Source organism: Mus caroli, unplaced genomic scaffold (genome assembly GCF_978045245.1).
Source record: "Mus caroli unplaced genomic scaffold, Mus_caroli_1 scaffold_2, whole genome shotgun sequence".
In the NCBI taxonomy this organism is placed as follows: domain Eukaryota; kingdom Metazoa; phylum Chordata; class Mammalia; order Rodentia; family Muridae; genus Mus; species Mus caroli.
The window spans coordinates 107,494,675-107,638,853 of record NW_028227257.1 but is presented as its reverse complement, the minus strand read 5'-3'; the positions used below and the strand labels follow the sequence as shown (position 1 = coordinate 107,638,853).

The following is a 144,179-nucleotide window of genomic DNA, read 5'->3' as shown; positions in this document are numbered from 1 at the left end:
AAGAGGCAATTAACTGCAGCACACCACCAGAAGTTCTTTGGTGTGTTTCTCTCTATGGAGCCCCAACAAATGCAGCTGGACTACATAATGTAAGGCAGACCAATACATGCATGTCCTTAGCAAAGAATCCTTCATCACGTGTCCTTTCACATGCTTGCTTTAAAGCAGAACATCCTCTCCTGTGTCTGCTTCTGTGAAATATTCCTTATTTGGCCTTAGCCTTTCACACCTGTGTCCACTTTAATGAAACACTCCTTCACATGTTTGTACCGACAAAACACCATCCAACCAAGTTCCCAAAGAACCCTTAGGTTTTAACTTCAAGAATGCCAAGTTACTTTTAGGGGAAATTAATAGTCAAAGTGACAGACGCTGTCCTATGACACAGGTCTTCCAGGAGAGTATTTCACTTTCAGTCTGTCCCTGGTAGGCTGATCAAATGTTAACTGTTTCTGAGAAGGGACATCCCCAGAGTCAGATAAGGGAATTTCAGGGCAATCCCCTCCCATTGCTTAGGAAAAGCTCTAGGCCCATGCTTGGAGCAAGAGACCGATGTGTGAACAGTGGAAAATCCCTCAGTATGGGAAGGTGCCACAGCTCAGATACCTGAAGTCTACACCCAGATGAGTTTAGGAAGACACTCAATGAGGAATGGGCTTGCAAGAAATCTGGACAAACAGGGACTGTGACAGGTGACCTCCGGAATGGCCACATAGCTGTGAGCAGTGATGTGCCCACTAGGCCACCTCTGCACTCCCAGGCTGTAAGGGATTGCAGACCTTGGCAAAAAGCCATTGGAAGAAGCTAAGTGGTAACTTCAGACCCCGGCCTTCCTAAGGCTTCCCACTCTCTTTCCAGCATCCCCCATTGATGGAGCCCAGGGAACCCTTGCCAGAGTCCACAAAGGCAGCCTCCTGAAAGAGCTTGTAAGTGAGACAACTTGAGGATGGCTCAGAAAACCCCAAACAAATAAGGATGAGCTAACAGATTGATAAAATGCCAACAGGTAAGACTAGACCCCCCCCCCCCCAGATCCAAAAATGAAGGAACACAAGTTTTTTCCAAAGCACACACAGGAAACATGTTCAAACTTCTGACCATAATTATAAGCCAGTAGGCTTATGGGCAAACGTTCAAACCTCGGTATCAAAAAGAACCTGCTTTCTATCCCAGAACAGTTCAGTGGTGTGAGACTAGATGTCAATGACAAAAAGGTGGGAGAAAATCCAGCGTGCTTGGAAATTCTAAGAATAAACTTCTAAGGGACGGGGTTATAGCTCATCAGACTGTGCTTGTGCACAAGGCACTGTTGTTGGTTCCCACCAGCACATCTCAGAAAGAGCAGACGTCTAACTACTCCAAAGGGAGAAAATCATATCAGTCTATGTATGTATGTAGTGCAGAGTGGTGGCAATGAAAACCCAGCGTCTCAGATGTAACCAACTCAGAGAGGCACATAGCCTTCAGTGCCTATGCTGGGGGGCTCTAAACCTGAGAATTAATAAGCTACGCATCTCAATTGAACACTGAAGAAAAAGCAAGAGTGATGAAAGTGTAAGCGCAAAATTGAAAGAAGTAGAAAAGCAAGATGAAGAAGGTTAGCAAAGCCTAGTGTTCATCTAAAAGAAACTCCTTATGAGGTGGTGGGAGAGAAGAGTGATTTAGGTCTCATGGAGTCCATTCAAACGTGTGACGCACAGCCCTCCTGCCCAGCCATTACTTCTGGGCTCTGGCCTCAGACAGGTGTGCGAGGTCCAGGCATCACTAGCCGAGTGAGGATAAAAACGACAGATGGAATGCAGAGCGCCTGGATGCAGAGCGCCTGGATGCAGAGCGCCTGGAGTGCAGGAAGGTGCAAAACTCCTGCAAAAATCCAGACCCTCCCTGAGAAGCTGAGCAAGTGAAAGACAGACGGAGATCCCACGTCACCATTCAATCTGTAGCCAGCTCAGTCCTCAGCTATTCCTGAGGTGGGAACAGCCATTCAAGTGGGATTGAGTGTGCTGAAGGGCTCTCGATGGCTACAGAAAATCATTTTGTTGTGCTGTCTGGGGAATTTTTTTTTCTGAGTTTTTGTTTTGTTTTGTTTTGTTTTGTTTTGTTTTTGTTTTTGTATTTTCCATTTTTCTTCCTCTGCTTTCTAATACCTTTTCTACAGGGACCACAAATCCCTTCACAGTGTTCAGTCAGCTTTTTAAACTGGAGACCCATTTACACGCACTATCTCAGGATGTGTGGACCAGAAATAAAACACTCACCCAACTCATCCAAACCCCAGGATGTTGCATTCATGCAACACTGTGAGCAGAAAAATGCTCTGCGAACCAAGTGCAGAGAGTCATTTCTAGCTTCATAATTACTGAGGGGAAACACACTTCAAAACCAGAGGTGTGGCACTAAGGCTTCCTTTTGCACAGAGGCCTACAAGACTAAATCATTGCCAACCACGCCCCTCTCATACATTATTGCTCTCATAATATTACTCCAACTTTAGAATCCACCTATCTCTATCTTGTGCATCCCAAACTACAGATAAGCCAACTTTTTTCATGAAAATACTTTCTCTCACAGAAATCCTTTTGTTTACATTTTGGTATTGTACGTATGAATGATTTGCTCAAATAGATTTCTGTTTTACACGCATCCTGTAACTAAGGTTTGGACAGTGTGACCCAACATGTGGGTGCTGGAGCCAAACCCAGGTCTTCTACAAGAGCAAGCCCCCTTAACCAATGAGCCACCTCTCTAGCATGTGAAAGACTTTCTGATTTTTTAAATGATGCCATCTGCGTAGTTGCAGATATCTTCATTCCAGATTTTGAAGACTCGGTTCACCCTGCAACTTGAATCTGTATGCTTCCTTCCCAAAACAATTATTTCATTTCTTATCCCAACTAAAAGATAAACAGTCTAAAAATCCCATGTGTAAAGTAACAACTTTACACACCACTGAAATAGAAATGCCTAACTCTGTATGTCATGGCTCGCTTGCGAAATTCCAGCACTCTGGGAGGTAAAAGAAGAAGGATCCAGAGTTCAAGGCCAGCCTGGGCTACATGAGACCATGCCTAAAGAAGAAAAGGGACTAATATTATCCTTGTAGCAGTAATTTTTATATTCTCACTCTATCCTTTTGTACTGACCATGAGTGGAATATGTAAAGGAAGAATGTCGTATTCTCCAGTCATTTCTTTAACATATCAGAACTTTAATTGGGGGGAGGGTATTTTGTTGCTTTGCTTTGCTTTGCTTTGCTTTGCTTTGCTTTGCTTTGTTTCAGACAGTTTCTCTGTGCAGCCCCGGCTGTCCTGGAATTTGCTTTGTAGACCAAGCTGGTCTCCAACTCAGGGTTCTGCCTTTTTCTGCTAATATTTAAAGGCATGTGCCACCACACCTAGCGAGAACATTAATTTTAAAAAGAATTTTCCTGTGTTTTACCATTTCATTGTAATGAGATCTCCTAGGCCATTACCAGTCTTTTCTGGCTTTTTGTTTTGAGTCTTTGGGTTATACATATGTGTATGTATTTATGTATATGTTTATCACCAACGCCTATGCTTCAGCTCAATGACACGTAAATCAGAAAGTATTCATAGGTCATCTCTGAACTTATCGAATCAAGATAAAGCACAGAAGTCCGATTGACAGCTCCAGCTTCAGTCTTCGCCTGGCATTAGCATTCTTACAGTCAGAACTAAGTCTGTTCTTTTTAAAAAATGCACTGTGGTTCCATGATAAGTCACACTGCGCATGGTTTAGAAATGAGCGCACGGGCCCATCTGTATGGTACAAGGAACTCACTTAAATGGAAGCAGAACTCCTATAGAAGAGCAATTCTTAGTTTTCACCCACAATTGCAGGAGCCTAGCATGTAAATGAAGTGCTCCCTGAGCAGGCATTACATGGGCGTTTTTCAGGAATGATGGCCACAGTCTATCATTTCAATGGTCCCAGTCCAAAGGATCTTGGAGTCACTGACACAGCAGACTGTGACAGCTTCATAGGCCCTGTTTGGGGCTACTGGGTCCATGCCCAGTAGAAGGGAGAGAGGGAAAGTGGCCCGATGAGTCACTAGTGGCTGTGGCCCAAGCCCTTCGCCCCAGCTGGCAGAGCAGAGGCTTTTCCACATTGGGTTCACCCACTGGACCCACACAACGGAGGGTTTTATGTGGTTTGGCTTTAAGAGGCTAAAATTCAGCCAGTGGGGAAAGAAGCCAACCAGTTAGCATGACGTTCAAGTCTAAACCCTGGGCAAGGTTCTGGGGTGCTCACAAAACAGACAGCCACCACCCTGGAATATCGTGGGGTAACAGTTTCTTGAGAATTATTGCTCCAAGTTTTGCCTCATATGTGAAGGGTAGAATGGCTGCTTAGTGGTTCACCTTTTTCCCTGTAGGGATCAGGAGAAAAAGCATCCTATTTTGTACCAACCCAGCACTAATGCCTATATATCCCCTCCCCTCAAAAGAGTCCTCGTGGAGTAGCCTCGTGTCAGTAATACTTTGTTCATGGAGGAAAACAGGAGCAATGCTGTTATTGCAGAGACAGCTTGCCTGCCATCAAGTATCTGCTACCAAACCTGCATGTGATTGGTGCTTGACATGATGTCATACAGCCAAGCTTGACATGATGCCATATGAGCACACCTTGGGCATTTCTTAGCTATGGAGGTCAGACCTGTACCATCCATCCTTAAGCCTTCATCCTCTCTGGGAGGTTGCACCTGCCAGAGGTGGGGGTGACTCTTATAACACTGAGCAAAATTCATCACAGAATTATTTAGGAGAAATTTGGCCATAATTTGGCCTGACTAATGTCATTCCTTCCTGATACCATTCAGCCATGGAAATTCTCACTCCCCAGCTATATTGTTGAAAGGATGTGTTTTAAATATAATGACAAAATATCTACATATTGACATCAAATGATGTATTCCCAGGAAATAAGCATATGTATAAACATAAGCACATAAGTGTCGTGATTAAAAGTGTATATATTTATTTTCCAAGTAGCTATCTCGTAAATCTTGACTTTTGTCATTTTTTGGTAATATTTACTTTTAAATATGTGAGTATCAATAACGTAGCTTAACCTTTGCTTCATATTTGGAGATGACCTTAGACATGTAAGTAACATAGTGGTGCTCTTGGGCCTGTTAATACACAGAATTACATTTGGCTGTTATACTGAAAGATCAGTTTAGGGGAACTTATTTTTCCTGCATCCTTGCTTGCCTGGCCTCCAGCATAAAGGAAAGATGACCACTGTCCCTGCAGTCATACAGGAGTCAGGATTCTCCAGAGGAGCAGAACCAATAGAATCCACCCTAAGATGGGACTTACCAGGTTGGCCACATGATCAGAAGCTGAGGATGTCCCACAATAGCTGTCTGTAGGCTGGAGAAGAGCCAGAAAAACTAGTAACTGCTTGGTGGAAGAAGCCAGAAATCCCAAACAAGAGGAGGCAAAAATGTATAAGCCTGGCTGGAGGCTGAAGGCATGGAAGACCCTGGTGAGCCACCCGCACAGCCTTATTCAGAGGCTGGAGAACTTGGTTGTTATGTCTGTGCATTAGCAGCAGACCTGCGCTGGGTCCCTTCTCAGCTGTCATTCTCTCCAGGTCCCCAGACATCTGGATGGTGCAGCCCCTTTCAGGATACATCTTCTGACCTCACTTCACTGCCAACATTCCCATTGTCACAGGAAACCCCCTCTCTTATCCATCTCGGGAGATGCTTTACCCACTTTCTTTTTTTTTTTTTAAGATTTATTTATTATTATATCTAAGTACACTGTAGCTGTCTTCAGATGCACCAGAAGAGGGCATAAGATGGTTGTGAGCCACCATGTGGTTGCTGGGATTTGAACTCAGGACCTTCGGAAGAGCAGTCGGTTGTCTTAACCACTGAGCCATCTTTCCAGCCCCCCACTTTCTGTAGGGCCCTCAATCCGTTAACATTGACAACCAAAACTAACCTCGCAGCCTCTAACCCTCTTCTCCCTCTCCTCCTAAGCCCTAGTACATCAGTGGAGCATCTGCTTTTAAAACTCTTGTTAGAATTAGCCACTTGTTCATTTCTTCATTCTACAAACATTGAATGAGCCCTTGCTATATGCCTGTACTGTGCTGAGGATGGCACAGGGCCCTCTCTTAAGGATGCTACAGCTGTAGAGTGGGTAGATGTTCATTGACCAATGAATCATGCCAAGTAATGTGACCACACATCTGGGGGCCCAGTATAGAGTAGTAAAGAACCCGGCCCTGATCGAAAAGGACAAGGCCTTTCTCGAACAGTTAACCTGTAACAAGGGTGCAGGAAACGTTTGGAGTAGAGAAGACACATGCAAAAGCCCTGTGGAAGGGGACAGGAAACCCACAACACAGGAAGGGGCTCGTGTTGCTGAGACCCAGGCCCTTGCTCTCTATGCTAAGAGCCATGAAAGACAGCTGAGGGGTGAGTGATTGGCAGGATGAGTGACAATAAACGTGCCTTTCGTAGGTGCTGACTTAGTTACAAAGTGGACAACAATCTGGAGCAGAATAAGGACATCCATCCAATAGGGCTGTGGTGAGGAGTGCAGAAAAGTGCGAGAACAAAGGTCAGCCTAAATCCCGTGCTATCCTCAGGACAGTACTCAGCATATAGTAAAGGTTCTTTGAATATTTGTAGACAGAGGCATAGGGGAGGGTCACATGACTGAAGTTGAAAGAAACAGCAACAGTGAAACATTCCTGAGCATGCATGCAGCAACCAAACCTGACTCTGTGTCTACCATGGCATGAATCTGGGTGTTTCTGTCGGCGCTTACACCCTTTGCGTCTTCACAGCAACCTTGGTTCCAAACGCAACCTGAGCACCTCGCACTACACTTGCTGTCTCCACACACTGCGTCAAAAAAAATCCCTGACCAAAACGACTCAGCTCAGATCCTGGGTGCCGTGAGCTTCAGCCCACTGAACACACAAAGCTTTCTGCTCTTAGGAAACCACAGCGCTTCAGTCACAGACAACAAGGATCTGTGCCACTTCCCGCCTTCATTCGGTAGCTTGTGTATCTTCCGCACCTTTGTTTTGGATTGTGTTAGACTGTTTAATTTTAAAAGTTGAGATTTGAGTTCCTGACTTGAATTTTGTATTGCTATAGTGTGTTCTCTCTCCTCTCCTCTCTCTCTCTCTCTCTCTCTCTCTCTCTGTTTGTGTGTGTGTGTGTGTGTGTGTGTGTGTGTGTGTGTGTAAGGATACCAGACCCCTGCTGGAACTGGAGTTACAGATAGTTGTGAGCTGCCAGGTAGGTGCTGGGACTTGAACCCCAGACAGGTCTTCTGAAATAACAGTGTTCTCAACCTCGAAGCCATCTTTAGATTAACACAGAATTTCCAGCAGTTTCTGAAAGGGCTCTGAGCATACTTTTGCCATTTTGTGCTTTGTATTTGTTTGAAGTGGCCTCCTTAGCATTGACAGTTATAAAATCAAAATGTATGGGGGGAAATGTAGAAGGCATTCAGCATGCTACAGTAACAAACATTCAGCCAAGACTTCCTTCTCCACCAAAAAAATAAGCAAGCATGTCATTGACTTGGTATACAGATTTTCTTCTTTTATAAATGGTAAAGTCATATATACATAGCAAAGAATTGCTTTGAAATAAGTTTCCACATGATTTATTATCAATTCATGTTTGATTTGTACTGTTTTATATACTTATACACCCAAGGTCACACAAAATTTCCCAAGGGGAGAAAGGCTGAAAATAGAAAACTTTAAGAAGCCCTGGCCTTGGCTGAAACAGGTGTCACCTTCAGCCCCACAGAGTTCTGAACTCCAGGAAGAAAAAAGCCACACTCTCGCTAACCTCTAATTGAAGCTTAGTAACCCCTTCCACCAAGAATGCAGACAACAAACCACAGTGCTAGCGCAGCACCTGTGACCTTGTCACCAAGAGGAATCACAGATGTTTACAGAACAAACCAGTTGCTGTAGACTCACCACGCTATCCTTGATACTCAGATACTCACTCAGCACTTGAAATATGGTAGCTGCTGAGCCTGACCCTGCACCATGTGACATGATGTGCCGGTGAGATTATTATTGGGAAAGTTGCAGGCTTGTATGCCCAACACAATTTCCAGTCACAAATATACTTAACATTCGCAAATAAGACCAAGACCCCAAATCTGCCATTTCCTATTTCTGAGTAGATTTAGTCTCGCTTCCTATAGGACTTTCTGCTTTCAATAACGGCTTTGGTTAAGAAACAGATATAGAGAGAAGCAGGTAAGCTAACTGCAGATCTCTACCTCTTGCTACAATTTCTCCAAGTTCTGCAGCAGGCTACCTCCTCAGCCTCCATTTCCTCTCTGTCCCATCTCAAATGGGTCATTTCTAATAGTTCCCCTCCAACTTTTCTCCCCCCCCTCCCCCACACTTATCACTTTATCCCAGTCCCCAACTCCAGCAGGCATTCCCTGGGAATCTGCGGACCACTCTGGCCAGGGAAACAGGTAGCCTAACTGCGGACCTTCAGTGGTCCAAATCCAACCCCCCACACACCTCCATCTCTCTATCAGACTACCTGCTGTGGCCTCTCCCCCTCCTTTCTGCCCCCATCGCCAGCAGATCATCAATATCTCCTCCAGCCTGCCTGACAGCAAAGCAAAGAGGCAAGCTTCAAATCTTCACTATTTCATCTCTCCTCCAAATCCAATTCCCAGCTTCATCCCCAGCTCAGCAGCAAACAACCTGTTGTGGCCTCTCCTCACTCTCTGCCCCATTCCCAGGCAGTTAGGCAGAGCCTGGTGGAACCCATTGCTCTCCTCCCTTCTAAGGACTCCCTCAGCCCCCTCCTCCTCAGCCTCCTCCTCCTAGACAATCCCCATTTCTGTCAGTTCCCAACACCTAGATATACATTTTACCCAGAACCCCCAGGGACCACACCTATCAGAATCCTAGAAAATTTTCTACCAGACAACACACAGCTACCACACCCTTCTGAAAACCAAGAGGTCAATAGAGACTCTAAAAGCCAAAACAGCCCAGGCAGATGCCACGATGCCACAATGCCAGACCAGACTACTATACTCAGCAAAACTTTGAATCACAATACATGGAAAAATAAAACATTGCATGATAAAACCAAAATTAAGTAATGTCTCTCTACAGACCCAGCCCTACAGAAGGTGCTAGAAGGAAAAGTCCAATCAAAAGAGGTTAGTCATACTCTAGAAAATATAAGAAATAAATAATCCCAGACCAGAAAATCAAAAAAAGAAACACACATTACAACAACAAAATAACAGGAATCAACAAACACTGCTCATTGATATCTCTCATCAATGCTCTCAACTATCCAATAAAAAAAAAAAAAAAACTAACAGTACAGATGCAAAACCAGGATCTATCATTCTGCTGCATCTAAGAAACACACCTTAACATCAAGGATAGACATCACCTCAGGCTAAAGGGTTAGAAAAAGATATTCCAAGCAAACGTACCTAATAAACAAGATGGTGTAGCCATTCTAATATTTGACAAAGTAGACTTCCAACCAAAACTAATCAGAAGAGAACAGTAAAGGACACTACACACTCACCAAAAGAATAATCCATCAAGAGGACATTGTAATTCTTGACACCTTTGCTCCAAACACAAAGGCACTAAAGTTTGAAAAAAAAAAAAAAGAAAAAGAAAGAAAGAAACAACTACAGCTTAAATCACACACTGATTAGTGGGAGACTTCACAACCCCACCCTCACCAAAAGAAAGCCTATCCAGACAAAAACTGAGCAGAGAAATGCTGGAGCTCTCTGAAGTTATAAACCAAATGGATCTCACAGATATTTAAAGAACGTTTCACACAAGTGCAAAAGGATACACCTTCTTTTCAGCACCTCATGGAACTTTCTCCAAATTTGACCACATACCTGAGTCTGTGGTCATACACAAGCCATGGGGGAGTGCTACGTACTGGCTTGCTCCCCAGAACTAGTCCAGCTTTCTTATAGAAGCCAGTACCATAATCCCAGGGGTGGCCTCACCTACAGTGGACCCTCCCCTATCAATCACTAATTAAGAAAATGCACTACAAGTTTTTGTACAGCCCAATCTTTTTGGAGGCATTTTCTTAACTGAAATTCCCTCCTTTCCGATGACTTTAGCTTATGTCAAGTTGACTAGCCAGCACACCCTCCTCTACACAAACAGCCAATGGTCTGATAAAGAAACCATGGAAACTATGCCTTTCACAATAGCTTCAAATAATATAAAATATCTTGGGGTGTCTCTAACCAAGCTAGTGAAAGATTTGCATGATGAAAACTTCCAGTCATTGAAGAAAGAAATTGAAGATATCTGGAGATAGAAAGATCTCCCAGCTCATGGATCAGTGGATAGTAAAAATGGTCGTCTTAGCAAAAGTAATCTACAGATTCAATGCAATCCCCATCAAAATTCCAACACAATTCTTCACAGATCTTGAAAGGACAATTTTCCTATGAAAAAAACTGATAACAAAAAAAAAGAAAAGAATTGCTACAGGTATTACCAGCCCTGATTTTAAGTTGTACTACAGAGTTATCATAATAAAAAGCATGGTATTGGCACAAAAACAGACATGTGGATCAATGGAACAGAATAAAATACCCAGACCTAAGTACATACACCCATGGATACCTGTATTTAAAAAAAAAAAAAAAGCCAAGAATACACAGTGGGAAAAAAAATACTGCATCTTCATGAACCGTGCTCGTCAAACTAGATGTTGGCATGCAGGGGAATCCAGCTAGATCCATACTTATTACACTGCATGAAATTCAACTCCAAATGAGCTAAAGACCTCAACATAAAACAAGATTCACTGAACCTGACAGAAGATAAAGTGGGAAATAGCACTGAACTCACTGACACAGGAAGACTTTCTGAACAGAGCATTGTTAGCAAAGGAACTAATATCAAAAATTAAATAAATGGGACCTCATGACACTGAAAATCTTCTGTACAGTAAAGAACACTGTCATTCAGACAAAACAGCAGCCTACCAAATGCGAAAAGATTTTTACAAACTACACATTTGATAAAGGGCTAATATCCAAAACACATAGAGAACAAAAACAATAACAGCAACACAAAAAGATATTAAGAAGACAAATTACCCAGTTAAAAATGTGTTACAGGTCTAAACAGAGACTTCTCAAAAGAAGAAATTCAAGTAGGTGAGGAATAAAGAAATGTTCAATATCCTTACCCATCAGGGAAATACAAATCAAAATCTTTCTGAGAGTCTATCTTACACCTGTTAAAATGGCTAGGATTAAAGACACAATCGATAGCTCATGCTGGTGAGAATGTGATTTAAGGGGACCACTCCTCCATTGCTGCTGGGAGTGCAGACTGGTACAGCCACAACGGAAATCAGTATGGAGGACAATAGATCCAGCTATAGCACTCTAAGGCATATGCCCAAAGGACGCCTCATCTTAGCAGAGAGAAACTTGCTCAGCCACGTTAAATTGATGCTCTAATCATAATAACCAGAAATTGGGAACAACCTAGACGTCCCACAACAGAAGAATGGATAAAGAAAATGTGGTATAAGTACACAACGGAGTACTACCTGGCTGTTAGAACACAAAATGAAGGGTGCTGGAGAGATGGCTCCATGGTTAAGAGCACTGACTGCTCTTCCAGAGGTCCTGAGTTCAAATCCCAGCAACCACATGGTGGCTCACAACCATCTGTAATGAGATCCGATGCCCTCTTCTGGTGTGTCTGAAGATAGATACAGTGTACTCATATAAATAAAATAAAATTGAAAGAAAGAAAGATGAAATCATGAGATTTTTTTTTTTTGCAGGTAAATGGATGGAACTAGGGGGGGAAACATACTAAGGTAACCCAGACCCAGAAAGACAAACATGGTACATATTTGCTTGTATGTGGATACTAGCTGTTAAGTCATTATAATCAAACTACAATGCCTAGAATCACAGAGGTTAGGTAAAGAGTAAGGAACTAGATGGGACAGATAGATCTCCCTAGGAAAGAGAAATAGTTATGGGTGGATGGAGAAGAGACTGGAATGGGAGGATCATGTAGGAAAGGGAAGAACAAAGGAGGTAATATGGTGAGAAATAGCTAAACTTAAAGGACACTTGAGGGTATGTCCCTTGGGTATGTAGTATGAAAACCTAATATGGAACAAAATTAAGCAAAAATGTCATTGTTCCTATTCCTACCCAAGAGCAACGGACTAACTTTGCCAAACCAATGAAACTTAATCATGAGTTCTGTCAGTGACTTTATCCGGTGCTTGTGCCAACTATCCCAGCACACTATTGGATTCTGGGTCAGGCTACACAGAGTTCAGAGTTGGAACTATGTTTTCATTCTTGTTTACCTTCACATTTGACTAACTCTCCTAAACACAAGTTCATTCCTATTAAAGTTTGAAATATCAGGGTTGTGAGGCTCAGTTCTGCAGTGCTCTGTTTCTCCCGGCTTTGGGGGTCAGTTCTGGGTAGCCCTGTTTCTCCTGACTTTGGCCTCCTGTGTGCTAGGATTTCAGGTCCTATGCTACAAAGTCTGACTTAAACTGGTTTTATTTTTTTGAGATTACAATATATTTACATTATTTTTACCTTAAAGACAACCTGGGAATTGGATGAAGTTAGCCCTGTTGTTGGATATATGTCTCTACCTTGATCTTCTAATTTACTATTAAATAAGTAGCACACAGTAATGCCAAAGTAGAACTTGGGTAAAATATATATATAATATACTTATAAGTATTTGCTACCACAGATGATAGGACCTACGTTCTAGCATAGAGACGACATGCCAAACTTGCACAGCTAACAAAGCAAAACAAAACCACCTATATTAGAATCTAGGTATGGTTGGTTATAAAACTTCAGTTCCCAAACCAACAAAGTGGGAGAAATGTATTATTTTCTGAAATTAGACTTCTGGGGAAAGAAGCTACGTGGACAATGGGAACCAATCAAACACATCAAAGCCCTAACACAGTCAAAGTCTCCTTCCATTTCATGGCCCTTCCTCTCAGCTTCTCTTTTCTGCTGGTTGGCTTCAGTCTGGCAGCCGCCATCTTTCCCACTCAAAAGAGATAGCCACACACTGGCAGTCCATGTTTCCTAGAATCAAAGAGAATGAAAACAGTCTGCTCCCCTCCTCCAGCTCCTGTTTCTAAAAAGTACAAAGGGACACACAGCCACCCTCAGACGAGAGCCAGAGGGTATGGAGCCAGGACTGTCTCCTGCCTGGTGACAAGCACAAGGCCACAGTTTGAATCTTTAAAATGTATCCACTGGACCAGAGCGATGAGACAGCTGACAAAGAGGTTGCCTTGCAAGTCAGGAACCTGAATTCAGAGAGCACCAGGCCAGTGAGAGACCCTACCTTAAAAATATAATAATAAAAACAGTGCTTGAGGAATGATGCCCAAACTTACCTTCTGGCCTATGTAAGCACCTGCACACATACATACATGCATACCCACACATAAATACATACACACACATACACATATATACATACATATACGTGTACATACAATATACATATACACACATTAATACATGCACATATACACACATGCATACATACAAACATGCATACATATACACATGCATACATACATATACACATACACACATGCACACATACATACATATAAAAAAGCAACTCTATTTGCATCATTACTCAGCCAGCCATTCTCAAAACATAGTCTCAGAAGGAAGAATGCTTAGCAAACTAAATGAGACATGTTTACCCCATTTATACGACAGTCATAACTTTGTAATGCTTACCATGTAGGTGTTTTCCCTGCTTTGACATTTAAGACACTAAATGTGGCCTAGATGGCTCTGTGTCAAAGGCCTCCTCCCTCAAATAAAACAACTACTGTGTGAATCATACAGATGGCATGCAGTGTGGAAGGAAAGAATCCACTAGTAATTTAGGAATTCACAGCTGGATTACACACAGCTTAGCAAATGGGACAACTGGTTTCTCAATGGAGATGAGCGAGTCACATGGTTCCATCTTGTGAAATGAACAAAGGAACACAGGGAGAGCCTCAGCTCAGGGACAATGGGAGCTCCTGCTGTGAAAAGGAGCAGGCTGGCTGCTCTAAGGCAGAGTCAGCTGCCTGCTCCATACAGCAAAACATCAAAGGATAGATAGAGTCTTAAAATGTAATTGTTTTTAAGGATAGAAAGGAATATAGATTTTTTTCCTGAGCCACATGAGGATTTCTTCCTGTGGTTTAGAACTGATACAGAGAGCTTAATGTGAGAGGCAGAGAGCGAGTTGTTAGACACAGCAAACATTAAGCTCCACAGAAGAGAGAAGTTAGAGAGAATAAATAAACATCTTGTAGGGACAATTTCTCGGGATTTTTGAACATTGTCTACTCATGGGATTTCTGGGATTTCTTTGCCTGGTATGACATAGATAGAGCCTGGACATAGGCTTCTACAGTAAGTAGACATAGATAATAAAATATTGAGGCATTCGATGTTAAAAAATTAGATTGAAGGCCAGGAGGTAGGTCACCTAGCCTATCTCAGACAATGGAAATTTGAGTCTTGAGAATTATATAAAGAGATAGCCTGAAAATAGGCTCATACCATAAGTAGACAAAGATATTAAATAATTTAGGCCTTGATACCATGAAGGTTGGGGAAGGAGATAGCAGAAGCACTGTCTCATCAGTTAATATTTGTTTAGATTGCTTTATCTGCTTTGAATTATTTATCAAAATGAGTGTGGTTATGAGTTTGATAGTTATATTAAAGTTCCTCAGGAGAGAGGTCAAGCTAAATGTTTAAGATTTCCCATTACTGGACCAAGGACTTGTTATTTTGGTAGAGAGGCTCTGTATTTCCATTGACAGGAAAGGAGAAGAAACTTTGGACCTCATCCAGAGTCATATGGATCACATGTGACAGGGGTAGATGCCCTGAAGAACTAGAAAAATTCAAGAGAATCAAACAGGACAGGTAAAGATTCTTCATGCTATCCTTTACATGGCATGAATGAAGACTTATTATAATTGGTTATTAATAAAACTAACTCATAAAAAAAGAGAGCTGTCTTTCACCTGCTCAAACAAGGAGCAAATTTCATTCTTAACTGATCAGTGAACCCTACACAATCGATACGAAATCTTAATGGTACTAAAATTTTGGTTGTGAGATTTATATATTGCAAAATGTGCAGCTTTGGTGTGATTCATCCTCAGAGGTACTGAGCTGACCCCCTTCTGTTTGCTGCTTCACTGATTCCAAATGATCTCACCTCATCCAAACTTTCAGATGGATCCAGTCAGAATTTCAGTCAAGCCCTGAGCCTTCTAAGCATACAAAGCCTGGATAACAAATGCTAAAGCTAGCTTTCTTAAGTCTAGCAAATTTTTCTAATTTTCCTACCCCTCCCCACCCCTTTAGAGAACTTCTCATCACCCATATTCAGCAGGAAGTAGCTATGGAGAATTGTCAGCCCAATTCCCTGGGTTTGGGTGTCTGGTGATGGTTATTTTGCAAATTATAGGTAGGTTGTTGTTTTAAATGATAATTTGGAAATGGTCATAGTTTTGAACAGGTAGGAAATAGGTGGGATGGATTTCTAAATTATCCTTGAACAAAGCATTATGTAGCAATAATCATATATATATATATATATATATATATATATATATATATATATATATATACCATGTGGTTGCTGGGACTTGAACTCAGGACTTCTTGAAGAGCACTCAGTGCTCTTAACTGCTGAGCCACCTCTCCAGCCCCAGCCATAATCTTAATTGATATAAATCCTTATAGTTGATACAAATTGAAGTTATAATTTCTTACATTGGTACAGAATTTAGATTGATACTGATTTAAGGTTTTCATTGGCGTGGATTTCTTATATTAATACAAAATTTGAGATTAATATTGTTACTCTTAGATAGGCATGGTGCCTATATGACTCATCTGAGAATACAAGGCTTAGGCCCAATCCTTCTAACAGTTTGCCATTACAAACTGTTTAGGATTATTAAGTTATACAAATGAAGAGCCAGATATGAAACTCATGGTTATCTTAGGTTCTGATTTAATTATAATAAAGTACCTTTAATTTACTCAAAGAGAAATGGCTAAGAGTAGCTAAGGTTTAACAATTCAAGATACTTTACTTAGTCTTCAAAAATATCAGAAATCCACAGAATGTGACATTTAATGTTATTTAATCATTTGACAATGAGACATGTCTGTACTGGCTAGTTTTGTGTCAACTTGACACAGGCTGGAGTTATCACAGAGAAAGGAGCTTCAGTTGGGGAAATGCCTCCACGAAATCCAGCTGTAAGGCATTTTCTCAATTAGTGATCAGGGGCGGGGGGGAGGTCCCCATGTGGGTGGTACCATCTCTGGCTGGTAGTCTTGGTTCTATAAGAGAGCAGACTGAGCAAGCCAGGGGAAGCAAGCCAGTAAAGAACATCCCTCCATGGCTTCTGCATCAGCTCCTGCTTTCTGACCTGCTTGACTTCCAGTCCTGACTTCCTTGGTGATGAACAGTAGTGTGGAAACATAAGCTGAATAAACCCCTTTTCTCCCCGACTGCTTCTTGGTCATGATGCTTGTGCAGGAATAGAAACCCTAAGACACATGTCTGCTCTAGACAGTTTCCTCATTCTCCTTCAAAGAAAAATTGAGCTTCTTTACCTCCAAAAGTTGCTTATTTTGGCAAGGTAGCCATGGGGCAGAAATTGCCTGTTTCATCTGCAGACAAAATACTGTCCAGGAAAAGGACACACTATGTGGAATAGTCAACTGATAGCTCTGCCAATACAAAGTAAACAGTCCTTCATAATCCTGCTTTGCAAAGGTCCGTCAGATGATCCTGGGCCAATAGGCTGAAGAAGGATGCTCCAACGGCATGAGAAGTCTGGGTGCTGCCCAGGAAGTCAGCTGCCTATATAATTGTTTAAGTTTGAGAAGCTCTGTTTGGTGCTTCCTGTATACCCAGGTGATTTTTAAGTCGTTCTCAGATTTCTGACAGGGTTGAAGACTAGTTTTAGTATCATAATTAAACCCAAGTTGTTTAACATTTAAAGAGAGGTTATAGAGTGGAAGACATGGTTTTTAAATAGTGTTACAGGCTAAAATCTAAACATAATGCAGGAATAGAATCATAATTCTTTGTTAAGGATGAGGGTAGAATACTTTATCTAGTTGTCAAATATGATGAACTTGATGTTAATTGTATATCATACTTTGTGATTTACATGATTGTTATGGTTTTGTTCAATTTATGTCTGGGAGAAGAGGTTTTTCTTTTCTTTTCTTTTATTAGACAGAAAAGGTGAAATGTAGGGGTTGGTTCTGATGATAAGGTCCTATTCCCCAATTGGTTCTTGATCCATCAATAAAGATACCAATGACCAATGACTGAGGATGGGGTGGAACACTTAGAGTTGCACAGGAGGATGGAGGAAGAATTGAGAGAGCTGAGGAAGGAGGAGAAGGAGGAGTAGCTGCAAGAGATAAAGCCAACCAGCAATGTGAATTTTCGGTTGGAGGGGCCAATGGAAACTATATACAATTATGCCTAGAGTGGCAGGAGAGGTTTAGCAGTGCCCAGTCATTGTATTAGCAAAGGCATTTTAAGATTAACTGGCGCGTACACGTGTGTGTGTGTGTGGTGGTGGTAGTTGTTGTTTTGTTGTTAGCTACAAATCAGAAGGAACCAGGTGGGGGCTGGTAGCACAGCCCATAAGCCCTGGGGCTTAAGGCAGGGTAGCAAACTACATGCTACAAATATAAAACATGAAACCTAGATGTAAAGTTTCACAGCTGTAATCCAAATATTTGGGAGGCAGGAGGAACACATGTTCACAAACAGTATGTGCTATATATAGAGCAAATACCCTGTTCTAAAACAAAAAACAAAAATGAAGCAATATGAAAAGAAATGATTATATGATAACATTAACACCGCCCCCAATCCATGACTATATCTGGCTTCTTAAGAGCCCTTCTCTGCTCTTGATGACCGTAACTTGGGCATCTGGAGTACAGCTAGGGTGAACAGTCACCTCAAGCCAGTGGCTTCCAAGTTCATTGTCTCATACCCAGGAATAACATGGAAACTCAAAAAGTAAGCCAGAAATCTATTTACAAAGGTAAAGTAGGAAAGACCTCCTAAGAGTGATATTGAATTCAGTGGGTTTTATAAGAATAGGAAGTGGGGGCCACTGCATGGCATAATCTTTATTGTGATTGGTCATCCTCAGCTCATCATTGGCTGAACCAGGAGGTGGTCTATACCATCGGGAAAGTGGTCACTTCATCTACTCTCTCTCCCAACTCACAGTATTCATTTTGTAGACTACTGATTGAATCATTTTCTATACCAGCTCACAATCCACCATTTCCTGTCTTATCAGGGCCCTGTTGTGACACAAAAACAAGTTGTCAGCCTCTCATTTTATGGTCCTTGCCATTTTCTTTCCAAGCTGGGTGTCAGGGCACACTGAATGTACCCTTTGCCCTCTTTGTCCTGAAGCCAGGAGAACTTAGGTTCATAGGGAGACAGGTGTAAACAGAAGAGCAGAAGACCAAAGTACACTGTTAAATGGGAACTGGGAGAGCCAGTTAGAAAGCTCAAGAGGAGGTGGATGTTCTCCCTAGCAATGACTCAGCAGAGGCTCTGATGAGGATCTGCCAGAGGATACCTGCTCAGGACAAGCATAAACAGGTGAATTCCGCAGGTCACCTAGACAGAAACCAAGTTGGAAGGAAGAAAAAGATATGCATCATAAAAACCAAACCAAACCAAACAACAACAGCAACAACCCAGGTGCCAAAGTGTGATGGTTTGCATATGCTTGGTCCAGGGAGTAGCACTGGTGGGAGGTGTGGCCTTGTGGGTGTGGGCTCTAAGATCCTTATTTTAGCTGCCTGGAAGCAAGTCTTCCACTAGAGCCTTCGGATGAAGATGTAGAACTCTCAGCTCTGTATGCACCATGCCTGCCTGGATACGGCTATTCCCACCTTGGTGATAAGGGACTGAACTTCTGAACCTGTAATACAGCCCCAATTAAATGTCCTTTATGAGACTTGCCTTGGTCATGGTGTCTGTTCACAGCAATAAAACCCTAAGACACAAAGGAACCTAAAATGTCCCCAGAAAAGGAGGAAAAACAGGGCAACAAGCTCAGAGAAAGAGGTTGAGAGCCTCCTGTTGACAGGGACTGCAGCTGGAGGAAGCACAAGAGTGGGGCCTGCTCAGGCCTGCCTTGTAGAGAGCTCTCCAGTACCAGTGGGGATAGAGCAGTGGAGATGCTAAGGGTAGGAACCTGAGCCACTGAAAAGCTTCAGTATAGCTCGAAGAGCCATGAAGGCCCTGAGTCACCTTGGTTTTGAAGATAGAAAGAACCTGAGTAGACAAGTGTGGCCTCCCTTCCCCCAGCCTGGAACCTGCTTGCTCAAGGGTGGAGCTACCGGCTCATTCGTCCTGACACGCCCACTGCTGGAACCTGCCTTTGCTGCCTGGAGGCACACACGTGTTCGTCCTGCTACTGGACCCTGAGTTACTTGGCGGGAAGTTGGGTTCCCTCCCCCTTCCTTTATAACTGAGTGTCTGAAAATAGTAAAATTGAGCCTTGATCAGAACGTTATTGTCTTGGCTCCATTGTTTCTTCCGCCCCGTCTAGATTCCTCTCTTTTCAGTTCGAACTGCCATTCTCAGTTGAACCGTTTGTGTTGTGGACTGTGGGCAGGCCGCAACAGTTGGCGCCAGAACTGGGACCTGAAGAATGGCAGAGGGATGCTAAGAGAAACGACTGCTGTGTTGAGCTCCACAAGAAAGGAAAGGATCTTCGTATCGGAGGAGCATCGGAGCAACGGACAGGTACACATGCTAGCGCTAGCCTAAAATTTCAGTTTTGTAAAGTGTTGCTGAGGATGCGGTAGGATACGAATCAAGTTTGAATCAGTGCTGACCCAACACTGTTTCTGCTTGGGGTCAGTAGTTCGTTAATCGGAACTAGATACGGAGACAGGCGGTGTGCCGCAGCTTTTTAGAAAGCTGTTTAGGTGGAAGAAGGAAGGGTTTAAAGTCATGGATCAGGCGGTTGTTTTTAGCTTTCAGGAGTTGCTTCGGGCCAAAGGAGTAAGGCTTGAAGTACAATTAGTACGAAATTTTTTAGATAAGATAGATAGCTGTTGTCCATGGTTCAAAGAAGAAGAAACGATAGATTGTGGAACCTGGGAGAAAGTTGGTGAGGCCCTGAATATCGCTCAGACAGATAATTTTACCCTAGGTCTCTGGGCGCTTGTAAATGATGCTATAAAAGATGCAACTTTTCCAGGGCTAAATCGCCCTCAGGCGGAGCTTGTGGTATCTCAGGAGGAGTGCCTATCAGAGAAGGCCTCCTCAGAAAAAGATCTTCTTAACTCAAAAATTGATAAATGTGGAAACTCTGATGATGGACTGAATTTTAACAAAAATCACTCAGATAGAGGAATTGCCCATTACCTTAATGAGAATTGGTCCTCTTGCGAATCTCCCGCTTCACCTATAGTCACCACTTCGGGAGGTGCTACTCATAGGGACACACGGCTAAGCGAGTTAGAATTTGAGATTAAGCTTCAGAGGCTGACTAATGAGCTTCGGAAACTAAAAAAGATCTCAGAAGCGGAGAAGAGTAACTCTTCTGTAGTTCACCAGGTGCCGCTAGAAAGAGTTGTGAGTCAGACTCATGGGAAAGGACAGAATTCGTCTAATACGCTGGCCTTTCCTGTGGTCGAGGTAGTTGATCAGCAAGATGCTAGGACCAGACATTACCAAACCTTGGATTTCAAGTTGTTAAAAGAGTTAAAGGCGGCTGTTGTGCAATATGGTCCTTCAGCCCCATTCACTCAAGCATTACTGGACACAGTTGCGGAGTCAAACTTAACCCCCTCAGATTGGAAGACTCTGTCCAAGGCTACCCTGTCAGGAGGAGATTTTTTGCTTTGGGATTCTGAATGGCGAGACGCCAGTAAGAAAACTGCTGCCTCTAATGCTCAGGCTGGTAACCCAGACTGGGATAGCAACATGCTTTTAGGAGAGGGTCCATATGAGGGACAGACAAATCAGATTGATTTTCCCGTTGCAGTGTACATGCAAGTTGCGACAGCCGCACGCCGTGCTTGGGGAAGGTTGCCAGTTAAAGGAGATACTAGTGGAAGTTTAGCTAGCATTCGGCAGGGTTCTGATGAACCATATCAGGACTTTGTGGACAGGCTGTTGATTTCCGCTAGTAGAATCCTTGGAAGTCCAGACACAGGTAGTCCCTTTGTTATGCAGCTGGCTTATGAGAATGCTAACGCAACTTGCCGAGCTGCAATTCAACCGCATAAGGGACAGACAGATTTGGCGGGATATGTCCGTCTTTGCGCAGACATCGGGCCTTCCTACGAGTTCTCACAGGGAACCCACGCGCAAGCAATGTTCTCGAGGAAACGAGGAAATAATGCATGCTTTAATTGTGGAAGCTTGGATCATTTTAGAAGTAATTGTCCTAAGAACAAGGGCGCCAAGGGTAGACAAACAGGCCGTACCCCAGGAATATGTCCCCAGTGTGGGAAGGGCCGCCACTGGGCAAAAGATTGTAAGCATAAACCAAGGGTTTTGAGCCGCCCGGTGCCGGGAAACGAGGAAAGGGGTCAGCCCCAGGCCCCGAGTTACTCAAAGAGGACAGCTTATGGGGCTATAAATCTGCTGCCCAGCCAACAAGATCAGTTCTTGAGCTTGTCAGGTCAAACCCAGGAAATGCAAGACTGGACCTCTGTTCCACTGTCCACGCAGTATTAACCCCAGAAATGGGAGTCCAAACTCTGCCTACCGGAGTCTTCGGACCACTGCCCACAGAAACCTGTGGCTTTCTCTTGGGACGAAGCAGTTCTATTGTAGAAGGCCTGCAGATTTATCCAGGTGTTATAAATAATGATTATGAGGGAGAACTTAAAATCATAGCCGCTTGCCCTCGTGGTGTTATAACTATACCTGCTAATCAAAAAATTGCTCAACTTACTTTGATCCCTTTACGCCAGTCACTGTATAGATTCTTTGAAAGTGAGGAAGGACAAAATAATTTTGACTCCTCGGGCGTAAATTGGGTGAAATCTATCACAAATCAGAGACCTAACCTTAAATTGACTCTTGATGGAAAAGGCTTTGAAGGATTAATAGATACCGGGGCCGACGTAACAATTATAAGAGGGCAGGACTGACCCTCAAACTGGCCCTTGACTGCTTCCTTGACTCACCTTCAAGGAATTGGGTACGCCAGTAACCCAAAACGTAGTTCCAAATTGCTAACCTGGAGAGATGAGGAAGGGAAATCAGGAAAGATTCAGCCGTATGTTATGTCAAATTTGCCTGTGACCCTGTGGGGAAGAGATCTGTTGTCACAGATGGGTGTTATTTTGTGCAGTTCTAAGGAGATGGTGACTGAGCAGACATTCAGGCAGGGACTCCTGCCTGGTCGTGAACTAGTAAAAAAAAGGACAGGGAATTAAGACCTTTGAGGATCTTAAACCCCACTCTAACATGAGAGGTTTAAAGTATTTTCAATAGCGACCACTATCTTGCCTGCATCCCACGCGGAAAAAATTCAATGGCATAATGATATTCCGGTGTGGGTAGATCAGTGGTCTTTACCTAAAGAGAAAATAGAGGCCGCTTCTTTGCTAGTGCAGGAGCAGTTAGAAGCAGGACATTTGGTGGAGTCTCACTCTCCCTGGAATACACCCATTTTCATTATCAGGAAGAAATCTGGAAAATGGAGACTGTTACAAGATTTAAGAAAAGTTAATGAGACCATGGTACTTATGGGAACCTTACAACCGGGGCTCCCCTCCCCAGTGGCCATTCCTAAGGGATATTATAAGATTGTTATAGATTTGAAAGATTGTTTCTTTACCATCCCTTTGCATCCAAAGGATTGTGAGAGATTTGCTTTTAGTGTTCCTTCTGTAAATTTCAAGGAACCCATGAAAAGATATCAATGGACAGTCCTCCCGCAGGGGATGGCTAATAGTCCCACATTATGTCAAAGGTTTGTGGCAAAAGCAATTCAGCCTGTTAGACAACAATGGCCAAATATTTACATCGTTCATTTCACAGATGATGTCTTGATGGCGGGAAAGGACCCCCAAGAATTGCTTTTGTGTTATAAAGGTTTACAAAAAGCCCTAGCTGATAAGGGATTGCAAATTGCTTCTGAAAAGGTACAAACTCAGGATCCTTATAATTATTTGGGTTTTAGACTCACTGATCAAGCTGTTTTTCCCCAAAAGATCGTTATTCGTAGAGATAACTTAAAGACCTTAAATGATTTTCAAAAATTGTTAGGTGATATTAACTGGCTTCGCCCCTATTTAAAGCTTACTACAGGGGAGTTAAAACCTTTATTTGATATTCTTAAAGGGAGTTCTGATCCCACTTCCCCTAGATCCCTAACCTCAGAAGGATTGCTGGCCTTACAACTAGTGGAAAAGTCTATTGAAGAGCAATTCGTTACCTATATAGATTACTCCTTGCTGCTGCACCTGTTAATTTTTAATACGACTCATGTGCCTACGGGACTGCTATGGCAAAAATTTCCTATAATGTGGATACATTCGAGGATTTCTCCCAAACGTAATATCTTGCCATATCACGAAGCAGTGGCTCAGATGATTATCACTGGAAGAAGGCAGGCATTGACTTATTTCGGAAAAGAGCCAGATATCATTGTTCAGCCTTACAGCGTAAGTCAAGACACTTGGCTGAAACAGCATAGTACAGATTGGTTGCTTGCACAAATAGGGTTTAGTGGAATTATAGACAACCACTACCCTCAAGATAGGTTAATAAAATTTTTAAATGTACATGATATGATATTTCCTAAGATGACTTCTTTACAGCCTTTAAATAATGCTCTATTGATTTTTACTGATGGCTCCTCTAAAGGGCGAGCTGGATATCTTATTAATAATCAACAGGTTATCGTAGAGACTCCTGGTCTCTCGGCTCAGCTAGCCGAATTAACAGCAGTGCTAAAGGTCTTTCAGTCTGTACATGAGGCTTTTAATAGCTTTACTGACAGTTTATATGTTGCTCAATCAGTACCCTTATTAGAAACCTGTGGCACGTTTAACTTCAATACGCCATCAGGATCCTTATTTTCAGAATTGCAAAACATCATTCTTGCCCGGAAAAATCCGTTTTATATTGGCCACATACGGTCTCACTCTGGTCTTCCTGGGCCTCTGGCCGAGGGTAATGATCGCATTGACAGGGCTCTAATAGGAGAAGCTTTAGTTTCGAATCCTGTTGCTCTGGCCCAACGTGATCATGAAAGGTTTCACCTCTCTAGCCACACCCTAAGGCTCCGCCATAAGATCACTAAGGAGCAAGCAAGAATGATTGTAAAACAATGTCCTAAATGTATTACATTATCTCCAGTGCCACATCTAGGAGTCAATCCTAGAGGCCTTATGCCTAATCATATTTGGCAAATGGATATAACCCATTATGCAGAATTTGGAAAACTAAAATATATACATGTTTGCATTGATACCTGTTCAGGATTTCTCTTTGCTTCTCTGCATACAGGGGAGGCTTCAAAAAACGTAATTGATCATTGCCTACAAGCCTTTAATACCATGGGGTTGCCTAAGCTTATTAAGACAGATAACGGGCCATCTTATTCTAGTAAAAACTTTATTGCATTCTGTAAAGAATTCGGTATCAAACATAAAACTGGAATTCCTTACAACCCCATGGGACAAGGAATAGTTGAACGTGCTCATAGCACCTTAAAGAATTGGCTTTTTAAAACAAAAGAGGGGCATCTATATCCCCCAAGGTCACCAAAGGCTCATCTTGCCTTCACCTTATTTGTCCTAAACTTTTTGCAAACTGACATTAAAGGTCAGTCTGCAGTGGAACGCCACTGGCACCCAGTTACTTCTAATTCTTATGCATTGGTAAAATGGAAGGACGCCCTGACTAATAAATGGAAGGGTCCAGATCCAGTTCTAATCTGGGGAAGAGGCTCGGTTTGTGTTTTTTCACGAGATGAAGATGAAGCACGGTGGCTACCAGAGAAATTAATTCGTCAGGTAAACACAGATTCTGTCTCTTCTCGTAAGTATCATTCTAAAGACTAAAATTCCTCTTGTGCTTAGATTTCAGCTGGGAGTGGAAGCTCTCAAAAAAAAAAAAAAAAAAAAAACTGTTTTCCTCTGAGCCAATTCCCCTACAAGAGGCCGGATTAACTTTAGCTTTACAATTTGCATCTAAATAAAGTACCTTGACTTCTCCAAACAGAAAATTTACTTTGCTACTCTCATTGTTTAGAATTCTTCCTTTTCTCAAGCAGGTCAATCTACATTCTCCGGTTCTCCGCCCCAAAGAGCAAACAGGTGGTACTGCTAATCTCCCTCCCAAGGACATCCCAGCATGTGGCTTTTCAGTCTAAGATAAGATTTAGATTTACCAGGAGAGCTAGGGAAGTAGAAATTTCATATATATTTACAGAGATTAGTTCTTATTTTGATAGAGATGGGCTTAGTCCCTTAGCTGGCCTCTGGCTTTTCACCCTTGCTGTTACTGCAAGGTGTCCTTAGTTCCTCAGGCTATTGGGAATAACAGGTATGAGGAGGAAAGACTTTCAGCTCCTATTTTAACCAAAATTAATGGTGTTAATACTGACATAATTTTTGTCTAGGCCTTGCTAAATCTGAGGTTGACAAGTCTCATATAGAGACCGCACATAACTCAGAACTGCGCTACTGATTCATAATCATATGAATACAGTATGGGTACCGCTTGGCGCAGGAGATTACTGCGGAGGGAAGGTCCAGCTTGACCGTTTCTGAGTTCCCTGTGCGACACACCTGATTTGAAAGAGGTTGGTATCTGACTCCAGCTAAAAACCAAAAATACTTAAGGCTCTGCCTCCCCTCCCCAAAAGATACCAAGAGCCACAGATGTGAGTTGTTATAATGCTCACGGGAGGAATCAGGTCAATGTCCACCCAAGTCAAGGTTAAAGGCCCACTCATCTATGGATGAAAAGAATCATTTGATCACCTCTGTTAAGCATTGCCTATTTAAACTTAATTAATAGGGGGGAGAGAGGTTTGAGACCTTGCTGTCGTAAGGGCAGGCCCTTCACTGCCTCCCACCCAAATAAAAAAGCCAACTGGCCTTGTACTAAAGAGCTGGTCTTACCCCCTTCTCACTGTTTCCCCTGCCTGTCACCCAAAATTGCGGAGGATTATCAGCTCAGTGTTATTCTAAATTTGTTTAGTTAAACTCAGCCAGGGTTCCAACGCCCTACTTAAAATGCAAACAGGTAGCTACCTATTCAGCACTAATTAGCATTATAAAGTCAGAGCCTATTCTGTTAAGTGGTTTACTAGGATAATAAAGACAGTCTTAGCCAAATACAGTTTACCATTAGAAAAGTTAGGGAATCCCACGGAAACAGGTTTTTTCTTTAGCCCTAAGAACTCAGGCAGAACTATTGAACATAAATAATTTTTCTGCCTCAGGCCACCCCCTTTTTTATTTTTGTTTTGTTAACTAATGGGAGGAAATGTGGCCTCCCTTCCCCCAGCCTGGAACCTGCTTGCTCAAGGGTGGAGCTACTGGCTCATTCGTCCTGACACGCCCACTGCTGGAACCTGCCTTTGCTGCCTGGAGGCACACACGTGTTCGTCCTGCTACTGGACCCTGAGTTACTTGGCGGGAAGTTGGGTTCCCTCCCCCTTCCTTTATAACTGAGTGTCTGAAAATAGTAAAATTGAGCCTTGATCAGAACGTTATTGTCTTGGCTCCATTGTTTCTTCTGCCCCGTCTAGATTCCTCTCTTTTCAGTTCGAACTGCCATTCTCAGTTGAACCGTTCGTGTTGTGGACTGCGGGCAGGCCGCAACAGACAAGGTCACCAGTGACCTTGAGAATGTGGTCCCCGAGAAAAGGGAGCAAAATCTTGCTATAAAACATTGTTAAGAAAATTAGGTTAGTTCACAAGATCTTGAGGGCAACATTGTTATTTCCTTACTGAGCTGAAGATATGAGAGAAGAGACCATTAAACACAAAAGAACTTTTATTGGACTGGTTAGAGATCAAGTAGAATTCTAAATCTCTTTCCTATATTAATCCCACAATCCCCATAATCTCATGAAGTGGACCCCACCATCACCCCACTTATGGGGTATAAGGTGAAGCTTAGAGAGGTGAGCTGTCCCCATGATCAGTCAGCAGGGATGACCCCAAGTGTCTGACACAGCAAAGCCCTTTCTCTGGCATGCCTGTTCTGTCTTCCCATGTCTGCCACATGATATAGCAAGAAATTCCATACCAAAGAAAAGCTAGGTGCCATGCTCTTAGCCTTCCCAGATTCCAGAACAATAAGCTAAATAAACCTCTGTTTTGGTGAAGTACCCAAGTTCTGGTGTTTTGTTATAGCAACAAAAATAAACCAAGACACTAACCTTTGTGAAATCCATTGAAAATTACAAGACTATCTCCTCTTAGGAAAGAATAAGCAAAAAGTAAGTGCATTCCACAATGCTGGGATCCTTAAAAACCAAATGAATGGGCAGCACACGCCTTTAATCCCAACACTTGGAAGCAAAGGCAGGTGTAGCTCTTTGAGTTCGAAGCCATCCTAATCTACATAGTGAATTTCAGGATAGCCAAGGCTACATAGAGAGACCCTGTCTCAAAAGAAATCAATCAATTTGATGATTTTACAGATGATGAGTCTGTAGAGTCAGAGGCAGATCTAAAACAACCACCCAACACAGCACTCTCCCCAGCCCTGGGCTGAAGCTTTCTTCAGGTCACTTGTGAAACAAGTGTGCTAAGAGTGATAGCAGCTCTACATACACTGGACATGTTTTGAAGTGTGGGTGCTTGAAATTACATCTGCTCAGGATTTGCACTGACCTCTCTGGAAGCATGCTAATTATGAGTGTACCCATGAAACTTGAGTGCAGCCTGGACCTCCAGGGCCTGGCCTACAGTGGCCACACTTCACAGTATCCACTTCCATTTGTAGCCCAGACAATATTCTCTGGGGGAAGAGCATCCATACCATAGGAATCGATATCCTGGACTCCTGACCCCTCCACAGATAAACACACCACCGATTCATCCCACTTTCCAAATGGCCAGCTTGTGACCTGTCAGTGAACTCTTGGGGTAGCTGTGCTATTTTAATAATTATATTTATTTCTATGGGGTTTTTTTAAAATTATTTTGTTTATTTTTTTATTTTAGTGATCTCATTTTTACTTAAGACATTTTGGGGTTATGCAGTTACCTCAGTGGTCATGAACTTCTCTGGAATAGATGTGGGGTCTCTTCCCACTCTGCAGGGTGTCCCCAGCCCTGCAAACCTGCCTTTTGTGCTGAAGGAAGCACTTATGGTGGGAATAATTTTGTTCACCTCACTGAATCTTCTCCCATTCGTACCAGAGCTTGTTCAGTTGGCCAGCAGATGACATTTAATGCTTCAAGATCAGCATCCTTTATCTCCTTTATCCTATATTATTTCTAATGAGTCAGTTATCCAGGATACCACTTGCCAACAACTTCAGTGGTAAATATCTGTTTGGACAAGAGCTGGCCAATTTGCCTTGGTATACACATTTCATGTGAACTATTTTTGTTGTGTCTGTAGGTCGTCTATCTACCCATCTACGTGTGTGTGTGTGTGTGTGTGTGTGTGTGTGTGTGTGTGTGTGTGTGTTGAAATCAGCTATGTAACCTAAGCTGTCCTAGCATCTGCTATGTAGCCCAGAGTGGCCTCAAATTCACAATTCTCTTTCAGATTCCAAGTGTTGGGATTACAGGTAAGCAACCGTCACACTGGGCTCTTCCCATAACTAATGACTGCACTCAATTTGAAGAACAGTTCTTGAATATTTGTCCCTGATTATCCTGAGGTAACTTGGGGGTTTATGTGAGGAAAACACCAGGACCTATGCCCAACATTGCTCAGATTCAAGTCTTGACTGGAAATGTCTTTAAAATTGTGTAGAGCTATTGAGCTGAGGAAGATTTTCCTCAACTCTGAGACGGTTTTTTTCTTCTCCTTGTACAGAAAAGGGTCAGAGTTAGAGAAGCAGCTGTGTGCTCTCCATGAAAGATGGCAGACTCTTTCCAGCCTTCACAGCAGCATGAGGGGTTCTAACCTGCAACTGTTGTGTAACACAACCTGCATGGACTCAGGACAGGGTTCTGTCCGCAGCTGCCCTGTGACACCCAGAGACAGATTTGTAAATATACATTCTGTTGTTTCCCTATCCTGCCATCTCTTCTGTATATCAGGATGTGTTCAACTGTCCTTTGTCCTCCCATCCTCCAAAACACTGCTGCATGGCATGTGTAACCTGGTTAACTGGATCATACAGAAGACTAGAAGACTTAGCCCTGTGAAGTTGTGTAAAGTTGTGCAATGCCTTCTGGTGTCTTCTAGTCAGTGGGCTGTGCAGGAAAGGGAGTCATTTATAAGAGGAAGCACAAAAGAGTCCATGTGAAATCCAAGGTGATCAAAAGCCAGTTCACCTAGACTGTGAGGCAGCTGAACCAAGGGGCCTCTGTGGGGATGTGCTTCCAAGTGACAGTGTGAAGCAGAACCTGCCCAAATATGTGGAGCATGACACAGTATCTGATAATGGCCATGTGAATACACTGAGTTGGGGGATGTTTGCTTCGGCAGTTTCCCAATGAACTAGGAACTTCATATGTTCTGCATCTTAGCTACCTAATACAGGCATTTCCCTCAGAACATCCTGCAAACCAACCTTGCTTTCCCAGTGTGGAGGTGCACATACATTTCTAGTCAAGCAGGTCTAAATTCCTCCAAGATGCCTGGTCCTATCAAGACAACCCACCTCCAACCATCTCAGCAGCTCTCTCCTGCTCTTTCAAACACCTTCATGGACATCTTAGAAAACACTTGCTGATAAGCCTCAGCCCTCTAGAATGTGCTGCCAGGCCCTTCCTACACGAAGCTCAAGGACCAGCTCTCTCCAAATACTGACAAAATAATAATAATAATAATAAAATAATACTCCAAGACCTACCTGGGGACACATCAGAGACACTACTTTTCTCCACTGCTGTCTGTAAGCAAATGCTGATATTTCTGTACTTTCTTGCTCCCCTCCCATGGAACTCAGCTGTTGTCCACTGAGGGCCAGAAGGTGGGATCTCAAATTCACCCTGAGTTACAAGGATGAGCTCATGTGTTATACCATTAGGCTCCAAGCAGAGCCCCCACCCAAAACTTACCCATTCCACTTCACATTTCCCAGGATTTCTGTGTCTTCAATTTAAGCTGACCCTTTTGATATTTCTAGATTTGAACTCATGCCTAGGAACAGGAGTTTTTGCAGAGATGAAAGACAAATTTTTCTTTTTTAATTAAAAGCAGATGACAGATACAACTCAGTCACTGAAAATAATCAGAGCATTTCCCCCACTGGCCATGATTCAGCAGAGAAGCAAGGGTTCTAACTAAGTCTCCCTGCCTTTCCCAGAAGATATACTTTGTTTGAGCTGCCTAAAGTTTCCACCATGAAGCCACACTTGCTATTCTTACTTTGCCATTGACCCTCACAGAGTGAAGGTGGGTCAGGGCCAGAAGGGAACCTCTGTGTTGATCTTCACATAATCAGGGAGTGGGAAAGTCAGGTCAAGGAGCTGACTGCTTGATGTTTTCTTTAAGATTTTTGTTGTTGTTTTACATTTGTTTTGTTTCTTTTAGATTTATTTATTTTTGTTTTATGTATATGGGTTTTTTTTTTCTGCATGTGTCTGTGTGTCTCATGTGTACAGTGCCCAGGGAGGCCATAAGAGAGCATCAGATCCCTTGGAACTGGTGTTATAAACAGTCATGAGCAGCCACCATAAGGGTTCTGAGGGAGACAAAGGTACAAGAAGCTCCAGATCAGTTAATAAGAATTATAAATTGATAATAATGTATATATATATATATACACTTATATAATATACTCATACACATATATAATATATATTATATGTATCATATATAATATATATATTTGGATACTTAAAGATGAGAAATGCAATAAATACCTTTTGGGTTTTATGGGATGATATTTTGAATGGTTTGATAGGAATGGATTTAAGGGAAATTGACACCTTGCCAGTTATTATTACAATGTTAAGTATCTTAGTTTACTATGTCTTCTCGAAAGACAGGACCGTACATAAAAAATTATGAGTTTTTTAGAAAAGGGATTAGAGGAAATGCTGAAACTAAAGGTACAAGATTTTATAGGTCATGATAAGTGACAGAGAGAGGAAAATGAAGGTGGGAAACAGGAGCTAGAGAAGGCCCTGGGACAAAGGATACAACAGCTCACAGATCAGACTGAGCAGCAGAGAGAAAATAATCAGGATTGAAAGCAAGGATTGAAGGAGAACCTTTTAAAATTTATCAAAATTAAATAGACAGAAAAAAATCAGAATTACAATATAAAGAAAAATTAAAATGTGGAAGCAGAACCTTGAACAGAGAATAAAGGAACTTATAGAACAGGAGAAACAACAAAAGAAGAGAGAGAAGCATGGGCACAGACCTTAAGGGAGGAACTTAAAGCATCAATTAGGGAAAATACTAAAGTAGAGACAGAAGATAAAATTAGAGAAAGCCAACCAAAGATTGTTAGAAAAACAAACATTAGTTTATCTGGTCAGTGTACAACAAAGCCCACCAGATGATCATCCACAGGGTTATCAGGAACTTGAATGGCAATCCATGGATGTGTTATAACTTTAAAAATGTAAGGAAAGTGTCACTAATTTTGGAATGCATTCACCGTTTGTAAAACAAATCCTGACTTCTTGGGCTATTAAAAATAGAATAATCCCCCCAAGACTGGAAGGATATGGCGAAGGCATTAAAAGTTGGGTCAAATTTACAATAGTTCTCATGGTGGAGAAAAGAGGTGGAGATAGCACAACAAAATAGAGCCAAGGTTAGACGAATTTTCACAGATCAGCTGCTTGGCAAAGTTCACTTTTGCTGAGGTAGAGATACAAGCTGCATATGATAAAGAAACCTTGACACTGTGTAGCTTAGCAGCCTTAATGCCTAGGACAAAGTCACAGAAACAGGGAAAAGACTTGAATCATTTTCTCAAATCAAGCAAGGTCCAAAGGAAACATTCTCTGACTTTTGCAAAGGTTGACTTTAGCTGTAGAAAGGAGTATATCATATCCATGAGTGGATTGATATACAGTTGTTGTTAGACCTCATTTGCCTGATATGACCTTAATAGGAGAAGCTGACACTAGAGTCCTTAAGATAGCCTAAAATTTCTAATGTCTTAATTGTGGTGAGCAGGGTTATTTCAGAGTAAACTGCAGAAAAAAAAAAAAAAAGTTAACCCCAAAAGAGAGCCTATGCCTTCTGGAATATGTAAAAGATGTGACAAAGGATGACATTGGACTAGGGAATATAGAGCAACAACAGACAAATGGGGCAACACCTTACCAAAAAACTCCCAGGGGGTTGCCCCTTCCAGGCCCCAATGCCAAACAGGAAGACTTCTCTTCCTCAAGACAATTAAACACCACTACTCTGAAAACAGACATTGTGAGACCAGTAAACAAGGTTAAGACAAATTCTGTAGACAAGTCAAAAAGCCTAAAAGGGAGCCAAAAACGAGTATTTTGGTAAACTTCTATAGAGGACCAACGGCTTAAGATTAGAATATTAGTAAACAATATTGAAATTGAAAGAATGGTTGACACTGGAGTAGATGTCGTCACCATTATCTCTCCAAAATCTTGGCCTGCGGGTTGGCCACTTCAAGAAATAGACATCCAATTTCAAGGAGTTGGGACTTTATCCTGAATAAAGCAAAGCACAGGATGGCTTAAATGTACAAAATGGTTTTCAAATAAGAAAATTAAGGCCATAAGTGGCTGATATAGCCAAAAACTTATGGGGAAGAGATCTGTTACAACAGTGGAAAACACAAATTAATATCCCACCAGTCTCAAAGGTTAGCCAGAAAACCAGTCAGGCTCCTAATAAAAAAATCAAATTAGTTAAGGAATGTTATCAAAGACAGTTATGGACTGTTTAGGCTGTCCATAAACAAGACATAGTAAGGGCTGACAATTCAGCTTTACATCATGGAGCCACTGTTGTTAAAAACACCTACAGCCTTATCACTAAGGTGGTTGACTGACCAACCCATGTAGATTGATTAATGGTCCATGACAAAATAAAAAGTTACAGGCACTAGAACAGCTAGACTGGGAACAGCTAGAGGCTCAACATATATAGGAGTTCACCAGCCCTTGGAATTCTCCAGTATCTGTCATTAAAAAAAAAAAAAAAAAAAAAGTCTGGCAAATGGAGAATGTTGACAGATCTCAGAACAATTAATAAGATTATTCAGCCAATGGATTCTCTACAGCCTAGAATCCCATTGCCTTCCTTGTTGCCTAAGGAATGGCCTAACATAGCGGTTGATCTAAAAGATTGTGTTTTTACAATTCCTCTACATGAACATGATGAGGAAAGGTTTGCTTTCTCAATACCTACCTTTAATAGAAGTTGTCCAATAAAAAGATATTGTTAGAAAGTCCTGCCACAAGGGATGTTAATATTTTGTACAACAGCCATTGGAGATGATTTGTAAAACAATTTCTTCAATTTATTACTTATCATTATATGGATGATATCCTATTGTCTGGCTCAGATATAAATATTCTAGAAAGACTGTTTGATGGAGTAAAAAAACAAAAACAAAAACAAAACAAAAAACCTTCTCTTGTTGGGAACTGCAGATCACCCCTGAAAAAAAAATTACAAAGAGGGTATTTTATTAACTATCAAGAATATAGAATAAGCGTACAAAATGTTAGACCACAAAAGATGCAAATCAAAAGAAACCAATTAAGGACTCTTAATAATTTTCAGAAGCTACTAGGAGATATTTAACTGGCTGCGGCCTACAATTGGTGTGGCTACTCAGGAGCTAAACAATTTATTTCAAACCTTACAAAGTGATGAAGATTTAAATAACCCAAGGAAATTATCAGCCAAGGTGAAAAAAGAGCTGTCTCTGGTAGAAGGAAATTGCAAGATACACATCTAAATCATATTAATCCAAAACTGGCCTCCATCTTAGTTATCTTACCTTCTATTTATTCCCCTACAGGAATTCTCATGCAGAGGGAAGATTATATCTTAGAATGGATATTTTTAACACATAAACAGAGTAAAAAAATTAAAAACCTACATAGAAAAGGTTTCTGAATTGATACTAAAAGAAAAAAATGAGACTTCAACAATTAGCTGGAATGGATCCAGCTAAAATTATGGAACTAACACAGAGATTGCCTCATTATGGACACAAGATGAACATTGACAAAGAACATACAGTAATTTCTTGAGAGAGATTAACAACAAATACCCTAAAAACAAGTGACTTCAGTTCATAAAAAGAACTAATTGGAGTAATTGAGGAAAATACGTAATAAAAAATATTAAAAATTTTAAAAAAGAACTAATTGGATTCTCCCTCATATAATAAAAAAAAATCCAATTTCTGGAGCCCCTACATTTTATACTGATACTAATAAGTCAAGGTAGGATATAAATCAAAAGATGTAAGTCAAGTGGTTGAGAGTCCCTACAAATCAGTTCAAAAATCTAAATTATATACAATACTTATGGTGTTATCAGATTTTAAAGAGTCTCTTAATATAGTAACTTACTCTCAATATACAAAAAGGGTTGTTTTACACATAGAGACTGCTGAACTTATTTGAGATGATTCTAAATTAACTTTACTGTTTATTCAGCTACAACAAACGATCAAGGAGTGTAGTAATCTGCTATATATATATAACACATATAAGAGCCCATACAGGTCTTCCAGGCCCTCTGGCACAGGGTACTAATTAAATTGATCAGCTATTGATAGGAAGTGTACTAGAGGCTTCAAAATTCCATAAAAACACACCATGTTAACAACAAAGGTTTAAAGAAAGGATTCTCTATCATTTGACAACAAGTCAAGGAAATTGTGAGACAATGTCCTATTTGCTTATTATATAACCAAACTCTATTACCTACAGGTAGTATCCCTAAAAGTACCCAAAGAAATGAAAATTTGACAAACAGATGTGTTCCATTTTACAGAGTTTGGTGAACTAAAATATGTACGTCATACACGTATTCGTGATGTCAATGGACAACTGTCTTAGCTTCAGAAAAGGCTGACTCTGTAACTATATATTTGTTAGTAGTTATGGCCATTGTCAAAGTTAGGGTTTTACTGCTGTGACCAGATACCATGACCAAGGCAATTCTTTATTTACTTTTCAAATGTTATCCCCGTTCCTGATTTCCCCTCTGAAAACCCTCTCCCCCTCCCCTCTTCGGCCTCCCCTTGCTCACCAATCTACCCACTCCTGAGTCCTGTCCCTGGCATTCCCCTATACTGGGGCATAGAGGCTTCACAGGACCAAGGGCCTCTCCTCCCATTGATGTCCAACTAGGCCATCCTCTGCTACATATGCAGCTGGAGCCATGAGTCCCACCATGTGTACTCTTTGGTTGGTGGTTTAGTTCCTGGGAGCTCTGGGGGTACTGATTAGTTCATATTGTTGTTCCTCCTATGGAGCTGCAAACCTCTTCAACTCCTTGGGTCTTTTCTCTAGCTCCTTCATTGGGGACCCTGTGCTCAGTCCAATGGATGGCTGTGAGCATCCACTTCTGTATTTGTCAAGCACTGGCAGAGCCTCTCAGGAGACAGCTATATCAGGCTCCTGTCAGCAAGCACTTGTTGGCATCCACAATAGTGTCTTGGTTTGGTGATTGTATATTGGATGGATCCCTAGGTGGGGCAGTCTCAGCTCCACACCTTGTCTCTGTAACTCCTTCCATGGATGTTTTGTTCCCCCTTCTAAGAAGGATCAAAGTATCCACACTTTGGTCTTCCTTCTTCTTGAGTTTCATGTGGTTTGCGAATTGTATCTGGGGTATTCCAAGCTTCTAGGCTAATATCCACTGGGTGTTCTTTTGTGATTGGGTTACCTCACTCAGGATGATATCTTCCAGATCCACCCATTTGCCTAAGAGTTTCATAAATTCATTGTTTTTAGTAGCTGAGTACTCCATTGTGTAAATGTACCACATTTTCTGTATCCATTCCTCTGTTGAGGGATATCTGGGTTCTTTCCACCTTCTGGTTATTATAAATAAGGCTTCTATGAACATAGTGGAGTATGTATCCTTATTACATGTTGGAGCATCATCTGAGTATATGCCCAGGAGTGGTATTGCTGGGTCCTTCGATAGTACTATGTCCAATTTTCTGAAGAACTGCCAAACTGATTTCCAGAGTGGTTGTACCAGCTTGCAATCCTACCAACAATGGAGGAGTGTTCCTCTTTCTCTACATCCTTGCCAGCATCTGCTGTCACCTGAGTTTTTGGTCTTAACCATTCTGACTGGTGTGAGGTGGAATCTCAGGGTTGTTTTGATTTGCATTTACCTGATGACTAAGGATATAGAATATTTTTTTAGGTACTTTGTAGCCATTCAGTATTTCTCAGTTGAGAATTCTTTGTTTAGCTCTGTACCCCATTTTTAATAGGGTTATTTGTTTCTCTGGAGTCTAACTTCTTAAGTTATTTGTATATATTGGATATTAGCCCTCTATCAGATGTAGGATTGGTAAAGATCTTTTCCCAATCGGTTGGTTCAAGGCAACTCTTATAAGGACAACATTTAATTAGGGCTGGCTTACAGGTTCAGCGGTTCAGTCCATTATCATCAAGGCTTGAGCATCGCAGAGTTCAGGCAAGCATGGTGTTGGGGGAGCTGAGAGTTCTACATCTTGTTACAAAAGCAAACAGTAGAAGTCTGACTTCTAGGCAGCTAGGATGAGGTTCTGAAAGCCTACACCCATGAAGACACACTTCTAGCAAGGCCACATATACTCCAACAAGGTCACACCTCCTAATAGAGTCACTCCCTAGGCCAACTATATTCAAACCATCACATTCAACTCCCTAGCTACCATAGGCATGTTCAATCACATGAGTCTATGAGAGCTATACCTAGTCATAGCAAATTATAAAATACATTTAGTCCAACTTCCAAAGTCCCATAGTCTATAACAATCTCAACAATGTTAAAAGTCCAAAATTCAGTGTCTTCTGAGATTCATCCAATCACTTTTTTAAAGATTTATTTATTTACTATATGTAAGTATACTGTTGCTGTCTTCAGACACACCAGAAGAGGGCATCAGATCTCATTACAGATGGTTGAGAGCCACTATGTCGTTGCTGGTATTTGAACTCAAGATCTTCAGAAGAGCAGTCAGTGCTCTTAACTGCTGAGCCACCTCTCCAGCACCCTCATCCAATCAGTTAAATTTAATCCCCAAAGCAAGACTGGAAACCAGCTGGACAAACGTCATTTTCTGCATGTCCAGGTCTGATGTCAAGACAGTCGTCAGATCTCCAACTCCTTTTTCATCTTTGTTGACTGCAAGAAACTTCTTTCTCCTGGGCTGGTTCTACTCCTTCAAAACCAGTACCACCTGAGTAACTCTTACACATTACCAAGTACAACTGCAGCAGCCTTGGCTATCTCTGGAACACAGCTTCTTTGTGTTCTCAGAAAACACTTCCCAGAAGAATGGCCAAAGCTGCTGAGTTCTGTTCTTGCACAAACTGGAACATGGCCCCAGTTCTATTGTTCTATTACATTATCACTAGCTTCCTCTTTTCCAATTCTTTCACTGCCTAAACTTGGCTGTCCTGGATCTTGCTCTGTAGATTAACTTTGAACTCAGAGATCTGGATACCTGTCTCCTAAAGGCTGGGATTAAAGGTGTGGTCCACCATGCCTGAATTTAAGATTTTTCTGTACCAGCCATGATTTGAGTTTAGAGAGATCTGCTTGCCTTTGCCTCCTAGGATTAAAGGCTTATACTACCATACCTGGACCTGAATCTAGCTGGGAGAGATCTTGCCCCTAGTTCACCACTCCCTTAATTTAATTTAATCTCCTTGAGCACAGGATTCAGTTTCACTTCACTTCCTGGTGCCCCTTTGATACTCAAACCATATATTTTATATTTTTTTCTTTCTAAGCTTGCTACACTTGTTCAAATGCTCTTCATGAGACTTAACCAGAGAACAAAATCTCTGCTGGAGTTTTTTGGTGGTTTTTTTTTTTTTTTTGAGACTTCTTTTGTCAATACAATTATATAAATCTATTTACCTTATCCTCATGTAGAGTCTTCAAACAAGGGCAAAAAGCAGCCACATTCTTCACCAAAATACCATAAAAACAGTCTCTAGACTACATATTGAAATTCTCTACTGAAACCTCTTGGGTCAGCTCTGCAGTTAGAATCACTCTCAGCAACAAAACCTTCTGTGTTCCTACTAAGAGCCCACTTAGCCTGACTTAATGCATTCCACTACGGTCCAAATCCAAACTCCCAAAACCCACATTCTTCCAAACAAAACAATGGTCAGGTCTATCACAGAGCTGGAGAGGTGGCTCAGCAGTTAGGAGCACTGAGTGCTCTTCCAGGGGTCCTGAGTTCAATTCCCAGCAACCCCATGGTGGCTCACAATCATCTGTAATGTGATCCAATGCCCTCTTCTGGTGTGTCTGAAGATATAGCTACAGTGTACTCATATCCATACAAATAAATAAATAAATCTTAAAAAAAAAAAAAAGAACTATAGTTAACATGTGTCTGTTAGACAGCAGGAGTAGACTCATGCCTTTGAGACCTAATAAAAGCTATAGGTTTGGGTTAAAAGACACAGAAGGTTCTTTCTTCAATCCAGAGGGCTAGATACAGAACAGAGTTGTTTTTAGGGTGATGAGAAGCACCTCTAAGTTTATATTCAGAAGATAACCAAAAGGAAATTAATATCTTGAGCTTGCGGCTGAATTGTAAACTGCCAGTGTTCCACTAGCTTATTAGAACTCCGCTGATCAATGTTAAAATTCTGAACTTTGAAATAACAATAGCATGTGGGAGGAATATGGAACATCTCCCATTTTTTATAGCTTAAATGATTTCTTCTATCTCTATAACTTGCACTTATATACCTTAAAGCATCTTCTTAGACCCTCCAACATTTATAACTTGTATTTACCAACTTGAAACATCTTCACTTGAATTTACCAACTTGAAACATCTTCACTTGAATTTACCAACTTGAAACATCTTTCAACAGAAGCATTTCTTACTTCTAAATCATCGATATCCAAGTTCTTTTATATCTTCTAACCTTTATCATTTGCTTTTATCAATCTCAAACATTTTCCATAAACATTTTTCTTAGACCTTAACTTGCTGGACTGAATCATAACTCACCTATGCCAGTCCAGGGAGGGAGGGATGGAAGTGATCTCCAGCTGCCAGCTCTGTGCTGGTTCCTCTATCCACTCCCCTCCTGTACTTCATCTCTGTGCTCTGGTGATGAGTGCAGAGTGGACGTGTCTGGAATGGGGTTGGCATTGCTGTTGCCCTACTTTACCAAAGCATTCTTAAGCATTAGTACAAAAGCATACCACTGTTTCCATTCCCCATTTCTTTCTTTTTCTTATTTCTTTTTCTTTTTCTTTTTTCTTTTTCTGTGTGTGTGTGTGTCTTTTACTTTACTTTTTCCAAGCTCCCTTATCTGTATTTCCCTATGTCTTTTACTTCCTGAAAGTTACTTACCATTGCCAACACTCATTTTTCCCCAAGAGCTCCACTTCCAAAGGTATCCATCATTGCCACACATTGGGTGCCACTCTCCTGGAGCCAGCTGGTACAGTCAACTTTAAAACCATGAGTGGGGGAGTGAGGGTGATTACAGGAAAGGCAGAAAGAAGATACAAGAGACAGATATGGGAGGGCTGTTGGTGAATACCCTGCCAGCAAGCAAGTGTATTTTTTCAGTGTCTTTTAAAGGCAAGCAACACAAAGCATGATCAATTCCAGAAAGATGTTTAAACAATGACCGCAAATGCTTATGTAGCAAGTTTATGGTACACAGTATCTATGTTTGACTATGGCCATTTTCTTCAGGCTAGGACAGTCTCTCAAGGACATATGCATAAGTGGAAGAACTTGGCAGGATATAATGCACATCTTAATTTAAAACTAAGACAAATGTCAGCAGACTCATTCATGATTAATCACAAGCAAGAAGTCAGCCAAAGTTAACTCCAGAAGTGCTCCCCATACCCATACAATCTAATCTTCTGCAAGCCTGGACCTTGAAGGCTTCAGCTTCCAGCCTCTGTGTGCTAACCTAGGCCCAGAATGTTCCAGCTTCTGAGTTACTGCTGATTATACGTACCTTTTCTAGTTCTTTCTGAACTCTGGCTGATTGGTTCAACTCAGCTGTTCTGGCTCAAACTCTTTTCTAAGCTGACTGATTCAAATTGGCTTCTCTCAGCTTCTGGCTGAATTGCTCTGCTTAAAATAACTGCCTCTGAACCCCATGAACTGAACTGCTCTGAACTGAACTAAACTGAACACCAATGACTTCTACTCTCTCCTGTCACTGTTCTTAAGTAGCCTCTCTTTCCTGTCTGTCCTAGTGAGAGTTGGGTGTATCCTGTCTCTGACTCATTTTGTCAAATCAGTTGAGGACGAAAGTGTCAAACAGCACCCAGAGAAAGCATGTGTTCTGGATGTCTGTCTACTCTCTAGGAAAACCAGGGTTCTTGATTACAAGACAGAAATCCAACCAAAAGTAGCTGTGATAAAAGGAGTGGAGAACCCCTGGAAGGCTCAATTACCCAGTGGGAAGAATATAAGACCACTGCACATCAGAGACTCAAAATCTCACCATGTGTTCACCTCTCCCTCCCCGTTTCTTTCTCTCCTCCCTGCCTCTTTTTTTTTTTTTTTTTTTGCCTTCTCCATTCTCCTTCCTCTGCAACTCTCCATGTTTTTCTTTTATTTCCCACTTCATCCACAGTGAAACCATGAGCTTGAATCTGTTCTCCAACTTAACCAAGGAGAGAAGATTCAATCTTTTTTTCCACAGGTCCTGTTGAAGATTCCCTAAGCAATGACTCAATTGGCCTGACAACAGTCAAATGTCTACTTATGGAGTGCCCACGGGGAAGTCGCAGAGGCCCCAACAGTCACCTTCATTCCTGTCTAACACATGTACTGATGGTCAAGTAAGTACCTTACCTTCTCCCTCCCAGCCTTAGTTTCTTCACTGTAAAAGGAGATAGTGGGTGGAAGCTAAAATAATCCCTCCTTCAAAGAGCTCTTATTCTCCATAGATAAAGTCAAAAGCTGATGTAGTATCCACCATATGTGAAGCCTCAATAAATGTTCATTTTTCTTCCAAGGTGAATCTTAAAGTCAAGGAAGAAGTCAGTGCATAAAAATTGGGAGGAAAATTACTTGAAGTGTGGAGAGCTGGATGGGCAATGCTGTACAATTCAGAGTAAAAGGCACTACAGGAGCTGTTAAAAGGAGGGTAATTGAGCCTTAAATCATTCCCACCTATAAATCAGCCACAAGACCTGTGTTCTAGAAATGGGGTGGGAACAGCTATCAACTATTGAAAACCATGAATGTCAAGTTGATCAATACATCTGTAGACATTGAGACAGTCTTTGCTACCGAGGGGAAGATAATTTCAGCCAAGTAACATTTTAAGGCCAATATAAAAAGAATTGGAAAAGATTTGGATTCTGATGAACTCTGAGGTACAAAAGCTGAATTTGCTACCTCTTCCTATGTAATGTTTTGGAGTCAGGCCAATGAGTATACCCAGCTGTGCAGTTAGCCTGAATTTACTACCATTTCTTTAAAACTCTTCCCTGTGTCATCTTCCTTCATACACTTCATCCTTAAGTTTTACGAGAGGAAAAGGAGACTTCATATTATGCATTTCTTGGGCAAGATTACTATACCCATGGAGCACAAAAAAAAAAAAAAAAAGTCATAGGCAGTAAAATTGCCACTTTCCTTGGATCTTTAAGACGTCAGTACATTTAAGTAAGACATAGTATTTTTATATCAAATCAATTTGACTCACACCAACATCTGTTCTTGATAACTAATGTGAAATGTAATATCTTAATGGCAGCACAGAATCAAACTTGGCCCTTCCACTATTCCTTGCCTTCCCCAAGTGTCCGTTCCTCCAGCTTGTAAAAGACCACGACATCCAACTAGACACTAGAGTTTTCGTTCTCTGGGTTTCTATTTCCTTCAACTCATGGCAATGGCCACACTTCTCACCACTGCAACATGTGGGTGTTACACGGTTGAATGCATGACTTTGCAGGTTTGGTCCCTCCTCAGAGCTCTTCCCTCAGCCTAGGCTCTGTCCCCAAGACCCCTGCCCCCCATGAAGCTTCTGTTCTAACACAGCCACCTAGTGCTCGAGTTCTTACTTGTAACATCCGTGTTTTTATCTTAATCCAAGGCTGCCTGACATGGCAATGTGATTCCAAAATGCCTGTGAGTTTATCTGTCCAACAGTACCCAGCATTAAGCCCTTGTGCACAGGTTGACACTCTCAGTCATTGGGAAAATAAGGTCTTTGTCAGACTTGAATGTAAAACTAGCAGATTTTGGCTCAACCTTGCCAGTTACTTTTATATCAGACTGTCTTGTGGGTCTAGAAAAACTGAGCTCAGCAAGACTGACACAGGTATCATTAACACATTGTGCTGTGTTGGACATAGGAACAGGGATAGGGCCTGGGGATAGCTAAGGACCCTCAAACCTGATCCAACAACTGTATCGTATCTCTATCACTCAAGAACTACATTGTTTCTCTGTCATTCAAGAACTGTATAGTATCTCTATCATCCATGAGCTGCATTGTATCTCTACCATTCATCAAAAAGCAGAATGTATTCTGTTACAAGTTAAATACTCTTTATGGTCCCAGGAAAATCCACTGACATCCCCCAGTACCTACAAGTCCTCACCTCTATGTCAGCAGAACAAATTCCTACAGGACTCAGATGTATCTGTCTCCTGCTCTAAGTGGATTCACTGGCAGCCTAGTATAAAACTTGCCACTCCGTAAGAAAAGTCTTATAGTTCTGAGACAAAAGGGTGATTACAACAAGATGAGCAGGGTCCTCAAGACCATTAACAGGTGACCCTTAGAATTAAAACCATGCATTTTCCTCTCCCAATTTCCTTAGTTAGGACTTCTATTGCCATGATTAAACACCATGACCAAAAGCAAGTAGGGAAGGAAAGGGTTTATTTGGCTTTCACTTGCATGTCATACTCCATCATTGAAGAAAGTCAGGACAGGAATTCAAGCAGAGCAGAAATCTGGAGGCAGGGGCTGATGCAGATATCATGAAGGGGTGCCACTTACTGGCTTGCTCTCCATGGCTTGCTCGGCCTGCTTTCTTATAGAACTCAGGACCACCGACCCAGGGATGGCACCATCCACCATGGGCTGAGCCCTCCCACATCAATCACGAATTTAGAAAATGTTCAATGTGGAGAGCTTTTGGGACCTGCCTTCTAGGAATTTGGCAAGAACTTGACATTGGGCCAGGACAAGGAAGTAGGCTCAGTCAAGAATTTGACATTGGGCTAAGGCAAGGAAGTAGGCTCAAGTTCTTGACCATCTTGATAAGTCCCTGAATACCACAGAACTTTGTTCATTGCCTTGTTTGTTCCTTAACTTAGTTCTTACCTTATTCTTTGCACATCCTTAGTATAAAAGCAGACTGGAAAAAATAAACCTGCTTCTGCTTCAGCACAGGCTGGAGTCATGTTATAGTGTTCTCTAATCGTCTTTCTCTTTTCAGTCCTCACTCCCTCCCCCGAGTCCCAGTCAGCTGAGCTGGCTTGGTCAGCCCAGCATGCTTGCCTACTGCCTGATCTTATGGAAGCATCTTCTCAACTGAAGTCCCCGTCTTGCAGATGATTTGACACAAACCATCCCTCTACAGAAGAAAAGCATCCTGGTTGAGAAAGAAATAAGAGATCAATTCCATAGTTGGAACATTGATCCAAATTCCAAACATTTCCAAATTCCTAGAAGGCAAGCCCCAAAAGCATGTACTATTTTAAATCAGAAAATACTGAGGTGTCTGTAGCTTTTCAATTTTAAATTCTTCTCCAGACCTCAAATAATCTATTTAGTAGGGTTAGAAATAAGATGAGATCATTTATATATTTTAAAAGAGCAAGCTCTATAATACTGGTTTGTTAACAAGTTCAGGAGTCACTGTTTTGGACTGAGCTCTGTGTACTAAGGTCCAATAGACTAGAATAAAAGTCACAATGGGGTCACTCATGCCAAGGCTTCACATTATCAAACGAACCAACCATAAATGAGCTGTTGAGTGGCCTTAAGGGAAAACAGCGGGGGGGGGGGGAGAGGAAAGGAGGATGAACAGGAAAATGACCGATCCATTTTTTATCATTAATTTCTACTTTGCTCAGTCCTGCTTATCTTACTCAGTTTACGGAATAGACCTGCTGTTCACTTCTAGAGCCCAAAACAAAACCCACGAAGACGTTTAAACTTTCATTTCACATTATCTAAGTAAGAAGAGGCCAACATTAATGTCCTAAAGGCTAATTTAGGTTGAAAAAGAGAGAGGAAAGTTCCGTGTAATGAGAAAAGAACAATATTCAGTCAAAAGAACATTTTTCCGTCTGCGTTCACTTTTTTCCCCCAACTACTAGGTAAACCATTAACAATTCTGAACTAAAGTATCCATTACTCTTACACAGGCTGTGGGGCTTTGTATTATTCTGAGATCCTTTCCAAATGCCCCGAGGATAAGAATCCTGCTAGCTGATGAAGCTGTGTCCAGGTCCCTTCCCTAGAAGGGTCGACTAAGGTAGGAACTCATGAATTTTAGTTTCTAACAAGTGAGGCTGGGACATGGGGAGGGAGGTGATAGGAAGCAGCAGTGTTTAAGGCAGTGCCTCTCAGCTCCTGGGCCTTGGACCACCAGGAGCAATATCCTGTGTGATGAAAATTCTCAGGCTCTGCCCTACCCTGTGAGCCCGAAAGGCTGGAGGTTGGGTAGCAATCTGGGTTTTCAGTGGGAGAGTGTCTAGTGAGATGAAGGAAAAGTATGCAGCCCAGTAATGCTGAGCCACGAGACTCATGGCCCTTTATACGTCACATATACATACACACCTCTCTTAAGAATGATGCTTGTCGCCAGGCGTGGTGGCACAGGCCTTTAATTCCAGCACTTGGGAGGCAGAGGCAGGCAGATTTCTGAGTTCGATGTCAGCCTGTTCTACAGAGTGAGTTCAGGACAGCTAGGGCTATACAGAGAAACCCTGTCTCAAAAAAAACAACAAAGAAACAAACAAACAAAAAGAAAACAACAACAAAAAAGAATATTGCTTGTCGGGCTGGAGAGATGGCTCGGCGGGGAGAGCAGCAACTGTTCTTCACATGGTGACTCGCAATCATCCATAACAAGACCTGCCCTCTTCTGGAGCATCTAAAGACAACTACCGTGTACGTATATAGAATAAATAAGTAAATCTTAAAAAAAAAAATAAAAGAATGTTGTTGTCAGCTGAGCAATCCTAGCATTCAGGAGGCAGAGGCAGGTGGATATCTGTGTTCAAGGCCAGCCTGGTCTACAGAATGAATTCCAGGGCAGCTAGGGTTACACAGAGAAAGAAACCCTGTCTCAAGAAAATTAATTTGTGTGTGTGTGTGTTCGCAATCCCCAGGTAAGGAAGAGTTTCCCGTCTTTCCTTTCTCTGTCACCTGGTTTCTTTCCCTCTCTCCTTCGCCTGCTTGCCTTGTGGGACTGAGCAACTGCTAGATCCTTGGACTTCCATTCACAGCTGCTACTGACCATTGTTGGGAGTTGGACTGCAGACGGTAAGTCATCAACAAATTCCTTTACTATATAGAGACTACCCATAAGTTCTGTGACTCTAGAGAACCCTGACTAATCCAGATAATCCAGCCACATTATCTTTTTTATATTTCAATATATAGTACATCACTCTAATTCACAGTGTATAATTCTATATACAATTATAGAAATTCTGTTTCTAAAATAAATTATTTGGGGGGGGGGCGGAGATTGTCATCCTGAAGGAACGAGCACATACTGATTGGGAGCAAGCAGGACTGGGTCCCTTTGGGACAGTGTAAGGGAGAAGAGGATGGGGAAAGAAAGGGAGAAAGAGGAGGAGATGATGACTTACCATCCAGAGAGGTTTGCACATGCCTACCTTGGTCATTTCCTTGTTTAACTTTATATAGCAACCCTATTGTGCAGTGGGTGATTCAGGCTTAGGGTGAGTTAACTGACCCCAGGTCACTTCAGTGTGTGGCAGATAAATACTTAATCCGTTTAGGATTCAAAGCTTCCAGATAAGTCAAGGATCCCAGGGGCGCAGAAAAGAAACTCCAAGAGGCAAAACTAAAAGAGGCTTGAGCCTCCGCAGCAGGGTGGCACAGCCAATCATCACCCCTGCCAATGTAGGAGCCACTCTTCAGGTGGTGAAGGAAAGAGGGGTGTCCCCACAGAGTCCAGAGGGACAGGGACCAAACACACACAGTAAGGAGCTTTGGGCAGGGGCCATGCCCCAAGAGCACATATAGATGTCCTCATTCAGACAGCCAGTGCAGCAATTTCAGTGTGTAGCTGGGCAGCATGGTTTAGCCTCCTGTGGATGTGGAGCATAAGGTCTTTGAGGTTCAGGATTTAAATGTTTTTAAAAGCACTTATGTTCCGGAAGCTTCTATCAGACCATAAGTACCGGCCCACCTAACTGATCCCTGAAGACACAGCTCCCCTTTCCTCCACCAGAGCCGATCATGGGCCCTAATGGAGACTGGTACACACCCACCCTTTCCCAGGAGGAAGCTCAGGAGTACAGTGGTACCTAGTAGTCGTGGGGAGAAATTCTTAAAATATTACCCAATTTCATCTCAAATTTCCCATTTGTGGAAAAACTTGCCCAAAATCTAACCAACAGGAGTAAATAAGTGCCAGGCAAGAAAGTCTTAGTTTCCACAGCTTGAGGCAAAGGCCATCAAGTGGGGAGGAAGGGCTTTGCAGACGCCACTGTCGCTTTTCGCCGCTTCCTGCAGCCATGGTCAACCCCACCGTGTTCTTCGACATCACGGCCGATGACGAGCCCTTGGGCCGCGTCTCCTTCGAGCTGTTTGCAGACAAAGTTCTAAAGACAGCAGAAAACTTTCGAGCTCTGAGCACTGGAGAAAAAGGATTTGGCTATAAGGGTTCCTCCTTTCACAGAATTATTCCAGGATTCATGTGCCAGGGTGGTGACTTTACACGCCATAATGGCACTGGCGGCAGGTCCATCTACGGGGAGAAGTTTGAGGATGAGAACTTCATCCTGAAGCACACAGGTCCTGGCATCTTGTCCATGGCAAATGCTGGACCAAACACAAATGGTTCCCAGTTTTTTATCTGCACTGCCAAGACTGAATGGCTGGATGGCAAGCATGTGGTCTTTGGGAAGGTGAAAGAAGGCATGAACATTGTGGAAGCCATGGAGCGTTTTGGGTCCAGGAATGGCAAGACCAGCAAGAAGATCACCATTTCCGACTGTGGACAACTCTAATTTCTTTTGACTTGCGGGCGTTTTACCCATCAAACCATTCCTTCTGTAGCTCAGGAGAGCATCCCTACCCCATCTGCTCGCAATGTCCTGTAATCTCTGCTATCACTGAAGTTCTTTGGGTTCCATATTTTCCTCATTCCCCTTCAAGTCTAGCTGGATTGCAAAGTTAAGTTTATGATTATGAATAAAAACTAAATAACTGTCAAAAAAAAAGTGGGGAGGAAGGAGGAGGGAAAGGGGAAGGGGAAGAAAGGAGAGGGATGCTGACACCTGGACCAACTGGGAGTGGCAGGAGAATACGGCAAAGGCAAATCAGAAATCTGCCACTTGCACGGCCTAAATCAATACATGGTATAAAGGCTAAACATGGTGGTGCAGGCTTGGGGTCCTAGCACTTGGGAGGTAGAAGCAAGAAGATCTTAAGTTCAGGGCCACCCTGAGCTACATAACAAGCCTCAATATCCAAAACAGAAAAAAAAAACTGATATTAAAAAGTTATAAGGAAATCTATGGATGGACTGATATATTCTTATGCAATATTATTGTAACAATTTGTCCCAGATTTGGAGAAACCAGAGCAGAGAAAAGGGACAGGAATGCAGTGGCAATGTCTATGCCAGGCAGAAGGACAAGGGACCCTGGATGGAATCTGAAGCCAAGTCCCTCACATCTGTCACTCATTATGGTGTAACAGTGAGAACTCAGCCATGTGGATGTAAATTTACCTAAAAGCAAAGATGCTAATTCTCTCGGGAGGCATTTAGAGTAACGGCAGCCCACACCGCCAGCCGGGGCCCCCAGGAGCCTTATGAAGCAATCACACTAAACTACTACAATACATACACCACTGAGAAAAGCCAGGAACACAGCTCCGTCCAATGCCCTGGTCCACACGGGCCGGCCCCATCATTTCCTTTTTCCTTTCATAAGATAAGCTTTCCTTTTCTTGAAAACATAGTATGTTCATAATTTCTAAACACGAGAGTTAAGTCTTTCGAATTTCCCTCCCTCCCTTTCATGTTTTAAAAATGGTTTGGAGGGGCTAGCAAGATGGCTCAGTAGGTAAGGACACTTGCTACCAAGGCTGATGACCCGAGTTCAATCCCTGTGACCCAGATGAATTCTTAAATGTCATCCTCCGACCTCCACACTCTATCCCCACAACCCACTCCAGTACTCACTCTCACACACACAGACACACACACACACTATCTCTCTCTCACACACATACTCTCTCTCTCTCATACACACACCACACACACACATACTCTCTCACACACATACTCTCACACATAAACACACAGAGACACACTAACATACACACAAGATGTAAGTCCCTCCCTTTCATGTTTAAAAACAATGTTTAGAGAGGCTAGCAAGATGGCTCAGTAGGTAAGGACACTTGCTATCAAAGCTAATGGCCTGTGTGTCAGACACACACATACACACAACTATACAGAGATACATAGACACAGGCATATACACTCACATTCACAAACACACACACTAAATTTTTAAAATGTAATTTTAAAAATGTTTTGCTATAGGAGTCCTGAAGTCAAACTTGGAATTTAAATATATGGCTTTATATTCTTATCAGGGGTCTCAAAACTTTAAAAGAATTTTTTTCCACTATTTTAAGAACAATCCCCTAGAGCATTACAATGTTTAGTTTCTTAATTGTAATTGTGTTCCTCAACTATCACTTGTTAAACATAACCCACAGAGGCCAAGGTTCAGCCTTAAACCATAGGGTATATACAAGATCCTTGTTTCAAAGCGTCTCCTAGGAATTTCTCATAGTCATCTTCAGACAGAATTAGATTATACCCTTGTATTTATCTCATAATTTTGTGGGTTTGTTTGGGTATATATTGCTGTTGCTATTTTTTTTTTCACTAGAGATCCAACCCAGGGCCTTACAAATATTCAGCACGCAGGCCACTGCTGAGCCACAGCCCAGACCTTTACCTACTGAGATCGCTGCCAAAAGTCAATATTTACCTCATCAAAATAAACACAAGGGTTGTGGAAAACCATGAGTCCAGGTAGAGGCGTAAATAAACACAGTACAGGGTTCCTCTGAGTAAGACCGGCTTCGCCGTTGACTTTTGCCCGAAGACAATATAGCTAACTGTGAGGAGCAAACCAGCAACCTCCCTGGCAGAGTGTTACTCAGCCGCTAACCCGCCTTTTCTGAGGCTATCCTTAAACTGAAGGATCAGAGCCAGAGATCCACATAACTGGACCCCACGTGGGATGTAAGATACCTGAAAAGCAGCCAGAACAGCTGGAAAACCCTGCAGGTCTCTGTGGAGCACCTGTCCTGGGCTAGGGCCCTGTGGCTTCTACAAGTGTGTTAGCCAGCAGCGCGGGACACATGACTATCCACTTGTTAATTATGACGTCATTGTGACCCTGCTCACTGGAAAAAACGACTCTACACATCATAACTGAAGTTTGAATACAGATGCCTGTTTCCTCTCACACACCCCATTTCTTGCTATACACACCGCTCTGGGATTCATCTTCCTGTACTGTGTGTCTGTTTGCACCTCTGCCTGGAGCTTCTGACTCTGGTTCCCTCCACACACACCCTCGAATTTGTTTGATGAATACTTATCCTAAGCTTTTGGCTGAGGTTTCAGTAAAGCCCAGAATGAAAGTACAAGTCCCTGCTTGCTGTGAGCAGCGATGGGGAACTAAGCCCAGCATCTTTCTTTCTCTAGCCATCTTGTTACCTTAGCCAATCACTAATTTAGGAATCTGTGAACTTAGGGGTCCTTCCAGGCACGCATGTTGCCCAACACTTAAAGATCATGTTCAGAAGAATACATGCGAGCTAACATTGGTTATCAACCAAAACCAAAATATTAGACTTTAGCAAGACATTAAGCATCTACCAAGTCAGGGTTAAGATTAGTAATGAGCAAGTGACTCACCACAGTGACAACACACTGTTTTTGGAAGGACTGGTTAGAACTGGCACAAGATACCCCAAGACCAAGGTCTCAGCACAAAGGAGATTTATTGCCCCCAAGGAACAAAGGGCAGGGAATCGGAGACAAAGACGGGAGATAGAGGATGAGAAGGGAACAAGGGAGAGGGAGGAAGAGGTATTGTCCCAGAGGACAAAGGACTGCCCCTGGATAGAGAGGAGACAGATGTGGCCCATATGAAAATAGCAGTTTGTAAAGGGAAACCCCATGTTAGAATGAGTTGGTTTGTTTTGATCGGGCATGTTATTAAGTAAGTGAGCAAAAGAGGGCTTTTGGTTGCTAGATTTCAATATTTTGATAGCTGGACCTTGGTAGTCAGTTTCAGGAGGAGGAAGTGGCCAAATGAGGAATAGACCTTGGTGGCCAGCTTTAGGACTGTAACCTTAGGGTTTTTAGCAAGGCAGAGGAAACAGGGGAAGGGCAAGGCTTGCCAGAGCCATGTTTGTCATGCTTGGGCTGGCTAGAGTCCTTTCAGCTTTCTTGTATAGACACTCGACATAGAGGAAGGTCCTACGCTGGAGGCTCCATGAAATTACCTGAAATGGAGGCATACTCCAGCCACACCTAGAATGTGGCCCTCAGCCCTGTGTCCTCACACTGGGGAGGAAAAGGGATTGAACCTTAAAGGGCCCCACCCCTCCCCCACAGGCATGGTTCCTACCACAACTGCTCCACATTCGGGTAAATGGAAAACCCAGGTGCTAAAAACTATAAGCAATTGTTACAATAAGTAGTCTCTGCCATCTCAGCTTTAACAAGTGAGATTTTGACCAAGTACGGGATCCAATACCAAAAATGAATCAGTAGATTCTCGCTGACTTTTTTTTGATGTGTGTATGTGTGTGTTTGTGTGTTACCTGTTCATGTGTGTTCATGTGTGGGGTGGGTTGAGTGTGTACATGGATGTTGGAGATTGATATCAGGCATCTTTGCAACTGTACACCCCCTCATTATTATTTATAAATTTATTCAATTATGCATTCATTTTGGAGAGGGATGTTTTAGTATCTCTGTTGCTATGATAAAACACTGACCAAAACCAACTTGGGGTGTGGATATTTTATTTCATCTTACAGTCTGTTGTGAAGGGAAGCCAATGCAGGAATTCAAGCAGGAACTTCGAAGCAGGATCTGAAACACAAAAGCTGGATGGAAGCTGCTTGCTTTTCCTGGACTTGCTCAGTTGCCTTTCCTAAACAACCCTGGCCCACCTGCCTAGGGAGGGCATGGCCCATAGCACTGGACCCTCACACATCAGTTAGCAATCAAGGAAAGGGCTCATAGGCGTGCCAGTCAGAGGGAGGCAGTTCTTCAGTTGAAGTTCTCACTTCCCCGGTGACTCTAGATGAGCCAAGCTGACAAAAACTCACCTGTACAGTTGTATGAATGTGCGAGTGTACATGCCACCACACGTATGTGAAGGGTAGAGGACTGTGGGAGTCGGTAATCTATCATCACGTGGGTGCCAAGGATGGGACTGAGGTTGGCAGGAAGTGCTGGACATCTGGTCAACCTTCCACTTTATTTTAGGAGGTAGGGTCTCTCCTGAATCTGGAGATAGCCAGTTCAGCTAGACTGTCTGATCAGCAAACTGGGAATCCTCCTACTTCCGACTCCCCAGCACAGGTGTGTACCACCACCACGCCTAGCGTTTACATGGGTGCTACTCATGCTTTGGAAGCAGGCAACTCATCACACAAGTAGTTTCCCCAACCCCTGATATTTTGGGGGTTTTTGTTTTGTTTTGTTTTGGGGGGTTGTTTTTTAATATATTCAAAGGCTCCTTATCTCTCATCACCTTTGGAATAGTTATAATAAGAATTATCTTAGAAAAACATTGTATGTTGTAGGAGCCACATGTTTGGACATAATTCTCCAACAGGAACATGCTGTGGCTTTCTACAGTAAGTAGATAAGCCCCACCCTTAATCACACCAGGGTTTGCAATCCTGAACCCCCACTCCAAATGCTTGTGGGAAACCAGCTATTTACTGAAGCCAACAGTGACTTTTGGAGGGAAAATGTCCACCTTGTAATGGGAATGATCACACACTACACATCCGGATCAGAATCGGAAATGTCTGATTATCAGATTTTAGATAGTGTCTGCTTATCAGATATGAGAACTTATCAAACAAACCCAAAATGCAAGTCTCATAGAGGAACCTCACCCACCAGAGATAAGAGAAAATCTCTGGAGACAGAGAGCCCACCGCAGACATGGTCAGTGGGTCTTATGACACTCCCTCAAAACTGACCTCCACAGCTGGAGCTGCAGACAGCTGCTGGGTGACAATCTTCCTTCATTTGCTGAATATGAGTCCGAGAAGGAATTCATTGTGTAATGACACACGTCTCATTTCTTTCGGATGCCAAGTGTTCAAAGTATAAAAATATGCAACAGGCCACTCACAAGCTAGGCAGCAATCCAGTCATTAGCTCACACTGTGTCGGTGACCTTACGCTTCAGCCGGGGCTGTGCAGTTTATAACTACTTCACCATGGAGCTTAAAATAAGTAGCCTCTCCCTTCCACGGCTCATCTTCCTTCACTGAGCCTAGAGTGCTCTATTGCTCAAGCTGAAGTTCAGGATCTGGATCATCCCATCAAGTTGAAGAGAAAAACAAGTTGGAGACAGGGCCGTTTTCATCTGTGCAGGTGACAAGTAATGGAACTGAGACACCAGGAGGGTGATTCCCAGAAAGCCATCACTAGGCAAACACTTGCCCATTGCATCATCACTACCTTCAACTCCTAAGGAGGAAAGGAAGCTCTTCTCTGCTTTATATTTTTCCCCCTCTGAATTTTAAGGGAAAGAAGAAAATGATAAAACCAAGAGGTTTCATATCCCAGGAGACATTTCCGTTTAAGCTGGACTGAGCACTACCCCTGAATCACAGGCAACAATTTCACCCTGGCGGGGAAAGGACTAAGTGACTTAATGGATATTTTCCATCTCTAATTTCCATGATTAAAAGAAAGAGGTTGAGAGGGGTACATGTGGAGCCTATTGTGAGTTTGCCAATGAATCCTAATTTAGATCAAAGAGAGTCCATGAGACACCGAACCATAAACACCCTAGTGTGCGTTACTTCAAGGAAGTTGTTAGTTGTTCCCGATGGCTATTATGTGATATAGTTGCGCTCCATAGCCTGCACCCTTTAATTACTAATACAGAAGAAAATCCCATATAAGAGCCAGGAATGTAAATGAGACCTCTGCTCTTTTGAACCTTTTATGCATTTGCCAAATTAGAGTTTGCCGTGGACTTTGGTTTTCCCTGATCGCTGTTGGTAGTGATCATTTGGCTCGTGGGATTAAATCTGACTTTCTAAAAACTATTTCCGATCAGCGAGCAGATTTTAGACCTTTATGTGTGCTTTGCGCTGAGACGTGGATCATCAGAACCAGATTGGAAACAACTTTGAAGTTTTCAAAGGTAAGGAAGAAATCCTCCTCTTTCTCATCTTTCCTCATTGCTCTAGTGCAGGTTGCTGGCTGCCTTGGAAAGAGAAGCCGGCCGAGTCCAGGGGCAAACATGATGACACCATGCTCATTCATGCTCATGACTTCCGGGCAGAACGCTAGGCATGTGAGTCTGGATCAATACATATGACCACACTGTATTAGAAGGTTTTCAAGCAGTATTTCAAAAAGAGAACAGCCACACCTGTCATCTTTAACAGTTGGGAGTGTAACGATGCTGCTGCCTTCTCTTCAGTTCTGCTGCCTCAACACCCATGTGCAGAAAAAAAGAAATGGCAAAAACTTTGCACATGCGTAGGGCACCCACGTAGGACCAGGCCCTGTCTCAGTGCAAAGATGTTTATTAGCCTGAGTGAGTGCTGAAGCCATTAGCCATTCAGTGAGTCAGGCTATGCCCAATCCTGCATCTTGTTCAGTAAAGCAAAGTCCTCTGCCATCTGTCTCCTACTACAAAGAGATTATAATAATAAAATCATTGCTAATGAGTAAACTAAGTACAGGCTAATTCCCTGGTAGGTCACATTGGTGTTTTTGTCCTAAGATGTCATGTTCTCAATGAGGCAGAGAGCACAGAGGAGGGCGTGCGGTTGCGCACAACAGAGATGCCTAGAATCAAAAGCCACGGCAGCAGCATATGTCGGCATTTAAAGCCCCATCAAAGAAACATCCAACTTTTCGGCTGTAACCCAAATATAAATTTTCCTTACCCTGTCAATTAGCAGATTACAAAGCTTCTGTAGCAGGAAGGCCATTCTGCTGGCAGAACCCGGGTGTTTGGAATGGGTCCAGGTCAGACAGATGGTGTGGAAAAGGGGGCGCCATGAAACGGTCCCTGTCTGCGAGGTCTTCCAAGCAGCAAGTGTAACCTTCAAAGGGCTGAACCACAAGGTGAGGACCTTCACCGGCACAGCTGGAGATGTCTAGGTGCACAAATTAGATGTGGGGGAGGGAGGGCACAATAGCCTGGTGTTGTAGAGGCGTTTAAAGAAGCTGATTAAGACAGCTGATTGGAAGTCATATTGTTTGGCACTCTCTCTTCAGAGAGCCCAGAAAGTGGATTCACCATCTTCCCCAAGTTTAACATGATTGTTTAAATTCGGATAATAGAGAGTGCTGGCTATGTTTGAGATGCTGACCCTAACCACATAAAACAACTGATATGATTATGGGGAACCATGAAGGATGTTGGCTGTACTATCACCTGACACCAACCGAGTTGCACAGAAAAGTTTAATTCATGAATTGATGGTTAGTACAGTTGTTATACATAGTGATAGCAGCCTGCTGACTTAGAAAATACACTTTATAATGGGCACACTAATTGACACTTCTAAGATTAAAAGAAAAAAAATCAAACTTTAAATTCCCTCCCATGGAGACCCAAAAAGCAAAGCAAAACAAGGTTGTATTGATTTTAAAAGAATTTAGGATAAATAAGAATGTGGCTCATAGCTGTAGGAAGCTTTAGTCCATGAGGACAGGGGAGGCATGGTGGAGTCTACAGCCAGGCTGTCCACACCAAAGGAGACCAGGGATCCGAAGAGAAAGCAGGACGCTGAGGAATGTATATGAATATATATAACTGTCATAAATAATCCTAGTAACGTACTTTCTCCAGCGGTCCCTGCCTCCTGCATTCTAAACCATCCCAGATAGCATCACCAACAGGGAAAAGAGCATTCAGAAATAAATGTGTGAGGGGCAGGTCAAGTTCAGACTGTAACAGCTCTGCATTGATATCGACTGGCCATTTATTTATAGGTGCTGGCAAGGCATGAGGTACTTAGCCTGCGTCAGCTCACTGAATCCTTTGAACATCCCCCAAAATGGAATTACTCTCATTATTTTAAAGGGAAGGTATTAAAGACCCAAGACAGCAACCAGACCACGCTGACACTAATTCATGTCGCTCTGCCCATGCCAATTTAACAACATGTTTTCTTTGGATTCCAGTACAAGGCCCGCAATGAGAATGGTGGCTATTAGTTCCAGGTTCCAAGTCAAACTCTGTTGTCAAATGGAAATGTGCCCACTCCGGACTGGGCAAAGCTACTGCCCAGTGCCAAAGGCTGGTGCTGGTCTGTCATCATGGGGCTTGGCTAGTAGAATTCAATTTTGAATATGAAGGGTACTGTGTCCATGTAGAAGCAGGAGTTAAGGCTGTAGGAAGAACCTCTAGGGAACTCCTGCAGGACAGGAAATTGAGTTTCACCAAGCAAAGAACCATGTAAGAGATAGGCAGACACAAAGGGCAGTCCTGGCACTTAGGATTTCCATGGCATCCTTCCCTCAGTAAACCCTGAATCTTCTGTGCTCTCCTCAGCCTTCCTTGCCCGCTCACCTATAGCAGCTGGCAGGGAGGGGAGCCTATACAGAGCTATCATGAGGCCCTGAGACCATTTTCCAGCCAGTAGTTAGAAAATGGTTTTTTTAAATTACTTTCAACAAAAGTGGACTATGGTGTCACATAGAGCCTGGTCTTTGTGTTTGTTTGACACGATCCTAATGGACAAAATAGAACTAGATGCCCAGCTGTCTACAACAGCCCTGATTAATGACAACACAGACCTGCCATAGCACTTGATGCTGTACAGTTTCCGAAACCCAGACAAGGGTGACCTGCCACACCTGGGGAGGGGTTTTATAACTAGAACCACTGTTTTCAGTTCTGAATGACCAATCAAAGAGTCTGATTGAGCAATTAAAACAACAATTAACTCGGTCATCAGTTTAAATGTTTCAACTCTGGCCCCTGCCCTATGCCCACACCCTATGAAGAAGAAGTGAGTTTAAAAAAAAAAAAATCACAAAAGCCTCACTGGAGTAACAATTGCCTATTTTAATGTTGGCAACTTAAACTGACAATTATGCTGTTAATTGATAGTTATTTCACTGAGTTGTCATCCATGTAGATTGTTCAGATTAGCGATGTTGTTTTTGCATTGTGATTAAACCTCTGGGTAGCAGCATAAGACTGTTGTATTCTATTATGGAGACATTCTAACGGAGAAGAGGAAAGGGCCGGCCCTCCTTAAAGACACAGTTGACTTAAAAGAAGCTAAGAATTAAACAGACCTGCTAAAAGGCGGTCTTTTTCAGAACATATCGATGAGATGCAGTGGTGGTTAAGAAAATTTCTTTCTGCATAAATAAAATATTATTTAGGGGACTGACAGTCAATGACAAGGCTACTGAGCATGCCATAGGAACGCTATTCCTCCAGACCACGAGGCCAAAAGAGACCCAGTGTTCCTTCTGAAACTTTCACAAACTCAAGACAGATAGTAAAATTAAGGAGAGAGCCGGTTTCTTTTCAGGTTGTTTTGTGGAGCTGGGAATCAAACCTAACACCTTGCATACACTCAGCAGTCACCGCGAGCGCCGTTAGCCACGCCCCTGGTTGGATGCTCTATCTTCCTCTTAAGATTACATTTAATTTATTTATTTAACGAGGGAGCGAGTATGCAAACCATGGTACTTGCATGGAAATAAGAAAAATCTCTTCTCATCAGACCTTGTGGGTCCTAGTTAATCACCAGAATGAACTCAGGACATCATGCTCAGTGTAAGTGCCTCCACCTGCTGTGCCATCTTGCTGGCCCAACCATGCTACGTTTTTTTGTTTTGTTTTGTTTTTGTTTTTGTTTTTTTGGTTTTTTTTTTTTTTTTTTTTTTTTTGGTTTTCCGAGACAGGGTTTCTCTGTGTAGCCCTGGCTGTCCTGGAACTCACTTTGTAGACCAGGCTGGCCTCGAACTCAGAAATCCGCCTGCCTCTGCCTCTGCCTCCCGAGTGCTGGGATTAAAGGCGTGTGCCACCACGCCCAGCTCATGCTACAGTTTTAAAGGAAAGGAAAGGAGGGGAAGAGGGGAGGGAAGGGGAGGGTGAAATTGGAGTAATGTTATTTTTCATGTGGACTGTCCTTTTTGATTTTAAGACAAGATTTTCCCTGGTAGCCCACATTGGCTTCAAACTCCCTACACATCCCAAGGCTTCCCTCAAAGTCTCCGCAATCCTCCTGCTTCAGCGTTCTAAGGGCTGCAATTATGACACAAGGAACCTGTGGCATCTAATGTTACACTGGCTCTCCTCTCCTATCCCTCCCAGTGTCCTTCCTTCTGCCTTCAACCAATGTAGTTCACTGACTCTCTGGGTGGTGCAGTGGACACTGGCTTGAACCTCACAGGATGAGCTCTGACCCTGCTGTCACAAGGATTCTAATTTCTGCTCAGACAGCCACCTCTCAGCCACACCTCTTGCTTGTTAAAATATGGGTGGGACGCTTGCCATCTCTAAGGCCTCAAGGTGAGCAGGCAGCTTGGGTCTGTGCATTCGGGTTGTTCTATGTCTCTAGCCATAGAGAATGAATCAGGGGTGAGCATAAAACCCAATTAACCAAATAAGAATCCACCTCGGAACCTTTTCTGGAAGTCCCTGAAAAGGAAAAAGAAGAATTCTTTCTTCAGTGTTAGTTAGGTGAAGGCAACGTATGTTTAGAGAGAGCAGGTGGTCCACCATGGAGAGAAAGGCAGGTAACTGCACAGAGGACCACAGAGGCTGTAAGAGCGCCTGCGCTAGCATTTCGTAAATGTGTGCTTCTACTGAGGTTGAAAAAATACAAAAACCAGGAAAAGACGAAGGGCTAGAAGGAACTGTTGATGGTTGGGGTTGAATTTGGAGGTTCCCTGGTAATATGGACAGATCGTGTGTGTGTGTGTGTGTGTGTGTGTGTGTGTGTGTATGTGTGTGTGTGTGAAGTAGTATAGTGTACCTCCTAGCTGTGTCTCCCGAGAACACTTTGATGTGATAACACCCCAATAGTAAGAAGCACTCTTGCTAAATACCCAATTCCTAGGCAAAGGGGAGCAGGCAGGCTCCTTAAAGAAGTAAATGTTTCTAAGAAGTGGGTCAAGAGACTATCAGAAGAAAAACTTGTCCTGGTAAGTCAGGAAAACTGAGGGAGAAAGGATAAAAGTACAAAGAATGGCATTAAAGAGTCTACAACCACACCACCCATCTATCAGAAGGATCCAAAAGAATGCCCCAGCTGACCACACTGGAACCAGAGACATCAAAATAAACACTGGATTATAGTCCATTGAAGAAAGTATCTGTGATGATGTCAATAAAACTTGTAAGTAATGAGTAAAGCAACCACTGGCAAACCAACTCCTCCAGAACTTCCCTTCGCTTGAATTGGTGGGTAATGGGTAAACTCTGCTCCTCCCCACCCCATACCCCTATCTCAGCTTCTCTGAGACCTCCCACCACCACCACCACCACCACCCCCATCAAATAAGCTCTGTTCCTTCCCACCCTGTAACCCATCCATCTCTTCTCAATCACTTCTCAAGTAACATCTCTTTGATGTCACTTCTCAAAGTCAGGGGGTAAGCACCTCTCTACCTCAGACCACAGGCCTCAGAAATCTTCCTCCAGGTACTGCCAGACTTCCCAGCTTCTCCAGCAACCCCTGTCTCCATGCCTCAGACTAGGCCCACTCTACTATCCTATGAGCCACCCTCCCCTCGAGGATCCCAGGCAGGCCCTGTATTTCCTGTCTCCACAGACCTTCTGAGGTCGCATATAGCTTCCCAAGATCTCCTACACCCAATCACCATGGAATCAGAATTTACACATGGTAGATCAGACAGACATTGAAGAACTGCATCAGAAGATAGCAGAGGAGAGGACCAGCAAGAAACATGCAAAACTTGGGTTAATGTCTGTTTGCATAGACCATAGCAGACTCTCAAAGATAGACTAATGATAGACCCCTCTGCCATCAAACCCGTCCTGTAGAGGGTTGGTCTGGTGCTGCTATGTATTCAAATGCTAAGTACTGGACTCAAGTTAGGGTTGTCCTCAACGAGCAAATCTTCATGTACACCAGGTAATGCTATGTAAACCTTGCTCTCCAGTTTAACTAGTGAACAAAAGGCTAGAGCCTGTGATTGGACAATAGAGAAAGGAGTAGAGAAAGGTGGGACTTGAGGATCAAGTAAGGGATCTCAGGAAAGACCAAAGGGGAGAAGAAAAAAGGACAGGAGAACGGAGCAACCCACCACGAGGATGATGGACCAGGAAAAAAACAGCAAGGAGTAAGGGACAAGGGACATCATGGCTAGGAAATAAGTTAGACTAGCTCCCAACCTGCCCAATCTAGGCTTACAGCTTGTAATCGAAATACCTGGGCTGTGTGTCTTTTATATGGGGCTAGCTAGAATGTTTAATTCCTGTTACACCGTTCCTCTTACAATTTAATCTTAAACATCATACATAACTGTGCCCAAGGAAGAAAGGTACAACTCCCAAAGTGCTTAGATGAAGCCAAGTATGATGGTCCTTATTAACTAACCCAGTAGAGGCCGGTAGATCCCAGGTGGTCCCCAGGCCAGCCAAAGAGAAGAAAGAAAACAGGGAAATAATAACATTCACAATAGCCTCAAAATATTTTATAAATAAAATATATCAGTTAGTAGGGTTCTCTAAAGAAATAGAACTGATAAAAAAAAAAGAAATAGAAATGATAGAATATATTCATTCAATCGGAATTTTCCAGCTTGACTTACAGGGTGTGATCCTGGTAGTCTAACAGTGGCCATATCTCACTGGAAAGGCCAAGAATCCAGTAGTTGTTTGATCCAGGATGGATGTCTCAATGGTGTCAGACTGGCACCATAAGCATGAAGTCCTCCTTGAGAGCTTCTGGTCCTCAGTCTACATGATATTCTGAAGAAGTTGGTTCTAATGGTGAAGGAATGCCACAGCAACAGAGTAGATGAATTTGCCAGCAAGACTGATGGCAAGCAGGCAAAAAAAAAAAAAAAAGCAACAGCTCTTTCCTCCATGTCCTTTTATATGGACCCCAGGAAGGGGCCACTCGCATTTAGGCTGGGTCATCCTACTTCAAATAATCTGATGAAGAAAGTGTCTTGCACACGGGAGTGCCCAGCAGCTGTGTTTTACTTGATTCCAGATGCAGTGAAGTTGATAGCCACGATTAGTGTGGTGGTTTGAGTAGGTATGGCCTCTGTAGAATCATGTGTTTGAATGCTTGGCCATAGGAGGTGTGGCCTTGTTGGAGTAGGTAGCCTTGTTAGAGGAAGCATATCCCTGAGGAGGTGGGTTTTAAGGTCATGTATATTCAAGCTATGCCCAGTGTGGCTCTCAGTCTACTGTTGCCTGCCAATCAAGATAGAGAACTCTGCTTCTCCAGCACCATGTCTGCCTACTTTCCTGCCATGATGATAATGAACTAAACTCCCAGAACTGTAACTGTACAGTTCCAAAACTGTAACTTCCAAAACCCCTATTAAAAATAAGTCTACCATATGATCCAGCTACAATACTCCTTGGCATATTCCCAAAGGACTTTATATCCTGCCACAGAGATATTTGCTCATCCTTGTTGAGGTGGTTTCAATGTTTGGCCCATGGGAAATGCTATAATCACAAGGTGTGGCCTTATTGGAGGAAGTGTGTCACTGTGTAGGCGGGCTTTGAGGTCTCCTAGTACTCAAGCTTCACCCAGTGTGGAAGAGACAAATCCTCTCCTGGCTGCCTTTAGATCAAGATGTAGAACCTCAGCTCCTCCTCTAGCACCATGTCTGCCTGGATGCTGCCATGCTTCCCACCATGATGATAATGGACTGAACCTCTGAACCTGTAATCCAGCCCCAATGAAATGTCCTTTATAAGACTTGTCTTGGTCATGGTGTCTCTTCATAGCAATAAAACCCTCACTAAGACATGTGATCATTGCTGCTCTATTCATAATATCCAAGACATAGAAACAACCTACACATATACCACTGGGTAGTGAAAATGTGGTACATATACACAACAGAATACTATTCAATGTTAAGAAAAAAATTAAAATTATTAAATTTGCAAGTAATTGGATGGAGCTGGCAATATCATTCTCAGTGAGCTAACCCAGACCTAGAGAGACAAACATCTTGCATTTTCTCTCATATAGGGATACCTTCTTTGAATACTTAGATATGTGCGTTGAAATGGGAGGACTCGTCAATGTCTGCCAAGTAGTACGGGCCAGTATCTCGGGGGAGTGGAATATACTGCAGATGGTACGAAGTGGGGAAGGTAAGTAACAAAACCAGAAGGACTAAATGGAGTGTGGGGGTAGGTGGGAAGGATAGAAGAGGATTATGGGGAGGGATAATTAACACTAATAAACGCTGAACAAGTCATATATGAACTTATCACTGTAGAAGCTACATAAAATGCATATATACATCTGTAAAAGAAATCTAAATGGGGTTACCCTCTAACAGATTCCGAAGGCTATCAAATAAAAAGCTCAATGCCAGGTATTTGCTGCCTTTTTTTCTAGTTGTTGACCATTGGGGTCTCATTAAACTCTCCCCCAAATTACAGGTTACCGGGTAGTGTTCTTGATGGCAAAACCACATGGCTGAAGACATCCCATGTTTGAGTTACAGGGCATGGAGGAGACTCGCTTGTACTGAACTGAAAGTCTTGTCCTGACCAGCTACCAGTTTCACAGAGCTGGAAGTTCTATGTGTGCCACCAGGAGGGAAAGACAATGAGCAGTGCTCCCCAGTTGTCGAATCCCCCTCCCCCAGGCTGCAATAATGACTGGCCTGGCAAGAGAGGCTCACTGACACAGTAACAGTGCTAGTGTTACAAGAGTCGCCAACCACTCTCTAATTAGATTTGAGGCCTGCTCCCCAAGGCAGAACTCATGCCTAGTAGTATTAACTGGGGACAAGAAAAGGACAAAACAAAACAACAACAACAAAACCTGCAGAGAACCTAATAATTTTATTTGGTTAAATGGACATAGTAATGAAATGCCACTAAGTTTTTATCTTTTTGTCCATAGATTAGTGCCCCTCTCAGCCCTCATCAAACAAGCAGCTTTTCTTGTTCTTCTTCTTCTTCTTCTTCTTTTTTTTTTTTTTTTTTTTTTTGCAGTAAATGGGGATTAATACAGAAACAAAGAACTAGTCACATGCAGGGGAGAAGAGGATCCAGAGTGCTCATCTCTAAATGAAACATCCACATCACACTCCTCCCGGCTCAGCAATCATCACAGGCGAGAGGAGCAGAAAGACTGTGAAAGCCAGTGTTCGTGGATGTCTGCCGTGAAACACTTGCTAAACTCGGCAGTGCCATTGCCTATGAGACCAGCCACTGTGGCTACACGTGCAAGACCTTTACAAGATCAAGCCAAACAAAATCCCAGCATGGTTCCTTCCACCTCTAGCAGAGGAGCTGTTTCTTGACAATTTATGGCTGTTGGAAAAGGGAGAGTCGTGTTTCTTTAAGGGTGCAGCACACACACACTCTCTCTTTCAAATACAAAAATTAAATCAACCTCTTTTTTTTTGCACCTTTGTGTTTGTTTGTTTGTTTGGTTGTTTTTTTTAAAGAAGTGCAAGATCATTGTCAGCTACATAGCAAGTTGAGATGCTGCCTTAGGGTTTTGCTGCAGTGAACAGATACCAGGACCAAGGCAAGTCTTATAAGAACAACACTTAATTGGGAGCTAGCTAACAGGTTCAGAGGTTCAGTCCATTATCATCATGGCAGGAACATGGCAGCGTCCAGGCAGGCATGGTGCAGGAGGAGCTGAGAGTTCTACATCTTCATCTAAAGACTGCTAGCAGAATACTGGCTTCCAGACAGCTAAACTGAGGGTCTTAAAACCCATGCCCACAGTGGCACACCTACTCCAACATGGCCACACCTACTCCAACAGGGCCACACCTTCTAATAGTGCCACTCCCTAGGTCAAGCATATACAAACCATCACAGATGCATTCTGGGATACATTAGATCCTGACTCAAAAAAAAAAAAAAGTTCTTCCATGGCATCCCTGCACTGAAATAATTTTTAATCCCTTTTCACCACAGACAAACAAATTCACTGGTTACATAATCCTCCATTTGAAGGCAGGAGAACTCATAGCCTCCACTTCAACTATGTCGTACAGAACACCATCACCCTCCTGACACTCGGAGGTGGCAGAAGACAGAAGGCTCAAGGAGCCAGGAGCTTTTCTCACGCATGAAAGCTCCTCATGCAGACTGATGCGTCATGTGGAGTGCTTGAAAGTGATGAATAATGGCGGAAGGAATCCTAGGAGAATCCTCACTAAAATCCCCCAGAGTCATCCCCGTCTTTGCCCTTTTCTGCCAAGTGATTGCTGCAAGAACACGTGGAGTCAGAATTGGGCAAATCACCACGACCTCTCGGGCCTTTCTCTCTACCACTCTATGGACAGTAGCAATTTGCAGGGCCACTTCTAACATCTTGCCTCAGAGAAAGCAGCATTAGTGTGTTCTCTATAGAACAGTACAGACACATTCACGCTCCTGTTAGCTCACTGACAGGCTGAGAAAAGCCTACCAAGCCAAGAAAAGATGTCTCCTGATAAAGGGAAACAACTCATTTTACCTTTTTCTTTCCTGCAGCGTTCACTCTAGCTCAGAATCAGAGCTGAGGCTCACTTTGGGCTAGTGGTCATCAGCGTCCCTCAGGATAGCTGCCCCCTCCACAGAGCATCATACAGTCTTAACGGCAACCCAAAGCCATTCAAAAAGAAAGCACGGGATGGAAGGAAACACTCGCCTCCTTGGTGCCAAAAACAGAGGGACTTCGACTTTAAAGGTCCCCAAAATATCTGCATGGGTTAAGGTGTCACCAGTCTCCAATTGGCCTGATGCCAGCATGTTTCCTTGTTAGGACAGCACATTAATAGTCCATCTTTACTTACTGTTCTGATGCTGTGAAGAGACACCATGACCAAGGCAACTCTTCTAAAGAATGTGTTTAGTTGCGACTTTGCTTATAGTTTCTGAGAATTAGACCATTATCACCATAAGAGCAGACAGGCATAGTGCTGGCGCAATGGGAGAGAACTTTACATTCTGATCCAAAGGTAGCAAACAGAAAAAGACACAGGGCCTGACTGGGCTTTTGAAACCTCAAAGCTTACCCCCAGTAACACACCTCCTCCAATAAGGCCTCGCCTTCTCCAACAAAGCCACACCTCCTCATCCTTCATATATATATATCTGAGTACACTGTCTCTGTCTTCAGACAGAATAGGGCATCGGATCCCATTACAGATGGTTGCGAGCTACCATATGGTTGCTGGGAATTGAACTCATGGCTTCTGGAAGAGCAGTCAGTGCTCTTAACTGCTGAGCCATCTCTCCAGTCTCCCTCCTCATCCTTCTAATCCTTCTCAAACAGTTCCACTCACTGGTGACTAAGCATTCAGACATACTAGTCTCTGGTGGCCATTCTCATTCAAACTACCACATAACTCGTTCTTCAATCATCCAACAAGTACTTATTGACAGCCTTCTGTGCCAAGACAGGTACCAAGACAGTCTGAGGAAATATTATTAAACAAAATAGACATGCAAGCTTTCCTGACTAATTTAGTATTACACAACACAGGGTCCCTCTAATATCCCAGGATGGCCTTTAACTCTGTGACACCATGCTGGCCTAGAATATGAAAACTCTTGCCTCAGCAACCAGAGTGCCCTCACACACACACACACACACACACACACACACACACACACACACACACACACACGCTCGCGCGCACACTTCTTTATCAGCAGCAGCATCTCCCACTCATCAGGAATCCACCTATGGACCCTGATCTGGTTTCAGCAGTCCCTGTTCTAGCCCTTAGCACCTTTTGCGTTCTGGAATTCTCAGGAATTCAGAGGTGCAATGTTATTTTGTGTGTCTCAAAATCTGCATCGTTCTCATGTCAGATGTAATGGACTATATAAAATAATCCTTGTAGCATTTTAATCCTTAAACTCTACTGAAAGCACAGGAAAATGCAGTCAGTGAACAAAATCTGGGGAAAAAAAAAAAAAACACCCTGGCATTGGTGTGGTGGTGCATTCCTATAATCTTAGTACTTAGGGAGGACTGCAGCAGCTGAGGCCCAGTCGGGGCTTCATAATGACTCCTAGGCCAACTTGGTTATAATGTTAGATGCTGTAGGGTGTAGGGAGAGGAGCGGGTTTACAGAGAGAGGGTGGGAGAGAGTTGGAGGAGGAGAGAGGGAGATGGGAAGAGAGGAGAGAGAGAGACAGAGGCAGGCAGGCAGGCAGGCAGACAGGCAGACAGACAGACACACATACACAGAGACAGAGAGACAGAGAGAAAGAGGAGAATCTGAATAGTTCGAACCTGTAAAGTTCAGTCTTTATTCATAATTTGTTCATAAAATACTTCCCAGGAAAGTTTCCCTAAGAACCCTCAAAAGGGAATGATACCACAGATAATGGGGACAGCAGATTGGCAGAGTCCACTTAGCTTCATTATGAAGATCTCGCCATTGCCTTCTTCATCAGCTTGTCAGTGCTGATGGGCCAAGGCCTGGTCTCTCCCTGCCTCCAGACCAACCAACAGCCCAGAGTCAGTCCCCGTGGCTCACTATACACTTCTCCCTATGTCCTTCTGCACACTCCTGGGCTACTAGGTAAGAATGATATGGGTAAGCGGACCCCATCGCTGAGAATTGAGACTGTTGAGGAACTAAATCCCATGTTTAAAATTTGAAGTGAAAACCAGGCCTGTAAATCATAGCACAAGGTACAAAACCACGGTGAAACTAGAGAGAGAGAAAACCAGCAGCCTGGTAAGAAAACCCCACGAGCCCAGCCCTCTCAGAAATAGAGGTTTGGGTAAGATCACCCATTAGCCCAGAAACCCTTTTCTACACAGCCCCCTCCTCCAACAGTCCTGTCCTTGACTTCCCCATACCCGCTAGCCACCCATACGCTTGACGAAAAGGAGGGAAACGATTCTGCCAGGGCAGTGAGTCATCAGCTAAGCAATGATCAACAGCAAAGGCCGTCTGCATGTCTCCAAATAGAGCTGATTCTGACAAGAGACAAGAAAAATCAGAGTCACTGAGCGCCGAAGCTTCAGAACTAGCCATTTCAAATGAATTCAAACGTGGGGAAGTCACCAATTGCTATCCATCAGTAGCATATAGAGGTTAGTTAGTGACCTCACCAGAGGTTAGTTAGTGACTTCCTTCAGAGAGACGTTGCTTGCTCTGGACTTCTTCCTCAATGTTCTGATTCCTATTTACCATGTTCATAATCTCTTTTAATGCTGGAGAACTACTTTAGTTTTTTTTCCTTGTTTTTTATTATTTTATTTTTCATTAACTTATTCTTTTTTCTTTCTTGTCAAAATAATCTGTATATTTAATGTGATGTCAAGCATAGGAAAGGAACAGCTATAAACTGGGGTGATGGGGAATAAGCCTTCTTGATTAATGACTAACAAACTCTTTAAAGAAAGATGTGGAAAGGAAAAAGAGCAAAGAGACTCGTCTGAGAGGTCAGAGTTGCCTCAGAGAGGTATGTGACGTAAAACCATTGCAGCCAGTGTGATGGAACAGAGCGATGGGGTAGGAGGACCACAGCAGCTTGCGTGTGGTGAAGATAGCATCACCCAAGGAAGTGCAGGCTTAGGGGCAGCTCAGACACCTCGTCAATCACTGGGCAGGTGAGCAGAGGATGAAGTTAGGGTCCCTCGTCACACTGCACGCAAAAATTGATTCTGGTCTATTTGAAAGTAATAAAAAAATAGAAATTTCGATTTCTCTAATCTCTTAGTGAGAGATTTTAAACATAACACCTTGTTGCCACAAAGTAGAAGTTTTAAAATATCGAGTGTGGTTCAACATTTCTTATGGAAATTCGTGACATAAATTCCAAACTCGGTATTTTAAAACTTATTCATTTTACTTTAGCTGTTTTGAAGAAGAAAAAAAAAAAAAAAAAAAAAGAGGAAGAGGCTGGAGAGATGGCTCAGAAGTTAAGAGAAATTCCAGCACCCACATGGCAGCTCACAACAGTCTGCAATTCCAGTTCCAGGAGTTCTGACACCCTCAAAACAATAGCAAAACCAATCAGCATATATTTATAACCAAAAACATATAGACACTGATGTTATAATTACATCATCATGCCTTTAATCCCAGCACTAGGGAGGCAGAGGCAGGCGGATCTCTGAGTTCGAGGAGAGTCTGGTCTACAAAGTGAGTTCCAGGACCGCCAGGGCTATACAGAGAAACCCTGTCTCAAAAAAAACCCAAAAAACCAACCAAACAAAAAAAGAGTATTGTAAAAGACAATTTGCCTAAAAACATGGAGGAGATGATTCGGGGAAATCGTCAGGGACATAGCAATTTGGTAGTTGGAAAATAATTTAGGCAGCAAGCAATGTGGCCCACTTACCCAAACCATAGAGAAAATGTAATTAAAAGGAGCAATGGAAACTATTGTGGGTTTTACAAAGAAAAGAAAAAGTGGGTCGGGACTTTTCCGCACGGTAACCTTCTCTTGTTACAAATGTCAGCATGGAAGCCTGAACGCAAAGAACATGATCTAGGCAACTCCTAACCACCCTCGCTGTGATCCACACGAAGGTGAAGGGTAAGCGTAGATCAGGGCTCGAAAACTTCCATCCTTCATCCCCTCTGATAAAAACTGAATTAATATGCAAACACTAAAGAAAAAGAGACCTTCCATTAACATAAAGAGACAAATTACTCTTCAAACAAAACACGAATCTGCTATGGTTATATCACTACAAAAAGGCCATAGGACATACATAACGTGCTGGGGAAATCTACATCTTCACTACCATTATTCTACTCAGAACGTATAAACTTCAAATTTTATTTGAGACTTTCCAACTAACTCAAGAGTAAACTCTTGGTCTTGGAAAAAAAAAAAGATTTAAATCATTGTAACTTGGTTGCATTTAAGTGACACCGTCAGTGTTATTCTCAAGAGAAGCTTTTGTTTTTCCCACTTAAGTTCAGGCTCACGGAAGGAAGGTGACTGTGGTGAATGGATATGTGTGAGACCCCAAGAGTCCTTGACTGCTGCCATGCAAGCCAAAATCGAAAGACATGGATGAGAATCACACCTCCTGGCCCAGCCAGCCAAAGAAAAGAGTTGCCTAGGCAGACACACAAAGTGCTTTGCTTCGAGCTTAGCCTGGAGATCATTATCTATTCCTGGTGTTCCCTCGAATGGGAACTGACATCAGATCCACGCTCTACCCCTCCTCTGCTCTGTGAAGCCAAAGCTCCCAGTACATCTAAGAATCCAGAGAAATGTCTTGATTTTCATTTAAAATCAATAGCACAGCTGGGGGGCAGGGCGCCTTTAATCCCAGCACTTGGGAGGCAGAGGCAGATGGATCTCTGAGTTCAAGGCCAGCCTGGTCTACAGAGTGAGTTCCAGGACAGCAAGAACTACACAGAGAAACCCTGTTGGGGATGGGGGAACAGGGTCCAAGAGCACAATAGATCTAGCAATTCTACTCCTAAATGCATTTCCAAGACGTTAAAACAGGAATTCAAATAAATACTTGTATAAATATATAATAAATAAGTTTATTTAATATATAGTAAATATATAAATATACATAGCAGTCGTAGTCACAATGACAATAGGATGGAAACACCCCAAAAGTCCATCAGTTGGTGAATGGCTAAACAACAAAAAGTAATAAAGTAACTGTAATTTGAATATGAGATTTCTCTATATGTCATGTTTTGTTCTCTCCTCCTGCCCCGAGGAGGTTTCTTTATATAGTCTTGGCTATCCTGGAACTCTTGGTAGATCAGACTAGCCTCAACCTCCAGAAATCCACTTGCCTGTCTTCTGAGTGCTGGGGCTGGGATTAAAGGTGTGTGCCACCACCACCCCAGCAGACACACATTTCGAACGTGTGGTCATCGGTTGGGAGTGCCACTCTGGAAGCTGTGGAAACTTGAGGAAAGCATCTTAGCTGGAAGTAGGTCACTCCCATGGGGAAGAAAAGCCACCTCATCGGGACACCCCACACGATAGCAGGCTTCCAAGGTTAAATTGGTTTGTAGTTTAGTGATTTAGTTAGGCCGCTGCTGACTTCAATAGCATTTCCAATGGAATACAGAGCAGAAACTAGAAGGTATAGTGAACTGTTATGACCGGAAGAAGTGGAGTGTGTTGTGTTGGTAATTCTTTCAAAAGCTGGCCATGAAGCTGAGACATGGTGATAATACCACAAGCCAAACCTCTCACTTAGCTGCTTGCTGGTAGTCAATAGGAGACTAAGGCAGGAGAGAGTTGCTAAAACAAACAAACAAACAACAAAGGAGTTACTAACCTGCTGCTACTGACTCTTTAAGAGTTCAGTGATGGGCATGACAGAGCCCCTCTGTAGCTGGGGGTGGGAGTGCCTGCAACTTGAAGGAAACCATGATCCCATTACTCTCTGCCTGCTCTTTGGAGCTGATTAGGAGAGGAATTTAAACTTGCAGACTGCTTTGCTATTAGCTCTCAGAGCTGCTGGGAAAGCTTCAAGAACAAAAGAATGACCACAGTGGATGGGAAACCAAAAGGCCAGGTTGGAGCCATCCTAAGACTTCCTGCAGGCAGCGGGCAAAAAATCACATCTAGGTGGTCAGGAGATGCAATGCCAAGAGTTGAGGCTCAAGCCCACCGCCATCCAGTACATCCTACGCCACTGTCCAGTACATCACATCCTACGCCACTGGCCTCCTCCATGCCAGCCAATGCAGTTAACTCCTCTCAGCCTCTGCCCTCCCATACACCTTCCACATCCTAAACTTTCACTCTGGAAAACCCAAAATGTCCCAGAAACCCTTCAGAAAAGGAACCACCATACAGAGCCCAGGTAGCACACCTTTGGTTTAGGTGGCATTTACACCTACTGACCTGTCTACACTGCATCTGCACTATCTTCAAAGGTCGATTCCCCTTTCCTCTTCACCAACTGACTTGAAACGTAGGTTTGTGACACACTGTAGCTCCAGAGTTCCTAGATTCCCTTTCAGGGCTGACTCACTGATTCCCAAGGAAAGATTTAGATTTTGACCAGTAACAAACCCCCAAAGCAATTTTTTGGTATTGTTTCTTCCTGAATTTGGCCTATCAAATAACCCTCAAGTTCAACACCAGAAAGGAACAAGGAAGGCCCTCTGTTAGTTCTGTGAATGTCATAAAAGTCTACTAGGTGTCCATATGAACTGTGCCATGCGAGCTGCCTCAGGGCTACACTTAGGCTCTCCCTGCTTGGGGGTAGACATTCCAGATGCCACATCTGTGGACACTTAGCAGAGTTATGCTCCAACTCTTAAAGGATCATGTTCAAGGAGAGAGGGAAACAAAACTAGCCTTTTCCTAACTTGAAATAAAGGGACTGTGCTGTTATAATGAAACAAGCACATGAAACTAGAGAAACCACAGAGAATTTTGTTAAAATCAGAAGGGTAATTGTAGTCCTATCATTAGGACTAACCAGAACGCTTAGAATAGAGATCATGAAATGATCATCATTTTATCCTAAGTGCTAAGCATATAACATGTGCTCAAATGGCAGAAGGGAAGAATGTCACTGCTCCTACAAATTCTAGGTAGGAGACGAGGATACTGGGGCTATATGTCTAGGACTCAGTCAGAAAACGTGGGGTCCATGATTCCCTAACTACTCACCTGAGGCAGGTCCACCCATTCCAGTGTAATCCACTTTTGCTTGTGTGCAGGTGCCCCACATGGGACAGTGCACAGAGAAACTGCAAATGCAGATGGTTGTGAACTGCTGTGGATACTGGAGACCAAACCAAGGTTCTCTGTGAGAACAGCCAGGTCTCTGAACAGCTCTTTACCCCCAAGGCAGTTTTTAAAAACCAAACTGCCAAATAAATTATTAATACAAGTTAATACATGAAACAAAATAAAAATTATGAAAGACTACCCAGCTTTAAGGCTGGAGATATGGCCTAATGGCAAAGTACTTGCGTGGTATACTCAAGGCCCCAAGTTTGATTGTAAGCGTCGCAAAATATGAAACTTCCGCTTTGAAACAGGATCTCACTGTCCAGCCCTGGCTGGCCTTGCACTCACTCAGATCTGCCTGCCTAGGCCTCCTGGGTGCTGAGGTTAAAGCCATGTCACAACCAGCCTGAAATGTTTTAAAATACATATATTGTGGGGATTTTAGACTCAAAAATGTCTTTAAAACTTATAAGGAAATTATATGACGGGCGGTAGCTTAATTTCATTTTGATTTTTATATTGTTATGGAAGCTTTTCTCCAATATTAAAATTCACCAGTCAGCTCCTAACCTTTTGTCGTCTCTACTCTCTTCCCACACCCTGAACCCAGTCTTTTTAGCAAGTCTCCAACTACTCAGGCAGTAGGCTGTAACACATGGTTGCCTGTGATGCCCTCCACCTTCTGTAGCGTCTGAGTCTCCTTGGCTGTTCTTCCAATCCCACCATCTGAGCCTATGCTCCTTTCCCAAGGTTCAGTCTCAGCTTAAAGGTAGTTTGAGAACTCTGAACTTGAATTATTTTTTCTGGGAAGAAGGCCCATGATCACCCCGAGGAGAAATCATGAATTTTTCTCACAGCACTTTGCAAATGCAACAAAGGCATATGTAAGCATTTGGTTATGTGTAAACACGGGCAAGGCAAGAGACCAACAAACTTCTTAACCTGAGCACTGAAGAGGAGGCGCACTAAAACCAAATCTGTTCCCAGAGCATCAACCAAATGGTTTCCTGGGGTCACATAAGGCTTACTACCCGCTCATAGCAGTGTTTTAAGCACATTAGTCAGTAAGTTTACATTGAAAACACTTCTTACCAACCTCATAAAATTTAACTTTAGGAATATTGTGTCAACTTTTAAAACCCAAATTTCAAAATTCTAATTCAAATATTAAATATATTATAATGAAACAAAAACTTGGGAAACTGAAGTTCTAGGGTCTAAACTACAATTAGAATCTGAAAGGGAATGCCTACTGTCCTTATTTTTACCCAAAAATACTTTTTGGACTTTACGTTACTTTTGCTTTAAAAAAAAAAAAGTCTGTTTTGGGGGTTTTGGGAGCCTTGCAAAAATATACAATCTTTACAAGCAAATATTAAAGAGTTTACCAGGATGTTAAAGAGATAATCTAGAGGTTATGAATGTTGGCTATCCTTCTGGAGGTCCTGGCTGGGTTCAATTCTCAGCGCCCTCAGAACCAACCCTCTGTAATGAGATGTTCCCTCTTCTGGTATGTATGAAGGCAGGGCAGTCATATACATAAATTTTATACATAAATTTTTTTTTTTTAGATGTTGGCTAGGTAGATACAGAAAAGCAGTTAAGAGCACTGAAAAGCAGCAGTTAGCAGCAGTTTTTCCAGAGGACCCAGGTTTGATTCCCAGTACCTACACTTTGGCCCACAACTGTAAACCCTAGTCTCAGGGGATCCAAAACCCTCCTTCTGGCCTCCTTGGGATGGGGCATGCATGTGGCACACATACAAACATGCAGCTAAGATACCCATACACATAAAACAAAATACAACTAATTTCCAGAATCTGAGGCTAGAGTGCTTTTCACATAAGCCCCGAGTTTGACTCCCTAGAACCTACGTGTAAGAGACAACACAATATTGCCCTCTGGCATCTACTGTAGCCATAGCCACTGATACATGGACATTTCATGTCCTGAAAAGCTTTCTAGTGCAAACCAGCACGGTGGAACTGATGTGTGATCCCAGGACTTGGGAGGCAGAGGCAGGAATAAGGAATAGTGGGACACCTAGGACAACTTCACGGGCAGCCTGGGCTAAATAAAGCTGTCTGAAGGAATGTGTTCTGAGATCTCCTGATGGAAAACACTGCTCAAGAACTTTTTTTTTAACTTATTAGTGCACATGTACATAATTAGGTGTTTAATGTACATGCAATGATTGTCACTGCATGCATGTAGAAGTCAGGAAACAACATTATGGAGTTGCACTAGGGTGGCCATGCTTGTGTAGCAAGCATCCTTACATACTGAGTCACCTTGCTGGTCCCAAGAATTATGCTCTATAAAATATGTGACACATTCCAGTTTATCTAAAATGTTGCTCTAAAATGTTGTATTAAAAGCACTTTCACTATTTTGAAGGTCAAAGTTGTAAGGCTGACTTTGTGATATGCATACCTCCTTTTAAAGCATTGAGTGGTGTCTTTAAGGCACACTAGACATGCAGCTCAGATTAATTGCACCTGTATATACGTAAAATGTAAATTCTAGCCATTTATAAAAACTGACAAAACTACTGAAGGGTGTACACTGAAAAACAGTCCTGTCCACTAATACACACTTGACAACTAAGAACTTGGCTTCAGAACAATTCAACTACTTTTTCCAAAATCAGGTTAGGCCAGCAGCCTAATTGGGGAACCCCAGGTGCAACATTCAAACAATATAAAAACAGAAGTACTTACTTACAATCACTACACTAGAAGTCAAATATCTTCCCCTGCTAAGCAAAAGCTCTCAAGCCCACAAACACACTTTTCAAGACCATCAATGCAATGCATTTAGTCTCTAAAATATGCTTGGGAATGCTTGTACCAAAATGTTTTGAAACTTACTGTCAATTTTCAATTACCTAAAAACATCTCGGCACTCACTGTGAGTAAGTCAGCCAACTGCTTCCCTTGCCACATCAACATGAGGACTCGGCCGGAGTCTCTAAAACCCCCATAAAAAGTGAGGTGTGGTGGTCCTGGCGCCACGGAGGTAGGAACCCTCCCCCAGCTCCAGGAGGGGAGGATCCCTGAGGCCAGCTGGCCAGACAGCCTAACCTAATTGGGAAGCCCCAGGTCCTAGCAAGAAGCCGCGCGCACACACACACACACACACACACACACACACAAAATTGGGGGTGGGGGTCCTGACTCAGTATTTGGTTCAAGTAAGCAACCTGTACTTATGTTAATAAAAAACAATTTTAAACAGCTCACTTTTCATTCTAAGTTTAAGCCTCACTTAGAAAAGCAGCCCATGTTACTGTGTGTGCCTAGAGTTGACCTATGCCCTAAATTACAACTGAGTGTCAAGTTGGGCCTGGATAACAGACATGCAAACCTCATTTACACCGTGTACACAAGAAAGAAATACTGTACCGCCTCTTCCCGCCCCTACTCCCCTTCCTCTCTTACCATTTCAGACTCACACATATTCAAAGCCACCTCAGGAACAGCTCCCACCTGCCATGATCACCACAGCTTGTCTGAATTAGCATTTTCAGAAGTACTTATATAATCAGAACTCTCATAAATCAAAATACTTTGCAGTGCTTTGAGAAGGGAAACAGAGTGGTATATAAAACAAGTGTTGATAAAACTGATACAAATCAATATAAGCTAAGAAATTAGACTTTTTCAAGCTAAATTTTTCAAGTTTCAAGTTATATTTAATAAATTCATTTTAAGTGAAAAAGTAATTGCCAGCACCTCTATACACCTCTTTTTAAGTAAATATATTTATTTACAATCCCAGCATCTGAAATCAAGAATCTAAAAATAAAAGTCTAAAGTAAAGAAAAATAAGCCAGGCTTTCTTATACCACTGCAGTATTTTAGATGCATCGGAGTACAACAAACTCAAAAGAAAAAAAAAATAGTGTTTTATTAACTACCACACTGTTATAATACACTTTAAACGTACAATAAGGTAGCCTTTTATCTGAGGTGGTCTTAAAGATAACAAATGAACAGAATTCAACTTCCTGAAATAGATGAACTGCTGTAGTTGTAGGTACATGTAGGAAAAGTGTAGAGCTCTTACAAGACCAGCAATGTAATTTTATTTTGTACATTTTTAATTGAAAATATAAACAATAATTAAAAAATAAAAAGAAAATACAGCATAATAAAAAACATACATTTCTCAATTAAATGTATTGGATACATATAAATTTTAAGGGAAGAAGCAAAAAAAGGAAAATGGTTGATATTTAAGTGCAGACTACCTAGATTAAAAAAAAACTTAAAAAAATATCATAAAGCCTCTAGTTTCTATGACTAATATCCATGTGGTTGGAGTATTGTCACTGTGGAAGTGATTTTGTTATGTTTGCATATGTTATACTTTATTGGTAATTTACAACGATGGCTTTTAAGGCCCTGGCAGACATATTTTTTTTTTTTGGAACCAAGATTGAATTTAAAAAAAAAAAAAATTCTCTGCTAAGACGCAATACACCTTATTATTATTTTTTGGTCCTCCAAACTTCAGGAAAAGGGGTAATTCACTAGAACATTTTACCACCCAAATGCTTCAACCTACACATTTTAAACTTTTTTAAAAACATCGGTTATATTGCCCAACTTCATTATTGAAAGAATATTAACAAGACATTATTTTGGCAAATTAAATCTTAAACATGGCTTTTCAACAGGATTTAAAAGGTGACTATCCCTAAAGGTCCATGTTAAAATGTAGTTTTCAAAATCTTACAAGAGTAATGCTTAAAATATTGTACAGTTAACCTAATTAAAATAATTAGCTTCAAAATGACAAATTGATAAGCTAAGTAAAGCCTACACTATGTAACATTTGCTTGGAAACTTGATTTGTCAGTTATGCATAATAAAAATTCCAGTCATCAAGAAAATTACAAAAATTTATAACATGATTTCTTTCACCCACCAACTTTTTTATCTTACAATAGATAAATACCAACAGTTTCTCATTTTTACACTAAACCACACAGGATTGATGCATTTGGTTAGACTACCATTCGCATTGTTAAATTCAATTTTCTCTTTATATAACTTGGTAAAATTTCATTTCTTCTAGATTCCAAAAGTACCTACAAAATCCATGCAAATTTTACCATTTTTAATATACTATGGAATATCATACAAAGTAAGGCATTTCAGTGTCATGTATAACCAAGTTACTGTCAATCCAAAAATTTTTGCACATCAATAAAAAGATATCTAAGAACTTAGGAACAATATTCTTCTCACTACTGTATAAAAATAACCACAATGAATAAGTATTTGTGTAATATTTACTCCATTGTCTCATTTCCAGAAACTGTGACAAGCTGTAAAGGTATTTCAGTGTTGGTAAGGATGTCCTGATTGCTGGTGGCAGAAGTATTGACAGTTCCTATCCCTGACACAGACCCCTGTTGAATATTTGCAAGGATAAGTGTTGTTCCTCCTGCAGTAATCAAGGTATCATCTCTTCCAGCTTCCACAGATGCGAGCACTGTACTGCTAGAGTGAATGACTTTTTTATTTTGATGTGTTTTAATATGTTTGGCAAGGTGGTCACTTCTCATAAAGCGTTTTGAACATTCTGGACAAACAAACTTCTTCTCACCTGGAAAGAAAAGCAGTAACTTACTTTTAAAATTCCAATTTTTCAGATTAATACGGTCTCTCCTAAAACAAAGGGTCTATTAAAACTGTACTGGTTTCATGAGCTGCCCCGTAAGAGTTCCCTTGTAGAAGTAACTCTACTCAAAATATTTTCAATATGTTTGATGAAAACATACTGTATGATGGACAGTTTAATATTCAAACAAGATTTTAATACTCAATGCTAAGAATCTTAACTGAAACCTGTTAAATACTTCTTAAAACCATCTGTGCCACTTATTTAAAGTCTATATTCTTTTAAAAGACATTATTATGTCATATCATATTAGACCTTCAATAATTGTGAATTCAAATAAGAATCAGAATAGCTGTAGATTAAAGCAATGACAGAGTGCGCATTCAATGATATTAAATTCAAGAATAAAGGAGATAGCTAGCTGAGCATCAAGGGCAAACTAACATAGCAAAGTCTATTGTTTATTAAAATAAACATGTTAACACATGCTAACCCTAGCTTATTTTCCAGCTTAAATAAATCCTCAAAACCAAAAAACACAAAAGACACTGACCCTCCATGATGTTCAAGACCTGCTATGCAAGTTCACAGAAGAAAAGGCAAACAGCCAACCTAGCAGACTTCCTCCAAGCTCTAAGGCAGTTAAGTCTAATAAGCATTTTCTCTTCTCTTCAGATTACTTATGTGGAAGGGTGACTTACAGGTAACTGACCTGTTCAAATTTCTCCTACCTAATTCATCCGGCTTTCTATGTCTCAGACCTATTAACATATAAGGATCATGTAAAAATGCTTACTTTCGGGGACTTTTTGGATAGCATTGGAAATGTAATTGAGGAAAATACCTAATTAAAAAAAAATGCTTACTTTCCCCTGTGTCACCCCTAAGATAAAGTTCTCACTTTCAGCAATATACCACCATTTTTCTAAGGAAGTTTTCCTAAAGTCTCTTTTGAAACACCAATCAGAAGATACGTCTCAGCACACACTATCAGGAAATGCATTACACATTACACCACTAACCTAAGCCACTATGTTTATTGAGCACTCAGTAACAAAGATTTAAGAGGCATTATCTTGTAAGTTCAAATTCTCTCTTTAATCTACCCAATTGGGTGATAAAATAACTCACTTATTTGATCAGACTTTTCTTCTCCATATACATTATTCTTTTTCACAACCTACTGAGGAAATACCATGGGGAAAATTCTGTTGAGAGCCATTTTAGGGTCTACACTCCAATCACTCAATGTTAATATAACTTTCTCTCCCGAGCATATTCAGCACAAATGTAACAGAAAATCTTGCTACTGGTATACTCTTTTGGTAGTTCCAAAGAGGTTAGTTACTCTCATCTTCTGTCTTTTTAATAACAAGAAACAGAACTAAAACAAGCAGAAAACCTAATGTGCATATGCTGCCTCAGACTTGAACTCATCTTGTATGACCTTTAAAAGGCAATTAATAGTTGGGAAGCAAGAGACAATTATCTGCTTAACCTAATAGAAAACTGAAAGGAATCTAAATGGATCAGACTTCAAAACCCATGTTGTTTCCTTCCTTAGCCATGTTCCTGTTAAAGCACTTTCTCACACTGTCACTTTTCAGTTCTTCACCACTACATAGAGACTGATGGACACTCTGATCATTTACTGTTTGCAGAAGAAACTACACTGCATTATGTTAGATTTCTCTGAGTCAGTCCTATACCCATCTCACACAATCACCGTGACACTGTACACAGGAAATGTGATGAGCTTCACTGAAATACCTTTTATTCACATACAGTATGTTTTCAACAGAAAAGATGAAATGTCAGAATTTAGCAGAAGATTCTATTTGCTAGCATAATAAGCAACAGCAAATAATGTAAAATTTGTCAACTGACAATACAAATATGCTTTGAGACATTCAACATTAGTCATTGAATCATAGTCATTGAAGCCAACCCAAATCTACATAAACTAAAAACTATTCCACAACAAAGTATACACTGGTTTGTTCTTTAACATTTAGTTACTGACAGTAAATTTTTGATATACTTAATCCCATTTTAAAGATCTGATCAAGAAAGGTATGCTGAAAAACGTCAAGTATGTTCTATAGCCTACATTTCATTTTGTCTATTAAAACTATTAGAGACTAGGGATGCAACTTAGTGTTCTTAGTAAACAGGAGTTTAATCCCTAACGAGAAGAGGAGGAAGGAAAGGAGAAACATAAAAATATTAGTAACCTGTATGTGTTCTTCTGTGCCTCTGTAATTCATCACTTCGTGTAAATCTTTTACCACAGAACATCCAGTTACAAATAAAAGGGCGCTCCCCAGAATGCCAACGCAGGTGTGCTCTCAGATGTGAGGTCTTCCCATAGACTTTACCACACCCCGGTATATGACAAATGTGTTGCTTCTTTTTCCCAAGATTGGTACCTCTAAAAAAAAAACACAGAATAATATACATTTATATCAAAGGATTCAAAACCATTTATGCCATATAGCTTCTTGAATTTCAAACAGGAAATATTATCACCAACATATCAGAAACCAAAACCATTTTAAGTCTACTTAAGTGAGAGTTAAATGGCTTTTATACACACAAATTTAATGTATTAATTTTATCCCAGAACTGACTGTTGTCTGATATAGCTATATTCAATAAAAATACAACTAAAAGGACACTTTACACAAAGAATGCACAATAAAGCTATTAACTATCCCATCAGAATCGTTCGCAAATACTATGCACAGAACCAATTCAATTAATAGTATAGGAAACTAGTTTTATTCAAAGTCATGATGTCAGATATAATTTTAATAATTTATTATCCAAAGAATAATGTACAAAAACTCATCACAGGTACAATTAGAAGGTAGATAGACAGTTATGCTTTTAAATTAACATAATTTAAGAATATATAAGTACTCGAACGGTCACACCCTGGCATACACTGATTTGGAGATCCACATTTTTAAAAATTAGCTAAAGCTAAGTTAACTTTCCTAGTATCCCACACAACAAATACAAATCAAAATTGTCTTTACTGTTAAAATCTTCCCCCAGAAACCATGCAGACACCCAAAATTATTCACAAAAAAATCATTTTCTCTACAGAGGATAAGTTGACATTACACTTAAGTATTTGATACAAAGGACAGTTTGGGAGACGTTCTTAGATGAGTGAACAGAGTCATCTTAGTTTAAGAAAGAAGAAACTTTTTGGATCCAGAAACTGTATTTCAATAGCATTAAACACTACAAAAACATTTCTTGAAAACAAAAATTGGATTGTCACTAAATTATCCTTTTTAAACCATGACTTTTTGGACATAATTATCAAAACTACACCATTCAAACTTTACAATGTTTCTCTAAGATTTAACCAAAAAAAGGAAAGGAAAAAAAAAGCTACCTTTAACCCCTCCCCCCAACTCCCCTCCTCCCTCAACTCAGTCTAGTGTAGCCTGTAAACTTTCCACAGTCACTAAGTCCTCAACACAATATACCTATCGTTTTTCAAACTTCACTGGAAAAATGCATATTCCCCCACATTTATATTTTAATGTACTCACACTCAGTAGCATGTGAAATTGCCATAGGACAAACAGTGCTAAACGGTGCAGTGCTGGCTGTTAGGTGCCATAGGTGTTCTGAACAGGGAGACATCAATGTGGGCTCCGGTAGTAAGAGAAGGCTTCGTGGAGGAGGTGGGTAGGATTTAGATAGAAAGGAGGGAAGGCATTCCAGGCAGAGGAATAGCATAAGCAAAGACAAGGAGGAATCATGCTGTTGTCTCAGGGCATGGATGTCATATCTAACACATTCTAGTTCCTGCTCCAGTCCACCCCCGATTGCTAAGTCTCTTTAAAGAGCTGAGTTGAGAAAAACAGGTTTTTTTCTGGCTTATTTTCAATGCTCAAGTCTTTCCATTAGTTAGCTTTTTAAATTTTGCTTTGCTCTTAAGTAGACCTAAGAGAAAGAACAATGTCTTTATTGGTATAAATATTGCGTTCACCATAGCAATTTCACAGGAAACCCAACTCAGTTCACTCATGACTTCACATCCCTCTGCTAGGCTACCACTTAGGTAAAACAGTGGGATTTTATGAACTCAAGGTGTCATTTTACAAACTTAGCAAAATTTAGCCTGAACACCAACAAAATACGAGGCTGACAAACAGCAACAAACTCGGGTTCTCAAAGCACTGAGAAAAACAGCAAGGAACTTGTTTTTTTTCTGTTGAATTGTATGCCAAACGAAGATTAGTCATTAAAAATGGGACATGCGCTGGGCGTGGTGGCACACGCCTTTAAATTCCAGCACTCACGAGGCAGGGGCAGGCAGATTTCTGAGTTCGAGGCCAGCCTGGTCTACAAAGTGAGTTCCAGGACAGCCAGGGCTATATCCAGAGACCCTGTCTCAGAAAAACAAAAACAAAAACAAAGGGACATGCACCTAAGGGGGAAAAAAATCAAGTTGCATACTACTATACCACAATTTAGGGTAAATGCTTAGCTTGCTGGAGTCCAAGTTAGTACCTAAAGAAATCTGACCCAAGGAAGACCTAAATAGACCATATGTTCTCACGGCCAATCCTATGAAGGAAGGGAAAGAGGCCTTCAAGTGCAATCATGTTTCCATCCTGAACACAGTAATACCCAGTATATAACCCCATGTAATAAACAATTTGAAATTTCTGTTTCTGACTGCCTAAATGTGTGCCCCAATAATTCAATGGCAACACAGGATTAATCCAAAATCTGGACAGAGTTAAGCAAAGTTCTAAGAACTACTGCCTGTTTTGCTTATGGTGGCAGAAACACAAGCTGAAAAATGCTGACAAAACAAACTTTGCAAAATAATTTATTGGATTGATGCTAAATTCATGCAAAACCCATGAAACAATAATGCCTTTAGGTCATTTTTTCATTATTACAACTGTTTCTTCAACTACACTGGTTCTACTATATAAAGACTGGCTAACTGAACAACTTTAATTTCTTTTATTTAAACCTATTATTGTCTATGTGAGTCCTTTTCCTACATGTAATATGTACACTACAAGCATGCAGTGACCACAGAGGCCAGAAAAAGGTATTTGGCTCCCTGGGATTCTATTTATGGATGTTTGTAAGCTGCCATATGGGTGTTGAGAATAAACCTGGGACCTCAGGAAAGAGTCAATGCTCTGAATTACTGAGACAATATTTTCTTTTATAGTTGGCTCCAAAAAAAAGTAAACAGAAGTTCTCTAAAGATGAATGAAATTAGTCTTCTAAAAATACTATCTTATCCATTTATGTATATAAATGTATATATTGAGAAAAAAGCCAATATTCTGTCTTTAAAAATAAAAATCTTAAGTTGCAGAATGTTCTTAGACTATGTTAATGCTTCTAATAATTAGACACTATTTATACAGTAGGTCTATTGCATTGATACTTATTGAATTCTGCTCAGATCAACTCTTAACTACTATCCTAAGAACCTTGGTATTTTTTACCACTTAAAATTAGTACACTACTAAAACAATGTAGTTAAAACAACAAACAAACGTTATCAGAGGACTTACTTTCTCCAATTTCAGGCATAGGTAATTTTTTGCCTCTAAAAAACCCTAACTTGTTTTGTTGTTTAAGAATGTCTGTTACTTGTAAGCGAGCTCCTTTACTCACTCATAGAATACATCCTGCGGATGGATCAATAACAGAAAGCAACGTAGAAAGAACTGAGAAAATACACTGTGTGTGAAAGTACACATAAATTAACAGTCCCACAAGACAGGCCATTCACAAAATAAAGTTGAAAAAGTAAGTCCTGGAAATGTTCAATCTTACCTCACCAAGCAATAAAACAGATACAGTAAAATAAAATAAAAACAGAATAAAATAGCTATTCTTGCCTATCAAACTTTAAAGCTTTTTTTTTTTAAAAGTAAAAAGTAAGAAATGGTGACACATAAGCCGGGCGTGGTGGCGCACGCCTTTAATCCCAGCACTCGGGAGGCAGAGGCAGGCGGATTTCTGAGTTCGAGGCCAGCCTGGTCTACAAAGTGAGTGCCAGGACAGCCAGGGCTACACAGAGAAACCCTGTCTCGAAAAAACAAAAAAAAAAAAAAAAAAGAAATGGTGACACATGGTATAACTAAGACACTGCTAGTGTTAGGGAGAAAGTAGGACAGCTATTTAGCAGACAATGCCTTTTGACCCAACAATTCTATTTCTGTCAACATACACTAACAAGACAATCAGACAGATGTGCAAGGACATATGTGTGAGGATTATCAAAGCCCAAAGGATAAAGTTAAATTATTATTTATCCACATACAATATATTATACATAGAATAAAAAGTGACACAGATCAGACTTAGAAATACGGCCACAAAAATTTACAAGAGACATAAACAATGAAAATAAGATGATTCTACTTTAAAATATATGTAATATTGCACAAAAATATGGTGGTTAAACCCTGAGGTAGTGTATTATTTGTGGGACTTTTTGTGTTGGTCTCTTAATTTTGGGGCTATGTTAGTTTAGCAAATTAATTTAAATTAATTAAAAATGTTTAACTTTAAAATGTGAAGCAAGGCCAAGCATTGAACCCCAATTAGATGTAATGGATCTTGAAAGTACCGCTAAAAGAGAGTAAATTTCAGAAGAGTTACTGCCTATTCAGAGTTAAACATTCAGTATAAATATCTAAAGGTCGGCTTCAGAAGCAGATCCTCTGAGTTAGCAACAAAATGTAAGGTTACGACTTGGAACTATATAAAATGGGTACAAAATCCAGTTGTAAAATGTTTTAGGGGTTTTTTTCTCCCTTCTAACTCTTCAGACATGGTCTTACACTATAGCTCAGGCTGGCCTCAAACTAGCGGCAATTCTCTCTCACTGACTGCACATGTGCGTTTAAGTAATCCACCTATGTGTGACACATATGTACCACTTGTAAGAACATAGAAATGTTAGCAGCTATCAGTCCCCTTCCCTTTTTGTGGTTTTTGGGCCTCACTGAGAAATATCTCTGTCCTAGTCATTATTGTTGCAAATGAACTGATCAAAGTACAAATCAATCTATAGGATCAACCAGAGAGCTGAAAAATAATCAAGTTTATAACCATAAACGTTCGTATATAGTAATGCTGTTCTTCAGCACATTCTGCATACTTAAGTAGTACACAGGAGAAAGGCATTGTAGCCTTTCACAATAATGACTAGAGATTTGGTTAGCACAGCTTTATGATTCTGTCTTTGCTTCAAAACTGGACAAACAGATACTCAGACTATTGAATCTAAACAGAAATGTCATTGTCATTATGACGTAATCATGCCTGTTCAATACTTTACAACTTAATCTCATCTTGCTTGATACCAACACTGCTATCCAGTTTCTTTTTGCTAACATTTGACTAATCTTTTTTTTATCCCATTTTCAGTAACACTGTACCAATCGTTTGAAATATTACTTATAATAACATCAGGATGGCTTTTGTATATTTTATGATCTAAGTCCATCTCTTAATAAGCTTACTGTAGCTACATTTAAAGTAATCACCAACCATTCTGAGCTCATTCCTATTACAGTGTTTTTGTTTTGATATATATATCTTTTTAAAAAAGAATGAGGTAGCCGGGAGTGGTGGCACACGCCTTTAATCCCAGCACTTGGGAGGCAGAGGCAGGGAGATTTCTGAGTTCGAGGCCAGCCTGGTCTACAGAGTGAGTTCCAGGACAGCCAGGGCTATACAGAGAAACCCTGTCTCGAAAAACCAAAAAGAATGAGGTAAAATACTACGTGGTTGCTTTCAAAACAATAAATCCCCATCATTAAAGCCTTTCATCCCCAGTTCTGTTGAAAATTTAAGTATTTACACTTATCAACTATTTGTGAATTTCTTACTTTTATATAGCATTCTCAAGCTGTAATTTTTTTCTCAGTATTTAGACCAAACTTATTGCTGGTTAGCAAATAGGCTAATAAAATGGGGCCTATAAAATTGCACCTGTTAAATTCTTTTAAAGACTAAGCAAATTTACTTTAAAGGGCATTTTTTTTTTTTTTGGTCTAACTTCGGACACTCATACAGTCACTCACCCAAAATGATCATGTATTGAATAATTTATCATAATTAAGTGACATGGCATGCAATATTTTAAAAATTAGGGTGATATTAGCACTCCTTAAAACAACAACATGTGGTTGATGTATGCATACCTCCCACCACCTTCTTTACAGTTGGGACAGGTGCAAGCTACCCTCCGAAGTCTTTTTCCTTCTTGATGTTGTTGGTCCCCTTCTTCATCTACCACTTGTACTCGTAAGTGTGTTAGGTCATTGGTATTCAGTGTAGAATCACCACTGAGCTGCCACTCTTCAGGATCAGGTTCCTCTTCCTTGATCCTAATATCTAAAGATAAAAAGAGGAGCGGCACACATACATGAGATGGAGCCTACTGCTTTAAAAAGACAAACATTAGTTTCAAACTTTTCTATGTTAGAGGATTACATAAAGGAAAAAAAAGCAACTATTTGTAAAGCATATTCATTTTCCTTTCAAAGATATATATATAGTTTTTAACAATAATTTCAGCAGAAGATGGAATATGACTAACAGTAGAGCTTACTTTAAAAAAAAAAAAATCCAGTAAGAAATGTGAAATTTCAAATATAGTTGATCAATTAGTCAACTGAGGTACCAGGGGGAGGGATGGGATCTTGGGACCTCACAGCCCTTTTACTTTTTCCGTTTTAATTTTTTATTTTGAGACTTGTTATGATTAAGATTCCCAAGCTGGTCCTGAGCATGCAACCCTCCTGTGTCAGCATACCACGTGTCTTTAATATCTAAAACTTGTAGCCACTCTCTACATAGGTACCATATGAATGTAAAGGAACGCATCCACGGGGGTAGGGACAGACCTCAGTCAGTATACTGCCCTGCCTCAAAAGGATCAGATCCAAGACCCACAGAAAAGTTGGGCACTACAGTACAGTGTCATGAGGGTAGGGACAACATCAGACTCAAGAGATTCTGCCTCAAAAAGTAAGATATACAATTGAAGCAGACACCCAAGGTCAATTGCCAGCCTCCATGCAAGCACTCGGGGGCTGAGGGACAGACAAACAGATACAGAACGTGCAACTGCATTCATTTTTATAGTTTAACATACAAACTCAAGCTTTAAAGTCAAGGATTACTCAAGTACTTAAAATGGCTACAACGTTGCTATAGAAGGATGTATGGAAGTATGTGGCAGTTTGTGCTTTATTATAAACCAGACTGGAAAGCAAAAAATGTGTTATAAAGTTCTTTACATATCAATAGCACAATAATGCATCATCTTTCTTTTTCTCTTTTTTCCCCCTAAGACGGGGTTTCTCTCTGTGTAGTTCTGACTGACCTGGAACTTAGTCTGAAACCTGGTAGGCCTCGAACTCAGAGACCCAGCTGCCTTTGTCTAAGTGCTGGGATTATTAAAGGCGTTCAATCACCATCACCACCACCACCTGAACCAATGTATCATTTTCTAAGTGAATCTATGGCAACTACATTTTCTGCAACCCAAAAGCGTGGTTTTAAAATATAATGTTGGAGACTGCATTAGTTAGGGAAGCAGAAACCGGCCTGAGTAGGACCACAGGCCTCATCCGGCTGGATCAGCGCCAGGGTAGCGGGAGCGCAGGGTTGCCTGACACCCGCCAGCTACCCACGACCCCCGCCGAAGGATTTTGGGACTGCTGGTGAGTGGAACACAGCTTCTGCTCCAATCCAATTGCGCGGGACCTGAGACTGCATTAGTTAGGGAAGCAGAAACTGGCCTGAGTAGGGCCACAGGCCTCACCCGGCCGGATCAGCGCCAGGGTAGCGGGAGCGCAGGGTTGCCTGACACCCGCCAGCTACCCACGACCCCCGCCGCAGGATTTTGGGACTGCTGGTGAGTGGAACACAGCTTCTGCTCCAGTCCAATCACGCGGGACCTGAGACTGCTCTGGTTGGGGAGAGAGAAATCCGGCCTACATAGGGCCACAATCCTCTTCCGGTCAGAAAAGCACCGGGGCAGCTGGGGCGCAGGGTCGGCTGACACTCACCAGCTACCCACAACACCCACCACAGGATCTTAAGACTTCTGGAGAGTGGAACACAGCTTCTGCTCCAATCCAATTGCACGCGGGACCAGAGACTGCATTAGTTAGGGAAGCAGAAAAACGGCCTGAGTAGGACCACAGGCCTCTTCCGGCTGGACCAGCACCGGGGTACCATCAGCTACCCACGACCCCCGCCGCAGGATTTAGAGACTGCTGGTGAGTGGAACACAGCTTCTGCTCCAATCTTTAAATAGTGACAACGATAACAACTAACCCCAGAGATTACCAGATGGCGAAAGGTAAACGTAATAATCTTACTAACAGAAACCAAGACCACTCACCATCATCAGAACCCAGCACCCCCACTTCACCCAGTCCAGGGCACCCCAACACACCGGAAAAGCTAGACACGGATTTAAAAGCATATCTCCTGATGATGATAGAGGACTTCAAGAAGGACGTTAATAACACACTTAAAGAAATGCAGGAGAACACTGCTAAAAAGGAAGAAGACAAAAAAGAGGAAGCACAAAAATCCCTTAAAGAATTGCAGGAGAACACTGCTAAAGAGTTACAAATCCTTAAAGAAAAACATGATAACATAATCAAACAGGTAGAAGTCCTTACAGAAAAACAGGAAAACACATCCAAACAGATGATGGAAATGAACAAAACCATACTAGACCTAAAAAGGGAAGTAGACACAATAAAGAAAACCCAAAATGAGGCAACACTGGAGATAGAAACCCTAGGAAAGAAATCTGGAACCATAGATACGAGCATCAGCAACAGAATACAAGAGATGGAAGAGAGAATCTCAGGTGCAGAAGATTCCATAGAGAACATCGGCACAACAATCAAGGAAAATGGAAAATGCAAAAAGATCCTAACTCAAAACATCCAAGAAATACAGGACATAATGAGAAGACCAAACCTACGGATAATAGGAGTGGATGAGAATGAAGATTTTCAACTCAAAGGACCAGCAAACATCTTCAACAAAATTATAGAAGAAAACTTCCCAAATCTAAAGAAAGAGATGCCCATGAACATACAAGAAGCCTACAGAACTCCAAATAGACTGGATCAGAAAAGAAATACCTCCCGACACATAATAATCAGAGCAACAAATGCTCTAAATAAAGATAGAATACTAAAAGCAGTAAGAGAAAAAGGCCAAGTAACATATAAAGGCAAGCCTATCAGAATTATACCAGACTTTTCACCAGAGACTATGAAAGCCAGAAGATCCTAGACAGATGTTATACAGACACTAAAAGAACACAAATTCCAGCCCAGGCTACTATACCCAGCCAAACTCTCAATTAACATAGATGGAGAAACCAAAGTATTCCACGACAAAACCAAATTCACACATTATCTCTCCACGAATCCAGCCCTTCAAAGGATAATAACAGAAAAAAACCAATACAAGGACAGGAACCACGCCCTAGAAACAACAAGAAGGTAATCCCTCAACAAACCTAAAAGAAGACAGCCACAAGAACAAAATGCCAACTTTAACATCAAAAATAACAGGAAACACCAATTTCTTTTCCTTAATATCTCTTAATATCAATGGACTCAACTCCCCGATAAAAAGACATAGACTAACAAACTGGCTACACAAACAAGACCCAACATTTTGCTGCTTACAGGAAACTCATCTCAGAGAAAAGGATAGACACTACCTCAGAATGAAAGGCTGGAAAACAATTCTCCAAGCAAATGGCATGAAGAAACAAGCTGGAGTAGCCATTCTAATATCTGATAAGATTGACTTCCAACCCAAAGTCATTAAAAAAGACAGGGAGGGACACTTCATACTCATCAAAGGTAAAATCCTCCAAGAGGAACTATCAATCCTGAATATCTATGCTCCAAATACAAAGGCAGCCACATTCATTAAAGAAACTTTAGTAAATCTCAAAGCACACATTGCACCTCATACAATAATAGTGGGAGACTTCAACACACCACTTTCACCAATGGACAGATCATGGAAACAGAAACTAAACAGGGACACAGTGAAACTAAGAGAAATTATGAATCAAATGGATCTGGCAGATATCTACAGAACATTCTATCCTAAAACAAAAGGATATACCTTCTTCTCAGCACCTCGTGGTACCTTCTCCAAAATTGACCACATAATTGGTCACAAAACAGGCCTCAACAGATATAAAAATATTGAAATTGTCCCATGCATCCTATCAGATCACCATGGACTAAGGCTGATCTTCAATAACAAAATAAATAATAGAAAGCCAACCTTCACGTGGAAACTGAACAACACTCTTCTCAATGATACCTTGGTCAAGGAAGGAATAAAGAAAGAAATTAAGGACTTTTTAGAGTTCAATGAAAATAAAGCCACAACATACCCAAACTTATGGGACGCAATGAAAGCATTTTTAAGAGGAAAACTCATAGCTCTGAGTGCCTCCAAAAGGAAACTAGAGAGAGCACACATTAGCAGCTTGACAACACACCTAAAAGCACTAGAACAAAAGGAAGCAAATTCACCCAAGAGGAGTAGACGGCAGGAAATAATCAAACTCAGGGGTGAAATCAACCAAGTGGAAACAAGAAAAACTATTCAAAGAATCAACCAATCAAGGAGCTGGTTCTTTGAGAAAATCAGCAAGATAGATAAACCCTTAGCCAGACTCACTAGAGGGCACAGGGAAAGCATCCTAATTAACAAAATCAGAAATGAAAAAGGAGACATAACAACAGATCCTGAAGACATCCAAAACACCATCAGATCCTTCTACCAAAGGCTATACTCAACAAAACTGGAGAACCTGGATGAAATGGAGAAGTTCCTAGACAGATACCAGGTACCAAAGTTGAATCAAGATCAGGTTAATGATCTAAACAGCCCTATATCCCCCAAAGAAATAGAAGCAGTCATTAATAGTCTCCCAACTAAAAAAAGCCCAGGACCAGATGGGTTTAGTGCAGAGTTCTATCAGACCTTCAAAGAAGATCTAATCCCAGTTCTTCACAAACTATTCCACAAAATAGAAACAGAAGGTACTCTACCCAACTCATTCTATGAAGCCACAATTACTCTGATACCTAAACCACAAAAAGACCCAACAAAGATAGAAAACTTCAGACCAATATCCCTTATGAATATTGATGCAAAAATCCTCAATAAAGTTCTTGCTAACCGAATCCAAGAACACATCAAAACAATCATCCATCCTGACCAAGTAGGTTTCATCCCAGGGATGCAGGGATGGTTCAATATACGGAAATCCATCAACGTAATCCAGTATATAAACAAACTCAAAGACAAAAACCACATGGTCATCTCCTTAGATGCGGAAAAAGCATTTGACAAGATCCAACACCCATTCATGATAAAAGTCTTGGAAAGATCAGGAATTCAAGGCCATTACCTAAACATGATAAAAGCAATCTACAGCAAACCAGTAGCCAACATCAAAGTAAATGGTGAGAAGCTTGAAGCAATCCCTCTAAAATCAGGGACTAGACAAGGCTGTCCACTTTCTCCATACCTATTCAACATTGTACTTGAAGTCCTAGCCAGAGCAATTCGACAACAAAAGGAGATCAAAGGGATACAAATTGGAAAAGATGAAGTCAAAATATCACTTTTTGCAGATGATATGATAGTATATATAAGTGACCCTAAAAATTCCACCAGAGAACTCCTAAGCCTGATAAACAGCTTCGGTGAAGTAGCTGGATATAAAATTAACTCAAACAAATCAATGGCCTTTCTCTACACAAAGAATAAACAGGCTGAGAAAGAAATTAGGGAAACAACACCCTTCTCAATAGTCACAAATAATATAAAATATCTTGGCGTGACTCTAACTAAGGAAGTGAAAGATCTGTATAATAAAAACTTCAAGTCTCTGAAGAAAGAAATTATAGAAGATCTCAGAAGATGGAAAGATCTCCCATGCTCATGGATTGGCAGGATCAACATTGTAAAAATGGCTATCTTGCCAAAAGCAATCTACAGATTCAATGCAATCCCCATCAAAATTCCAACTCAATTCTTCAACGAATTAGAAAGTGCAATCTGCAAATTCATCTGGAATAACAAAAAACCTAGGATAGCAAAAACTCTTCTCAAGGATAAAAGAACCTCTGGTGGAATCACCATGCCGGACCTAAAGCTCTACTACAGAGCAATTGTGATAAAAACTGCATGGTACTGGTATAGTGACAGACAAATAGACCAATGGAATAGAATTGAAGACCCAGAAATGAACCCACACACCTATGGTCACTTGATCTTCGACAAGGGAGCTAAAAACATCCAGTGGAAGAAAGACAGCATTTTCAACAAATGGTGCTGGCACAACTGGTTGTTAACATGTAGAAGAATGCGAATCGATCCATTCCTATCTCCTTGTACTAAGGTCAAGTCTAAGTGGATCAAGGAACTTCACATAAAACCAGAGACACTGAAACTTATAGAGGAGAAAGTGGGGAAAAGCCTTGAAGATATGGGCACAGGGGAAAAATTCCTGAATAGAACAGTAATGGCTTGTGCTGTAAGATCGAGAATTGACAAGTGGGACCTCATGAAACTACAAAGCTTCTGCAAGGCTAAAGACACCATCAATAAGACAAAAAAACCACCAACAGATTGGGAAAGGATCTTCACCTATCCTAAATCAGATAAGGGACTAATATCCAATATATATAAAGAACTCAAGAAGGTGGACTCCAGAAAGTCAAATAACCCCATTAAAAAATGGGGCTCAGAACTGAACAAAGAATTCTCACCTGAGGAATACCGAATGGCAGAGAAGCACCTGAAAAAATGTTCAACATCCTTAATCATCAGGGAAATGCAAATCAAAACAACCCTGAGATTCCACCTCACACCAGTCAGAATGGCTAAGATCAAAAATTCAGGTGACAGCAGATGCTGGCGAGGATGTGGAGAAAGAGGAACACTCCTCCATTGTTGGTGGGATTGCAAGCTTGTACAACCACTCTGGAAATCAGTCTGGCGGTTCCTCAGAAAATTGGACATAGTACTACCGGAGGATCCAGCAATACCTCTCCTGGGCATATATCCAGAAGATGTCCCAACCGGTAAAAAGGACACATGCTCCACTATGTTCATAGCAGCCCTATTTATAATAGCCAGAAGCTGGAAAGAACCCAGATGTCCCTCAACAGAGGAATGGATACAGAAATTATGGTACATTTACACAATGGAGTACTACTCAGCTATTAAAAAGAATGAATTTATGAAATTCCTAGCCAAATGGATGGACCTGGAGGGCATCATCTTGAGTGAAGTAACACAATCACAAAAGAACTCACACAATATGTATTCATTGATAAGTGGATATTAGCCCAAAACTTAGGATACCCAAGATATAAGATACAATTTGCTAAACACATGAAACTCAAGAAGAATGAAGACCAAAGTGTGGACACTGTGCACCTTCTTAGAATTGGGAACAAAACACCCAGGGAAGGAGCTACAGAGACAAAGTTCGTAGCTGTGATGAAAGGATGGACCATTTAGAGACTGCTGTATCCAGGGATCCGTCCCATAATCAGCTTCTAAACGCTGACACCATTGCATACACTAGCAAGATCTTGCTGAAAGGACCCAAATATAGCTGTCTCTTGTGAGACGATGCCGGGGCCTAGCAAACACAGGAGTGGATGTTCACAGTCAGCTATTGGATGTATCACAGGGCTCCCAATGGAGAAGCTAGAGAAAGTACCCAAGGAGCTAAAGGGATCTGCAACCCTATTGTTGGAACAACATGATGTACTAACCGGAACCCTGGAGCTCTTGTCTCTAGCTGCATATGTATCGAAAGATGGCCTAGTCGGCCATCAATGGAAAGAGAGGCCCATTGGACTTGCAAACTTTATATGCCCCAATATAGGGGAATGCCAGGGCCAAAAGAATGGGAATGGGTGGGTAGGGAAGTGGGGGGCGCTATGGGGGACTTTTGGGATAGTATTGGAAATGTAATTGAGGAAATTATGTAATAAAAATATAAAAAAAAAATAAAGATAGTAAAATAAAAAAAAAAATAAATAAAATTATACTTAATGGCAAAAAAAAAAATAAAAAAAATAAAATATAATGTTGATATAAGTGTCATGCACACAGAATCCTCTAAAGAAAAATAAAAAAACAAAAAACTGTAAACAAGCAAGCAAAAAAGAACCCAAATTCCTGAAATACGTGCATGTAAAGCTAAAAATCTAATTTTAGATATTAATCACTAATCCTTTAAACAAAATAACCTTGAAAATAACCTTAGGTAGAGTGCCCAAAATCTGATCCCCAGCACACCTTATAACTCCATTAAAAAAACAAAAAAACGAAACACTAGTACAGACTCACATAAAAGCTTCTAGAGGAAGCTGGGTGGGGCAGGCATACCTTTAACTCCAGCACTCAGAAGGCAGAGGCAGGCAAATCTCTGAGTTGGAGGCCAGCCTGAGTTCCAGGACACCCCAGGCTACACAAAGAAAACAAAACATAAAACCAAACCTGAGAGAAGAAGAGGAGAAGCCATTCTGGCCTGGGCAGGGTGGATATTAGTGCCAATCAATGACATAAGAATTACAAAGGAACTGGAGAGCCATCTCAGTGGGTGAGAGGTTGTGCTGTTTGGGGGAGAACCAGGTTTGGTTCCCTGCACACATATGGCAGTTCCAAATTCCTAGAGTTCAAGTTACAGGGGACCCAACAGCCTCTTCTGGCCTCCAAGGGTGCCTGCACTCACACGTACATACCTACACACAAATACACGTAATTATTTATTCAAACTTTTAAATTTATTTTTATTCTTAATTATGTGTAAGTACACGTGAAGGTAGGTGACTGTGGATGTCAAAGACATTAGAACCCTGGAGGCAATTATAAGCCACCTCACATGGTACTGAGGATCTAACTTGGGTCCTCTGCAAAAGCAACGGACGCTTTTAACCACTGAGCCATCTCTCTCCAACCACCAACACATACACATAGATAAAAGAGAAACGGTAAGCAAGAGAGCACTGATAACAAGGATAATTTGGTGCATGTTGTTATACACATGTACTCTCAGGTCTCTATGATGATTAACACAGGAGGTTCATAAACTTGATGCCAACTTGGTCTACATAAAAAAAAAAAATTTTTTTTTAATCACAGCAAAACAAAACAAGGGGTTGGAGAGATGGCTCAATGGTTTAAGAACACATGCTACTCTTGCAGAAGACCTCTGAGTTCAGTTCCTAGCACCCACACCAGGTAGCTTGTGACCAGAAACCTCTGACCTCTGCATCTGCAGCCATGTTCCCCCCCGCCGCCCCCCCCCCAACACACATATATACATCTTGGTAAAATCCCAGCACTCGGGAGGCAGAGGCAGGCGGATTTCTGAGTTTGAGGCCAGCCTGACCTACAGAGTGAGTTCCAGGACAGCCAGAGCTACACAGAGAAACCCTGTCTCAAAAATCAACAACAACAACAAAAGAAATACAATAAACCTAAACCAAGTGCTGTGTTCCCAAAACATAGGAGCCAGACAGAGGAGGACTGCTTCAACTTTGAGGCCAGCCTGGCACCTACATAGACTGGCAGGTCAGCAAGGACCTGCATAACACCCTGTCTCTCAAGAAACAAAAAGATGGACCAAAAGAAAAATCTATCTGAATGGGAACTACTAAGACATAAAATCCAGCTGGTTAACAAGCACACAAAAGCAAGCATGGAAAAGAATGGAAAACCACCTGACTGAAAGAATGAAGCTATTTTAGAGCAGTGGGCCTCAACCTTCCTAATATCCTTTAATATAGACAGTTTCTCAGGTTGTGGAGACCCCAAAAAACAAAATTATTTTTGTTGCTACTTCATAACTGTAATTTTGCTGTTATGAATCACAATGTAAATATGATATACAGGGTATCTAATATGCCCAGTGAGAGGGTTGTTTGACACCCCCAAGGGGTCTTGACCCCCAAATTGAGAACTGCTTTTTTAGAACATTCCTGTTTTCTATTGCTAATTCTCTTTATGAACCTTCAAAACATGCTTAAAGAATATGTCATGAGGCTGGAGAAATGGCTCAGTGGTTAAGAGCACCAACTGCTCTTCTGAAGGTCATGAGTTCAAATCCCAGCAACCAAATGATGGCTCATAACCATCCGTAATGAGATCTGATGCCCTCTTCTGGGGTTTCTGACAACAGCTACAGCAAGCGAGTGGGGCCAGAGCAAGAAGAGAAAATGTCTGAAGACAGCTACAGTGTACTTACATATAATAAATAAACAAATCTTTTTAAAAAGATGTGTCACAAAACAGATACTAACAATTTAGTTTTCTTTCTTACAGTACAGACAACTTAGCCAAGTTCAAACTCAACACCTTTTGTCCATCCAAAACAAACCTCCTTGTATCCCCTTGTCATTAGTAACTTAACTACTCAAACTATCAACCTGAGCAAAGTCCTGTAGTGCATACTAGGCCCTCTTTCATCTCTTTCTCTTAAGTCATCCTGTACTCAACCTGCCAAAATTTTGTTCCTAAATAAGAATACAATTATATCTCTTAATTGAGTAAGTAACACATTAATTTTCTATTTTCTCCTGGATTAAGTTCCAAAAATCAGGGAAAGATTCTGGGGGAGTAAAAATATTACAATGAACTAACATATGTTCTGTATCTAAACTCACAGATTATACACCACCAAGAAACCTCATGTAGAATGTGTGACTGGCTGGTCATATTTGTCAGTGTAGAAGTCACCAAACATAACAAACGTGTCAGTCAAACAGAAGGTACTTCCAAAATGGCTAACTACATAGAGGGAGAGTTATGTGTTGCTGGAAGAACTGATTTCTTGATCTGTGTTTAATGTGTTTATCGTTTAAAATAGAAAGTTGTAGTACGCTGGGCGTGGTGGTGCATGCCTTTAATCCCAGCACTCGGGAGGCAGAGGCAGGCGATTTCTGAGTTTGAGGCCAGCCTGGTCTACAAAGTGAGTTCCAGGACAGCCAAGGCTACACAGAGAAACCCTGTCTCGGAAGGAAAGAAAAAGAAAAAGAAAAAGAAAAAGAAAAAGAAAAAGAAAAAGAAAAAGGAAAAGGAAAAGGAAAAGGAAAAGGAAAAGGAAAAGGAAAAGGAAAAGGAAAAGGAAAAGAAAAAGAAAAAGAAAAAGAAGAAAAAGAAAAAGAAAAAGAAAAAGAAAAAGAAAAAGAAAAAGAAAAAGAAAAAGAAAAAGAAAAAGAAAAAGAAAAAGAAAAAGGGGAAGGGGAAGGGAAAGGGAAAGGGAAAGGGAAAGGGAAAGGAAAAACGGAAACAGAAACGGAAAGGAAAAGAAAAAAGAAAGTTAAAGTACATGATTTATATATTTCCTGAAAATTATACTTCAATTTCTTTTATTGTGTTTGCATCTCTAGCTCTTTCCCCCCACTTATATGAGGTGAAACCCAGAAATTTAGGGTGTCTTCAAAAAATTAAATTCATAATTTGAAGTTTAGAATGTAATTTTATTCAACAAATATATAAATAGTTGAAACATGTTAAGTCACTCTTCTAGGTTCTAAAGAGAAATTTCTTAAAGATTTATTTATTTATTTATTTATATGAGTACACTGTAGGTGTACAGGTCATGAGCCTTCATATGGTTGTTGGGAATTTAATTTTTAAGACCTCTGCTCGCTCTGGTTGGCCCCACTCAGACCCTCCAGTCAACTCCACTTGCTCAGTCTCTGCTTGCTCTGGCCCAAAGATTTATTTATTATCATACATAAGTACACTGTAGCTGTCTTCAGATGCACCAGAAGAGGGTGTCAGATCTCATTACAGGTGGTTGTGAGCTACCATGTGGTAGCTGGGATTTGAACTCAGGACCTTCAGAAGAACAGTTAGTGCTTTTACCCACTGAGTCATCTCGCCAGCTTCCAAAAATTGCTAACAAGAGTTCCATTCCTGTATTTATTGGGTTTACCTTTTAATTCGGAGAGGACAAGTAAGCAGGCAGCACTTGGTAGCAATTAAGATATGGAAGAGGAAAGTCTAAGGAGGAATAGGAAATGAGAAGGGAGAAATTACTATTTTTAACAGTAGACAGAGACAGTTTCTGCCAGTGTGGTAACATATAACCTGATGATTGGCAATGGAGCAGGTGTGGCCAAAGCACAAAGAAAAACAAGCTAGATATGTTTGATGAGTTGAAAGGGAAAACAAAAAGACAGTCTGTATGGCAAGAGTATAATGAATGTGGAGAACAGTAAGAGGTAAAATGGAGTAGGCAAAGGAAGAGAACCATATGATATGATACATTATCATGCAGGCTAGTTTAAGAACTTCACATTTTATTCTAAGAAGTACTGAAAGGAGTGGTAATATTTAAATAGGATTTTATTACAATAAACTCATGGATGCTGAATAAAGTCTGCTAGAAGACAGTAGCAGACAAGCACAGGAACAGCAATTAGGAAATTATTATAAATTACTACAGCAAATTACCAGGTATAGTAACATAGACTTTAAGCCCAGCACTATGAAGCAGAAGCAGGCAGATCTCTGTGAATTCAAGGCCAGCCAGGTCTATGTAATGAGTTCTTGGGTCACTAGAGCTACACAGTCTTTAAAAACAAACTACAGGGGCTGGAGAGATGGCTCAGCGGTTAAGAGCACTGACTGCTCTTCTGAAGGTCCTGAGTTCAAATCCCAGCAACCACATGGTGGCTCACAACCATCCACAAGATCTGATGCCCTCTTCTGGTGTGTTTGAAGACAGCTACTACAGCAAAAGATGGCAGTGTCTGCAGTACTAATGATAAAGAGGCTATTGCAGAAGGATCCGAAGATCAAAGCCTGCATGGGCTATATAGTGAATTTTAAGTCAATTTCTACACAGTGAGATCTGGTCAAGAAAGAAGGAAAGAAGGTAAAAGGAAAGAAGGAAAAGAGGGAGGGGAGAGGAAGAGAGGAGAGGGAGGGGAGGGGAGGGGATGGGGAGGAGAGGGGATCAGAAATTGGGGTGTTGATAAGGAGGTTGAAGGATGACTCAGTTCAAAAAATATTTTGAAGGTAAAGCCAAAGATAGCTGGAAATAGGTCTAATAACAGACTACAAGATCACAAACAGGTTAACAGTTTATCCTTAATAACTGAAAAGATAAAGAACTGCTATTAACTGTATCAAGTTATAGGAATGGGGTAAAAGCTTTAAAATACCAAATGAAGACAATGATCAGACAGCAAAGAGTTCTGGAGTTAAGGTACGATGCTGGCTTACCAACCTAAATTTGACTGTCATTAGCATATATAGTTGATATTAAGGCATATGGAATGCAATGTAGATCTGAGCATGGATACCATAAACTCCTGTAACCCCAGCACTTAAGACAAATGGGAGTCCAAGGCTAGCCTGGGCTCAAAACCAAACCCTTAGGTCACGCCACTGTGTGCATGTGCTTGAAAGAACAGTAGAACCCCTAGGATAAGCAGTGTTAATCTACCAGACACACCTTAGAACTATGTGCCATCACCCAAGAACACAAAGATAACTAACTGTTCAAAGACCGAGGCCTCTACAATTGGAAACAAACAAACCTTTTCAAATTTAACTGTGCTATGCATTCCATGGGACTAGAAACCGACTAACACAATGAGTTAGAAAATGTCAGGTTGGAAAAACATCTCCTCTGGTTCTTGCAGAGGACCCGAGTTCTATTCCCAACACCCACATCAGGTAGCTCACAGCTACCTGGGAGCATCTCTCTCACCTCTGTGGAGTACAGACACGCATAAGCATATGTCAGGCCATTCCCCGGCTAGTCTGCAAGAATAAATTTAACATGTAAGATGACCCAAAATACTATAAACTAGCTTCTACACCGAGTAGCACACCATGAGTAGCATACCAGTACAACAAACATCAGAGTTTAAAAAGTAAATGTGCTTATTTGAAAGAAAAACAAAGTTAAAAAAAATTGAGACAGAAATTCAAGTTTTTTTCATAATACATTTAAGAACTTTACAAAGGGAAGAGCTATTATCTTCCTCAAAATGTTCAAGTTTCCCTCTGGTCTGAAACATCAGACACTGTATTTATCCTCTGACTGTTTTTTAAGATCTAACTGCAAAACAAGCTTGTTAAGGGTAGTAGAAAATGCATGTTTGGCCGGGCGGTGGTGGCGCACACCTTTAGTCCCAGCACTTGGGAGGCAGAGGCAGGTGGATTTCTGAGTTCAAGGCCAGCCTGGTCTACAGAGTGAGTTCCAAGACAGCCAGGACTGCACAGAGAAACCCTGTCTCGAAAAAAACATAATAAATAAGTATTGATTTCTGGGGCTGAGAGATGTCTTGGTGAGTCTAATCTTCATGTAGAACTGAATTCATTTCCTTATCCCCCACCCCCATGTAAAATAAAGAGCCAGGTTCGATGGTATATGCCCATAATCCCAGTGCTGAGGATACCAGGAGTGGCGTGGGGAGTTGTTCTGGTGTGATCCGTGAATTCCAGGTTCTTTAACAAATAGTACCTTGCTGGGAGTAGTGGTGCACGCCTTTGATCCCAGCACTGGGGAGGCAGAGGCAGGCAGATTTCTGAGTTCAAGGCCAGCCTGGTCTACAAAGTGAGTTCCAGGACAGCCAGGGCTACACAGAGAAACCCTGTCTCGAAAAAACAAAAAAGCAAAACAAAACAAAAACAAATAGTATCACAAAAATAAGGTGCAGGGAAGATGTGGTAATCTACACCTTCAATCTCAGCACTTGAAAGCAGACAGGCAGAGCTCTGTGAGTTTTAAGGCCAGCCAGGATTACATAGTTAGACACTGCCTTAGATGGGGGGCGGGGGAGGAAGGTGGAAAGCAACTGAGTAAATAAGACAGTCAACATTGAACTCTGGCTCACTGACCCACAAGCACACCAGCCACATATGCCACACCCAAGTATGTATGAGTGCATGTGTGCACACACACAAGCATGCACACACACATACGTACATATAAACTACAGTTTGATAAAATGACTTCAAAATGTGAGATGAATTTTATTATATGTCTACATATTCCATATTACAGTGGAGTAGTATGTAGTCTCAGTTAAATCCTGCTACACACTAGAAAGTAGAAATAACTCAAAATATTACACTAGCTGAAATAAGGAAATAACAAAACACAAATTCTACCAACATCAAGTGTCTAAAAAGTAGCCAAAATCAGTGAAGCAGAAAGCAGAATGAATACTGCCACAGTGGAAGGACAAGAGTGACAGGAAATTGGTACTGAATATATACAGAATTGTGATTTTGCAGTATTGGTTTAGGAGCTCTGTTATACAATATGAACATATTTAAATGGACACTTAAAAAACAGTTAAGGACTGACATGATGGCTTAATGGATAAGGCTGGATAGAAACGACAAAAACCTCCAAGCCCTTATCCCTAGAACATGCATGATAGAAGGAATTTCAGCTCTCAAAGGCTGTTCTCCTGACTCCACTCACACGCATTATGGTACCTGTGTACTTGCCTGTGCCTTCACACAAAATAAACAAACACTTAGAAATTAGCATGATTAAAGTTAATGTTATTTTTTTAACCACAACTGAAGGGAAAACTAGAAATGTCTTCCATTTACACAGAACTTGTTTTAGAAATCTCACAGATAAAAATCAATGTCTAAAGAAATTTAGAATAATGATGAAAGATGTGCAGCAATATTATAAAATTACTTACTCTAGTTAGGTCCCATCTTTTTCGTATAAGCTACACTAACTAGTTTCCCCCTTTTCTCCAAATTTTAAAAAATGTTTAAGTTAATCCAGTTTTGATGTTCTTCCTAGACTTAAAAAAGTCTCAATAATTTATAATTGCTATTCAAAAAAAAAAACCAAGTAATTTATTTGAAACTACCATAACTCACACCATTCAAATCCTAACAAGTATCAAACATTCATATTAAGCATAGATCCGGCCAGGCGTGGTGGTGCACACTTTTAATCCCAGCACTTGGGAGGTAGAGGCAGGTGGATTTCTAAATTCAAGGCCAGCCTGATCTACAGAGTGAGTTCCAAGACAGCCAGGGTTACACAGAGAAACCCTGTCTCAAAAAAAAAAAAAAAAAAACCAAAAAAGAGAGGACTCTCCTTGCAGCTGCAGAGTTCAGAGTCCGGAGCTGCTGCGGCAGTGGTGGTGGTGGTGGTGGCGGCGGCAGCTGTGGCGAAGGCTAGAGTCACAGCTGGACAAGCTTTTAAGAAGTTTCTTCTGGCCGGGCGTGGTGGCACATGCCTTTAATCCCAGCACTCGGGAGGCAGAGGCAGGCGAATTTCTGAGTTCGAGGCCAGCCTGGTCTACAAAGTGAGTGCCAGGACAGCCAGGGCTACACAGAGAAACCCTGTCTCGAAAAAAACCAAAAAAGAAGTTTCTTCTGCTCTTTGACAGAGTATTGGTTGAAAGGGGTGCCACCGAAACTGTAACCAAAGGTAGCATTATACTTCCAGAAAAGTCTCAAGGAAAAGTGGTGTTGTGGCTGTGGGGTCAGGTGGGGAAGGAAAGAGTGGAGAGATTGAGCCTGTCAGTGTGAGAGTTGGAGATAAAGTTCTTCTCCCAGAATATGGAGGCACCAAAGTAGTTCTAGATGACGAGGACTATTTCTTATTTAGAGAAAGTATGTCAACTGAAATCACTGTTGAAATGGTGTCACGTGAAGCTGCCATTCCACTGATGTCTGAACTATTTCATCATGTAAATGTAAATAATTTCCATGCCTCCCTTTTATAATAAATGGATGATGCCTAAACTGACAGCCATTGTCTCTGACCTTTAGTTTCACTGTACTGTTACAAACATTTCCAAATAAAATGATGTAAATGAAAAAAAAAAAAAAAAAAAACCAGATTCAGTATTTAGAAACTAATGATCTGAAAGTGATGAGGAGTAAAAGGTGAAGTATTCAAACTTACGATAAAAGATATAAAATTGAGGGCTGGAGAAACGGCTCAGTGGTTAAGAGCACTGACTGCTCTTCCAAAGGTCCTAAATTCAATTCACAGCAATCCCATGGTGGCTCACAACCATCTGTAATGGGATCTGATACCCTCTTCTGGTGTGTCTGAAGACAGCTACAGTGTCTTTTTAAAAAACAGATATAAAGCTGATCTTGATTCAAAATTCTAACAGAAAGGGAATCTTAGTTTACCTTGCTTTCTTCCCATCTCCTCAAACACTCACTTGTCAAAAAAAAAAAAAAAAACAGAATTAAACTGCTTTCTTAGTGTAAGTAGTTGAGGATAAATATTCTCTTTAAAGCCACACCCATCATTAAGAATAAATAGTTTATATTAAAACAGCCCTAAATGGTACAATGTTTTGTAAACATTCACTTCCCCACCTACAATCTAATTTTCTGTAGCTTCTTTCTATCCAGTAGCTACCTATCTTCCTCCAGACTCTCAGCCATGTGTTTCTGCCACTCACCAAGAATACAAACATGGTAGCACTGGGCATGCTTGTGCACACCTGTACTCCTTGGACAACAGCAAACCCAGAATTCAGAAGGCTGAGGGAGGGGCAAGAGGATTCCAAGTTTGAGACTCTGCCTCAAATTAAAAAAAAAAAATTATTATTAATCTATTTTAGTTGCACTCTAAGAACTCTTTTTCAAACTTAATAGTTTGTAATAAGCTATTAAAATATCCTTTAAAATTATAGATTTTAGCCAGGCATTGATTGGCATATTCCTACTGTAATTCCAGCACCTAAAAGGAAGATTGCAAATCTGCTTGGGAGGCAGAGGCAGGCAAATTTCTGAGTTCGAGGCCAGCCTGATCTACAGAGTGAGTTCCAGGACAGCCAGGGCTACACAGAGAAACCCTGTCTCAAAAAAAACAAAAAAAAAAGATTGCAAATCTAAGACCAGCCTGGACTGAAGTCTGGTTTCAAACCAGCCACCCAGATTTAGTAGTGTTCTCTAGGCACTGCATATTATTCTTATAATTTAAAATACAATGGTAATGGCATAGTATATAAACCTATTTTCTGAAACTAAAGTAACTTACGATTATTTTCAGTAAGCTTGAATTATAATTTTTTTAAATGGAACACTGGAAGAGTATTACTACTTCAAGAAATAACTATAATTTTAAAGTACTTTGAAAATTCAAAAATTCTCAGGGCATGAATTATTTAGGAAATTTTAAGTAATATAGTTTGTACAGAAATGATCCAAAATCAATTACACATTATTTACCTTCTGTATCAGAAAGCTCAGGATACTAATCTTTGTGTAAAAACCCTACTTTATTAGAAGTAACGTAGGACTTAAATTATATAGAACCAAGAATCTCCAGATTCTAGTTTTGTTGGTAGGGTTTTTCTTACTTTTCTTACTTATTTTTATATATATATGTGTATATATATATATATATACATATATATGTAAAATATATATATATGTAAATCATATATATGTACACACACATATAATATATATATATATATATATATATATATATATAGAGAGAGAGAGAGAGAGAGAGAGAGAGAGAGTGTACAGGTGAAATATATATATATATATAGTACAGGTATAATACAGGTGTTTTGCCTGCATACATGTCTGTGCATGACATGAATGCAGTGCCCAAGGAAACCAGAAGATGGTGTTACCGACAGTTATGAGCCACCAGGTGGGTGGGTGCTGAGAACTCAAACCTGGTTCTCTCCTCAAGAACCCGTGCTTTTAACCCTGAGACATGGCTCCAGCTCCTCACAATTATATTCTATTACACTAAGTCAGGGCTAGTAAGATTGTTCTATAACAAACAATCCTGTCATCCTGATGGTTTGACACAAGAAAATCTTTTTTCTCCCTAATTTTATACACCATCAATTCAAGTTAAAGATCTGCTCCTTAATAGTCCGTTAGGAACCAAGACTCCACATGAGACTGTTTCTAAGTTTCCCTTACTAAGAATGACATAGAGGTATATGGCAAATTATACCCTGGTCTTAATTTTCACTCATTTTACTAGTCATAAAAAAGAATGCTGCCATATCTAATGTCAATGACTACAGCAAAGGGCAATCCTATCATGTGGGGGGTGGGGGTGGGGAAGACTAGAATACACACACACACACACACACACACACACACACCCCACTTCAATACAGAAGAGAAAAGCCAGGCTAGATCAATCTTGAAATTACACCTCTTTCAGACTTATGTCCAGGTTGGCGGTTTCTTATACAACTGAAAAAGTAAGGCAAACTACATGCCAGGCAGATTCTTTTAAGGGAATGAAAATAGCAATATCTGAGCTGGGCAGTGGTGGTGCATGCCTTTAATCCCAGCACTTGGGAGGCAGAGACAGATTTTTTGAGGTCAGCCTGGTCTACAAAGTGAGAAGAAAGAAAGGGGGGGGGGGGAGGAAGAGGGAGGAGGGATGGAGGGAGGGGAGGGGGGAAGGGAAAAGGGAAGGAGAGAGGGAGGGCAGGCAAACTGCTGAGTCACTTTACTCTTTCCTGCGGTAACAATGAGAGTAAGCGATGGTCACAGTGAGCGGATCCTCTCCAGAGGACTGACTCAGTTATTTCCTAAGATGTTTTTTCCAGTTCATCTCTTAGTAACATTGCTGTTTCTAATCACATATCTTTAATCTCAGTACTCAGAGTTAGGGATCTAGTCCCTATTCAAAAATCTGGTCATTTCTTTTCTAGTTCACCTCTTTCTCATAAGTTTGCTAGAGCCAATGACAGCTAAACAATAATTTGTTTCCCAAGTTCATCTCCTAAAACAAAGACAAGTCCTTGTCACCTAAGTTTTTGCAGCTAAGTTTTACCAAATGTTTCTCCTTATAACATTACCTGCCTCTAACAGTTGTCTGCATTGAGCCAACGGTACAGTTAAGGTTTTCTGTTATGAACATACATTCCGTCTATCAATTTGTAATTAAAACAGGCTATAACTTAAGTATGACCCAACAGACATGTAATGAAAATCACACATATAATTTCCAATTGTCAAGAAGCTAAAAAGCAGTAAAATTTGGTATTACTCCACTTAACCCATGATCAATGTAAGAATCACTTATTTTGAGCCAGGCAAGGTAGTTCATGCCTGCAATCACAGCACTTTGGAGATAGAAACAAGAGGACAAGGACTTCAAAGTACCCTCACCTACAGAGCTCAAGGCTAAAGACTAGCCCAAGCTATATGAAAACCAAACCTGAGATTTTTATATTCTATTTTAATACTAAATCTTTAAAATTCAATTTGTATTTTTTTCATATTTTAGTCTAGACTTATTTCAAGCACTTAAAATCAACTAAGACTATAATTCCTAAAATCACAGTGGCTTAAATATATATTTTTTGTTCATATCCACTATGTAACAGCTAGTGCTGTATTTCAAGCTTTCCTCACAAATGAATCATGATGGAGCAGACAAACCAACTGTACTCAAAGTAGATAGCACTCCTGGCTACTACACTCTTTAGGGATTATTTTTTCATGTTTGTTTGTCTGACTGATTGTTTTCAAGACATGGTTTCTTTCTTCTGTGACACCCTGGCTGTCCTGGAACTTACACTGTATTCCTAGACTGGCCTGGAGCTCACAGAAATCTGACTGCCTCTCTGCCTCCTGAGTGCTGGGATCAAAGGCATGCAATGCACCACCACCCAGCTAGACTTTTCTGGGTTTTTTTGGTTTGTTTGTTTGTTTGTTTGTTTTTTAATTTTAAAGTCATAATTTGAAACTTACTGTTTTCAAGGAATTTTATCCCAACTTTTCCTTTTTCTCCCTCAACACACACACTTGCATTTCAGTGGTACAAGGTTTGATCAACAAAACTTAACCCCAAGATGTGAGGGAAAGAACTCGGGAGGGAGGCACAGAAGGGTAGAAAAGGGGAGAAGGACTTTAGGAGAAAAGGAACAATAGAAGGTGAGGTTACAATCTATACTATATGGAACAATGATTCTACAACCAACTGCAGGAAGCAAGAATGGCAAGAAAGCAAGATTATTTACCAGGTAACAATAGTTCCCCTTTAAGAAAGTTTCTGAAGATTTGGAAAAGCCACAAGAAGTATTAACACATAACAAAACTTCAGATTCTCTTCACAACTTCTCTGACCAAGACTCTGAAAATCAGATGGGAAGTTACATCCATTCCTCAAAAGGAAAATAGAGAATTAGCCAGCCATTAATATACACCTGAACACAGCACGCAGGAAGGAAGAAATCCAAAATTTCAAGGCCAGTCTGGACTACACAGCAAAACCCTGTCTCAAAAGGAAACAAAATAAGGCAATGGGGTAATATTGATAAGCACTAAAGAGAGTTTTTTAACAATTTTCACAAAGGCTCACATTTCTCACACACACAAAAAAATCAATTGTCTTTTCAGCCAAAATATAAAGACCAGTTATCAGATTTCAAGGAAGTTAAAAAGCCCGGTCTAAGGTGTGAGGCTGAGAGGAAGTGCTTACGATCTGTTCCGTTTACAGATGAACATGTATGAAACCATTTTGGGATATCTGAGGATTTATGGTAATGGCTGAATCACAAGAAATACTAAGAATTAAACACTTATAAGTGGTAAGCAATAAAAAGCATAAGACATTAATATATAGGAAGAACTGTACTGGTGCAGACACGTTCACTTCAAACAACCATTAATTTTTCCTTATAAATTTAAAGTTTAAAGGTTTATTTATTTTATATGTGAATTTTTTACTTGCATGTATGCATATACACTGTGTTTGCGTGCAAGTGTGTACATTCATACACATTTATGCCAGGTACACGCATAGACGGTAGAGGATATTCCTGGATTCCCTGGAACTAGAGCTATTGACAGTTGTAAGCTGCCATGTGAGTGCTAGAACTACACTCAGGTCCTCTGGAAAAGCTGTAAATGTTCTTCACTGCTAAGGCATCTTTGTTTCCAGACTTTGGAGAGTGCTCTAACTTACAAGACTAAGATAAAATAAATTCTTTAAAGCAAAAACAAACAAAACACACACATACACAGAGAGAGAGAAGGGGGGGGATAGTTGGCAATCATGTAACTGCCGAATTAAAATCAAATTTCAATTGTGGTGGTTTCTATAAGATGCCCCTCATGTGTGGTAGCACTGCTGAGAGACTAAGAAGGGTGGCCTTGCTGAAGGAAGTCACTGAGGGTGGGTTTTAAGGTTTCGAAGGACGACTGTCAGCGTTCCCAATCCTCTGCTTTCCAGTTGAGATCTCAGCTGTTGCAGGGGCCATGCTTAAATGCTGCCATTCTTAGCCCACTGCAATGGACTGTAAACTCATCTCTCTGGAACTGTAAACCCAAGGAAACCCTTACTTCTATTTGTTGCCTTGGTCACAGTGTAGAAAACTAATACACCAACCAATGCAAACCAAAAATCTCCATCACTATTCTAAACCAAACTTCTCACTGCCAGATACCAGGGCAAGAGAAATCTTACTACTTAACAAATGTTACCCACTAAATATCCTGACAGAGCATCAGGGAAGTTACAGAAAACGTACATAATTACCTGCATGTACTGACAGTAGTTAACTTAAGGTCCCCAGTCTACCCTCAAAATTGTCCTAAACAACCCAGGCATGTTGTCACCTCTACACTTGAGAGGGCAGAGGAATGTCGATCTCTTGAGTCTGAGGCCAGCCTGGTGTACCTAGTGAGTTCCAGGACAGACAGACTACATAGAGAGAATCTGTCTCAAACAGAAACTTGCTTAAACATCTTTTAATTCTTGTAAATTTTTTTAAATGTTGTGTGTTCATCTATGTTAAGTTTATGTGAACTACCTGTATGCAGATACAAGAAGAGACCAGAGGGTGTTGGATTCACTGCAGTTACAGGTAATTGTAAACTCCATGATGTGGGTGCTGAGAACTGAACACTGGTCCTCTGCAAAGCACTAAGCACTCTAAACTACTGAGCTACCTTACCAGCACCCCCATCCCCCCCTGCTCTTTGTTAGTGATCTTCTCTGCTGACCTCAAGTACATAACTTCTGTTTAGTTTGGTTTGCACTCTGAGCTCAGTCTCTGCATTTCTATTACCATAGTCATTTCAAGGCAACAAATTACTTGTAACACCAGATTAAGATTCTCTTTAAACTGTAAATAATATTGGATTCATCCATCCTATAAATTCACTGTTTCAATACCTAAAACTCTTCCTTTTATCACTTTATCCTATATAACTGAAACAGCCTTCTACCTTTAGTACTAGCTTCTTCTAGTTCCAATTTATTCCCGAAGTGTTTTCCAGCATTCACACTCATGTTATTCCTCTTCAAAACGCTGCAATCCTAAATTAAAAAATAATACATTTCTAAGTCAGGCGTAGTGTCACACGCCTTTAATCCCAGCACTGGTCTATAGAGCAAGTTCCAAGACAGCTGGGGCTACATAGTAAGACCCTCCTCCCCACCCCAAGATAAATAAATTTCTTACCACTAAAATTCAGTGTTCCACTCCTATCCAATTTTGCTGTGAGATGACTCGGTCTATGTTCATGCAGCCCATGCCTAACCACCCGAGTTCCGTCCCCTGCAGCCCACCAGATATAAAGAACTCATTTCCACAAATTGCCCTGAGCATCATATTCATGGCTTGGAATCTATGCACACTTAGAATAACAAAATAATAACACATCCCCTCTCCCCTGACAGGGTTTCTCTGTTGCAGCCCTGGCTGTCCTGGAATTCACTCTGTAAACCAGGCTGGCGTTGCTTTTCTGCCTTCCAAGTGCTGGGATTAAAGGTGTGTGCAAATAAATACAAGATACTAGTGGAACAGTCCATATGGCCACTCATACCAACATTCCCCATGCCCAGGACCATACTGCTGCTTTCTTTCCTTGAACAGGTTGGACATGCAAAGATTCCTCACAGAAACTTAATTTGCATATTATACCATTTGGTGGTTGGAGAACAGTAAGAAATGCTGAGTTATTAAACTGTCTCCAGGGATGGGCATACCTGTAATATTAGCATTCAGAAGGCAGAGGCAGGGTGCTTCATAGTTTAAGGCCAATCTGGGTTATACAATGAGACCTTATCTCAAAAACACCAACCAACCACCCAAACCAAAAAACATTAAGAAATAAGATGACCAGGCTGGAGAGATGACTCAGCCTTTAAAGGTTAGGTTCACAACCAACAATGTAGAAAAGAAAAGCCTGGTCTCCTTAACAGGCTACTATATCTTTTCACTAACTAGTAAGTATCTTGCCACAGTATCTCTTGACCTAAGAATATAGACTTCCTCAGTAAAGTTCTCCCTTCTCCCTAACAACTAGAAAACTATTTATATCATATAATTTAGTAACTTAGTATAATATTTGCCAGTTACACAACTTTATTGAGTACAGCTTTATACTGTATAGCTGGCTCAACAATCCAGCAAACTAGAGAATATGAACATGTACCCAGTCCTCTTACAAATCACCCAATGGTGAAAAAGGAACTATTTATTCGACCAAACATTCTTTAAAAACAAACCTATCTACCCTCCATTCAAGTTTTTTGAGCCTTTTCTCTGTATTTATTCAAATAAGACAACCAAAATGTAAGAATCATAAATTTTTATAAAAATAAGTCTTCTCCTTCAGATATAAGAACCAACACTTTAGAGCATCTACCTCTACCCAAAACTCAACAACTACTTTCTTCAAAATACAAGAGACAAACCAGTACAGAGTCTAATGGACAATTCATCTGCAAGATTTTCACAGTTGATAAAATTCTCCCACTTTTAAGCCATGTTCATAGTCACACACTCCCTAAGATATCACTAGGAACAGGATTCACTAACTCAAGCATTCTGGGTTTCTCCCAACACAATTAAAATCTCACCTTTTAACAACTTTTGAATAGCCCAAAATTTCTATTCAGGAATGAGGTAAGATAGGGCTAAAGACACGGCTCAGTAGTTAAGATCACTGCTCTTCTAGAGGACTAAGATTTGGTTCTCAACACCCACATGGTGGCTCATAATCATTTGTCACTCCATATCCAGGGGACCCAAGGCCTTCTTTTGATCTCTGCAGGCACCAAACATGCACATGGTGCACACATACATGTAAGTAAAGCACTCATACACATAAAAATATCTTTAAAAAGACTGCCACTGATAATGGACCAGCTATAGCTTGTAATATCATAGCATAAAAATGTAATTCGGAAGAAGGATATATATCCAGACCTGTCAAGAGAGCATACAGGCATGGTAATGTCTGTAAATTTATCCTTATACTATGGGTATAAAAACAGATAACAAGGAAGGAAAAGATTTTGCTTTATAAAGATGACACAGCAGGGCAGTGGTTGTGCCTTTAATCCCAGCACTTGGTAGGCATGCAAGGCAGATTCAAGGCCAGGCTTGTCTACAGAGTGAGTGAGTGAGATCCAGGACAGCCAAAGGTACAGAGAAACCCTGTTGGGGTGGGGGAGAACACTTTTCATTTTATTCCATCTTTGCTGTTGCTGATTTTTGTTGTTGTTGTCACTGTTTCCTGTCTCCCTCACCCCCAGCCACGAAAACATGGTTTTCTGTGTAGCACTGGCTGTCCTCAAGCTCAGAGAGCCACCTGTCTCTGTCTCCCAAGTGTGGTTGTTAAAGGCATATACCACCACCATCCAACTGTTTCTGAAATTTTATTATTTTATAAACTTTATTATTTAAAAAGTATAAATAAGCCAGGCAGTGGTGGCGCACTCACAGTACTTGGGAGGCAGAGGCAGGCGGATCTGAGTTCAAGGCCAGCCTGGTCTACAAAGTGAGTTCCAGGACAGCCAGGGCTATACAGAAAAACCATCTCAAAAAAAAAAAAAAAAAAAAAAAGCAGTGTGAATAAAAATCACACACCAAAATTAACTAGGCCCCAAATCTATGTACAATTCAATGAATTTATATACAATTAATGACATAAAAAATAGAAGCTGTGAAGTTTCACACTAAATTTTATACTTTAAATTTTATATAATTTTAAATTTATATACTAGTACTGAATATATTTTATCCACTTATCAGCAACAAGAACAAAAAAATCCACAACAGAATCAGAATCTGAAAAACAATTAGCTTCATATCCTCTTTCAAAACTCATGCCAATCCCTTGCATTCACTCCTTCTCATGCCTTGATGAGGGGCATGCTGTTTTCATGTTATATGTTATGTGCCCACAGGTACACTTGTTTGTTTTACACACACACACATCATTGGCTAGGTTCCAAATATGAGAGAGCGTATGGTTTATTACTGAGATTATGTAACCTCAATATTAGGTGAATTTACAAATGAATGGAAAATGAAAAATCTGATCTGTATATATCAATATATACACATTTATACTACTGAATTCTAAGGAAAATTGAAAAAGAATTGCAAAGAGTTTTTAAATTCCTTTTGTTGCTTTGTAAACTTGTGTTTTACTTGAGTAATTATATTAAAATATGAGTATGTCAGCTAGAGATGGTGGTAAATACTTTTAATCCTTCACACAGGAGGCAGAAGCAGGAACATCTCTGTGAGTTCAAGGCCAAGCTGGTCTACATATATGAATTCTAAGACAAAAAATTGACCAAAGAAAAAGTAGTATGTCTAAAGAATTCAAAGCCTGGAAAGAGAAAAAGTCAGGTGTGGAAGACAGAGTAAGTGTATTCCAGTGTCATAGCAGACGCTCTTAGAGCCAGACCAACACAGTGAGGACAGAGAGGAAGCACAGCTTACAACACACAGTCAAAAGTACTGGATCAAGTTTCTATTGTTGTTGTCACTGTTTCCTGTCTCCCCCACCCCCAGCCCCAAAACAGGGGGCTGCTCAGAGACCTGTTATACCTGCACCTCAGCAACTATAAAAAAAACTGGAAAAATAAGCTATTATTCAAAAGTATCCAATACCCAATCTACTCACTTCACATTCTAATTTCTTCCATTCTAATTTCTTCAAGCAACCATCCCATGCCCTCTTTCTCAAACTTGTCATTATCTGCCCTTCTACCCATCTGGTTTCTATTAAAAAACAACTTTTTTTTTTTTTTTTTGGTCAGATTGTTTCTCATCAACTTGTAAGGGAAGACCTCTCTCCATATCCCTCCCTAGTCACAATATGATTATCTCACAACATTCAACCCTATGCCTGTATCCTACATTATCCTGCTGTCTTCTTAAGCATCTTTGCTCCACTATGCCTCCTCCTTTCTAGCATCAGAAGTCCACTTCCAACTACCATCTAAGTTTCTGTTTCAGTGACGTTCCTAACAGAAAACTCCTTGGTCTGTAATTACCACCATTTCCTAAATATGTATTACATTAATAGTGAGGCTGTGTTGTATTAGAATCCTTGATTTCTAAAACTGCTGTTGAAGTCATTTAGCTTGAGTTTCACTTTAAAAAAAAAAAATCAGGGCTGGAGAGATGGCTCAACAGTTAAGAGCACTGACTGCTCTTACAAAGGTTGAGTTCAATTCCCAGCAACCAAGTGGTGGTTCACAACCATCTGTAATGGTAAGTCATGGATAATATATAAATAAATAATTCTTTTTAAAAAAAGAAGGCTGGAATAAAGGTTTAGTTAAAAAGTTTTTGTTAAGTTTTTGAGGGTTTTTGGACAATTACAGAGCACTGGTTTCAGGGTTTCTCCAGTACTTTAGAAAACTGACATTGAATTCTTATCTACCAAAACTAAAATGTTAAACAAGGAAATACTTTTTCCTCTAAGAATGTCTTTTCTCTTCAGTCCATCCCTTTTCATGCTGTGGATCAGTCAGGGCCTTGTGCATCCTAAAATGTCATGTTTACTACTAAACCCAGCTTTCATTTCCCCATCTTGCCAATTAGAAAGACAGTAAACAAAAGGGTTTCCTAATAACCTAGTATTCACTGGGGCTTGGAAAATGGTTCAGCCAGTAAAAGCATCAGGACCTGAGTTCAGATCCCCAGTTCCCATATAAAAAAGAAAAAAGGAGAAGGGCTGGAGAGCCAGACAGGGTCCTATGTGATTGTAACCCTAGGAAAGGTTTAGTGGCAGACAGAAAGATCCCTGGAGCATCATTGTCCACATTCTAACCAAGCAGTAGTCACCAGATCCACAAGAGACTGTCTCAAAACCAAAGAAAAATAGGTAATGTTGACCTTATCATCAAGAGACTCAACATAACCCAACCTTCCATCCACACCTACAACACAACACACCTACAACACCCACACCTACGACACCCACACCTACAACACCCACACCTACAACACCCACACCTACAACACAACACACCTACAACACCCACACCTACAACACCCACACCTACAACACCCACACCTACAACACCCACACCTACAACACCCACACCTACAACACCCACACCTACAACACAACATACCTACAACACCCACACCTACAACACCCACACCTACAACACCCACACCTACAACACAACACACCTACAACACCCACACCTACAACACCCACACCTACAACACCCACACCTACAACACCCACACCTACAACACCCACACCTACAACACCCACACCTACAACACAACACACCTACAACACAACACACCTACAACACAACACACCTACAACACAACACACCTACAACACAACACACCTACAACACAACACACCTACAACACAACACACCTACAACACCCACACCTACAACACCCACACCTACAACACCCACACCTACAACACCCACACCTACAACACCCACACCTACAACACAACACACCTACAACACCCACACCTACAACACAACACACCTACAACACCCACACCTACAACACAACACACCTACAACACCCACACCTACAACACAACACACCTACTAACACCCACACTTACAAACACACAGGCTTAATAGTCTCCAAATGAAATTATACTATCTTTTATTACTTGCTTCTGGACTACCTATCAAAAAACAAATCCAACCTTGTATTTAAGCCAGTGTTTCTATTGAGTAGCATCTGAAAAGCATTCTTAAAAGCATTTAATGTATCCCAGGTTACTTTCCAAAATATGTGTCCTGCTCATGTCTGAGAGGCTAAAGAAAGACTGATGTGTGACTACACTGAAAACTACAGAATTGTTAAATATGCTTTAAAAGATAAATTTTGTATGTGGATTATACTTCAGGATTTTTAAATATTTCAGCTTGTGTCTTCATATGTCTGTCACAAGTAGTTCTTACACATAAAAGGATTAAATTCAAAGCCTGTTGTATGCTAACCACTGAACAACACCCCCAGTCCAGGATTCTCTTTTTAACTTCTTAAATAGGACTGCAGTTCAAAAACACATTTTGTCCATATTAGAATTTCCATGATGTCTGTCTCTCCCTACCCCCACAAACACTCAGGGCAAGTGGGCACATAAAGCTGAAAAGGATTGGAGTTTAAGACCCAGGTTCAATTCCCAGCACTACATAACAGCTTACAACTGTCTGTAATTCCAGTTCCAGGACTCCTGACATCCTCACAGACATACATGCAGGCAGAATACCAATGTACATAAAATAAAATCATTAAAAAAATAATGCTTTTAAAAAACTGAAAAATAAATCTTAAAGAGTGCCTGCCTAAGCATGTGTCAGGCCTGTCTTAGTCTCCAGCATCAAGGAAACAGACAGACAGACTCATCACATCAACACACTGACCATTACAGGAAAATCCACTCGCCAAACAGACAAAAGCCTTAAAGAGAAAACAACCCAGGCATGGTGGTGCATGTCTGTAATCCCACCACTAAGGAGGCTGAGGCAGAAGGATCAATGCTACAAATTAAAGCCCAGCCCGTCCTACACAGCAAGATTCAGTAACAGTCAGGACTACACAACACAAAAAGGGAAAACATGGTTTACATTTTTGCAAATCCCTGAATGCCTAAGGGAAGAAAAGACAGAAGCTCAGATCTGTTTCTGCACTAAATTGCTTGTGAAATGTGGTTTGGGCTGAAGCATATGAATAACTTCACAAAGAGATGTAGCTGGGAAAGGAAGGAATAACAACAGCCTGTTGGCTAATTATGGGTATTCTTTGATACTTGACAAGTGGCAGTCTTTTAAGACAGTTTTCATGCAATGTGCAACAGTTGGAAATTTTGTGAACATTTTTATTGAGTTATCAAGTAGGTTTTCAGTGAAATTGTAATTTGTCTTTAAAAAGTACAGTCATTAAGAATACACAACAGGGTTGGAGAGATGGCTCATTGGGTAAGAGCACTGACTGCTCTTCCAAAGGTCTTGAGTTCAATTCCCAGCAACCACATGGTGGCTCACAACCATTGTAATGAGATCTGATGCCCTCTTCTGGTGTGTCTGAAGACAGCTACAGTGTACTCATATAAATAAATCTTTAAAAAAAAAAGGAATACACAACAAACGAGCTGGGCGTGGTGGTTCATGCCCTTAATCCCAGCACTTGGGAGGCAGAGGCAGGCAGATTTCTGAGTTTGAGGCCAGCCTGCAATCTACAGAGTGAATTCCAGGACAGCCAGGGCTACACAGAGAAACCCTGTCTCAAAAAACAAACAACAACAACAACAACAAAGAAAAAAGAAAAGAATACAACAAACATTCATACCATTTAAGGAATTTTTTTTCTCTTTACCATGTGTACCTATGTCTGTATGTGCATGCACACGAGTATGCAGGTGCTTACAGAAGCCAGGAAAAGATATCAGACCTTTACGAGCTGGAGTTTACAGGTATTTATGAGTCACCCAACAAGCTCTTAACCACTGAGTTAAACTTAAATTTTAACCCATCAGTCAATGTGAACACATGAAAATACAAACAACTTTTTAGTATTAGGAAAAAGATTTCTGAAAGGATACTCAGGCTCTCTAGAAATCTACAAATCAACTTTTGAAAAATTCTATTCTAAATCACTTAGTGGTGGTGAGCACCTTTAATTCTAGCACTCAGGAAGCAGAGAGAGGCAGATCTCTTGAGTTTGAGGCTAGCTGGGGCTACAGGGAAACCCTGTGTCAGAAGTGGGTGGAGGGTAGGAATTTTATTCTAACTAGTTTCGGAAACCCAAGCTACAGTAAAGATTTCTAAATGCAAATCTGACCCTCAAGGACAAACTCATCTTTCTAGGCATATATAACAAATCTGTAAGAACACAAAGGAGAAAGGGGAAAGGAGTCATGAAAAGTGTGATGGAAACCACTTCAATCTCTTCAAGTCTCTGCCCCAATTCACCTTTAGAAACAGACTGGGAAATTTAAACAGTATGATCTCCACAGAAATCCAAATATGAAGTACAAGAATTAATGTTATAAAAGGACTTAGTATAAAACAAAAATATTCATCATATCTAGACAAATAACATTAATACAGTAAACAATGGTGCTACCTTTTAAAGCTTCATTAGTTAATTGTGCATGCAAAACATTCAATGAATAAACTTGAAACATCTATAATACATACTTATCAATAGCTATTTCTGACAACCAAATTTAATGGCAACTATCACAAAAACCAAAGAATGTTAGGTGTACACAGTTTCTAGTCAATAGTTATCCTGTCTAATATCTACGTTTTATACAATGAAGAAATGGAATTTTCCAGAGAAAAATGGCTAAGTCAAAAATCACAAACCTAGTGGCTGAGACAGTACCCTCAAGCCCCCAGCACCATGTTTTATTATGCCAACCTGATACTCCACCCGAATACAATATACATTACATTTAATTCAGCCAGCCATGGTGGCACAAACCTTGAATCACAGCACTAAGGAGACAGAAGTAGGCATATCTGAGTTCAAAGCCTGCTTGGTCTACACAGCAAGTTCCAGCCAAACTTGGACTAACTACCCTTTCATTCCCTCCCCATAAACAGAAGTCAAACTCATCCCATACCAAAACCAATAGACAATCTCCTGCCAAATTAAAGGGAAAAACTATGTCTGATAGTTGATAGTACCGATCAGATGTTAAAACAAATAAATACCTGCTGTAGAAAAGAAAAATATTACCAGTACAATAGAAAATCTTTCACTTCAAATAAACAAAGTTTCAAAAAGAACAATTTGGAAGATTCTATGATGCCTCGTACACATAAATACAAGGATATACAACTAAAGCAGTTTTCCTGGATATTATCATTGCACTTATAATTGACATATCATTAAGACTCACCTGCAGGACTGTCGGCATTCTCTCCTGGATGTAGCTGTATACCAGTAGAATCTATAGAATTTACTGTAACTGTCTGTAGATTTGGCAACTGACCAGTGCTTAGACTAACTGGAGTTGAAGTCAAGGCTCCACCTGCTGCGACTTGGCCAAGCGTGAGTGTCTGAACAGGCGTCAAAGTAATTTGTTGGGCAGCGGTATTTTGTATTTGCAAATTCTGCAAGTTCTGGACCCCTTGTACTTGAAATGTTTGCCAAGTTATCTGTCCAGAAGGGGTCACTGTCTGTGCCTGGATTAAAAAGGTTCCAGGATTCAGCTGCAACTGAAGGTTTTGCAAAGCCTGTTGTGATATATTTTGACCACTGGCTTGCACGCCATGGATTGTCTGTGGTGTAATACCTTGCACAATTTGGGCTTGACTGGTTGGCTGCTGAGAATCTTGAAGTTGTAGATGTTGTACAACAGGCTGTGCTGTAGAAACCTGAATATTCTGAGCCTGTGTCTCTTCAGAAACAGGCGACTGGATATAATTTCCCTGAAGATCTGAAGAATGGACTTGCCCACTAGTAGTAGTCAAGCTATTTGTGTTTTGCTGTAATATACCTGTACTATCTATTGTAACAGGCAACTGTGATGAAGAGGATGTTGGCACAAATAAATCTGTATCAGCATTAGTTTCATTAACATCAGGAGAAACCCGCTCACCAGTCCTTTCTGAATTGTCTGAACTATCCATAGCTTGTCCTGTGTTTATCAAATGTCCGTCGGCATTAATGCCTGCAGTCATTGTCTGAGAACTTCCCGAGAGTCCCAAAGAATCTAGATCGACACTATTGATTGGTACAAAGGTAATATTTCCTGGCAGACCAAGAGGCACATTAGCGACTACTTGAGTTTGGCCAGGAAATGATGAGCCACCAATTGCAACTCCCTGAACCTGGACTTGACCAGTCTGTGGTATGAGATTCTGGATATTAGCAGGAGGTGTTCCAGAGGCCAGTAAGGTTTGATTAGAGCCAGGAATGATCTGAATTTGGCTGTTTTCTTGATTTATGCCCCCATTATCTGAGGAGCCTGTGAAGCCAATCTGAACCTGCTGAGCATCTGTTGACTGAATCTGTGGTATTACTTGATACTGAACATTGGACACTGTACCATTTGATGAATCTGATCCTGGTGCAACTGAAAATATTTGTTGATTCTGCAAATTCTGAAGGGGAAGGACATACTGCCCACTTGAAGTAGCAGCACCTGGAATCTGTACTAGATTACCAGCTTCATCTTTTATAGTTGTAGGTGTAGCTGACAAAACCTCCCATCGGTTTGGTGCTCCTCCTAACTGTGCAGAAGCCAAATCACCTGTCTGGATGAAGAAAACAAAAAAAACGTTGTGATGTATTTGTGACAACTTAACCCAATTTGCAAAAAAAACCTCACCTGGTATAAATTCAACTATGTGAAAATAAAAGCCATCCTAATAGCACAAGAGTTCCAACACAAAAGCAGTACTATACATACCATGATAATTTTCACTTCTTGATTTAAGTTACTAAAAACATATAATACATCCTATTTAAGTGGGGATATGTCTTAATCAGAATAATCTAGATTATATTGCAGCCACACTTTTTGGTAGAGGTGAGCAAGGTCTCACTATGTTTGTTGCCCAAACTTGTCTTGGAACTCACATATCCACATGATTCTTCAGTCTCAGTCACAGCTGCTGAATAAACTGGGACTATATAGGTGCACAGTACAATGCATGGCAATACAAACTGATCTTTTAATCACTCATCTATAATCTTTAAACTATATAAAACAAAGGGGCATAAGCAAGATTATAAACAGGACAGAGAACAAAGACTATGCAATTCACTAAAAATATTTAACTAAGCTACCTTTAATTCTGACACTTGGGAAGCAGAGGCAAGTAAATCTCTGAGTTCAAGGCCAGTCTAATCTACAACGCAGACTGTTGTGGCTACACAGAGAAACCCTGTCTCAAACAAACAAAAAACTTTAAAAACTCTAGATCGGCTAGAACACACCTGTAGTGCCAACACTCTGTCTGGAGGGAGAAGCAGAGGACTTCCTTAAGTTTAAGCCTGGGCTATATAACAAGACTTTTTTAAAAAACGCCATCAGGTACTATTGAGGGAAGAGGGAGACACAAACAGCATGATGTTTGTTAACAAACCATATGAATTAGGAGAGTAAATCTATGTTATTGCTATGTCATAAATCTAAAAACACTTCAATTTTATGATGTGTAAACCACCAAACAACATTCTTTTTCTTTACTAACTACTGGGGTGCTGAGGGAGGGGTTAAGACCTTAACAGCTGGGCAATATTAAAGCCCCTCCTATCTATAATCCCAGCACAAGAGAAGGTGAGACAGGATCATATGGAATCTAAGGCCAGCCTGGGCCATCAATATCAAGTAAGGCCTTGTCTCAAAGAAAAACAAAACTTAATGAGAAAAGGTGATTGCCCTACGACTACACAGTAAAATAGCTAAGTCTATAAAGTTTTACTACTAGGTAAATACTGGAGAATAAAGAATGTAACTATATCTATTACTCTAAAATTGCAGTAGAATATGAAGCATACATGTACTACATCCAGTAACCCACAGGATTCTTAACTGTCACCCCCATGGCTTAGAGATTCAACATTAGAAAAGTGTCACTGTAGGCAAAAAGAATGCAAAAAAAAAAAAAAAAAAATTCCTACAAGGTCAACAAGTAGATTCTTTTAAGGGAATAAAAATAGCAATATCTGAGCTGAGCAGTGGTGGCGCACGCCTTTAATCCCAGTACTTGGGAGGCAGACGCAGGTGAATTTCTGAGTCTAAGGCCAGCCTGGTCTACAGAGGGAGTTCCAAGATAGCCAGGGCTACACAGAGAAACCCTGTCTCAAAACAACAAAAAAGAGAAGAGGGGAAAAAAAAAAGGCATTATCTGACATTTGGCCTTTTCTTTTATATACCAAATACTACAGTAACACACTTTTAAAACAATCCTGTGATAAACACTATTCACATCTACACTTCACAGATGAGAAATAAGAAAGACAAGTCACATAGTTATCAAACAGCAGACAATAAGGTAAATCTACAGCTCAACCCAAAGCCCTCTCAACTACTGTTATGCTCACCCCTCTCTGATGACCAGGGGTAAAGTATACTAAGACCAATTATAAAATAAAGACACTAGAAAGAAGGCCATATATTATTTACCATCAAAATAAAGCCATTTTGACTTCACTGTATTCCATATTGTGAGTTTCAATAACTCTGTATGTCACTGGACAATGAAAAATACAAACATAGCTTATCCAGCAATGTCAAAGTAGCTATATAACTGAGCACCAAGGAATCTCTGTATGACCCAAAACAGTATATCCATTTCTTACGAAGTACTACTGGGGCAAGCGAGTCTGTTTACAAGTCACACTAACTTCTGTGGAAAGCTTTCACAGCAGTACTTATCTTTAACTTTGTTTGTTTTTAATAGTCCCCTTTGAGAATATATGAGACACTAAGAAATTCACTACTCAATTTTCATGCAGTTGAAAAGTCTATATTTCAAATGGACCACAGTTCATTTCTGACTTAATGCAAGCATTTGAGCAGATCTGTGAAGATGAAATAAGCATGTACAAGCAAAACAATAAAAACCTTTGTCCACAAATGGTCACAATTCTATGCAAGCAAATGTAGACACACATGCTAATGCAATGTGAAAGTGGTATACACTAGACACATAATCAAAGCACAATGTGGGAACAGAGAGGGGGTGGGGGTGGGGAATTGTCCACACTAATTTGGAAGTCATATTAGAATGTAAGCTTTTACTTTGGTCAGTTAAGAGGCATTAATAAACATATAGAGACGATAAAATACACAAGACTTTTTAAAGAGTCTAACTTAAGGGTCCGAGAGGATCCAGCACAGGCTTATAGTCACACAAAAGCAATGGGAACAGTTCCATCAACTTGTAAATGGCTTTACAGGACATGCTGACTTGTCGGACTTTAGACAGTAAATGAGAACTATGCACGGTTCATAAGCAAGTGATTGCTGCAATCACATTTGTATTTATAAAGATAAACTAAAGGCTCAGTGAAGGGGACTGAAATAAATGCACAAGAAAATAAAGACGAAGAAACTGAACCTATTGCAAATCTCCAGGCCTGAACTCAAATACACTTAAAAACTTAATCTTCAATGTTTATATCAAGGACCAAGCACTGAAGTCACTTTTGGTCAATTCTAATTTAGAATTGAAATTATAACCAGAACTAATCTTTCCAAACATAAACAATTTGTTTTATTTCAGTCTTTTGGCATTTTAAGTAAATTGATATTTACTTAGTCTATTTTGTATTAAAATCTGCATAAAAATGAACAAAATCCATTCATCATCTTAAGTTATTGTTCAACTGAAAAATCAACAGTCAGATTTTTTGCTTGCACTAAATTCACAAACATTCTTGGGTTATTTAGACAATTATAGTACTTTGTCATAAGCTAATTTTACAGAACTGTATTTTTGTCCATTTTCTTTTAAAAGTGATCAATATATGCTACCTAAAGATATATAGATAGGTAATTTCTTACAGGAGTAATAATGAAGTAGATTTTAACCATGAGTGACCAGCTTTCTAGTCAACAAATTCCTTGACTATACATAGGTACTCATGTACAAGTCTGCATAAATACTGTCCACGTCACCCTTCAGAGCTAAGTAAACTACAGCACCAGCTTCCCATAGTATAAGCAGTTAAATGACGGGGGAAATCTGCATATCTGAGGCAAAATAATGTATTAAAACTTTTGTGAATAATCCTAAAGTAAAAAGCATTTTTTAAAAATATATTTAAGGCCAGGTACAATTGTTTATATCTCTAATTCCAAACATTTGGCAGAACCTCAAATGAGACCAACCTAGGAGATACATACATATATACATACATATGTATGTATGTATATATTACATCCCTGTCTGAAAAAGAAGAGGGAAAAAGGAAAGCAAATATATATGCACACAGTATCTATATGCAAAGCATGTAATTCCAAGTTATCATTAATTATTAAAACTATGATATCAGGTTTTAAAAGCACCCATTAGATACCTGGAACAAAGATCAATATATACTTTATGAATAAATAAAAGAAATACATAAAAGAAAATTACAGAAAATATATAGAGGACGAAAGAAATCAGTAAAACTGACTTTTTAGATATTAGCACCCAAGGAACCAATTTTTAACCTACATATGTAATTCTACAATGAGCAAGTCCCAGATAGTCCAACACTACAAAGCCTGAAGTTTGAAGCCTTTTCCTTCATAAAAGAAGTTCCATTAACACACCAATAGAAAAGATTAAATACCAGACGGAGAAGCGATAAATTAGAAAGTCATCCAATACCAAAAGGCAGTGACTGGAAATACTACAGAAACAAAGGGAAACACTAATACAACCAGGAAGGCCTTGGATTGCCTTGGGGGCCTGATAACCCTCTATGCAAGTTCCCAAATAAAACTACGTCTTATTAGAAAATGAACAAGGCAGAGACAAAGTTTGGAGCTGTGATGAAAGGATGGACCATCTAGAGACTGCCATATCCAGGGATCCATCCCATAATCAGCTTCCAAACGCTGACACCATTGCATACACTAGCAAGATTTTGCTTAAAGGACCCAGATATAGCTGTCTCTTGTGAGACTATGCCGGGGCCTAGCAAACACAGAAGTGGATGCTCACAGTCAGCTATTGGATGGATCACAGGGCTCCCAATGGAGGAGCTAGAGAAAGTACCCAAGGAGTTAAAGGGATCTGCAACCCTATAGGGGGAACAACATGATGAACTAACCAGTACCCCCGGAGTTCTTGTCTCTAGCTGCATATGTATCGAAAGATGGCCTAGTCGGCCATCACTGGAAAGAGAGGCCCATTGGACTTGCAAACTTTATATGCCCCAATACAGGGGAATGCCAGGGCCAAAAGAATGGGAATGGGTGGGTAGGGAAGTGGGGGGGGGGGGGGGGGATGGGGAACTTTTGGGATAGCATTGGAAATGTAATTGAGGAAAATACATAATAAAAAAATGTTAAAAATTAAAAAAAAAAAGAAAAAAAAAAAAGAAAATGAACAAGGAAAACCTCGTCGGGCTGGTGAGATGGCTCAGTGGGTAAGAGCACCTGACTGCTCTTCCGAAGGTTCAGAGTTCAAATCCCAGCAACCACATGGTGGCTCACAACCATCTGTAATGAGATCTGACTCCCTCTTCTGGAGTGTCTGAAGACAGCTACAGTGTACTTACATATAATTAATAAATAAATCTTAAAAAAAAAAAAGAAAAAAAAAAAGAAAAGAAAACCTCGTCAACATCAAAGTTGATGTTGTAAAAGTCGTGAGGAGGCATTGCTCATTCTTCCTGGGTCTATACACCTAACAAGGTGAAAAGGACCATAACCTACAGAGGCCTTGGGTGGTGGCAGCACACCCAATGATGTTGCTATAGCAATTCATGACAAGGGCATTCTCCAATGCAATGAGGCATAAAAATAATGGGTGGAGATTGAAGGAAAAGAAAAGAACATGGTCTGTCTTCTTAGATTGTACCAGTGGAAAGGGAAAAGAAATTCTCACTGCATTTTGAAATAATGATTAACTTCTTAGCCCCATTAATGGCTTTATAAAAGCCAGAAGGGTGTACCTGAAAATCAGAACAAGTGTGAAACTAAGGTGGAGTCAAATATAATAATTCTTGAGCAGATACACAAGTAAAATGTCAACTCAAACTGCAAGGGCACTGTAAGGTCTTCCCCACCCCAACTCAGTATGTGGGGGTGGAATGGCAGCCAAGCCTTTGCAAATGCTAGGCAAGCACTGTCACTAAGCTACATCCTAGCCCTGTAAGGTTTTAATGGTAAAATTCCCTACCTTTGAAATGAAATCAGTATTCACTTTTTAAATGTGGCAACATTTACCTGCAAAACTAATAAACATTGAACTTGTAACTTAAACCAGTGATTCTTTTTACATTTGTTTGTATAGTTTATTTCACAAAAGCACAAATTGTCCTCAAGGTCATGCCTGTAATTTGGACAATATAAGCAGAGATCTCATTTCCTAATTATTAATAATAAAATACAAAGGAACTTTGCTGCATCATCTCTGGATGCTCATTACAGGTCATTATAGATGAAACCACTGTGTCTGTCTAATCTGTAGCTCTGCACACCCTTGGCCAGGATCCTCTATAAGTTTCAAACTCAAATGGTAAAGCAAGTCTCTAGTGAACACTGGCTTCTCAAGGTACTCATCATCTTGAAATACCAAGCTAAATTGCCACTAGGTTGAGCATCTGCATTTGGCTTTAGACAGAACACTTTAATAGATATCTTTGTCTAGAACCTAGATTAGAAAATGAACATTAATGGGAAAATCAGCAAAACTCAAAATCTGTAGCTACCTATGTGAGTGATACACAGATCTGAAAACTGTGCCACAATAAGGCAGCATTGGGGGAAGCTGGGCAAAGGTGTAAGTCGTGACTGACACGAGATTCCTGCTTTGCACGAAGTCTAAAAACATCCCACAACTCTCAAGACACTAAGGTCCTCTAGTCATCTCCAGTGATTTCAGAGGACTTAAATATATTAAAGTATAATTTTAAATATTGAAAATATCTTTTAAGCATTCTGAAAAAAACTTTAAACTACTTTTAAACTAGAAATCAACTTTTTTTTCCCATTAATGTTCAGACAAAAACGACAGCTCTCATGTTTTTCACTTTATTCAACTTTCAGCTCAGTTTACTTCAACTTTGCTCAAAGTGAGAAATTTGGAAGAACTCAAGATTTATCGAGCACCAAACATGCACCAAAAAATTCCAAGTTTAGGGGCCTCTCTAGCAAACTGTACTTTCATATTATTACTTTTACTAAATTCAGAGTGTTCATGTTCATCTGGCAGGAAATGGTGTTCTTAATAATGTTGTGATAGGTCAGAGATCTTAAAGAAGCCCAAGAACATGACACAAACACATGGCTGGGGTCAGTCTAGTGATGCAGTAGAGTTGGAGTCTGAGCATGATGCTTTCAGCCCTGCGTTTCTCCTCACCACTCCCCTCCCCATCTGTAAGCACATTCGTAAACTTTGATAGTTACATGAAAAATTGCACTTTAAAGTTTATTTTTCAATTTTACTTCTGAGGTACTTTATTAAAGAAAACAATAAACTTAATTTGGCACTTTGGGACTAGGGAAATATAACTTATTTTAAAAGTTTACTAATCTGCTTAGGTTTCTTTAAAGTTTTCCCAAAGAGCTTTTGATATTTTAATATGCTTAAAAAATACATGACATTAAAAATGTTCCCATTGCCCATAGTCTAATCAGACTAAAAATATCTATTTACTAGTAATACAGAGTAACAACGTTGAATGACTAGTATACAACAGCTAACTTTTCTAACAGTGACAATTAAACTGACACTACATAAATCGATTGCTATAAACCTCTTAAAAACTTATGTCTTGAGACGTGTTTTAACTATCTTAACAAGTGAACACACCTTTTCACAGTAAGCTAAGAGCAGCAATGGTCCACACAGATGTAAAATTCACATTGTCTACAGCACCTAATTTTACACTGAGTCTTCAACTAAGACTTCCCGCTCCTCTCCACAGCCTAGAGGTTCTAAAATTAACAAAGAATCCCATCAGACTCGTTATAATAAAAATAAGATTTTGTCAACCAATTTCAACTCTTTAAGTATGAAGTATACTAACAAGCATGTAAACAAAATGACTTTCATCTACTTTTTAGGATTGATATTCTAGAAAACCTCAAAGGCCAAAATTATTACTAACTTCAAATTTCAATAGCCTCCAACTGTTTCACTTAACCCTACTCAGAACAAAACTAGTGCAAAGTTGGAGTAGTCTGCAAAATGCCAATTCTGAATGATCAGGTTTTAAAAAAAAGTAATAAAAATGTTCGTCCCTGCGTATAAAAGAACATGCTCCTTTTAAATGATCAAATACCCAAGATCTGGAAACTTGCTCCAGATTCAAAAACTCTAGAAACTAGAGCCATCCTTGCCTCGGTAGGTGATACTATCTATGACCGATAGGCTGTGCTTGCAAATGTAGTGCAAAGAGCGAGTGAGTTTTCAAGTCCTGATACGAATTACTTAAACATCCATTTTGGAGTCCCGTGCCCACCCCCCACCTCCGCCGTCTCAGACTTCATTTTGTGAGGAATTTTGCGCGCGATGCCGCAGTGACAATCTCCGGAAGGCGCGGGCCGGCCCCGGCTCCCACCGGGGACGCGAAGGAGCAGGGAAGCGTGGAGGAGCCGGACGGCCCGCGCGTGACGGCCGCGCGGCGGCGGGAGGCCTTGGGCTGGCTGGCTGGCGGGCCGGCGGGCGCGCCGCAGGCCCGGGATGGCGGGCGGGCGGGACTTACCGCTCCGGCGGCGGCGGCGGGGACCCCGGCGGCGGCGGCAACGGCCGCCTCCTCGTCGTCGTCGCCCGGCGATGGCGGCCCTATCTTGCTGCAGGTAGCGGCCAGCAGAGCGAGCGGTGACGGCTGAGTGTCCTACCCGCGATGGGCGGGTTCAGAGAGGGAGACAGGGAGGGGGGTGGCGGTTAGGGCCGGGCCCGCTCGCACAGGAAGTACGGCTCGCTCCGCGCCTGGCCGCGCCGCCAACCGGGCCCCGCGCTCTCCTCCTCCTCCTCCGGGGTCTGCGGCGCCTCTCCCCGCGCTCCGCGGCCCGCGGCGGACGGCTGCGCGCCGGGCCTCTTCCCTCCGCCCGGATCCCACCCGGGAGGGCGCGCACACTTGCACACTCACACACACACACGCACACACACACACACACAAAAAGGCGGCGGGCGGGGGCGCGCGGGCGGGGTCGGAGCGTTGGCGCCTCGGGCGGGCAGCTCCCGGGGCGGGGGAGGGGCGGGCGGGCGGGCGCGCGCGGGAGGGAGGGAGGGAGGGCGAGGGGAGGAGAAAGCGGCGCGCGGGGAGCCCGGCCGCGCTCAGCCGCTCCTCACCTGGGCCGCCGCCGCCGCCGCCGCGCCGTTTCCGTGTTGCTGCTGCTGCTGCTGTTGCTGCTGTAGATACTCGCCGTGGCCGCCGCCGCCTCCGCCGCCGTCCACGTCCAAGGCAGCCATTTCCTCTTGTTTCACGGGCTTTTCGGGAGCTGCAGGCACAGCGCGGGGGGAGGGGGGAGGAGGAGGGTGGGGTGGGGAGGAAGGCGGGTGCGGGGAGGGAGGGGGCCCGCGGGCCGCGGCCACATTAGTGAGCGCCGGGCGGCCCGGGCCCTGCCCCTCCCCTGCCCTCCCCCCGGCCGCGGCGGCCACAGCGGCGGCAGCGGCGCGCTCCCTCCTCCCCTCCTGCTGCCCCCGCCCGCCGCGGCTGTAACCCTCCTCCTCCTCGTTCCCTCCTCCTCCTCCCCGCGCTGCCCCTGCCCCCTCTCCTCTCCTCTCCTCTCCTCCCCTTTCCCTCCGCGGCGCTCGCTCCTCTCGCACCGTCAGTCACTCGCACACGCCCGCCCGCCGCCGCCCGCGCCCGCACACAGGGGGGATGCGCTCCCGGCGGACCGGGCCGCCCGCCCCGAGCCCGGCGGGCACTCGGAGCTGGGGCTGGAAGGGCTGGACGGCTGGCTGGCAGAGATGGGGAGTGCGGCTTTCTGCCTCCGCCGACACTCGGTCGCACGCTCCCGGAGGCCGGGAGCTGGCGGTGGCGGCCCCGGGCTGGCTGTGGGCGGCAGTGGCAGCGGCGGAGGCAACGAGGGTTGCTCTCTCTCGGCTTTACGTACCGGTCATAGTGTGTTTAGGACAGCTCAGGCGGGGCTCCCCGCCGCCTTACACATGGTGAGAAGCGAAGGCGGCGGCGGCGGGAGAAGATGCGGGAAGCGGCGGCGGACACGGCCGGAGCGGTCCGGGGAATTTTTTTTTTCCTATTTTGATTGACTGTGCGGGAAACACAAAAGGTGGAGCCTCCAGCCCAAAAGGGGGGAAGAGGGCGACAGCCCGCCCGGAAGTTCCGCCCCTCTTCCCGGCGCTCATTTGCCGCTAGGCTCTCCGTCAGCTCTGTTCATTGGTCCGGACGCCTGTCGGTCGCTCGGCCTGGCGGCGGGCTTCCTGTTTGCCCCCGGGTTGAAGGGGAGAGACAATGAGCGGCCGTGGCGCCGTAGGTTCTCCGGAACGGCCCCGGCTCGCGCGTTACCCTGCTGTGCCAGCCTCGTTCCTCGGCTGCGGCTGCCAGACCCGAGGCGCAGGCCTCTTCCACTGGCTGGCCCTGCGTGCAGGCCTCGCCAGGCTGTCGGGGAGCCGAGCTGGGGAGGAAGTCCGTCCCCGGTGGCTCCGGCTCCACTCGACGTCTCCTCCATCCTGGCAGCCGACCGGACTGGATCTCCCCAGGGCCCGGGCGCTCGGAGCTGCCTCTTGCCAGCGCTGCCAGGAGGCCACCGCCGCTCGGCCTCAGGGCTGCTGCTGCTACTGAGCAAACCGGACCCGCCCCACGAGCCCTGGGGGAGGGAGCTGGTATTGGGGGAGACACCCCCTCCGAGGCTGGAGGAGGACGTTTTCACACACATTCAGCTCTTGGTCGCAAGTCGGATCCATCACCTTCCCATCCTCCCGAGCTTAGCCCGTGGTTACCAACATCTACTTTTGTGGACCCTGGAGGCAGGCACTTAGAGCAAAAAGATATCTCCAGTCCCTTCATAAAGAAAAAAGGTTTTAGTCCTGGCCAGTGATATCAAAGCAGGCTTAGTTATGTTTTTATTCAATGAGATACAGTCACCCTTTAAAATCAGTTTGCTGCACACACAAACTCCCTGCTTCTTAACCTAAGAAAGTCAGTCAACATTTGTTAAAACAGTTCATCTAAAGTATCCTTCCTCTTGGGAGCGTTTAGGTACATTTTTTTTTTTTTTTGTACTTAGTGGTGTAGGTTAACACCCCTTCCTTTGACATCCTTAATGCCTTGTAGTCAGTCATTCAGAAGAAAAAAGTGTTCTGCAAACAACAGACAGAACGTTGTCTATCACCTCTAGATACTTTTGCTTAAGAAAGGTTGAATTTAAAGTAGGAAACACTACCCACAATACTTTTATTAGAAATCTACCTCAAGCGAGAATAAAGATCCCAATCATTGTACCTATGTTTTGTATGAGGTTGAAGGCAAAGCATTTAAACTAGCTTTGTATACACGAACTTGAAAATTCAATTGGGGGGGGGGGGGAGCGCAAACATCGGTTTCAGAAGCCTTTTTGGACTTTTTGTTTCTTTTTTGTTTTTTTTTCTGGTTGGTTGTGGTTTTTGTTAGTTTTCAAGACAGTTTCATGTGTAACCTTGGTTGTCCTGAAACTGGATTTGTAGACCAGGCTCGCCTGGAACTCACAGAAACCCACCTGCCTCTGCCTCCTGAGTACTGGGATTAAAAGTGGGGGCCATTTCTGCCAACTACTTCGTGGTAATTTTTAATACAATGACACATGTTCTCTTTCTCTTGTGTCACACAAGCAAGAACAGTCTTTCAGGGCCAAAAACCAGATAACTCAAACTAGCTATTTTGAGGTAAAGCTCTTAAAGAATGCACATCAGTGCTGGGCAGTGGTGGCGCATGCTTTTAATCCCAGCACTTGGGAGGCAGAGGCAGGCGGATTTCTGAGTTCAAAGCCAGCCTGGTCTACAGAGTAAGTTCCAGGACAGCCAGGGCTACACAGAGAAACTCTGTCTCGAAAAAACAAAACACGAATGCACATCAGCAAGAGTATGACTCAGCACTAAGGTGAGATTCAATAGACTTCTCCAACCACAGTTGAGTCACTGTGACACCCTATCTTTTTTTTTTTTTTTTTTTTTTTTTTTTTTTTTTTTGGTTTTTCGAGACAGGGTTTCTCTGTGTAGCCCTGGCTGTCCTAGCACTCACTTTGTAGACCAGGCTGGCCTCGAACTCAGAAATCCGCCTGCCTCTGCCTCCCGAGTGCTGGGATTAAAGGCGTGCGCCACCACGCCCGGCGGACACCCTATCTTAAGATGACCAAAAGCAAAATGGTCTCTTGCAAGAATACTTATTTCTTAACTAGTGCAAATACACTCAAAGTATATGCAAAGCATAAAGCCAGTATTTAGATAAATACACACATGTAGTAACATACAGTATAATTTACAATGGATTAATATGTTTTTGTACAGTCATTAAATGAGAATTTAAAAGTATCAAATATTATCATGAACAAATCTCAAAACAACAGTAAAATCTGTTTTCCCCTGTCCCCACAACTTGGCCCAGTTTCTTGTTTTCTCTCAAGATTTTCACAAGCTATTCCTGGCCAAGAAACAAAACCAGATCACCCTATTCCCCAGTAGACTAGGACAAAGTTGGTAATAACATCAGCTACAACTCCAAGAGAAGGAAATCAAGCTAGGTCTGTCAGGTACCTCACTGACTAGCTAGGAACTTTATATGGTGTCATGGTCCGCGATTAGTCTTACCATATCAAACTAAAATGTAGGTACTATCTGGGGGGTTGGGCTCTGAATTTTTGCTTCATCTAATGAGTAGGTTCAGAATATGTAGAACTGTGCTAATTATTGAAGGATATTTTAAAACATACTAAGTTGTGACTATATATGGATATACATAATAACTGTTAGTGTTAGTTTTACTTGTCAATTTAACACAATCTAGAATTACCTGAAAAGACAGTCTTAATGAGGGATTATCTGGATCCGGCCGACCTGTGTCTATCTTCATTAAATTGATATGCAAAGACATAGTCCAGTGTGAGTGGCACCGTTTCCTTTATATAAGAGCAGAGACAATAGGCTGGGCTGTAAACATGCAAGCATTCAATTCTCTTTTTGTATGGATTCGATGTGACCTAAAGTCCAATATGACTGAAGTTCCTGCTTCCTTGGGTTCCCTTCTAGAAAGGACTGAAATAAACTTTTCTTGCTCTTTGTCAGGTTATTGTATCACAGCAACCACAAATGATACCAATACAGAAATTCACTGTAAGTCTTCAAGATGCTAAGTTTTAAACAGTTAAGGACGAAAGTGAGGACCAGCCAGATGGCTTAGCAGATCGGGAGGGCTTGTAGCCAAACCTGACAACACTTCAGCCGCAGGAATCCACATGATGGAGAGACTGTCCCTCAAGTTGTCACCTTACCATGACACGTGCTGTAGCATAAAGCACAAATTCCATAAATAAGTAAATAAATGAGGAAAATGAGATTTAAATGGATTTCCTAGGTGTTGTGGTTACATGTCCAAGTTTTAGTTATGTTAGGCTGAGGGTATCACCATACTTCATATTGTGTTAATACTACGTAATCATGTTTTAACCTTTTTAAACAAATGAGTACCTGTAGAGACAGTGAAACAAGCATGTCCTGACTGTATGACGAAGGCTCCAGCCTTAGACACTAGAAAATTGGACTGAAATGAGGACTGGGAGCAACTGGGAGACAGTTGAGGCATACAGGTCTGGGTGCCAGAGGATGGACATGGCCTATGGGTGGAAGGATTTGAATGCATGGCTAAAACGAGGAGGAGGATCACTGCGCAGACTTGGGAGCCTTTGCCACGTTCTCAGACCTCTGTCCATGAACAAGTTCCTTGGCAAAAAAAATTCCCTGGTGGTGTACACCTTTAATGCCAGCACTTGGGAGGCAGAAGCAGGTGTGTTTCTGAGTTTGAGGCCAGCCTGGTCTACAGAGTGAATTCCAGGACAGCCAGGGCTACACAGAGAAACCCTGTCTTTAAAAAATAAATAAATAAAATTTTAAAAATTTTTTTAAAAAATTAAAAACTTTTCCATGTAGGTCAGGCTTGGTATACATTCTTGTAATCCCAGGACTTGGCAGGTTGAGGCAGGAGAATCTCAAACTCAAAGCATGCTGGGCTACACAGTGAAACTGTCTCAAAATGAGAGGTAACAAGGGCCAGCTGATAATCTCAGTGGTCACAGACTTATCTAGTGTGTCAGCATCTCTGTGTTCACTCCCCACGTAACCCAGTGTATAAACCCTCCACGGGATGGTGCGGGTACCTCAGCGGCTGTTCTGTTTCTTCCTTATGCAAGCTCTCCAGAACTTGCCTTCCTGACACCAGTTTCAACATACAACCCTGAAACACTTCCTCCTGAGAACGCTCTCCTCCCTAAACCTCAGCTGCTTTCTGGTTTCCTCTCAAATGAAGTCTCCATGTTTGCTACACTGTCCAATTTTTTTTAAAAAAAAGAAAGAAAAAGAAAATATAGGGCAGTGAAAATGCTTGTTGTCTGTTCCTTACAGCACCCTCTAACCACACACAACCATTAGTGCTGGAAACATGACCGAGTGGCTGGGCAATTGAGTTATTTTAATGATTGTAAACTTAAATGACTGCACATGGCCAAGGGCAAATGTACTGGAGAGTACTGCTTTGAGTATCTGCCTGCTTCCAACCCCTACATATAAATACCTGTCCTTCCCTGGGGAAGCTCAGCCTTCCTGCAACCCCGGCCATCATCTGTAAACTCAGGCCCATGGCTGATCTTTAGTAGTCTGCTGTCTGCTGTTCAGTATCCGAAGGCACCATAAATTCCTCCTAAATGTTTCACTTAGCCTCAAACTGCAAACTCGCAAAATTGAACTCCAGTCTGTCTAACACAGCTCTGCCTTCCCTTTGGACACTCTGTCCCCAACAATGATGCTGTCATTCTCTCAGAAGTCCAGGCAGGAGTCAGATTTGACACATCTCCCCAGCCTTCCCACTAGCAGAAGCCATGTAGTACTGGCAAGTTTTCCTACATAATCTCTCTCAATGACTTGTTTGTTAAAACCACAAAATGTATTGACCTCTGTTCTGCAAAACACTGCAACGATCTTACCCTCAGCAAATTTAAATGTACACAAATCAAAATCACAGAAATGAAAAATTAAGTCTAAAAGGGTGGTTAGAGGACTCACCTAGGGTCCTGCACTCATTTCCCTCTACCAACCAAAAGATTTTTAAAAACCAAATGTATTGCCATAGAAGGTCTCTCCAGTTTCTCTCAGACCAATGGCTGATGCAGAAAAGCATGCTTTGCCCCACACCCTTCCCTGTCCCTGTGCTCTATGTCTGCCACTCTATTCTTCCTTTTCAGAGCTCCTGCACCTTTGTGGATCCTTTGCAAGGACATCCCTCCTAATCCCTCACTGTCCCACAGTTAACCCCTCTTGTGCCTTGCCAACAGGAGTTCCCTTCCTGGACTCTCTGTTTCCAGCAACTCAGACAAGAATTTAAGCTCAAAGCAAGCCTTCCTATAAAGCCATCACTTCCAGCTGTAATTCCCTCCTTTTTAGCTTTCCATTACACTTCTAGGGTACCCTTCAGTGGCTCTTGTAACTTGTGATTTACATGATAAAGGCCCTATCTGTAATACAGTCTGAGCCCACCAAGTTGAAGAAGACAGCTTGCAAGTCCCAGGCCAGGCTGGGCCACAAGTCTACCATTCACTCATGATATAGAGATGTGAAGTCATGACCCTTCCTTCAGTGAGCCTCTAGGTTCCACTGCATAGTTCCATACCGTTGGGCAAGATGGCCCTTAGTAAACTTGTCACAAAACAAAAGGAGACATGAACAAGGGAGAGGAACCTATAGGGACAAGGAAGGGGGCAGCCAGCCTGAGAAGAAGACAAGGGAGAGTGTGGGAGGAAAGTAATTAGAATAAATTAAATACACTTATGAAATGGTCAAGGAACAAATTTCATTGAAAAAACAAAATTTTTAGGATACATAAAATGTATAAATACATATAAAATTCCATCTTGGTGTATAGAAATGTTTCAAAACATGCAAAAATTGTAATCATACCATATTAACAAAACCAAATAAAAACAAACTGATAAAATAACTTACAAAGCAATACTTACATATCATCTAATATTAAAATATGTACTATATACAAGTCTTAACACATAATAATTAAATGGCTCTGTCTATGCCTTTAGGCCATCTATAACTCAAGCATTCTGTCATCCATGATGACAAGTGACCTCAATTGTATATTCCTGTGAGTTGTTTTTCTTAATCAAGTGTGTTTAGTTCCTCTAGTCAATATTTTGCCTTAAAGCTCTGGAATTATTCCTACTATTCTAGTTTATTGATATGCGTTTCCTTCTCCGCTCTTTGAATGTTCTGACTTTACACTCCTGTGAGATAATCTTTCTACTTCGTATCTCCTCTACTCTGAACTGAATTAAGCCACTTATCTGCTTATGTTCCTGGGCTACTCAACTCATTTCGTTCTCTCTTTGTATTGATGAACCCTCCCTCTAGTTTTGTGTAACAAGCTTACTCCATGTTCCTTCTTCCAAACCATTGGAATAATGAATAAAATTGGTCCTAATATTGATCGCTAGAGCTTCATGGTCCATCCATCCAACCCGTTCCACACTTTGATATCAAAATCAATGTTTAATCGACTTAAGTAGTTCATCCCTGTGCCATACTCAGCTGACACTGAGATCTGTGGTTGTACGGTGTCATTTCCTGGCACTGTGTCCCAAAGCCTAAGTCATTGATTGGTTCTTGGCTTCCTCCAATATTATTTATTATTAGATTCAGCAATTATTTCCTAACAATGAGGTAGATAAGATGAATTCATGCAGACACTCTTTAAATTAAATCATAACTTTCTGATGTTTCCAATTGTTGATTTCCTAAAAAAATCCACCAACACCTTCGGTACAGACACTAATCTTAATAATTCTAAATCTTGTGCTCAGGGTGGGGAAGAGGGTACTTAGTGAATTTTAATGAGAGTTTTGCCTATTATACACTACACATTATAACTGTCAAAGACATAAGATAAAACATTTCAAGTCCCCTTTTGTCTTTATGGAAGAACCTGAACATCTATTAAGAATCAAGAAGAAAATATTTGAATCACAATAGTGAAAACTCAGGAGCTGTAATCCATAAAAGATGTTCTACTATAGATAAATTATACTTTGATTTCTAAAATGTATTTTAATTTTATGTGTATGGATGTTTAGTCTGCAGGTATGCCTGCTGCTCATGGAGGGAAGAAGTGAGCTTTGGAGCGAGAGTTACAGATAGTTATGAGTTGCCACAGGGATCCTCGAGATTTGACCAAGGTACTCTGGAAGAGTATCCATTGCTCTCCACTTCTACCATCTCTGCCATCTCCCCAGCTCAATTCCTCACTCTAAAAAACCCCAGCTGAACTGCGTTGGAGGGTGGGGTGATACAGATCCCTAGAGAGTAAGAATCTCATCGGCTATTTTTTTGTAGAAGCTGTGGAATTTCAGTCTGTTGGTATGTGTTGTGTGATGCTAAATTCTGCCTACAGCAGACTTGTCAAGTTTACAAACTTTTGTTGTGCATACCTTGTTCCTTAATATAATACTTCACATTTACAAGCTTTTGTTGTGCAAACTGTTCCTTGCTTTAAAATAATTGGTTAAATAAAATTGTCTACAGCCAATTACAGGAAGGATTAGAGGTAGCCACTTTTGAGTTACCCCAGGGACTGAGGAGAGACCAGCAAGAAAGAAGGGAGAACTAGAGGAGAGGAAGCCACCATGGGGAGAGATGGACCACGAGCACGTGGCCAGGAGAAACAGCAAGTATCTGGGGTACACCGCTGGGGAGGTAGCCAGGCCAGCAGTTAGAAGAGTAAGGTTAGGAGTCACTACCCAATAATTGTCATAGCCAAAGACAATAGCCACAGTCTGAGTCTCATTTGTCAGCTAGTCAGAGATGAGCTTAAAGTGGTTGCACTACAGCAAACCTTTCTAAAATTACATTTACTTTTGTATCTGTCATGGTGCATGCCCACGTGGAGCCAGAACACCACTCACAAGTTGATCCTTTTGTTCCATGATGTGAGTCGCAGATATCAAACTCAGGTGGCCAGGCCTGGCAGCAAGCTCTTCTGGCTGTTCCGCCATCTCACTGGCCATGTGGAAATCTTCTGAAGATGGACGCACATGAGCACAAGCTCAGAAATGAATAGTTTGAAAGTAGGTTCTTGGAAATAAATACATAAAGACAATGGAATGGAGAGAAGCAAATCTCCTGCAAGCTTGTTTAATACACACTAACCGTGAATACACTAGAAGGCCAGATGAATACAGAGTTCCCTGTAAATAGCACACACTTGCATCTCCTTTAATATGACAGCTAAACAAGACAGGACACTAATGTGCATTGGCTTGGTTTTTCTGAAATCAGGAAACCTTGCACATCCTAGGACCACAGTAAATGAATTGATATTTAACTTCTTCAGCTCAGTTATCCTGGAAGACCCCAATTCCATGTGTTTCTTAGACCCCTAGAAACAAAGCCCAGCGTGGAGTTCTTTGTTCTTTCGCCTTCAGCCTGAGAGAACGATGACCACTGGGTGACCCACCCAGGTGCCTGACTCATTGTGTAAGGGACCAAGAATGTTTCCCAAAGATAGCCTGTAACCTTTCCATGAGCGATGAGCTGTAATTCGTCATCCCCATTCTTACGATGTTTATTTACTCAGCTTCCACATTCTTTGTAGTCTTACCCTCCCCTTTCTTTGCAGTTTCTTCCTTTAAAAACCCTCCACTGCAACTGCTGGGGGTCGATCTCCTCTGACCCTGTGCAGGTTACGAGCTCGACCTCAGCATGCTGATTCCCAAATAAACCTCATGTGATATTGCATCAAGAACGGTTTCTCTCGAGTTATTGGGGCGTCACCTCATCCCGGTACTTGAGCAAGGGTCTCTCACTAAACGGGGGTCTTTCAATCCTATCAGCTGTTCCTGACTTGTTTAGGATTTTAGTTAAACCTTTTTCTTTTAGTCCTCCCTTCCCTGGTGCCCATCAGAGTCAAAAGGGCATTGGATCCTATGGAATTGGGATTACAGATGGTTTCAAACCATCAAGTGCATGCTGGGAAACAAAGCTGGGTCCTCTCACAAGTGACAATGTTCTAAGCTGCTTCACTATAGTCTCTCCAGACTGCTAGAATTCATTTATTTGTTTTTGGGTTTTTTGTGGTTTTGGTTTTGGTTTTTTTTTTTTTTTTTTTTTTTTTTTTTTTGCTTTGTCCAGACTTCTCTGTGTAGCCCTGGCTGTCCTGGCACTCACTCGGTATCCAGGCTGGCCTAGAACTCAGAGATCTACCTGCCTCTGCCTCCTGAGTACTGGAATTAATGTGTGTGCAACAGGGCTCAGCTAGGATTTTGTTTATATAAGAGCACAGGTGCCTTTGGAGGGTAGGCGAGGACTTTGAATCCCGTGGACATGGAGTTATAGTTGGTTGTGAGCTGCCAGTCCTCGGCAAGAGCAGTAGGTACTCTTTACCACTGAACCATCTTTCCAGCCCTAGGAAAGAATTTTTTTTTTTTTTAGAATGTCCCTAAATTTGAGTCATCTGATATTTTCATCATGTTCAGACTGTGTCATGGGTTTTGGGTCCTGACTTATTTTTATAGTCAGCAAATGTCAGCACTTATTTTCATGGTTACATTAACCATTACAGACTTTAACTCCACAGAACACCATTTAAGTAAAAGGGATTAAATTAAATCAGTTGAGCAAGATCATATAATTAGAGTGAATCTTCTGATTTGAGATACAGTTCTCACATTACTGTTTCAAAAAGGGCAACATCAAAATTACTTCATGTTTTAAAAAAATTATTTAAACTTAGAAAATGACAGCACTCATTGCCCAAGTTCCTCTTGAAGCTGTAAGGCATTAGTTTTCTTTCTATAGACATACATTTTCTTTTGTAAAAACTGGATTATAGACATAATTTTCAATATATCATTTATATCCTGTTTTAGTTGGTTTTTATGCTGTGAAGAGACACCATGACCATAGCAATTCTTATAAAGGAAAACATTTAATTGGGGCTGGCTTACAGTTTCAGAGATTCAGTTCATTATCATTATGGGCAGAAGCATGGCCGCATCCAGGCAGGCATGGGGCTGGAGCTGAGAGTTCTACATGTTGATCTACAGGCAGCAGGAGGCTGAGTGCCAAATGAATCTACAGGAGCCATAGCTATTCAAACCATGACACCCCCTATATAACAAACATTGCTGGCATCATTTTTATCGCTTGTGTAAAACTTCATGGCATAGATAGTATCTGTGCAGAACTGTGCAAACTTCCAGGGGCCAAAGATTAAATGTCTTTAATCGTGCTGTTAAGTTGGTTTCTTCCTTTCATTCCTTTTTCTATTGTTTTTTATTCTGTTTGGAAATGAGGTCTCCCTATATATGCCAGGCTTGCCTGGAACTCTCTATATAGCTCTCAACAACTTATCCTTACAACTCTCCTGCCTCAGTCTCCCTACCACACCTGGCTATCAACTCTATTTTTACCTTTATTTCTGGCCAACTTGATACCACGAATCAATGTACCCCTTCCTCTCATTTTGTTGACTTCCTTTGAGTACTAAGTGGAAGGAGCTTTTTTTTTTTAACCTTTCGTGGTTTTTGTTTTTGTTTTTTTGTTTCTCTGTATAGCCCTGGTTGTCCTGGAACTCACTCTGTAGACCAGGCTGGCCTCGAACTCAGAAACCTGCCTGCCTCTGCCTACCAAGTGCTGGGATTAAAGGCGTGTGCCACCACTGCCTGGCTGTAGCCAGCGTTCTTAACTGTGGATCCCCGTTCGTTTGCTTCTTGAAGTGATATTGAATTTTCTCTCTCAAAGATGTCCTAATATTAGGAAGTGTGAGCTAGAGTCACTTGTTTTTGGTCTGTGGGAGGAGTAAGATTTTTTTTTTCTACATTTGTTTTATCACAGGAGGGCTGGGTGTGCAGACTTCAAGGACAACTTGATGAAGTCAGTTCTCTCCTCCTATCATGTGACTCCAGGTATAAAACTATGCTCTCTTGTACTTGGCTTCAAGCACCCTGACCCTCTGAGCCAGCCATCCCAACAGGCCTGTGCTTGGTTTTACTGTGGAGGTTTGTTCTGAATCTTAGTCCCCTCAGGACAGCCACTGAGCCCTCCGGTTCCTCTGCTCCGTACTCTCTCCTCTAGGGCTTTCCTCTTCAGCCAGGCAAGGCCCTGGTCGCCACAGCTCCATGCTTTAGCAGAAAAAAAAGAAATGGCAAATTCAAAAGCACACTGCTTTGGACACTGACAAATCCAGGCTGCATTCTACCTCCAAAGAAATACATTCCAAAGACAGTAGTAACAATGTTGACTCTTTGCTGTGAAAAGCATATCTTTAGTCAGGTGGTAGTAGCACATGCCAGCCCTAGGGAGGCAGAGACAGGCAGATCTCTGAGTTCGAGGCCAGCTTGGTCTACAGAGGAAGTTCCAGGACAGCTAGGGCCACGCAAAGAAACCCTGTTTTGAAAAACTTAAAAAAAAAAATTATTTCTGCAGTTAGCCCCAAAGCTTCATGATAGCCTTGGTCTTGGTGCTGTGGTAAATATGGATTCCTAACACACGGACTCTGCCCTCGCCTCACATCCAGGCCTGCTTTTCCAGAAAGGAATTGACTCCAGAGTCTCAAACCCAGCTCAGGGAAGTCAAGATTTCTCTTCTGGTTTCCTTTTCTCTTCAGTTCCATTTTAGGACATTTAAAATAATCACACCTTGAGGGTAGATGGCAAGGCTAAAAACTAACAGAAAGATTCAGAAGGAAAGCCCTTATTAGAGACTGCCCTCGTCAGTTCCTAGCCTGATAAACACCGTTTCCAAAAGCAGCATGGGAAGGAAATACTTTATTTCATCTTACAGCTCATAGCCCATCATGAAGGGAAGTTAGGGCAGGAGCTCAAGCAGGAACCTGGAAGCAGGAACTGTAGCAGAAGCCATCAAAGAAACAGTGGGGTTTTTTTGGTTTTTTGTTTTTTGGTTTTTTTGGTTTTTCAAGACAGGGTTTCTCTGTGTATCCCTGGCTGTCCTGGAACTTACTCTGTAGACCAGGCTGGCCTCGAACTCAGAAATCTGCCTGCCTCTGCCTCTGGAGCACTGGGACTAAAGGTGTGCACCACCACGCCCGGCTAGGAACCGTGTTTATTGACTTGTTCAGTTTGCTTTCTTACATACCCAGGATCACCTGGCCAGAGATGGCACTGTGTTGCGGGAAATATTTTAAAAGGCACCATTCCGTGCTAATGCGGGCTACTCTCTGGCCCCAGAGACCTCGCTGCCGCCATGGCTAGCCCCAAGCAGCAACCGCCCATCTCGCGGTTCTCTTGCTGCGGGTTCTGCTCACACTCTCAGCCATCTACCCCCTGTGGTTAGCAGTCACAAATTCCAGTAACCCAGTAAAATCAAAATTCTAGAGGCTTGTAATTTATCAGTCAGATTTATATTAGTAAATTCTCAACCCACAAAACGCCTGCACAATGAACTCAAAACTCAACTGAAATAAACACAAGAATCACAGCTACATGGGGCAAATGCACCCCACTTAATATTTAATCATCTGTCTAAGAAATCCCCAATACTTATGGCTCCCAAGACTATGGTTCTGGCTCCTCTTTCTCTCCTATAGGTTCCATCTTATCTCTTTCTCTCCTTCCCTTCTGTCTCTCCTTCTTCTGTCTCTTCTCCTCTTTAAAATTCTCAGTCCGCCTTCCTTTTCCACTGTCCAATCACAAGCTTCTTATATTAATATTTAGATTAATTGGTGGGAACTGCTACAGCTCTGCCCACAGTGAGCTGGAACCTTCCGCATCAATCAAGAAATATCCCCACCGTCTTGCTGTATCAGTCAGGGTTCTCTAGAGTCTCTACATAGTAAGAGAATTTGTTGATGACTTACAGTCTGCAGTCCAACTCCCAACAATGGTCAGCAGCAGCTGTGAATGGAAGCCCAAGGATCTAGCAGTTGCTCAGTCCCACAAGGCAAGCAGGCAAAGGGAGTCTTCTTCCTTCCAATGTCCTTATGTAGGTCTCCATCGGAAGGTGTAGCCAAGATTAAAGGTGTGTGCCACCATACCTGGATCTGGGCCTTGCTTTGTCCCAGGCTGACCTTGAACTCAGAGATTTCCTTGGCTTAGTCTCCTCAGATTCATAGCCACTATGCCTCAAGATGTCCATGTCAATATCCAGGTCAGAAACTTGTATCTTCCAGCCTCAAGATCAGGATCACAGGTGAGCCTTCCAGTTCTGGATTTTCATTCATTCCGGATATAGTCAAATTGACAACCAGGAACAGCTACACTTGCCTACAGACCAATCCTATGGAGGCGTTTTCTCAATTGAAGTTCCCTTTCTCAAAGATAACACTAGCTTGTGTTAACATGACCACCTCCCAGAAAAAACAACAGAGATAGTAAACATAATTTGCTTTTTAAAAAATAATTTGATCAAAACTGGGGGGCCTGGAGGGATAGCTAAGTGCTTGATGTGTCAGCATGAAGGCCCGAGTTCACACAAAAGCTAGTGGGGTAGTGTACGTGCAACCCCCGCATGACAGAAGAACTGGATTCCAGAATGTTCTAGCCAGCCAGTTTAACCAAAACAGCAAGCTCCAGATTCATTGAGAGATCCTGTCACAAAAAAAAAAAAAAAAATGTGGCAAGCAATAGAAGCCGATACCCAGCCTCTGACCTCCTCATGCGAGGGCACACACACACACACACAGAGCTTAAAAAAGAAACACAAACTGATCAAAATGTATAATCTAATGGTGTATATCATCATGTTTTGAAATATATATATATCATGGTATGATAATGAGTAAATAAACTAACATATGTGTTACCTTACATTTATCCTTTTTTTTTTTTTTTTTGGTTTTTCGAGACAGGGTTTCTCTGTATAGCCCTGGCTGTCCTGGAACTCACTTTGTTGACCAGGCTGGGGCCTCGAACTCAGAAATCCGCCTGCCTCTGCCTCCCGAGTGCTGGATATTTATCCTTTTTTAAGTAACTAAGAACACTTAAAATATTAAGACTTAGAGCTAGCCGGGCATGGTGGCGCACACCTTTAGTCCCAGCACTGGGGAGGCAGAGGCAGGTGAATTTCTGAGTTCAAGGCCAGCCTGGTCTACAAAGTAAGCTCCAGGACAGCCAGAACTATACAGAGAAACCCTGTCTCAAAAAAACAAAAACAAACAAACAAAAAAAGACTTAGAGCTGGCAACATGGTTCAGTGGAGAAAGGTACTTGTTGCTAAGACTAATGAGCTAAGCCCCCTCCCTCCCCACCCCAGCATAATGGAAGGAGTGAAGGACACACACACATAGATTAGTTTTTTCTTTTTTTTTTTTTTTTTAAGAATTTGTTTATTCTATATAAGTACATTGTAGCTGTCTTTAGACACCAGAAGAGGGTGTCATATGTCACTACGGATGGTTGTGAGCCACCCTGTGGTTGCTGGGATTTGAACTCAGGACCTCCTGAAGAGCAGTTAGTGCTTTTTTTTTTTTTTTTTTTTTTGTTTTTTCGAGACAGGGTTTCTCTGTGTAGCCCTGGCTGTCCTGGAACTCACTTTGTAGACCAGGCTGGCCTCGAACTCAGAAATCCGCCTGCCTCTGCCTCCCGAGTGCTGGGATTAAAGGCGTGCGCCACCACGCCCGGCTCAGTTAGTGCTCTTACCCGCTGAGTCATCTCACTAGGCCCCAGATTAGTTTTTTCTAATGTAATAAAAAATGTTGAGCCGGGCAGTGAAGGAGCACGCCTTTAATCCCAGCACTTGGGAGGCAGAGGCAGGCGGATTTCTGAGTTCAAGGCCAGCCTGGTCTACAGAGTGAGTTCTAGGACAGCCAGGGCTACACAGAGAAACCCTATCTTTAAAAAAAATGTTGAAATCTACTGTCTTGGCAATCTTCAAGTGTACAGTCCTTGTTATTAATAAGTCACCGTACCGTACTGTACAGTGAGCCTTAACTTAGCCCATCTAATCCATCTAATCGAGACTTTGCACACTTTAGCCAGTGTCTCCCCTCCTCTTCCTGCCTCAGCCCCTAATGACCAGCATTCTTCCCTTTCTATTTGACCAGCATCCTCACTTACATGTGAGATCACACAGTAGTTCTCTTTCTATGCCTGACTTGTGTCACTTAGCACAGTGTCCTAGAAGTGGGTCTAATTCTAAAGCAACAAATTAGAAACACTCTAACATTCCTCCAGGAACTCCAGGTTGCACCCCTGACCAACCGCAGAAGGCCCCTGCCCAGATCTGGCTCGGTAAAACTGCATTACAGACATATTTCCTTGAGCACGTGTCAGCTGCCTGCATTCCCTTGCTGGGGACCTCAAGTTGCCATCCACTTTCAATATTAATGCAGCATGCAAGGGGAACAGGAGGATTGCAGCCCAGGCTGAAGCTGGGCTCCAGGCCAGCATACAGAATGCGTCTGGGCATGTCTGAGGGACTTGCCAGAAGTCTCTCTGCAGGAGGGATGGAGGAGGCTCACAGAAAATAACATCCTGAGGCAGTGGGTGTGGGGACTCAGTTTTCAGAGTCACCAGGGAAACTTTGAAAAACAATGGCTTCCTGCACAAGTATGTCCCTCCTTCTAGAAAGCCCTCACTCTCATGTTCTCTCACTCTCTGT

The 144,179-nt window shown here is 41.5% G+C and overlaps 2 protein-coding genes and 1 long non-coding RNA gene across 5 annotated transcripts; 2 read left to right on the top strand and 1 right to left on the bottom strand.

Annotated features, from left to right (window-relative positions):
• The first annotated feature begins 47,137 nt into the window (after positions 1 to 47,137).
• Positions 47,138 to 47,877, top strand: LOC110306177 (peptidyl-prolyl cis-trans isomerase A). The gene has a single exon (XM_029474190.2). The coding sequence runs from the start codon at positions 47,177 to 47,179 to the stop codon at positions 47,669 to 47,671; it is 495 nt and encodes a 164-aa protein (XP_029330050.2). The 5' UTR covers positions 47,138 to 47,176; the 3' UTR covers positions 47,672 to 47,877.
• Positions 47,878 to 53,699: 5,822 nt separating this feature from the next.
• On the top strand, positions 53,700 to 63,533 carry LOC115030386 (uncharacterized). The gene is made up of 3 exons (XR_003835977.2): positions 53,700 to 54,109; positions 62,136 to 62,260; positions 63,116 to 63,533. It is a non-coding gene; the product is annotated as an uncharacterized LOC115030386 (long non-coding RNA).
• A 12,658-nt stretch (positions 63,534 to 76,191) lies between these two features.
• On the bottom strand, positions 76,192 to 129,133 carry Sp3 (Sp3 transcription factor). 3 transcript variants are annotated; one of them, XM_021154401.3, is made up of 7 exons: positions 128,477 to 129,130; positions 127,710 to 127,858; positions 127,120 to 127,251; positions 117,638 to 118,997; positions 85,624 to 85,816; positions 79,642 to 79,838; positions 76,192 to 77,392 (listed from the first exon to the last, which is right to left on the bottom strand). In XM_021154401.3, exons 1-7 carry the CDS (start codon positions 128,481 to 128,483, stop codon positions 77,076 to 77,078), a joined length of 2,355 nt encoding a protein of 784 aa, XP_021010060.1. In that variant the 5' UTR covers positions 128,484 to 129,130; the 3' UTR covers positions 76,192 to 77,075. The 3 variants fall into 3 exon arrangements, with proteins under 3 accessions (XP_021010060.1, XP_085690910.1, XP_085690911.1); XM_085834785.1 differs by lacking the exon at positions 76,192 to 77,392 and adding an exon at positions 80,977 to 81,098 and having other exon boundaries at positions 79,640 to 79,838; positions 128,477 to 129,133; XM_085834784.1 differs by lacking the exon at positions 127,120 to 127,251 and having other exon boundaries at positions 128,477 to 129,129.
• Between the last annotated feature and the right edge of the window lie 15,046 nt (positions 129,134 to 144,179).

Bases quoted from the DNA above. Each gene is read 5' to 3' on its own strand.
- Sp3 (XM_021154401.3), bottom strand. The intron at 118,998-127,119 runs GTAAGTCCCGCC...TTCTTCATCCAG, and splicing joins CCGCCGCCGCCGCCGGAGCG to ACAGGTGATTTGGCTTCTGC. The intron at 85,817-117,637 runs GTGAGTCTTAAT...TTTTATCTTTAG, and splicing joins GAATGCCGACAGTCCTGCAG to ATATTAGGATCAAGGAAGAG.
- LOC110306177 (XM_029474190.2), top strand. From the start codon at position 47,177: ATGGTCAACCCCACCGTGTTCTTCGACATCACGGCCGATGACGAGCCC.